The sequence below is a fragment of the Mastigoproctus giganteus genome, chromosome 10, assembly GCF_048544385.1.
Source record: "Mastigoproctus giganteus isolate SK-2022 chromosome 10, ASM4854438v1, whole genome shotgun sequence".
Lineage (NCBI taxonomy): Eukaryota > Metazoa > Arthropoda > Arachnida > Uropygi > Thelyphonidae > Mastigoproctus > Mastigoproctus giganteus.
Window position 1 is genome coordinate 4,104,026 of NC_143584.1, and position 144,179 is coordinate 4,248,204.

At 38.5% G+C, this 144,179-nt stretch overlaps 1 protein-coding gene across 1 annotated transcript; it reads left to right on the forward strand.

Annotated features, from left to right (window-relative positions):
• Positions 1-20,395: 20,395 nt before the first annotated feature.
• Positions 20,396-65,344, forward strand: PDCD-5 (programmed cell death 5). Its single transcript, XM_090382846.1, has 5 exons — positions 20,396-20,492; positions 34,199-34,310; positions 45,983-46,074; positions 49,586-49,657; positions 64,982-65,344. The coding sequence occupies exons 1-5, from the start codon at positions 20,421-20,423 to the stop codon at positions 65,027-65,029; spliced, it is 396 nt and encodes a 131-aa protein (XP_090238972.1). The 5' UTR covers positions 20,396-20,420; the 3' UTR covers positions 65,030-65,344.
• The last annotated feature ends 78,835 nt before the right edge of the window (positions 65,345-144,179 follow it).

The window sequence follows — 144,179 nt, forward strand, 5'->3', positions numbered from 1 at the left end:
TCAGATCCATGAAGTTTTTACTTATAAAGGGAACAGAAAGGTTAGTTCTCATTAAACTCTATCATTGTGTTTATCAGCAGTTTTGTTATGGATGATGCAGTGAGCACAGAGGATTAAAGGATACAGGTAGGGAACATGGAAAGAGAATCTGGAGTTCAAATAAAAACAAGAGCTATTTTCAGGAGTTGTTTTAAAAAAAAAAGAGAAGGTAAAAGAAGATAAATACTAGAACTCTTATTCAAATTTGACCATTGAGGAAAATATTTTCTTATGGAACCTATATTATCACCCTCTTCCACAAAACATGTTGCAATCATAGGCCAATGTAGAGAGAAAGGTTACAGTGGATACTTGGGCCTTTTGGGTGCACCCCTGGTTTCCTTTTGTTTTCTCTCTCTCTCATTGCCTGGCTAAAATTTCACTACAAGAGAAAAGATTCTGAAAAATATGGATATGTCTATATATATATTTAGGCTTTTCTTTTGAAGATCGGATGAAATAAGTGGCCTGAGGACGGCTGGTTCCGCCCAGGCACTGCTTGTTTTGTCGTTCCTCCAAAGAGAAGGGTAGAGTGAAATAAATAGTAACACCTGTGTTACTAGATGAAGATAAGAGAATCTTTCCTTGTACCATTTTGGAAAAGAATACTCAGCCTCATCCTGAGTTAGTTTTGGTAACAATATAAATCAGAGTTCTAGTTCCACAAATATTTTTTTTCTTTGGAAAAAATTTATCCACCAATAGGAACTTTATCACGTATGACATTAGAAAGGTTAATGATATTGTATTAATGTAAAGAGAGTTTGGATGGTATGCATATTTAGACATCAACTTCACAATAAAATAAAAACAGAAAGCAAACTGTTGAAATATCGCTCTTGTGCTGTTGCTTTTGATAATCCAGACAGCTGATAATTAAAGCAGTGGGCTGATTGAGAAGATCAGAGCTCATTTTTTCAAGCTTAGAGGATGGTTTCCAATTCTTTTTTTTTTGGAGAAATCTTGTTAATCTGTCATGAGTGACTTGTGTGTTTCTGTTTTGAAAATAAAGAAAAAAAATCCATTTTTGAAAAGAAATGAAAGGAAATAAGGAGGTGACAGTTTTGGAATGTGATCAAGTACAAGAAAGGTGAGTGGAAAGTGTATAGATGAAGGGTAAAGGGCATGAGACCTCACCCCCTTCTCCAGCAAGTCAAAACAAAATGTGAAAAGATGAATAAAGGTTGTGAACCTATCAGTTGAAAGAGTTGAACAAAAAAAAAAGAAACACAGAAAGAGAAAATGAGATCCACTTATCATTTTACTATCTTCTTGCTCAGTAGCTTCAAGGAGATTTTTCAGAACATATGAGGTTTTCCTTTATGTGCATGATGGTTGTCCTTCTTCTGAATGCAAAAAGTTCTCCCATTCAGAACTGTAGTGAACATTTAGTCTTTCCCATGCTCAGACATGGCATTCCAGTCAACAGTGAAGTACTATCTCTGTGAAATCACTCAAGGAATATTAGGCTGTCTTCACAGCCGACAAGTGTACTCAGTGGCCTTAAACTTTAAGGATTTGTGGACCCAAGAACTCTCTCTATGTCTGGAGAGTTAGTGAGATATTCCCCACAGATAATGGTTGCACCATCAGAAGATGCTGAACTGTTAAACTATACAATTGGTCAGTTAATGTAACTGTCTAAATTTTTACAGTTCAATTTGTAGTCTTATAACATTGCAAGTATAAGTTGGTACTTGCAGCCATGTTTATTCAATGTTTTCTTTGATTTTTGTTCTTGCAAATAATATATAGAATTTGCAATTATATTTGAAAATTTATATTATTAAATAGTCATTTAATGTTTAATGCTTACTATGTTTTCCTTTTAAAAAAAAAAGTAAATAAATAAGTGAGGACTGTTCATGTCTTAGATAAAATTTTTTTTTGTTTGCTGTTTGCTTGATATATTTTTAAATACATTCATTATAAAAGGATGTCATATGTATGGAATATTGGTGTTGTCTCAGTTGTTAACTGCCATAATGAATAGTATATCTAGTGTCATATTATACTAATTATGTTAAAAGGAATAGATACTGATTCTTTGATCTTTTTTTTGCATGTAATACTATTGTGTTGAGCAATGGTGATATAAGGGAAATGTGACCAAAGAATTCTTTGAGAAGCAGTTCCAGTATTTTTCCCTGACCAACAATGAACAATGCTATCAGTATTCCAGTGCTTCAATTGTCCTGCATAGAGAACATTCAGTGCAACGATATTACAATTTGTGTTAATACAAAAAAAAAATAAAATATATTTATACAACATTGTTACACTATATTCAGGACATAACACCATTTAGATCATATGAAAATTTACTTGCTAATCTGTGATTTTGTTTGAGGTCTGTGGAGACCAAGTTGTTGGCCCAACCAAGGTAGGATTGTTGGATGTGAAAATTTACATAAAATTATCGTTGTTTGTTATTAGAGGACTCAGAAGATTTTGAAAAATTGTATGTAGACACATTATTTCTTTTGTTTGGGGTACCATTTATCATAGTGGAGAACAATCCGAATTCTGTAAGAGGAAATATGTCTGTCACTTCATTTTTTTTTCTTACACCGGTAGAATTCATGTTACACGTTTTTTTTTTAAAAAAAAGAAACTTGAGAAATTTTGAGCTTGTGAAATTCTCGGCGCTCAAGAATTTCTTACCCGTAGGGGGAGGTGTGTGAAAAATATTTTCACTTTTCAGCCCTTTCGCTTACTTTCAAGAAGTAATTTTGCCTAATAGTGCCTGATATTTTTTTTCACAGTCTGTACAACGAACATAGCATCACTTGACAGAGCTAAGCTTTTACTTTCGATTTCAAACACCCCAGGGGTGCGCTCGCCGTAATGCTACACTCAGTGACGTCACCTGTTCTCCGGTGTAACTCCGTGCATGGTACAGTATCCATTTAATTCTTCCCCCCCACATAGTTGACTCGTGAGAATAACACAAGTCTTAGGGAGCGCAGTTGAGGGGAAGCGGAGAGGTATATATTTGAAAGGGGAAAAACAAGACACACACAGACACACGGTTATCTTTGAGCAAGACATGACGGAAGAAAAGAGTAGTGATAGTTTTGGCCGATTTTTGTCATTGTGTAAAGAAGAGGTAAATTAATAATTACGAGGGAAAAGATGAGAAAAGAACTATATTGATGTCTGGAACAGATTTCCCCCCTTACCGACGCGGTGCAGAATATTTTCGGGTAAGTCAACCCCTATTGTTTAATAACAAACAGTATTAAATCACCCAAAAGCCGAACCTATTACCTGCATATGTTTTAATGCATTTATAAGACATCTTTCCTCACATATATATATAAATATACCCCGACAATTGGATTATTTTCTTAGAACTCAGTTTAATTGATAGTGCCACTTATTAATTTAATTGTCAAATATTAATTACACTATTAAGTTAATATAATTCCCTGTTCTAGTGTTTGAACAAGGTTATGTTATGACAAACACAAAGAATTTTGTACTTGATAGAGAATTAGTGTAAAAGTCACATGAAGAACATTACAAAATTATAATATTGCTAAAGCAAGATACTGCTTGTATCCAGTTAGTTTACTTAACAATTACATACCAATTAATCTAACTTATGTACCAATTATATTGTACTCAGTTGTATACATATATGTTAAATAAACCCTTTTGGTTTGTTAATATTTACGTCAGGACCATTTTTTCTAGATACACACAATTCACTTAACAATCTTTTTTTAAAAAAAGAATCATTAATTGCGGTCATTTAGGGGGCCCCTTATCTAAGAGGGACCTCTGGATGAAAATCACAGCGCGTCTAGATGTTGCAATTACTCTTTACTTCTCAGAGTAAATTTAGAACACTAGATTAACTTGTCCTAACTAATTCGCTAGTCGATCAGATCGAAGCTCAGGCCTCCTGGAATGCTAATGTTAGTGATGAGTTCGTCAGGAAAACCATTTTATATACACTTGAATGTTGAGTAATTGTAATAGTGGATTGTCTTAATCGCTAGGTGATAAAGGTTTCCCGGCGAGCGCACTATAACAGGAGAGCTTGTTAACAATAACCTATCAAATTTGTCAGACAAAACTTTCCCTTAACAAACCCATGCTGTGTCTGAATGATTGCTGCAGTCTTGTCTAGATGATCCTGCAATGCATCTTTAACCAGCGACTCCATTATTTTACCTGGAACAGAAGTTAAACTAACTGGTGTGTAATTACTCGTGTCACCCTACGATCCCCCTTTGTAAATTGGGGATACATTTGCACATCTCCAGTCCGTGGGAACCTCCCCTGAGTCCAAGGGTGCTCTCATAATTATGGCTAAGGGTTTGCTTAGTTGCTTTGCCGCCTCCTTTAATATAACTGGATAGATCCCATCCACCCCAGGTGCTTTTCTTACGTTTAACTTCAACAATTTCTCTTCCACTTTGCTCTCAGTTATTACAAAATCATTAAGTATCTTGCTACAATTTGATAACCTTCTGCCATTTTCAAACCTTAATAATTCCTCACGTGTGAATGTAGATGCAAAATACTCATTCAGTTTGTTTGCTATCTGAGCAGGATCATCAACAGTCGAACCATCGATGTCAAGTGGACCAATCAGATTCATCCCCTTCCTTTTAGAGTTTATATAAGTAAAGAAATCCTTGCTGTTTTTCTTAGCATCTTTTGCCAAGGATTTCTCGTAATCTGCCTTCGCCTGCCGAACCTCCTTTGTGACCTGATTACAGATTAACTTATATCTGCCATAGGCTTCTGAGTCGCTTGATAATTTATATGCATCCCATGCATTTTTCTTCTCTGTTACGAGTCTCATTAGTTCATTTGACAACCATTTAGGCCTAAACCTTGAACAATATTTCTTAATAGGTATGAAACTTTTCGTAGCTTCCACGATTAATTCCTTGAATGCTTCCCACTTAGAATTTACTGTTGGTAACATCGTCAGTTGATCCCACTGACGTATTAATGATCTTGGTAAAACACCTCGCAGCATTCCAACACGCTCATTCAATGCCTCCTGTGGTCTTCCATCAAAAGGATGTCAGAAGGATTTGATGAATCTTGATGCTAAGAAAGCTCCAGATTCCGATGGTATTTCTCCACTTGTTCTCAAAACCTGTGCTCCTGAACTTACTCCTGTTCTTTGCCGCCTTTTTTCATTTTCTTATTCGAAAGGTGTTTTTTCTTCTGCTTGGAAATTTGCTCATATTCAGCCAGTTCCTAAAAAGGGTGACAAATCCCTCCAATTCAATTATCGTCCCATTGCAATTACGTCTACTGTTTCTAAAGTAAAGGAGAAATAAATTAACCGCCAACTGTTAAACTTCCTAGATACCTTCCGTGTGATCAACGATCACCAGTATGGTTTCCGTCAGTGTCGATCCACTGGTGATATTCTGGCTTATGTTAGCCATTTATAGACTAATTCAATGGAAAAATTGGGTGAAACACAAGCAGTTGCTCTCGACATCTCAAAGGCTTTCGATCGTGTTTGGCATAAAGGTCTTCTTAACGATTATATGGTTTGCCAACAGTTTTTTGTAATTGGTTATTCAGCTTTCTTTCTGATCGCTCACTGAGGGTCATAGTAGATGGCTCTCTGTCTTCTAACTTCTCCACTAAAGCCTGTGTCCCGCAAGGTTCAGTTCTTTCCCCCACACTTTTCCACTTGTATATTAATGACCTTCTTCCATTGACTGGAAATCCTATCCATAGTTTTGCCGATGATAGCACATTGCATTCCACTTTCCATTTTGAGAAACCCTGTTCTGCTCAATCAGCATCAACTTCTCCAATTCCTTAAATGCCGATATCCAAGTAATTCTCCAGGGGGGCAGAGAGAACTCAGTTGATTTCAATCCTTCTAAAACTCAGTCTTGTCTTATATCTCGCAAAAAGGATTCTTCTGCTTCTATGCTTATCTTTAGTGACACTCCGATTTCTAGGCAAAATGATATATCTCTTTTGGAGATTACCCTGACTTCTAATCTTTCTTGGCACAAGCATATTATTATTATTTTTAGTATTATTATTATTAGCTATATTGTGCAAGGAAGCCTGAGGCTTATGCAGCACCAGCCAAAAAAAAAAAAAAAATCCAGAGTTACCCTGAGAGAGAGAGAGAGAGAGAGAGAGAGAGAGAAAAGTAGAAGGGAATCACCAAGAAAGAGAAGAATGATGATATCCAGCTCAGGACCCTGGGTGTGCCAAGCCCATACTCGCTAGATGTGAGCCCCCGGGGTTGATATTACAAATATTGCTTCCTCTGCATTTAAATAACTTGGTTTTCTCTTTCGCTCACGGCATTACTTTTCTTCCAAACAGCTGTTCACTCCTGACAAATCGGAAATCTGCCCTACCATGGAATATTGTTTCCATGGTAGGGCGGATCACTGACCCAGAATCATTGTTTCTGGGGCGGTTTCCCCAAAACCTCTCTCAGGCTTCTTGATTCCGTACAGAAGAGGGCAGTTAGGTTAATTAATGATTCATCTCTAACAATATCTCTTCACTCGCTGCCTCATAGACGTACTGTTTCTGCTGCATGCCTCTTCTACAGATACTTCCATGGGCACTGTTCTTCTGAATTGGCTTCTATAATTCCCGCTGTCTCTTTCAAAACAATCCGAAAACGTGCCGCCACTAGCCAACATCCATTTACTGTCCAACTTCAAACTCACAGAAACAAATTTTCATCTTCCTCGTTTATTCATTCAACTTCTATTTTCTGAAATAACCTTCCTTCATATGTCTTTCCTGAAAATTACAGTCTACAGAAGTACAAGCGTAGTGTCAACAAACATCTTCTCTCAGATTTTCGACCTCCAACCCAAGCATGGTACTAAGTACTATAGGATCTAATACCTCTTGAGTTTCGGGTTTTCATAAAAAAAAAAAATTGAATAACAAAAAATAGATAATACAGATGATTGAAAAATAACTTTTAGGATTTATGGCCTGACATCTTGGACTTCAACATTGTTCAATGTTTAACTGAAGTTTAACATTGACAAATGCAAAGTATTGCATATGGGTAGAAGGAATCCCATAGGGTCGTACCAACTGTGTGGTACGTTCCTATGGGGTTACACTTAGGGTGATAGAAAATGAAAAAGATGTAACAATGTGAACATTTTTACATCGTAAAATATTCTCATAAATAGCCATACATTACTTTTGCCAGTCACTATATGTGTGGAGTAATAAGGCCGCGTTGAAAGTTGTTTTGTACGATTCTATTCTTAGTAAGCAGTAATCGAATTTCCATCTCACTCACATAGTTTCAGTCGATCCACTCCACTGCATGAAGCCGACATTCGATAGGATCAGCTAAGTAGTGCCACGTTAGTATAACTCAGGTATACAGTGGCAAAATCTGTGGGGGCTAGTGAGTAAATCGGAGTCAGGAAGGTATTCCTGAAAGAAATTCGAACTGATTACTGCGAATTGACTCTTGTCGGAAAATGGACAGAGGTAAATAGACTTTGTATGAAGAGAATACCTTAGTATAACCCGGAAGTATCATCGTATATCAATTAATAATTTACTCCTTTCTCACGGTAGATTTCTCAAATTAAACGTGTCTAATTACTAGGACAGGTGATCCTAGATTTGCTTTTCCCCACAGAAATAAGCTCCTAACCAATCAAAAACGGGGCCATCCAAAGGGGTAAGGGAGGTATATATTGGGAATATGGGAAAAACGAGGAGTTCTGGAGGAAGATGGAAAAAGGAGCTAAAACTTCGATGATGAGAGATGAACAAGAGGAGGTAGTACCTGGCAAGTCGCTAGGAAAGTTTTTGGGTAAGTTCGTCTTTTAGTTTAGCGACCGGTTATCTGGAATTACTGAACGACCACAGCTACTATTCTATTCCCCGCCTAATATCACATACTAGTCTCTCTCCTCCCAGCTAAATTCACAGATGTATTTTCTATATTAAGGCCAGAATGTGTCATCTATTGTACCAACTACTGGATACTGCGTTTCCAGTAACGGTAAACATAACTATATGTCAATCTTACACATTCGCCTATAAATTCTTACACATTCGCCTATAAATTCGAATAGCTGGATGCTCTTCTACTTATTGTATATTAACAACGATTGTTTACCGAAACTACATGAAGAATGTAGACAGAATGGCAGAAAGGTGCCATGTTACTACTATCCATTAACTAGTAAAAGTAAAACTATCCTGAGTAAAGCTAACACTTACAAAATAACATAATCTTAATTTCCTATCTTACTTAGTATTTCTTTTATTGTAAATAAATATACAGGCCTATATATATGTAATAAACTATACCTTGTTTGTTGATCTCTCTTTCTTCAGGACTATTCCTAAATACACACTTTTGATAGCATACACATAAATATTTAAACAAACCATCTTTAAAGGCGGGCTCAAAGGCCAATACACAAAAGGGCCTCAGAGTTTAATCATCACAACGCAATTCTCGTTGCTGCATTCTTGCCCAACGTCCATCTGGGTGAGTTTTAGAGCACAGGATTTTGTCCTAATTTAACGCTAGACGCTCATATAAAGTCCTAGTCTTTCTGGTTTCTCATTTTAGTGCTGGAAACCTGCCTGGGAGTCTTGATATTCGTATTAAACACTGCCCAGCAGGCGCCCTACATTATTACAGAAAAGACTTCGGAACAAAGAACTTGGGAGTATTTGTCCAGTCTGATATGAAATTTTCTGAGCAATGCTGACAGGGTACGACAGCAGGTCACAGGTCATGGATACTGTCAATGATATACAGGAATTTTGTTGTCAGGGAAAAGTTGATTATCCCTTTGTATAAGGCAATGTTCAGGCGATGCCTTGAGTACTGCGCACAAGCCTGGAGGCCTCAATTTAGGAAGGATGTAGAGTTGCTTGAATGTGTACAGGGAAGGGCAACAAGATTGCTGAGGGGAATGAAGAGGTCCTCTTACTAAGAAAGGCTTAAGTTCTGAAAATCGCAGCGGTTGGAGACTAGACTAGGCACCTGCGAGGTGATCTGAATGAGGTGTATAAGGCCTTGAATTGGTTTGGCATGCTGAATTCTGATGGAATTCTTCCGCTTGCTCAGATTGCGAACCTGAGAGGGCATAAATTCAAATTGAGGAAAAACAGTTGAAGAATAGATGCGCGGAAATTTGGCTTTAGCCAGCAGGTGGTAATTGCTGGAACAAACTTCCATCTGTCGTTGTGAAAGTTGATAGCTTAAATAAATGCAAGGATTAACTGGACAAACGTTTAGAGCGAAGGATGTGTGAAATTGTTTTTTTTTTTTTTTTTTTTTTTTGCTGATGCTACATAAGCTCATACGCTTGCTTTCTTGCATCTTGCATCTTGCATCTATTGCATCTATCATATGCCTCTATTACTACTACTTCAGGACACCTTGAATACCTCTAGTTACCTCTTTAACAGAATAATAAATTTCATATCAAATTGTACCATATAACCTTTTTCATGCTGCAAAAAGTTCTAGAAACATTCAACCTTATTTGATATTTTTCAGATCATATCTGCCACAGGGTCCAAGCCATTTTGGATCAACTTGGTCTGGTTTTGGCCATTAATTACCCTTCCGAACTTCAGAATATCAGCTGATTTTTTCAGCTTCCCTTTGTCAATGTAAATGAGGAATTTTGGAAACAAGTGATTATAAAGTCCTTGTACAACTTTAAATTTTAATAACTTTGGATCTACACATGATAGAAGCACACTGCAAATGACATATAAAAGGTGAATTCTTAAAGTTTTTTTAGGTATCACTGTTGTTAGTTAATTTTTATTTCTTTTCAGATCCTTCAACTGATTGAAAATACCAACAGTAGAAAGAAAAGGTCAACTCTGTGTTATGGCTTGCAGAATTGAAGTCCATAACAGCTTTAAGAAGAAGATTCACTGCTCATCACAGGAAAGATGTACCACATAGGAACTAAATTAACAGTTGGATGAAAAGGTTTAGAGAAACTGGGTTTGTGAATGACAAACCACGATCTGGGAGGCCTCAGATCAGTGAAGAGACTGTAGCCATAGTCCTGGAAGCATTTGAAAGGAGTCGAGTCCATGCAAGTCAGTGTAGCGTGTATCTGCTGATTTAGACATTCTGCAATCAGCTGTGTGCAAAATTCTAAGAGTGAAATTGCACGAACATGCTTACAAGACTCAGGTGGTTTAAATGTTAGAGGAAGACTACCAAGTGAGATTGGATTTCTGTAAATAGATGAAATCAAAAATGGACAATTCACACGACTTCCTTGAGGAGTTAACGTTTTCTGATGAGGCTACTTTCCACATTAGTGGCAAGTCAACTGCCACAATTGCCAAATTTGGCGAAGAGAGATCTCAAGAAGTCTGGAAACGTGAAAGAGATCCAAAAATCAATGTCTGGTGTGCCCTCAGGAAGTCATGCATTTATTGGTCCTTTCTTTTTAAAGAAGCAACAGTCAATAATGAATGTTACCTGAAAATGCTGAAGAATTTCCTCATCCCTGAATTACAATGGTTAAATCTTTTAGACAGCAGCTTTTTTCAGCAAGATGGTGGAACATGCCACTGTGTAACGAACGTGCAACAGTTTTAGAATGACACCTTCCCAGACAAGTGGATCAATAGAGCTGGACCAATGGCTTGGCCACCTCGTTCACCTGATATGAATCCACTGACTACTTTTTTATGGGGTTATGTTAAAACATATGTACACAACAAAATCAGTTTTTTGGATGAACTTAAGGTCAGGATCACAAATGCAATTCATGAAAATACTGAGCAGCAACTGAGGAATGTTTTCGACAGGTTGGAAAATTGGTTTTAAAAATGTGTCATAAATGATGGCGGTTATGTTGAAAGTTAAAAAAATCAAACTATTGCTCAAGATTTCAGCTTTTATATGCCATTTACAGTGTGCTTCTATCGTATACATCCAAAGTTATTAAATTTTAAAGTTGTACAAGGACTTTATAACCACGTTGTATCGAGAAGGAAAGGCAGTCAAAAAACTACTATACCTCCAGGTCTGCAACTGAGGGAAGGCTGGAAGACTAGTATCATATGGTTTTGGTTTTTTCATGAGAGTAGGAAGTCCAGAATTTTGAGTTTCACCGCCAATTTACTGATTCTGGTAGATGATAGTTTCATCTACCAAAACATGCAATGAACGGCCATAGATAAAACTAGTAACCCAATTGCAAAAAAGGAGAAATCATAAGGCAGAAGACCATTTAGATGATCATTTTGTTCAACATGATGAAGACAGAAGTGATGAGAGTAACTGATTCAGTTTCTCCAAACTTTTTTATGGAATTTGTCCAAGGATAGTGACAAAAATCAAAATATTACCTGTGAATCAATGCTGGTGGAATACATATTGACAATTATTAATGAAATGGCAAGTTTTGAGATACAGCAGGAGTTAGTAGTTGATGGATTTCTTTGAAAGAGCTGATGTGAAGGATTTGTCACTTTTTTAAGAATTGACATTAGATAATTTCCAAACAGAAGAAAAAAAAAACACATATAAGGGTTAAAAAAAACAGGAGTTAACTCAAGCACAGTTTTTGAGAACAAATGGGGAAATGCTATTGGAACCTTGAAACAGGATTTTGAGAGGGGCCTGAGTATGAAAAGGCAGTGGTACAGTGTTAAAATTTTTGCACTTATTGTATAACACTTCAAACAGTATCCCATCAAGTTAATGCAGTTTCAATAACATTTTTTTTTAATTATGGGTCCTGAAGTCAACAACAAAGATGCGTGAATTAGAAAAGATGGACAAAATAAATGTGCAGTCATCCAATATTAGGGAAAAAAAAAATCTGATACCAAACACAGCTCATGACACCTTTTACATATGACATCCTTCCTGTTCAGAATCATAGTTAAGAAATGGACAGCAGAATTTAAACAAGGAAGGAAAGAGCCTGGAAGAGGGCACTCTGTGGAAGATCTGAAATATCCATCATTCCAGAAGTTGAGAGTGTTCATGATCTGGTGATGAGTGAGTGATGAATGACAGTTTGGTAGTGACACTGGCAATGTACCAAAAATGTTCAGATGGGTGAGTGACTCACCCATCTGAACTTTTTTGCTAAGAAAAAGGTGTCAGAATGATAGTCCCAAAGCTGTTGATAGCAAATAAAAAACACAAGAGTTGTCAAGTGAACTTTTCAAGCAGATCCAGCAAAATTCCTCAGACGGTCTGTGACCATAGATGACATGTGGTCCATAACTTTCTGCCAGAGACAAAAGAGCAGTCCAAACAGTGGCAACAGCCCCTTCCCCGCCCTAAAGAAAACCAAGGCAGTTTGTTTAGCTGGTAAGGTGATGGCATCAGTTTTTGGGATGCTGATGGAGTGTTACTAGTGGACTACCTTCAGAAAGGCAAAAAAGTAACAAGGGCATATTGTTACTGGCCTTGTGAAGTGTTTGTGTTATAGTGCAGTCAGACATGACATTCTCTGAGCAGTGCAGATGGGCTGCCAGAGCAAGGCATGAAGTCTTGTCAATGATATACAGGGTGTTTCAAAAATGATGGTCAATAATTTAAAGGTGAAAAGTACATGTGGACATGTGTGTGTATAGGTAGGGCGGCTCCCAGAACGTCCGTTCAAATTCACCTCGTTTCTTTGTAAGTTGAACAGACTTTGCAAAACAGGCCAGCGTGTAATAATGTAATGTTCGTGTAGTTAATGCATGTTGTGTTATGCTGACTTCTTAGCTACCTAGAAGCAGCTATCACCAGGAAGGCTGCTTCTAGATACTCGTCCACACTACGGTGAAAAGTACAAACTAAAATAAGCAAAAAAGTCCCAGTGAACATTGGGCCGCAAATGAAACGTTTTCGAGATAATGCACATTTTCTGTTAAGATCCGCCACTGGCTATGGGAGCACTAGTTTAGCAAAAAGCTGTGAATCCTTTGCTAACGGTGGTTTTATTAAACATAAGATAATACATTTTTGATTTTTGGTTACAACACCAGGAATTTACAGATTTACATGTTACAGGATGTTCTTTCTAACACCCTTTCCTCAACACCAGATGTTATGCTTCTGGGCCTACCTGCTCCTACTCCATGTGCAAAGTGCCCATGTTCTCTAAGGCGTTGATGTACCCTGATGAATGTGCGCCTGTTGGGCTGCCTTCAGTGGGGAAATGTTTCTTGGTACAAACGTGCAGCCTCGAGTGCACCACCGTTGGCTTTCCCATACATGAAGTGCATGTCTGCATAGGCTTTGTTACTGTAACCTCTTTCCATGTTGACTATCCTTTGACAAGTAGTAGTAGTAGTAGTAGTAGTAGTGGCACATGATGCAAGAAAGCAAGTGTAGGAGCTTATGCAGCATCAGCCAAAAAAAAAAAAAAAAAAAAAATCACACCATTCCCTCCAAATGCCTATCCAGTTCCTCCTTAAATTTATTTAACCTATCAACTTCCACAACGACAGATGGAAGTTTGTTCCAGCAATTAACCACCCGCTGGCTAAAGGCAAATTTCCGCACATCTATTCTACATCTGTCCTTTCTTAATTTGAACTTATGTCCCCGTAGGTTGGTAATCTGAACAAGTGGAAGGATCCCATCAGAATTCAGCGTGCTCAACCCATTCAAGGCCTTATAGACCTCAATCAGATCACCGCGCAGGTGCCTAGTCTCCAGCCACTGCAATTTGCAGAACTTAAGCCTCTCTTGGTAAGAGGATCTCTTCATTTCCCTCACCAATCTTGTTGCCCTTCTCTGTACACGCTCAAGTAAATCTACATCCTTCCTAAAATGAGGCCTCCAGACCTGTACGCAGTACTCAAGGCATGGCCTGACCATTGCCTTATACAGAGGGACAATCACCTCCTTTTCCCTGCTAGCAAAATTCCTATATATCATTGACAAAACCCCATGACCCGCCCTAGCAGCCTGTCTGCACTGCTCAGAAAACTTCACATCTGACTGCACAATTACTCCCAGGTCTTTTTCATTTTCTACCACCTTAAGTGTAGTACCACACAGTTGGTACGTTTCTCTGGGGCTACTTCTACCCATATGCAGTACTTTGCATTTGTCAAGGTTAAACTTCAGTTGCCACTTCTTAGCCCATCTGCCCAAATTATCTAGATCCTGTTGCAGTAGCACACTGCCATTACTGTCATTAACAACCCTGCCAACCTTTGTGTCATCTGCAAACTTCGACATTAAGCCTGATATACCTTCATCAATATCATTGATAAATACACAAAACAACAGTGGACCCAACACCGAACCCTGTGTACTAGCATGCCTGCTACGTCTCAGAGCATTGATAGAGGGGAAAGGGAGAGAATGAACATAAACTAACCTAACCTAAACAGACAAGTCAGTAATGGTTCCCATCTCTGTACAGTTCACCTTGTCAGTGGTGGATCCCAACTAGAAATGTGCAATATCTCAAAAACATTTAAGGACCCATGTTTACTAGGCTTTTTTGCATATTGTCGTCTGTACAGTTCACCTTTAAATTATTGACCATCACTTTTGAAACATCCTATATAGAAATTTTGCTACCAAGGACTAGGAGGTGATTATCCCTTTGCATGACGCAATGGTTAGGCCACACCTTAAATTACTATTGTCTTATACAAAGGGATAATCGCCTCGTTTTGCCTGCTAGCAAAATTATTCCTGTATATCATTGACAATACCCCATGACCGTCTCTGGCAGCCTGTCTGCATTGCTCAGAGAACTTCATATCTGACTGCACAATCACTCCCAAGTCTTTTTCATTTTCTACCACCCTAAATGTAGTACCAATTTGTCAATGTCAAACTTCAACCGTCATTTCTGAGCCCATCTGCCCAACTATTCTAGATCCTATTGCAGTAGCATACCGTCATTCCTGTAATTAACCACCCTACCAATCTTTGTATCATCTGCAAACGTAGACATTAAGCTTGATATACATTCATCATTATCAATAATACACTGGTGTGCAAAACGTAAGGACCAACACTGTTTCTAAAGGTTACAACCACAAAATCTTTACTTAAGGTGCTCTTTACTGATGAGAGTAGATTCAGTCTCAGCAGCGATTCTGGACGTCAGCTAATCTGGCGAGAGGTTGGCACATAGTATCACCCCGCAAACATCACTGAAAGGGATCGATATGGTGGGCGAGGTGTTCTCGTCTGGGGCGGCGTTATCTTGGATGGACGTACACAAATGCAGATACTGGAAGGCGGAAATGCAACCTGTGCATGCTACTGTACTGAGGTAATCCTTTCCCATGTGCGTCTGTTCCGAGGTGACATTGGCCCCGAGTTCGTGTTTCACGATAACGCCGATTTACGGAAAAGTGCCCTCCGCATCCCCCCTTTCGCCTCCCACATTTCGCCCCCCTCATTTCGCCTCGCACATTTCGCCCCCGGAACATTTTGCCCCCAGTAGATAATGAGTACACCCCTAAAGTCCAGCTACAGGACCAAAAGAAATAATCGGTCCATATTTTTTAAACAGTTTAGACCTTCAAAAATCTAATTTTATGCCAATCCACGTAATGGTTTCCTTGCTGCCAGAGGTATGGTGTTTGAAGGCAGAAGTCTTGAGCGCTCATTGTTGAGACCGCACGGTCTGAACACTACGGTTCTGACAGTGGGGAAGATGTCCCACCTGTTTTGCAAAATTGATATCGCCATCCTCAAGAATTGGTCTAGGAGAGTTGTAAAAGAAGCTTCCTATATCTAAAATAAAGGTAATCCCTGTTGATTTATAATATAATAGAATATAGGAATTATCGAGCATTTAATAGCTCTCAATTATCAAATCTATTAAACAGTTTTTAATGTATGATTCTCAGGACGAACTGCTCCCGGGTCGCATGCTTATTTTTTCCACTAGTAACAATCTTCAGTTATTGGCGCATAGCCAGAAGTGGTTTTCTGTTAGAACAAGAAGTATGCTGCAATTTCTGCTAGAATCAAAAGAATAGTCCAAGATTTTCAAAATCGTAATGTGATTGATTACCTTAGAGGCATTGCATACAACTTCGAGTTTTAAACAATAATAATGTGCATTTATTCTATGATTGATTACCTTTGATTTGTTTACCTTTACCTTTGATTGATTTATTCTATTAAAACAAAATAAATTAGAATTAATAAAAAATTAGGTGTATTATTTACATTTCTATAGCCTATTCATTATCTACTGGGGGCGAAATGTGTCGGGGATGAAATGTGGGAGACGAAATGCGGGGGGCGAAATATGCCGGAGGCGAAATGTGCCGGGGGCGAAATGCGGAGGGCGAAATGCGGGGGACAACTTTTCCGGATCCCGATAACGCCACACCCAATCGGACTGCAGCTGTTGATATGCTTTTTGGAAAAAAAAAAAAATATATTATTTTAGGGTTACCCGTAATTAAACACATTAACCCGTATTTGTGTCTGTGCATTGCGTATGTTCTATGGTTGATTTGCCTGTTTTTGCTGGACGAAAAAACCCCAGTAACTGGGGAGAAAAACCTTGCTGTCTACGCCTGAGACTAACTAACTCAGCCACGGAGTGAAAAAAGCCCATTAAAGTTCCTCGCGTCATCGACGGGATTCGAACCCAGGCCTTTTTACACCCGGTGTGGGGAGGACGGTGACGATACCACTGTGCTACGCGCGCAGACCCATGCTTTTTGGAAAGTGAGGACATTGTTCGTATTGATTGGCCTGCCCGTTTCCGTCGATCTAAATCCCATCGAACACATATGGTACGCTCTGGGGAGATGCCTAGCGACACGTCCACACCCACCAGAAAATGTTCACCAGCTGAAGATGGCGCTGACAGAGGAATGGACGATGTTATCGCAAGAACTTATCAACAACATTGTTCTAAGTATGGACAGGTGGTGCAAAGCCTGCATCGACATTAGGGGTGGCCATATCTTTTACTGAGGACCACCTCTTCCTTTTGTTCCATCTTTGGCAGTGCTACATCTGTATCATGGCAGCCAGTGTTCTGTTGCTATTTTTGAATAAAGTCCCTGCGTACCGTTTTGTTTCCGTTGTTTTGTCGGTGTTGTTTCCTTCGTCATTTCTGTACCTCACGGGGTTCCTTTTGTATGCTTTTCCCATATCCAGGCCACTCCTATGAGAAACTACAGATGAAAACCTGACTGGTCCTTAAATTTTGTACACCAATATATACAGGGTGTTTCAGTTAAACGTTTCAGAACTTCTAAGAGGGGTAGGGTACATCCTGACAACTCGAAATCATATAGCAATATGGGGTCGGAAATGCTTTCCTGAAGCGGTGTTGTACACAGAAGCACCATAAAAAGAAAAGAGACTGTAAGTGAGAAATCGTTTTAATAATACATGAAAAGAAGCAAAAGGTACATGGATTAAAGTAAGTGTTCGAAGTTTCTTCCACGGGCTACAATGCACGCCTCACATCTCCGACGCATGGACATCCGAACATTCTGGAATACTCCAGGCAGCGTGTCCAGACACAGCAACCGGAGGATTATGCACCTCGTATTGCTTTCGCACAGTGGTACCTTGGAAAATGTGCTACAAATCCCCTTTTTCCTGCTGAAGTGTTGTTTTCCGATGAGGCATCCTTCACAAGGGAAGGAATTTTCAACACGCATAACGACCATATCTGGGCGGTCGAGAACCCGCATGCAATACGACGTCGTGCAGCACAGATTCGATTTTCGGTCAATGTATGGGCCGGTATTATGGGAGATCACCTCATCGGACCTTACCTGTTACCGTGTCGTCTAACCGGACCTATCTACTTGATCTTTCTGCAGCAAGTATTGCCACAACTTTTGAGAGATGAACAGATTTCTGCATCGACGCAACAGACAATGTGGTTCCAACACGATGGAGCCCCTGCCCATTATAGCGGAGATGTTCGTAACTACCTGGATGTCACATTTGGTCAACAGTGGATCGGACGTGGTGGTCCCGTGCGTTGGCCTGCTCGGTCACCCGACCTATCATGTCTTGATTTTTATTTCTGGGGTCATATGAAATCGCTAGTTTATGACACCCCTGTTGACAATGCTGAGGAGCTGGTTGCAAGAATCGCAGTAGCTGCCGAAGAAATTCGAAATTCGCCTGGAGTATTCCAGAATGTTCGGATGTCCATGCGTCGGAGATGTGAGGCGTGCATTGTAGCCCGTGGAAGAAACTTCGAACACTTACTTTAATCAATGTACCTTTTGCTTCTTTTCATGTATTATTAAAATGATTTCTCACTTACGGTCTCTTTTCTTTATGGTGTTTCTGTGTACAACACCGCTTCAGGAAAGCATTTCCGACCCCACATTGCTATATGATTTCGAGTTGTCAGGATGTACCCTACCCCTCTTAGAAGTTCTGAAACGTGTAACTGAAACACCCTGTATATTGAAAACAATAATGGGCTCAGCACTGAACCCTGAAGGAATCCACTAATAATATTAATCCACAAAGAGTGGTGCCCATTGGTAACCATTTTCTGTCTTCTTCCACTTTACCATCCCTTTATACATCGCAGTAACTTGCCCCTTAATGTCACATCGATCCAGCTTGTACAGCAGTCTTTCATGCGCAACAGTATCAAAAGCCTTCCTGAAATCCAAGTGTAGGATATCAAAATTATTTTAACATCCATTTCCTTGGTCACTGTCATAGTAACCTATCAGATTGGTCGGACAAACTCCCCCCCCTTTAAAAAATCTATGCTGTGATGGCAGTATAAGCCAGTCCTATATTACTTCTTTTACCAGTGACTATTTTTTCCCCTGAAGTAGATGCTTAGCTATCAGGTCTGTAATTACTCCTGTCATCTTTATGAATTGTTATTATTATTAGCCATATGGTGCAAGGAAGCCTGAGGCTTATGCTGCACCGGTCAAAAAAAATTTTTTTTTGAATTACCCCGAGAGAGAGAGAGAGAGAGAGAGAGAAAACAAGAGTCAGAAGTAAAAGGGAATCACCAAGAAAGAGAAGAATGATGATATCCAGCTCAGGACCCTGGGTGTGCCAAGCCCGTACTCACCAGATGACAGCCTCTGGCGTTAGATATATAATTGGCATCGTTTTAATTATAGCTCATATTAGCATTAGCATTAGCATTAGTATTTGCATACGATGCAAGAATGAACGCTTATGCAATACCAGCCAAAAAAAAAAAAAAAAGGCCTTTCCATTTCACCCCTCCGTTCGTTCCAAATGCCTGTCCAGCTCAGTCTGAAATTTATTTAGGCTATCAACTTCCACAACAAAAGATGGAAATCTGTTCCACCAATCAACCAGCTGCTGGCTAAAGGCACATCTATTCTACAACTGTCTTTCCTCAATTTGAATTTATGCCCCCTCAGGTTCTTAATCTGAGCAAGAGAAAGAATCCCATCAGCTTGCTCAGCCCATTCAAGGCCTTATACACCTCAGAATTACTCATAATCTGCCTTAGCTTGCCTGGCATCCTTTGTGACTTGATTACAGACTAATTTATATCTAAGAGGCTTCTGTATCACCTGATAATTTATATGCATCCCATGTATTTTAATTCATTGTCACGCGTCTGAATAGTTCATCAGTCTTCCATTAAATCTAGAGCTTGAACAGTATATATTCGTTGGTATGAAAAGCCTAGTAGCGTCATTGATTATTTCTCTGAATGATTTCCGTTTAGAATTTGCTGTTGGTAACATCATCAGTTGGTCCCACTGCATTGAATTTAAAGGCTGTCTGAGACCACTGTAGTCATCATTACGAAAGCAAAGTCTTTTTCCTTTACCCTTAATATTAGTTATGTCTTTAATTAAATTCCACATTAGTACACTGTGATGCTGTCATCCAGTGGGTATTTTACCAGCTGATTCTTAATACACGAAGAATAACTGCTGATAACCAGATCAAGAGTATTACTTCCTTTTTTGCCCCTCTAACATGCTGCTGTAGAAAATAGTCATCCAAGAAATTCACAAAAGTCTTACTAATGTATGAGTGACCAACCCACAAATTCAGTTAACAACTGGAAAGTTAAAATGCCCCATCTGAATGCACGACTAAAAACGGAAGATTTTAATAGGTGGGCAGTGTAATCGGTGAAATATGGTCTAAGTCGCTGATGTGCCTAAAACCTAACAACAACAAAAAATCGACTATCGTTGTTCTATGGTTGTCTCAAGGAGGGCTATTAATGTATCTAGTGCGTCGTGTCTGTGCTTTGTACATTTTGACCAACCAGTTTTGCCATACTTGTGTTCCTTCGCTTTTTGTATTAACGTGACTTTGTACTTTCAGGTGTTAACGAATAAACCGATATCATTATTATTGACACACTAATCCAATATTCAAAACTGTAAAGGTTAAAGGCGAATGGTAGTTGGCGTTAGGGACACCAGGGGGCTTATCACTTTTAATGAGAATGGCCGACGACGAGTTAGAGAATTTGCGTGCTAAGCGGCTTTCTGAACTTCAGAAGCAGTATCAGGTTCGTTGAAAATATGGACTTTGCCAATAGAAGCTTAAAGTGAAACTGTGACAAAATTGGTCTAGTTTAATAAGATATACTGAGTTGCATAAGAAAGGTCATTAATAGAAGTCGTTATAATTATTGTTTTCAGGTAGAAAAAAAATTCACAAAGGTTTTGGTTTATGTGCTTGGTACTTCTTTAAAATTTCTGACCCGTGAAGTTCTGATTGTCGTGTAGTGGTTGGCAGCCACGCACCGAAGTGGGCCTGCCGTTAGTGGCATATCATCACGAGTTTGGGTTCCTGTGCGTAATTTATTTTGGATGTAACTTTCTGTTTTACTTTTTCCACCCCCTCCCCGCTCACCCTCCCAAGTGAGCGTCATGATAGTCACTCCGTAGAATGAGGCTGGTGGTGATGGGACTTATTTTCACGAATTGTAAATTTGGTGCTACATGGTAGTATTGAGAACCAGCATGCCCCTCCTAGACCCAAACAGCCTTTCTGGACCTACCTTTTCATTCCAATTTGAGGCCTGTAAATGGCTAGAGGAATTTCTAAAGGCTTCTTCAGTTAAGACTATAGTCAGCTGATCTCGTGCGGGGAAGTAAAATTTCTTGTGAGTTATTCTGGGTTTTACAGCCTGAACAACATGCATTTTGGCCTTTGTACAAACAATACAAACTGTGTAGTCTGCTCTCATGTTAGACCTAAACCCCAAACATCTCTTCCAGTTTCTATTTTTCTATATTTTATGACAGAGTTCTGCCTCCCTCCACCCAACATCCCTGGTGCTGCATCCAAGTTAATCATATTTGCCATTTTACTTGATCACAGATTATGTTCTTAATGGTTAGATCCTGTTGGAATGTGCCACATTTCTGTATTACAGAAAATAAGTGGACAAACAAAAATCAGATTATTTATTTTAATGCATGTATTCAGTTATTTATTTATTCTGTTGAGGATGCTACATAAGAAAAAAAAAGAATTGGAAAGGAAAAAATAAATTTAAGGAAAAAAATTAAAATGTTCCTGAAATGTAAAGCATATTTGTTTGTTAATATGTATTGTAATAGGTTTAATATTGTATTAAATACCAAACTGTCTAATTGTGATAGTACTGTATTTATGTGGTGAAAACTTAATTATGATATACGAACAATTCAAAATGTGTTTGTATATCATAATTATGCTCTTCTGTGATGAGGTGGTTAAAATTTGTGGTGCATTAACTTATTTAAGATTATGGAATCTTAATTTTAAGATAAGGTATAAATGTAATATTAATATGACAAGACAAAAGACTTATTTATAACCCAAGTATTGTCAAAGGGTTAATGTTTTAAAAAATGTTTAAATTGTGTTCAAAACACAGTTTAAACATGTTTTAAACCAGGCAGTACCTTATAAGAATAATGCTGCAAAATACTCCCACTAATGGGCACTCCAGATATATATATATATATATATATATATATATATTTTTTTTTTTTTTTTTTTAATGAAAATTCTAAGATATGAGGTATTAGAACCTATAGTACTTGGTACCATGCATGGGTTTGAGGTTGAGAAGATACTTATTGACGTTAGACCTGAATTTCTTTAAATTGTAATTTTAGGGAAATACGTATGAAGGCGGGTTGTTCCAGAAAACAGAAATTGAAGGAATAAATGAGGGAGAAGAAAAGTTGTTTGAGTTTGAAGTTGGACAGTAAAAGGATGCTGACTAGTTGTGGAAAGTGTTCAGACTAGTTTGGAAGAGGGAATCATAGAAGTCCATTCAGAAGAACAGTGCCCATGGTATTTATAGAAAAGGTGTGCAGCAGAAATAAATGTCTCTGACACAGAGTGGACAGACTTGTTACAGATGAGTCATTAATTAACCTAGCTGCCCTCATTTATATAGAATCTAGAAGCCTGAGAGAGGTTTTGGGGGGCACTGCCCAGATGTGGGAACAGTATCCTATGGTAGAGTGGATTTGCAATTTGTACAGAGTAAGTAGCTGTTTGGAAGAAAAGTAATGCTGAGAGTGAAAGAGAAAACCCAGTTTTTTAGATTCAGCAATATTTGTGATGTGCTTATGCCAAGAAATAGAAGTCAGGGTTATCCCTAATAGAAATATGTGATCTTGTCTAGAAATCTGAGTGTCATTGAAGATAAGAATAGGAGCAGAACAATCCTTTTTGCAAGATATAAGATGAGAAATTGACTTAAGTTATCTTTGCACCACTGGAGAATTCCCTGGAATTCAGTATTAGGGAATTGGTAGTAGATATTTGAGAAGTTGAAGAAGCTGTTTGTGCATTCAAGGTTTCTCAAACTGGAAGGTGGAATACACTGTGCTATCATCAGCAAAACAATGTATAGGATATCTGGTCAATGGAAGTAGGTCATTAATATACAAGAGGAAAAGTGGAGGGGGAAAACTGGATCTTGGGGAACACCTGCATTAGTGAAGTTAGAAGATAGAGCAATCTACCATCACCTGCAGAGATTGAGAGAGACCTGGATACCCAATTAAAAAAATAGTTGGCAAACCATAAGGTGCAACTGCTTAAGTTTTGCCAAACTTTTCCATTTAATTTTCCCACAGATGAGTAACAAGCTTTTATATCATTAGTGGATCAACCCTGACAGAATCTATACTGGTGATCATTGATCAGATGGAAGGTTTCCAGATAGTTTAGGGGTTGACAGTTAATAGATTTCTCTTTTACTTTAGAAAGAGTAGAAGTAGGTACATTGAAATGATAATTGGATGCGAGGGATTTGTCACCATTTTTAGGAACTGGCTGGATATAAGCAGATTTCCACGCAGAAGGGAAAACGGCAGTTGAATAAGAAAGTTTAAAAGATTACACATAAAACAGGAGTAAGCTCACGAGTACAGGTTTTGAGAACAAGTGGAGAAATACCATTAGGACCTGATGCTTTCTTGGCATTAAGACTGTCGTAATTGGATGGGAGTGATTTGTTACCCTTTTTATGAACTGGCTGAACATTTGCAAATTTCCAAGCAGAAGGGAAAATGCCAGTTCAATAAGAAAGTTTAAAAAGGTGACACAGAAAAGGATTAAGTAAGCTGAGGAGCACAAGTTTTGTGAACAAGTGGAGAAATAACAACAGGATCTGGCACTTTCTTGGCATCAAAAGTGTTCAAAATTTGTCTGACCTTTAGACAGAAGACCACAGGAAGGATTGAATGGAATGTACAGGAAATGATAGGAGGTGGTTTACCAAGGTCATCAATACACAAATTATAAGAAAAGTAGGATGCTAACAGGTCAGCTTTATCTTTGGCTGAAGTGACAGTAGAACCATCTGGTTTTGACAGAGGTGGAAAAGTTGCAGCCAGTAGCTTTGTCACCCCCAGGGGCTCATATCTGGTGAGTATGGGCTTGGCACATACCCAGGGTCCTGAGCTGGATATCATCATTCTTCTCTTTCTTGGTGATTCCCTTCTATTTCTGACCCCCCTTCCCCCATTCTCTCTCTCTCTCTCAGGGGTAACTCAATTTTTTTTTTTTTTTTTTGGCTGGTGCAGCAAAAGCCTCAGGCTTCCTTATTATTATGGCTAATAATAATAATAAGAGACCAGAATGCTTGACTACCATTTGGTCAAGAAGCATGTTTTCTACTCGTAACTTGCTCTATTCGTAGTATGTTTTCTATTTGTACCCCTGATTAATAACTGCTTTATAATTGTTGGTGTAGACAGAAAATTAGCCTGGAGGTTGGGTGCAATTTGATATGCAATAGGTTTAGGTAAAGGACGAGATTTTAAGTTGGAGTGCAGAATGAAGGATTTAATCCCTATAAGAATAATACCACTGACACAATCTGAGCATGTGTTATCATCAGAAGATTTCAAACTGCAATCCAATCGAAGAAAGAAATCTCGCAAATCATCCCATCCATTTTGCATTCTTGTAATGCCAAACAACACAATTGTGAGTGGATTGTATCACCCACCAGGTAATTACCTGCCCAGCGATGAGAGGCCATCTGGGTGGTGGTATCTGCTGAGAATAAGTAACATTAGTCTTATCTATTGGGGAAGTGTTGCTTATTCTAGTTAGTGCAATGACAGGAAACTCATTGTGAAGGCATTCACAATATGAGATGTAACAAACATGATGCAATTTCACCTGCTTTGGTGATTTACTACAAACTAAAATGATGCTTTGCATGAACTTATTCGTCTAGTTACTAGACTAGTATATTTCCTGTAGTCTAAAGCTTTCAACCCTAAACCCTTTTTAATATTTTACTATCTCATACCTTGCGGCATCTCTCATATTGTGGAGTTAAACTTCATAACTGGGTTGTGACTCGTATCACCTGGTACCTACCTGCCCACCATTGAGAGGCCAACAAGCTTTGAAACACTGCCGTCCATGTGGTAATAAGTAACATTAGTCTTTTTTATTGGGGAAGTGTTGCTTATTCGAGCTAGTGCAATAACAGGAAACTCATTGTGAAGGTGTTCACAATACGAGTGGTAACAAAAATGATGCCATTTCAGCTACTTCGGTGATTTACTCTGAACTAAAATATGTTTTGCACTAACTTATTCTTCTAGTAAATTTCCTGTAGCTGGAAGCTTTCAACCCTGAACTCTTTTTAGTACTTTAAAAAGTGTTATTATTTACACTTAAACATGTTTTCTTACTTATGGACGATCCTGTATTTTGTTCAAAGCTGTAAATACTAAGTTATTGATTATTATACAATCATGTTAAATTCTTATATTGTGCTCTATTTTTGCATAAAAACTAATATATATCACTGTAGTCACTGTAAATTATTCCAAACGGATAATCCTCATTGAAATCGAACTGACTGGTCTGTAGTTGATCATTTCACTTTTGAAGTGAAACTTCTTTAGGCTTGCTCCAGGCAGTTTTCACATGAGAGTAACTTGCATTCGTGGGTTGACAAAAATTAAAACGAAAATGGGACACAGCAAACTAAGCCATGAGTAAACACGTTACAGCTGCTTTGAACAGCCAACTATCATACTGAGCTGAATGCATCGGTTCTCGTCTGATCACCGAAGTTAAGCAGCATTAGGCCCAGTTAGTAATTGTTGGAATGGTGACCACTGAGGAATACCCAGTGCAGTTGACTTTTTGCCTTCCTTTTTAATATAGAAAAAGAATGGAAGAGAGGTAAGGTAATAAAGTGACCTTACCTCTCCATGACCCGAGTGACACGTGATCCAATCAGTACCTCTGCTGATTGCATCATGCTATTTTTGAAGTGAAACTTCTTTAGGTGAATCCCAGGCAGTTTCGCATGAGAGTAACTTGCATCTGTGGATTGACAAAAATTGCAACAAAATGATTCATTGCCCCCCCCCCCATTGTGCCATTCCATACCAGGCATGAGTTACTCGGCACCGTACATAGCAGCCACACATTATGCAATCAGTACCCCTACAGTATGGCTACAGTGTGACTTGCACAAGTGTTGCATTTATGTTTTAAATCACTATCTCAGCTTCTATCAGTTCGATTTTAAAAACCTCAATATTTTTTTCGTATTTGCTATTGTATTTCATAACAAATTTCAGTGGCAAAAAATTTATAATTCATCATGCCAAAGACTAATAGTGAGTGTTGTAAGGAATATAGAACATGTATACATGCAGTGTGACCACTAAAACCACCCACCTTCACTGAATACAGAGGAGAGATCTAAGCTATTTCGACAGCGGAATAAATTACAGCGTGCAATAAAGTTGAACAAAAAAAAAAAAAAATTGACGTTGGCTCCATGGAGCCAAAGGTGGATCCATGAATAATGTCATGTGAAATGAAAAAATACAATTTAAGTTTAATAAAATCAGTTTTATTTTATTTGGTATTTTCATTTACAATCAACAATAAAGGTTTGTGGTACTCAAGTACGGTACGTAGTTGAAACAATTCAAACTATTAACATTGCGATTGAAGACCAAGTCAATACGTGATTGATCACTCGCAATAGATTTTGCAACGTATGAGAGTTTAAATCGAATGTTGATTCTATTAAGTCGAGAAATGGAGCATTTTCAGGTTTCTTAATGTCAATGTTGAAATCACCCACTAAAATTATTGGGATCTTTTGAGAGTTGAATTTCCTTACAACTTTAGGTATGTGTCCAAACTTTGGCATATAAATTGCTAGATTGGATATTAAGAAAACTTTAATCTGCTCCAACATTGAATTAGGTGAGATGTAGAATGTTACAAGCAAAGTCTTCTGTCCATTTATTTCAACTTCAGCTGCACAAATGTCGCCACAATTATCTGTACCAGTCATTTGCCATAGCGAGTCTGCATCCACAGTAATGAGAATATGTGGCGTACATATTGTCGATTCGACTTTATTGTATATTTCAACAGATCGCGCAGAAGGTCTTTTGAATTGTGTGGGTCATTTGTCTGTGGGTCTTTAGTTTGCATTTGCCGACTTTGGTGCTTGCTTTTCAACATTAGATTTGTGATTTTGTTGAAATCTTTGAACACATTTAGTTAATGTAACTTTCAGCACTGTCACAACTTAACTAAATGAAACACAACTTCACTTCTCGACAAACGCGAAGTAACTGAATGAAGTAGTTACTTTAACGAGTTGCTCAATTCTCAAAAACTAAAAACACAATTTGAAATCTAGTTATATATATATCCTTGTAGAGCTCTCAAGGGCAACAATTTTGTTGCTTACTGTTTTTGTCTAACATTTATGGTTTTCAAGATATTGCGAAAACAAACTTGAAAATGCTTGAATTTTTCAACTCTCAATTTTGCATCGCTGTTACTCGGGAACCATAAGAGCTACATCAAAACTATTTATAGATGTAAAAACTATGTTTCCTACTGAAAAATTTTGTCGCTTACTGTTTATGTCTATCTATTATAGTTTAGAAGTTATTGAGAGTGAAAGTAAAGAAGGCGCAATGGCAAATGACCAAAATGTGAACTTTTTAGTTTTTTCGAGAAAAATGATATTAAATATCAAAATTTCTAATTTTTTCTTGCATATTCGTCGATGGCATTATATGCCTGACAAAATAAGTATAAATTGTTTATACTATTGTCTATCAGTTTCGGAGATATAACAGCAGTTAGATGTTTCACTTTTTGTGACAGCCTGAACGTCGTAAGTACCCCCAGCATAGACATTATTTACGTCAAAAGCCAGAGAAGCTAAGTCAAATGTCAGCCTGTAACAGCTGTCATAGCTCTCTCAAGAACAAAGTGATTCCGGCTATTTTGAAGTCAAATGGTTTTAAAATTGATTCATCACCTCCACCATTGTACTACTCCTTTCCAGGCACGAGTGACGCTACGCCATACGTAGCAGAAATTGCACGATGCAATCAGTGCCCGTACAGTACGGCCATGGTGTAACTCGCATGCGTATCATGGTGGTTAAATGGTGTTGGTGGGGGGTTGATGAATTGTTTTTAAAACCATTTAACTTCAATAGAGCCATAATCACTTTGTCGGAATTCAACATGCTGAAGACTAATAGTGAATGTTGTAAGGCGTATAGAGTAAGTATATATGCAACGTGACCACCAAAACCACTTCCATTGAGTACAAAGGAGCGATCTAAGCTGTTTTGACAGCAGAAGAAATTAGTGTGCAATGGAGTTGAACAAAGAAGCCAGAGAAGGTGCATCCACATCTTCAGAGCCTTACATCTCCCCAGAAATGTTAGAAGGAATTTGGAAGGAGTCGTCATGGAAGTTGATGCTGGAAATGAAAACGATGAGTCCTCGAAGCCCAGTTGTAAACGAAAAGCTAAGCCAAAACCGACGGTCAGAAGTACTCCAAATCGTCCAACACGTAGCGGGCATTTCAAAAGATTCTAAAGAATCCTTTGAAATGCCCGAAAATTCTAAAGAACCACTATGGGTGCTTGGCGTGCACACAATTTTTTTTGGAATAGGAGAAACATTTGCACATATTCAGTCTATAGGAACTTTACCTGAATATAAGGATGTTCTATAACATCCAAAAGATTGCTTACAGCTTTTATTGCTTCTTTTCATATAATTGGATAGATTCTGATAATAAAATTCTTGCATATCATAGTAGTCCAGTGTTTTTACTATGGCATGCAAGAATTTTATTTTATTTTTTTTTTTTTTTCAGCTTATTTTTGCATGTAGACTAGAAAATATTTGCAATTTCTGGCCTAGAAACTCTGATTTTGATTTTTTTTTTCCCTTCTGTCCTCATTTCCAAGAGATTCAAATCTCTGATGCAAACATTCAGATATTAAGTCCAGTATGATGTCAGTGGTTAAAAGTCCGGCTCCATAGGTTATTGAAAGATTAACTTGTAAGTTCTTTTTCAACCATGCTCTCAATTGCAGATTCTCCTCGTGATTTTGGAATTTTATTGCCTGTGAAAGAAAATCTTTTCCTTGCCAAACAAAATTATCATAGCATGTTCAAGGGGAGGGTTCAAAAAAGATTTGTATTCATCCAGAAGAAAGATGAAATTTGTTTGTTTGATGCCTTGAAATCTCTGTAGCAACCACACAATTTTTGGTTTTGCTCTTCCAATTCATTTTTTTGCTTTATAGCCCTGAAAGAAATTAAATGTATGGATAAAGTGGAATATAGATCAGTGATTCAGTTCCTCTATCTGCAAGGGAAAAAAACCCAAAATAATTCGTGAAGAAATGGTTGCTGTTTATGGAGGAGGCTGCCCAGGTTACAGTGTTGTTGTTGCACATTGGTATAAACTATTCAACCATAGAAGAACCTCAGTGCAGGAATAAATCCCAGGATGCTCAGCAACTGCTGTAACAGAAAAGTCTTGCTAAAATTGAGGCATTAATCCAGGAAGATCCCTATATTAGCATCAAAGGACTAGTTGCATAGCTCCAAATTAGTGTAGGGGTCTGTGGAGAACATTATCCATCAGTAAAGTGTCTGCTAGCTGGGTTTCTAGACTTCTGATCACTTACCAAAAGAAAAGGGGGTAGTGTGCACATGAAATGTTGTTGATATGTCTGGAAAAGCAAGAGGTGTTTTTGTTGTGGCTACTCACCATGGATGAAACTTGATTCCATTACTGTGATCCTGAAACTAAACAAATGTAAAAATAATGGAAGCATGAAGAATTACACCCTCCCCCAAATGGCAAAGTGCAACCAAGTGCTGGCAAGATTATACTGTCAGTTTTTTGGGATCAGCATGGTGTAATACTAACAGGATTACCTTCAAAAGGGCTGTACTGTGAAGGTGAAGCATTATTCCAACCTCCTCATAAAGCTACATGCTGCTATAAAATGAAAAAGACTGGGAAACCTGTCAAAAGGCATGCACCTGCTCCACAATAGTGCCCATGTACATTCCTCGCATGCTGCAGTTGAGGTGTGCCCACGAATGTGGGGTTGAAATACTTCCACATCCTGTTATTCTCCCAACCACGCACCCTCAGATTTCTTCCACTTTCTTTGTGGAAAATGAAGCTGCTTTGCTGGTGCTGATGATGAGGTAAACTGATTTAAGTTTTGTGGAAGATGAATTAAGTAAATAAACAAATAAATATATTTGTAATTTATTACATATGGCTTTTTTTTTTTTTTTGTTATAGAAATTACATTATTTCTCACCTTTTTTTTAAAACCGAAAAGTTTTGTTAAACTTCTCCATCGGACTCCTTCATCAGATGAAGATAATTCATAGGATTTGTCAAAGCTATATTTTGGAGATTTTGCAAATTCTCAAAATGCAGATTTTCAAGGTTGTCAGTTTCTAATATACATTGAAGTGCTATTAACTGAGAAACCATTCTGCAGTGCAGTATCTCTCTCTCTCAGTAAGAGAGATGTCTCATCATCATTACCACCTATGCCTGTAGGTAGTACTATGTATGGTTGCTTTCTTTATAGTTTACCGTGCAGTGTATTAAGTCAAAATGTAATGTAACGTAATGTAACTTTTAAAAGAAAGAGCAGAAATAATGAATTAAAAATAGATCATGGTTCTTAATGCAGATTTTACTGTAATACACCACTAAGTCATTAAGAAATGCAGTTCAAGGTTTAGGCCTAAATGGATGTCAGATTACCTAATGAGGCTTGTGGCAGGAAAGAGAAATGCATGGGACACATTATCAGGAGACACAAATGCCTATGGTAGATATAAGATAGTCTGTAATCAAGTCACAAAGGACATTAGGCAAGCAAAGACAGATTACGAGAAATCTTTGGCAAATAATGGAAAGAAAAACAGTAACGACTTCTTTACTTATGTAAACTCTAGGAGGAAGGGGATGAATCAGATTGGTCCACTTGACATGACGGTATGATTGTTGATGAACTTGCTGAGGTAGCTGACAAACTGAATGAGTATTTTTCATCTACATTCACACATGAGGAGCCAGAAGCTTATCAAACTCTGGCAGGGAGCTAAGTGATTTTGTAATAACTGAGAGCAAACTGGAGGAGAAATTGTTGAAATTGAACATAAGAAAGGCACCTGGGGTAGATGGGATCTATCCAGTTATATTAAAGGGAAGTAAGCAGACCCTTAGCCATAATTATGAAAGCTTCCTTGGACTCGGGGGTGGTCCCCATGGAATGGAGATGTGCAGATGTGTCCCCAATTCACAAAGGGTGGATCAAAAGGTGACACGAGTAATTACAGACTTGTTAGTCTAACTTCTGTTCCAGGAAAAATAATGCAGTCACTGGTTAAGGAAGCGATGCAGGATCATCTATATAAGACTGCAGTTATAGTTCAGAAGCATGGGTTCTGAACTATAACTCTGACAAATTTGAGTGGGTACTATGATGTGTAGGTGCCTCTGTGGGCAGGAGCAGCAGTGCATAGCACATGCTTCTTGATTAGACCGGGGTTCGAGCCCGTGACCACCAAATACGGAGGATGCGGAAAGGTCAGGGAATGACCACTGCATATCCCCTGGAGCAATATGGCCTTAGTTGCTAATGCTCCTAAAAATCAAATAACTACGATGTGGTCACAAATGAACTGGATGCAAAAAATAATTTTGATATACTTGTATTTTAGAAAAGCTCTTGATACTGTGGCACACGGAACACTACTGTACAAATTGGAGCAGTATGGCATTAAGGGCAAGCTGCTACAATGGATAAAAAGGTGGGAGAAGACAGAGTGGTTATCAATAGACACTGCTCTTCAAGAACTTATGTTATTAGTAGAGTCGCCCAGGGTTCGGTGTTGGGCCCATTGTTGTTTTCAGTATTTATCAGTGATATTGTGGAAGATATATCAGGTTTAATGTCTAAAGTTGCAGATGATACAAAGTTGGCAGGGTTGTTAATGACAGTAACAATAGTATGCAACTGCAATAGAATCTGGAAAAGTTCAGCAGATGGGCTGAGAGGTGGCAACTGAAGTTTAACATTGACAAGTGTAAAATACTGCATATGGGTAGCAGTAACCTCAGAGTAATGTAATGTATCAACTGGGTGGTAATACACTCAGGATAGTAGAGAATGAAAAGGACCTGGGGGTAATTGTGCAGTCAGATAAGAAGTTTTCTGAGCAGTGCAAAAAGGCTGCAAGAGTAAGGCAATGGTCAAGCCCCACCTTGAGTACTGTATACAGGTCTGGAGGCCTGATTTTAGGAAAGATGTAGAGCTGCTGGAACCGAGTACAGAGAAGAGCAACGAGATTGGTGAGTGGAACAAAGGGTTGGTGTTACTAGGAAAGGCTTAAGTTCTGCAAGTTGCAGCTTCTGGAGACTAGGCAGCTACGAGGTGATCTAATTGAGGTGTATAAGACCTTGATTGGATTGAGCAAGCTCAATGCTAATGGGATTCTTCCTCCTGCTCAGATTACTCACCTGAGGGGACATAAATTCAAGTTGAGGAGACAATTGTAGAATAGATGGGTGGAAATTTGCCTTTAGCCAGCAGGTGGTTGATAGCTAAAACAAACTTTAATCTGTTGTAGTGGGGCTCAGCAACTTAAATAAGTTGAAAGCAGAACTAGACAAACTTTTGGAGTGAATGGGTGGGTGAATTGGGAAGGTATTTTTTTTTTTTTTTTTTTTTTTTGGCTGGTGCTATATAAGCTTGCTTTTTTGCATCATAAAGGTCAGGAAAGGTCAGGGAATGACCACCTGCCTCTGCTAATGCTAAGGTCACATACAAAAGGTGACTGTAAAAAAGGGGGGGCTACCTTATACACCAAATATATGATTAAGTCCAATTTTTCAAGGCCAAATATAAAGGTTGACTTAACATGTAATATATGATAACAGTTGGCAACATTACATCAGAATGGTAATCGAGTTAAGTGGCAGTTATGAAAAAGAATCTCTTAAGTATCCTTTGAAGACGCTGGCTTAAGAACTTCAGCATATGTTGGGAGTGCAACACTTGTCCTGATCCAAAATAAACTGCATCCAAATTAAAGGGGGAAAAAATGCAGTGCCTACAAACACCTGTGGATAGTTTTTCCAACATTTAAGTTTTTTTTTTTTTTTCTGTGATTTTAAAATATGTTTAGGAGTTTTGAGCAAATGAAATATAATACAGAATGGACAACTTTGCTTGATTCATAATATCATTGCAATTTATTTAGTGTTATAACATTATTGTTATTATGCAAAATGCATTGTTATTATGTGAAGTTTATAACTGTGCTATTAACAAGAAAAACTTATTAATACATGCAAAAAGTATGTGCACATAAAATTAATAAATAAATAAAATCTTTGTTGTGCATGAACTTCCTTCAGAAATATCCCTGCATGGTTTGAAATATTCTTCACAGCATGTCTGGGCTTTTCATTCATGGCAGGTTAAAATCTGATGGCTCAGCAGTAATAAGTTGAAAGGAGAGGATATTTTGTATAAAATCAGCCAAAAGTAACTATTCATAACCAGTGCTGAATACAAAACCAGTAACATCCATTTAGTCTTTAGGGATTACAGTGACCTTAGTGTATTTTGCATTCGTGTACTTGATTGCTTTTTGGCATTCATCTTTTCTTTCTTTATTTATTTATTATTTTTTTTCATTTAACTTCGTTCTTTAAAGTATCTAAACAAAAATAATTATGAATTCTTTTTATTCAGACAGGAGAATAACATTTTCCATGTCATAGTATAAACCCTGGGGGCTCACATCTGGTAAGTATGGACTTGGCACACCCAGGGTCCTCAGCTGGATATCGTCATTCTTCTCTTTCTTGGTGATTCCCTTCTACTTTTGACTCTCTCTCTCTCTCACTCACTCACTCAGGGTTACTCGGGAACTTTTTTTTTTTTCCTGGTGCGGCATAAGCCTCAGGCTTCCTTGCATCATATGGATATTAATAATAATAATAATAATGATGACCAACTTTTTCACTTTATTTATAGTCTTTGTCAGCTTAGAATAATATTATGTTACTCAGAAATATTAACACAATTCATAACTTTCAATATGTTCACATTAAAAACTTTGCAACAATAGTTTCAAAAAACATTAAAACAAAAGAAGTCATGTAGGATGAACCTCCCCCCCCTCTCTCTCTCTTTCTGCAGAATTTTGCTAATTACTTTTTTTTATTATTAATTCATAGCATGCAATCATTTTTTTGCATTAATAAGAATTATGAACAGTATTCTGGGTTCTGTAGTGAGAGGCTCAATCACTCTATAAAAATAATAGCTGGAGTGTAATTATTTTTCATTTATGGCTTAAAATATTTGTTTAAATCAGTTTTATATTATAGGGTGAACAGCAAAATAGAAGAGAAGGAGAAGATGATGTACAGAAAGCTAAAGAGGAGGAATTCAGAAATAATATTCTTAGCCAGATTCTTTCACAGGAAGCTAGGGCAAGATGTAAGTACTAGAAAATGAATTTGTAATATTGGGAATTAACCCTAATTATATAAAAGATTGTAAAGGTAGTTGCTTGAAATTGCAAGATATTTGAGATTGCCACTGATAGTCATGTTAACTCTATTCAATAGGGATTTCTCTAATTTTTTTAATAGAGAAACTGTAAAAAAAATTACCTTTGTAAGTGCTACGAGAAAATGACCACCATGCCATCAGCAGCAAGTTAAATATGCATATGCTATATTTCATTATTAAGAAAAATGCCTTGGTGAATATGTTGAATATCATTAGACATGATACAAGAAAGCAAGCTTATATAGCACAGCCAAAAAAAAAAAAAAAAAAACCCTTCTCGTTTCACCCATCCACTCACTCCAAATGTTTGTCTAGTTCTACCTTGAATCTATATAAGCTGTCAACTTCTACAACGACAGATGGAAGTTTTTTTACAGCAATCAACCACCCACTGGCTAAAGACAAACTTCTGCACATCTATCCTACAACTGTCTTTCCTCAATTTGAATTTATGCCCTCTCAGGCAGTTATTATTGGCGATTATTATTTATTTATTATTATAGTACAGCCACTCCCCGTCTTACGTAATACTCGACTTACGGAAATTTGACTTTATTTAAATTTTTGGCGGCCGGTGCAAACTTAAAAAATCATCTAAACATATTTTGTATTCCGTAGGAATAAATGCAGGTATCGTGAAAATATTGTAATGTGAACCCAATAACAAATTGTGTTTTTTTTTTTTTTTTTTTGTAATTCATTCCCAGACCTCAGAAGTTGAAATTTTCGCCATATAACTAAGCTGTTTATCTCTTTATAATGGAAATTGCACTATGCTTACATCATTATCATATGTTCCGTTTTAAGAATCACTTTTGAATGCCACTGATATTTTTCTAAAACACATTTCTGGAGGTCATGACCATAAAACAATAAAAACAATTTGCACTTTCCAGTTTATTTGCTTTTTCTGTTAGTGGAATCTATTATAAACAGGTAGTAAACACGATCTTATTGCATTTGCGATAATATCGATAACTGGAATTCTGTGGCTATTTACGTTATGGTATTATGGTGAAATGTGTTCCCCTTCACTAAAATCTTCAATCATATAAAAAACAAATAAATTTGCAGAATCTTCTCTTCATTCCTATTTACTTATTAAAATGGTGAAGGGAAGGCAACCAATGGAAAGTGTAAGTGGTGGCAGGGCTAGGAAATGAAACAAAATTGATTTAGAAATGATGATTAAGAATTACGAAGCAGGACAAAGTTTGTCATCTATTGTACAGAATTAGGTCTTGCTGCTTCAACAATGAATACTATTTTAAGTGACAGTGCCTGTATAAAAGAAAATGTTGATCAGCGCATTTAAGATCAACAGTGATCATAAAACGGCATTCAGGTGCTGTATCGAAGATGGAAAAGCTATTAATAATATGAATGGAAAATCAGATTCAGAAGCAAGTGCCCCTGACTCCAATGGCCATTCAAGCAAAATCAAGAAGTATTTATGAAGATATTAAGGATAAGTTCGGTGAACCCCAAGCAACGGGTGGTTTAATAGGTTCAAGCATCGCACTGGTTTCCAAAACATTAAAATATGAGGTGGTCTCCAGTGCTGATTCTGCAGCTGCAGAGAAATTTTGTGATGTGTTGGAAAAAATTCCTTCAAAATCTTCACCTCCCTCAACTTCCGCAGCGGCGTGCTTATTAGCTGGAGAGTTAATTCTTGCAATGATGCTCAAAAGGTAAAACTTGCTGACATTGTTTGTCTCCTCTCTTTTTGAAATTTTTGTAATTTTGTTCACTTTTGTAATTTTTCCTGCATATGAGATTAAAAAATTGAACAAATAATTCTATTTACATTTTTGTCAAACATTTCTTTTTTGCTTCAATCAAATTTGTGAGTACTGCATAAGCATTTAGGGAAATTCCGACTTATGTAGAGTTCCGTGGAACGCAACCCTTACGTAATTCAGGGAGTGGCTGTACTTTTTCAAATAACTGATAATATTTTCAGATATCATCCAAATCTGTTATACACAATGAGTTTACAGGGTCAGTCACTATGATAATACAATCACTACTTCCAGATTGATTTGGTGTGCACTTAAGTCATTTAACATTCATCTTTCCTTCAAATATTTGTTTATCTAAATCTCCCCTTTCCAGTCCTTTCTATGTACCCATAATATCTTTTATTTTCTTCTCTTATCATTGATTTGTTACCCCATGTTTTTTTATTTTTATATTTCTTCATTTACATTATGATCTTCCCATTGCTATCATCTCTTTAGGTAGGCGCCTCCGTAGCCAGGTGGGAAGGAGCAGCAGTGCGTAGCACACGCTTCTTGATTAGACCGGGGTTCGAGCCCGTCACCACCAAATACGGAGGATGCGGAAAGGTTAAGGAATGACCGCCGCATATCCTGGAGCAATATGGCCTTAGTTGCTAATGCTCCTAAAAACCAAACAACAACAACAACAACATCTCTTTAGGTTTACTTATTTTTCTTAACTATCATTTCTAAAAGGTGCAATTTCTTACTGAGCTTTCAGCTCCGTGTGTTAAAATTGACTTAGAAACCATGTTATAAATAGCTAATTTTTCTTTTGCTCCAAATGAATTTGTTCAATGGACTTTCTGAACGTATTGCATCACTTAGTTTATTTTTTATTTCCATGTTTAATCTTTCTCTGTATTAACAGTTTAACTGCCTTAATGGTAAAGAAAAACATTGATTTGTGGGGCCACCAACTTTTTTTTTTATTATTATTATTACTGTGGTGCCTGACCATGTAGTTAACCACTCAGTAGTGAAAATGAAAAAAATAAACTCTTTTGAGACCCACTCCACGTGTTACAAGGCCCAATAGTAAAAAAAATATCACTGGCCATGAGATACATATTGCATGTTTCTTCATGTTTGTCTCATTCTTCATCTTTGTAAACCATGCTACATTTATGCAATTTGTTTTTACAGTTATATGAATTTGTGAAGTTGCGTGGTATAACATAAATAATAATTGTCTACCTATGAAGAAAATCTAATTGCAGTGAGGTAATATTTGCATTTCCTAGGCTTCTTGAAGTGCCCATTATGAATAGCCAGCAATAGTTGCAGGTCTATCCTTGATGAGCAACAAGGGAAATGTTTTGTTCTTCTGTGATAAATGTAAACCAAAAAAAAAAAAAAGTACAGTCAGTCCTCGTATAACACGTGTTTACACTACATGAATTCGATCATACACAATTTATAAATAGGGGAACGATATTGTATATAACATGAACCGAATTTGCTTATGCATGATTCGCCTTTGTTTACAAGAAATGGCAGTCCAATGTGGAATCACCCCAACTGAACGCAACACAATAGCAATGAAGAGAAGATTCTGAAAATGTATTTGTTTTTTATATCAGTGAAGGGGAAATGCATTTCACCATAATAACGTAAAAACCTATGCGATTCCAGCTATCGGTATTATCGCAAATGCAATTAGATCAAGTTTACTACCAGTCTATAACAGATTCCACTAGCAGAAATGCAACTGGAAATTGTTTTTATTGTTTTATGGTAGTAACCCCCAGAAATGTGGGGTTACTACCATAAAATGTGAGCTAGTGAGGTGTTAGTAGTGTGTCTCTGCCTTTACGGTGTTGTTTATTCAGTTGCTACATGCACGCAGCTTTGTTTGTGTATCAATTCAATTCCCTAAAAATGAGTAAAATACTTAAAAGGTGTGAAAAGGAAGCATCTTGGTGAAGACACTACAGATTCAGAGAGAAAAAGAAAAGCAATATCGATAAATAGAGGTGGACTGGGTCAAAAATTCTTACCCGGAAAAATTTGTAGTGGCCTCACACTAGAGTTTATGGCCAAAATCACACTGGCCTCCAGCCCACCGGGGTTTCCCCTGTAAGGCTTATGGCCAGTCTGCCTCTAGGATAGAGAAAAAATATGAAATTGTGAAACGCTTTGAGTGAAATGAAAGACCGTGTGATATTGCACGTGCTACAGGGCTAAATGAGGCAACACCAAGAATTAGAAAGAATGCAGAGAAAATAAAAAACTTTCATTGCAGGAACAACTCAAAGTGTAATTAAAATCCATTAGATCAAGAGATAAAGAATTGGAAGAGATGGAATGGCTGTCATCTGTTTGGATGGAAAATCAAGCAAAAAACAAGTTTGCTTACAATAGAAGCAAAAGCATTAGCAATATTTTATTACGTAATAGTCGTAATAAAATACGTATTTTATTACGATTATAATGTGTTATAAGGGTGCAAGAATATTTGCTGATGCTATCGAGGCAGTGTTAGGTGGGTCGGAAAACTGCTAGCTTGGGGGGATACAAAGACTAATAGTTTAACAGTAACCGCAGGCAGAGGTGAAGGTGATTCTTGCACAACTTCTATTAGAATAAGTAGCGACCTGGAGCGAGGGGTGTTGGGGGTTTCAGGGACGGATGGCAGTCATCCTGGAATAGTTGGGTATATGGGATGTGTTAGGGTAACAAGGAATAGGCATAGGAGCATGTATGCTTGCATGTATACCAATGCTAGAAGTATAGTAAATAAATTTGATGAATTTGAAGTGTTGGTCAAGACATCAAAGGCGGATATTGTTGGGATAGCAGAGACGTGGTGTCACAAAGATATAAGGAATGCAGAACTGGAATTTGGGGAGTACAATGTGTACAGAAAGGATAGACAGGACAGAAAGGGAGGAGGTGTTATGCTGTTAATTAAGAAAAACATAAAATCAAAAGAAGTGCATCCAGTTGATATAGATGGACAGTGCACTGTTGAGTCAGTTTGGTGTGACATAAGCACTGCAAAAGCAAAAATAAGAGTAGGAGTGTGTTATAGGCCTAATGACTCGAATGAGTACAAGGAACAATTGTACAGAGAAATAGAGTGGGCCAGTAAATCAGAATGTCTTATAATGGGGGATTTTAACTTCCCAGATATTGACTGGAACTTGTGGGTTGGTCACTCACACACTAGTCAGACTTTTGTGGATTTATTGGATGATTGTTTTCTGCAGCAGCATGTTCGAGAGGCAACCAGAGAAAGTAATACTCTTGATCTGGTTATCAGCAGTGATCATTCGTGTATTAAGAATTTGCAGATAAAGGAACCACTAGGAGGCAGTGATCACAGTGTGCTGAAGTGGGATTTACTCAAAGAGGTAACTACCGTCAGGGGTAAAGGAAAGGGTTTTTGCTTCCGTAAAGGGGAGTACAGTGGTCTCAGACAGTTTTTAAATTCTGTACAGTGGGATCGACTGACGATGTTACAAACAGTAAATTCTAAGTGGGAAGCATTCAAGGAATTAATCGTGGAAGCTACTAGACTTTTCATACCGATGAAGAAATATTGTTCAAGGTTTAGGCCTAAATGGTTATCAAATGAACTAATGAGACTCGTGACAGAGAAGAAAAATGCATGGGATGCATATAAATTATCAGGCGACTCAGAAGCCTATGGTAGATATAAGCTAGTCTGTAATCAGGTCACAAAGGAGGTTCGGCAGGCAAAGGCGGATTACGAGAAATCTTTGGCAAAAGATGCTAAGAAAAACAGCAAGGATTTCTTTACTTATATAAACTCTAAAAGGAAGGGGCTAAATATGATTGGTCCACTTGACATCGATGGTTCGACTGTTGATGATCCTGCTCAGATAGCAAACAAACTGAATGAGTATTTTGCATCTACATTCACACGTGAGGAATCATTACAGTTTGAAAATGGAAGAAGGTTATCAAATTGTAGCAGTGTGCTTAATGATTTTGTAATAACTGAGAGCAAAGTGGAGGAGAAATTGTTGAAGTTAAACATAAGAAAGGCACCTGGGGCGGATGGGATCTATCCAGTTATATTAAAGGAGGCGGCAAAGCAACTAAGCAAACCCTTAGCCATAATTATGAGAGCATCCTTGGATTCAGGGGAGGTTCCCACGGACTGGAGATGTGCAAATGTATCCCCAATTCACAAAGGAGGTTCGAAGGGTGACACGAATAATTACAGACCAGTTAGTTTAACTTCTGTTCCGGGTAAAATAATGGAGTCACTGGTTAAAGATGCAGTGCAGGATCATCTAGACAAGACTGCAGCAATAATTCAGACACAGCATGGGTTTGTTAAGGGAAAGTCTTGTCTGACAAATTTGATTGGTTATTATGATGTGGTCACAAAGGAACTGGATGCAAAAAATAATTTTGATATCATATACTTGGATTTCAGGAAAGCTTTTGACACTGTTGCGCATGGAAGACTACTGTACAAATTGGAGCAGAATGGTATTAAGGGTAAGTTGCTACAATGGATAAAAGGATGGTTAAGTGGGAGAAGACAGAGGGTGGTAATCAATGGGTGCTGCTCTTCGTGGACTAATGTTATTAGTGGAGTCCCACAGGGTTCGGTGTTGGGTCCACTGTTGTTTTGTATATTTATCAATGATATTGATGAAGGTATATCAGGCTTAATGTCGAAGTTTGCAGATGACACGAAGGTTGGCAGGGTTGTTAATGACAGTAATGGCAGTGTGCTACTGCAACAGGATCTAGATAATTTGGGCAGATGGGCTAAGAAGTGGCAACTGAAGTTTAACCTTGACAAATGCAAAGTACTGCATATGGGTAGAAGTAACCCCAGAGAAACGTACCAACTGTGTGGTACTACACTTAAGGTGGTAGAAAATGAAAAAGACCTGGGAGTAATTGTGCAGTCAGATATGAAGTTTTCTGAGCAATGTAGACAGGCTGCTAGGGCAGGTCATGGGGTTTTGTCAATGATATATAGGAATTTTGCTAGCAGGGAAAAGGAGGTGATTGTCCCTCTGTATAAGGCAATGGTCAGGCCACGCCTTGAGTACTGTGTACAGGTCTGGAGGCCTCATTTTAGGAAGGATGTAGATTTGCTTGAGCATGTACAGAGAAGAGCAACACGATTGGTGAGGGGAATGAAGGGATCCTCTTACCAAGAGAGGCTTAAGTTCTGCAAATTGCAGTGGCTGGAGACTAGGCACCTGCGCGGTGATCTGATTGAGGTCTATAAGGCCTTGAATGGGTTGAGCACGCTGAATTCTGATGGGATCCTCCCACTTGTTCAGAATACGAACCTACGGGGACATAAGTTCAAATTAAGAAAGGATAGATGTAGAATAGATGTGCGGAAATTTGCCTTTAGCCAGCGGGTGGTTAATTGCTGGAACAAACTTCCATCTGTCGTTGTGGAAGTTGATAGGTTAAATAAATTTAAGGAGGAACTGGACAGGCAATTGGAGGGTATGGTGTGATTTTTTTTTTTTTTTTGGCTGATGCTGCATAAGCTCCTACACTTGCTTTCTTGCATCAAGTGCCACTACTACTACTACTAAATGAGGCAACACCAAGAATTAGAAAGAATGCAGAGAAAATAAAAAACTTTCATTGCAGGAACAACTCAAAGTGTAATTAAAATCCATTAGATCAAGAGATAAAGAATTGGAAGAGATGGAATGGCTGTCATCTGTTTGGATGGAAAATCAAGCAAAAAACAAGTTTGCTTACAATAGAAGCAAAAGCATTAGCAATATTTTATTACGTAATAGTCGTAATAAAATACGTATTTTATTACGATTATAATGTGTTTTTGGTTACAAATGTGTGTTCAATCTTGAGTGGTCGGCACCTAACCCTATTTTTCCCATAGGGCCTGTTGTTTACATTTCACGATTTTGCATTGCACGAGGGTTTCTGGGAACACAACTATCGTGCTATACAAGGACTGATGTATGTGGGAAGAGGTTTTTTCCAAAGATTTTGACTGGACTAACATTTATTTTAAAAAATTTCAATGTAATAGTTTACATGAATACAACAATGGAAGTATAGAGATTTTTATAAATTTAAAAAGTTTCTCTTTATCTGGTTTCTCTTTTTATAAATTTGAAATATTATACATTACTGTGTATTTTAGAACTGTCATAGAATCATCTAGATTATAATGAAGAAAATAAGACCTTTCAATGGAACTGCTTAATTATCTGTTAAATACATATACTATTCTCGCAGTCACCGACCAAATGGGAGATTGCTGACTGTCAAAATATTGTATATATTTTACTCCTAACTTCACAGAGAACTTTTTATGATTTAATCTATTAGATAGTTTCATGTAACTCTAGGTAAAATTTTCAGATTCCCCAGGTTGCCTACTTAGAATGTCTGTCTGATACAATGCATGATGAGAAGCATCTGCTGTCTTGCAGAGCTCGGATGAATAAACAGTATATGTGAACCAGCAGGTGTTTCAAAGCATAGTGAACCACAGTGGGTGAGACCTAACTGAGCAGTGCATCTCACAACAGTTAAAGCATTAAAGACTGTTTTTAGATATACAAAACTTAACTTGTTTTCCAATTTTTAGTTATTTAATGTTGCAATCTCTGAACTTTTTTAACATTTTTTTCATGTAACTATTTTTTTTTATCCCATGATGCGTACAGCCTTTATCTAATTAAATGGTTCATGGTGGGCCAGTGAAATGCTTCATTTAGTATACTGGCAAGAATGCTGCCTGTGGCAATGTTACCAAGCAATACTACATGATAGCTGACTCTCCTCATCTGGTAAAATACCACCACATTGCTTATTGGAGGTTTGAAGTATGGAACCAGTGCAAAGATTTAGGCAACTCCCATTTTGTCCATCATGCACTGTGAGTGGTGCCCTTTGAGGTTATGAGGGGCATCATAGCAAGATCCAGTATTCCTTGCATTTCAAGAGCACAGCTTTTAGACTGGCTGCCAGTTAGTCTACTGGACCAAACCTATTGATAACTCTATTGGAGACATCTGGATCAGCTAGTGATCAGAGAGAGTACAGATAATGTGTATGCAGGAGGCATCGTCAAAACTATATTAAAGTGAAATTTTTTTAGGCACACTCCAGGCAGTTTTAACATGGGAATAACTTGTGTTTGTGGATTAACAAAAATGTGACACAGCAAACTAAGCCATAAGTAAATGCATTACAGGCACTCTGAACAGCCAATGATCATACTGCTGGGCTAAATGCACTGATTCTTGTCTGATCACCAAAGTTAAGTAGCGTTAGGCCCGGTTAGTAATTGGGAGGGTGACTACCTGAAATACCCGGTGTAGTTGACTCTTTGCCTTCCTTTTAATTGGTATGGTAATAAAGTGTAAATCTGTACTTTATATCTTTACTTTATAAGCTGTGGATAATATTCCTCCTATTTTCACTTATTAGAATCGTCATTAATAGAATTAAAATTCAATTCGTAAATGTGATCACAATGACAAGCACTTACTACATATATAGTGAACTTTATTTTGTTATGGCGTGTCCATCGTAAAGTCATTTGATCGTACAGTGAACCAGTCATAAAGCGAGAGTCCACTCTAGTGAGTGTTGTTAGGGGTATAGAGCACGTATACATGCAGTGTGTCCATTGATTGACAAAAATTAAGGGGTGGTTGAGGGGAAGAAGACAGAGAGTGGTAATCAATGGACACTGCTCATTGTGGACTAATGTTATTAGTGGAGTCCCTCAGGGTTCGGTGTTGGGTCCATTATTGTTTTCTGTATTTATAAATAATATTGATGATGGTATATCAAGCTTAATGTCCAAGTTTGCAGACGATACAAAGGTTGGCAGGGTTGTTAAGGACACTAGTGACGCTATGCTGCTGCAACAGGATCTGGAAAGGTTGAGCAGATGGGCCGAGAGGTGGCAAATGAAGTTTAACATTGACAAATGTAAAGTACTACATATGGGGAAACAGCAACCCCAGAGCAATGTGGTACTACACTGACAGTGTTAGAGAATGAAAAGGACCTGGGGGTAATTGTGCAGGCAGATATGAAGTTCTCTGAGTAATGCAGACAGGCTGCAAGAGTAGCTCATGGTGTATTGTCGATGATATACAGGAATTTTTCTAGCAGGGATAAGGAGGTGATTATTCCCTTGTATAAGGCAATGGTCAGGCCACACCTTGAGTACTGTATACAGGTCTGGAGGCCTCATTTCAAGAAGGATGTAGAGCTGCTGGAACGAGTACAGAGAAGGGCAACACGATTAGTGAATGGAACAAAGGGTTGCTCTTACGAAGAAAGGCTTAAGTTTTGCAAATTAGTGTCTGGAGACTAGGCACCGGTGAGGTGATCTGATAGAGGTGTATAAATCCTTGCTTTATACACCTCTATCAGATCACCTGATAGAGGTGTATGCTCAATGCTAATGGGATTTTTCCTCTTGAATTTTATTTTATTTATAGGGTACAACAAAGAAGTCCAACTTAGGTTACCTAAACTTGGCCCTTTGAATTAACGAGTATAGTTTTCTCCCCTAATACTTTTATGCTAAATTCTCCAATTTATCTAGTTGGTATTATAATTAACTAAAAAATTATTATTAATTTTCACTGCTATCTGTCGGGCTAGCATTTATTCTGCCAGTTTTCTGCTAAATTTAAGGTATATTAAAGTAATCCTCTTGCTCAGAATAATCACCTGAGAGGGCATAAATTCAGATTGAGGAAAGACAGATGTAGGATAGATGTGTGGAAATTTGCCTTTAGCCAGCGGGTAGTTGGTTGGTGGAACAGACTTCCATCCCTTGTTGTGGAAGTTGATAGCCTAAATAAATTTAAGGCTCAGCTGTACAGGTATTTTGAATGAATGGAGGGGTGAAGTGGAAGTTTTTTTGTTTTTTTTTTTGCTGATGCTGCATAAGCTTGCTTTCTTGCATCATATGCCTCTACTAATGCTAAAATTGCCAAGAAAATGCAACACGATATGATTCATCCCCCACCATTGTACCAGGCACGAGTGATGCATGACCCAAACAGTACCCCTACTGATTGCATCATGCTATTTTTGAAGTAAACTTCAAAAAAAGCATGAAATTTAGGCATGTCCCCAAGCAGTTTTTACGTGGGAGTAACTTGTGTCCGTGGATTGACAAAAACTGCAATGAAAATGCGAAATGACGATTTCTGTAATATATACTATTCTATTATCATATCAAAATAATTCTTTTGCTGATTCTACTTCCTTGTGTTTAAGCTTCTAAATTGATATCTGTCATAGATGGTACCATCAGATTATTGATTGGACCATTAGTAATAATACTATAGCTGTTTTGTTAGTTTTGCTTAGTGTCCTTTGGGGTTTGAAACTAGTCAGATTTTTAAGGCCTCTTAAAATGTGGTCAGGCCTATTTGGAAGTTGCAGCTTTTTCACTTCGAAAATTATACAAATTAAATGTGTTCTTTTCTCGAGACTTACACAATCTTAGAGCAATATAGGAGAATATACAACAAGAAAAGTCATGAATAAAATTGTATTAATGAATGGGATCTTCCCATTTTTATATTCTTATACCAGAATAAGCTCTTCATAGAAGTTGTTATTCATTGCATTAGTTCTTTAAAATGAATATTTTAACCAAAGAGATCTAAACCATAAATATTTAAACATGTCCAATTCTTTTAAACAATAGTAAATTGTTAGTTTTATATCAATGAAATGAATGGCTTTTTTGTAACTTAGGTTTTGTTTAATGATTTTGCATTAAGTATACTTTGGCATGTGAATCCTAACTTAAAGGGATCCCAACTTTTTTTTACCATTCTTTTTTAGTAAATACCATTGCTTTGGCAAAACCTGAAAAGGGAAAGCTGGTAGAAAATATGTTGATAAATATGGCTAGAACAGGGCAGATTCAAGGGAAAGTGAGTATTTCTTTATTCATTGTTGGCATTACATTATTGTATACCTGCAAACTTTCTTATAGTTTTTAAAATATAAAATTTACTGAAAATGCCTGTCTTTTTATAGCTTTATGGAGGATATATATATATTTATTTTATTATTTTTTCCCCATTTCAGGCAAGCTTATGTTTTTTGTATATGTATTTGTGTAATGTTTTTCCAATATAGAACATGAGATTAATGATCAATATAATGTTAGATCACTGATAATATAATTAATACACTGCAGTAACATAAATAAATCCAAGTTAGCAGAATATTTGGATGAAAGGTTTTCAAAGGATCTTTATGTAAATGAAAATGTAATTTAACATGAATCGAAATCAAATAATGATTTTTGTGTGTCTGCACAAAATAAAGATTTGTGCATCTATAAAATATAATTTTGCACAGACTTTTTGCCAAAAAAATCATTTGGTTCAGACACACAAGCATGTATCTCCTTTTGAACCAATACAGTGTTTCTTTATATAAACTTTTCCCCATTTATTTATATAAACTTTTCCACTTTTCTTTATATAAATATATTACATTTTGTGGTGTTAGGCGAAAGTGATTGTTTCTTTTTAATAATGTCACACTTAAATATAAAAGTACAACACTATAAATTAGCAAAAAGGAATGGCTCAGCTAAATAGTAAAAGCCACACATATATAAGTAACATCAGTAAAAATAATGTCCTTCAGGGCTTGGTTTTTGTGAGATTAGTAAACAAGTATGATAATTTAATTATACTACCTCTTTTTTTTTTAACACTTTAAGGAATTTAACACTTTACATTCTTCAACAGTAAAAATACTGTTGAAGAATTTAAGACTATAGCTAAATCATTAGAATACAATTTTCTTCTGTGTTGGGATTTAATGTAATGAAACACATAAAGCCTTCCCAAATACTGCTTGGTGGTTCAAACTAACAAAACTAAAACCCCATTTCATATTGAGAAACACAGAGCTGTGTAAAATAACTAGTAGTGAACATGTTTAGCTTTACATTGTGACAGAGATAAAAAAAAAAAAAAAATACCTTTGTATTATTCTCAAAAATTATTTTCCATAAATAAAAGAGTTGGGTTATATTTGGATCAGACTGTGGGGCTTTTTTATTTATTTATTTTTTTAAGGATATACTTCAAAACATTGTTCATTAGTTCATGCTTGTCTTGCACTATGCCATTGCCCTGTTGTAAATATGATTTCATTTGCTGTTATTCACAAAAACTTTCAACTAAATATATTGTACTTAATAAATACTCTGATTAAATATACAAGAACTGCAGAAGGGAATACAGTATCTCAGTGGTTTCCAAACTTTATGCAATAGCACCCTTCAAAAACATTTTCATTGCATCCTCTGAGTTTGAATAATTGAATTTGTTAACACGAATATTTGTTCTTGTCTTTTCCCTTTACCCTACGTATTGGAAATCAGATATTACCCAGATAAACATGTATATCTGGGTGATGTACATGTTTATTTTTGCCACATCTACTGTCAAATTAGTATTTTCCCATAAAATGCATTTTATTTATATCCAGAACCACAGTATAACAAGATATGATGTAATGTGGTCACACTATATTTCAGTTCTTCCCCCCCCCCACCTTCTGTTTTTTTTCCCACTACAGCATTTTTGCACACAGACTTCTTCCACTTCATTCTTGTACATTTTCCTTTCACTCATGCTCAGTTCATTTCCCTATTTTTTAATACTTTTTCACTTATTATTATTTTTACACTTGTATTTTTTTGTTTTATTCAGGCAACTTTGTCTTTATAATTACATTGTTAACCCCTTGTCACTGTGCCGTGACGGGCAGTTCCAACTGCACTACTATGTAACTATCTCTGTGTTGCAATAAAGATTCCTTGTCACTGTGCCATGACGGGCAGTTCCAACTGCACTACTATGTAACTATCTCTGTGTTGCAATAAAGATTTCTACTATTTCTGCTGCTACCCTTCAGTAAGATATCTGCGACAACAATTCTATACTGACTTCTTACTCTCTTTTCTGTATTACCTTGCAGTTTCTTACTTGATTGAAGTTACTTGAAGAATGTAAATTTTTGGAGTTTCATAATAATTTGCATCAGATCCCATTGCTTTATATTTTGATTGTGACATAATTAAATTTTAAAATAGGAATAAGACTTTATGGACACACTCTATATAATTTTTAGTTTGATTCACTTGGATATATCTTTCATTCAAATAATCTCCAACTTCCATAAGTACTGTTACATTCATAGTAGAATATAAAATGTTCCTAGAATATTCAGAATTAATTTGAATAGTATTATTATTTTTCCTTGAGCACTCAAATGTATCAAGACAAAATTCTGTCTCTCTGGATACAAGTTTAATCTCTAGCCTCCATTTTCCATCAAGCAAACTACTGAGGGTGCTATCTGTTGATGTACAAGTAGTTCATCAGTTAGGCAGATAATTAAAAAAAAATTGAAGTTTTTAAAAAAATATATATAGTAATTTCGTGTTATATCATTGTGTAACGTATGTGGATATGATTAAATGTTTTCTTTGCTTTTTTGTTTTTTTAACTCTAAAAATATTTCTACATTCCAGTTCATCTTATCTAGATAGGGTTGGAGAAAGGTGCATTTCTGTCATCAGTAAACCTTCAAATCTCATTAAATCCCACCTTCCATGACACACATGGAGGATTTGCCACTTGTCACTCATTTAAAAATAGGTCTTGGTAATAGGTAATATTATCAAATTCCACTCAAGATTAGCAGATTTCTGAAAGGCCTCTTCAGTCGGGATCATTAGTAAGGATGTAGAGCTGCTGGGGTGAGTACAGAGAAGGGCAACAAGATTGGTGAGGGGAACAAAAGGGTGTTCTTATCAGGAAAGGCCTAAGTTCTGCAAATTGCAGCATCTGGAGACTAAACACCTGCAAGGTGATCTTGATTGAGATGTATAAGGCTTTGAATGGTTTGAGCAAGCTCAATGCTGATGGGATTCTTCTTTCTTAAGTTATGCACTTGAGGGGCATAAATTCAAACTGAGAAAAGACAATCGCAGAATAGGTGTGCGAAAATTTGCCTTTAGCCATGAGATAGTTGATTGCTGGAACAAACTTTCATTCGTCATTATGGAAGTTAATAACTTAAATAAATTCAAGGAAGAACTGGACAGACATTTTGTAGCAAATGGATAGGTGAAATGAGAAGTGTTTTTTTTGGCTGATGCCGTATAAGCTTGTTTTCTTGCATATGCCAATACTGATGCTAATTCAACCTACACAGCTTGCAGATCTTCTGATAAACACACACTTTTAGAGGCAGGGATAGAGATCACATGCAGATCATAATAATTTTCCCCACCTATGGTCTGAACAGCAGATGAGATGCTGAACTCTTGAGAATGAAATCTTAATTTTGTTTGGTATGAAAAATTTGTTATTTTAAAGATGCTCATCTTTTTATTTAATTTTTTTTTTTTAGCTTGTGGAATCAGAACTTATCCTGTTATTAGAAAGAGTTAATGAGCAAACATCCAGGAAGACCAAAGTTAAGGTGAGGAAATATCTTAAGGTTATAAATTAAGTATACACTGCCCATTCATTTAAAGTGAGGGTTTCAATTTTTTTATTATTATTTTTTTATTTTCACATTGCAGTAATATATTAACTCCTTAATCATTTGTTTATATACAGCCACTCCCTGACTTACGTAAGGGTTGCATTCCGTGGAACTCTAAGTCGGAATTTCCCTAAATGCTTATGCAGCTTTCGCAAATTTGATTGAAGCAAAAAAGAAATGGTCGGCGAACATGTAAATAGAATTATTTATTCAATTTTTTTATCTAATGCACAGGAAAAATGACAAACGTGTACAAAATTACAAAAATTTCAAAAACACGCATGCTGTGGAGATTTAGAAGGGATTTTTTCCAAAACATCACAAAATTTCTCAGCAGCTGCACAATCGGCACTGGCAACTTCACCACATACTTTAATGTTTTGGAAACCAGCATGAAGCTTGAACCTATTAAACCACCCTGTGCTTGCCACGGACTTGGCTTGGGGTTCGCTGTACTTATCCTTAATATCCTCATAAATACTTCTTGCTTTTGCTTGAATGGCCATTCTTCAAGTGAAAAGTGGTACTCAATGCTTTTTTCACAAGATCCGAAGAAATCCATTAGAATCTGTATGTAAAAGTTGGCTGACCTGCCATTCTTTATAGAAAATTTTCTGTTGCAGTCCTCTGGATAAAGAAGATTGTGATTGAAAGATGAAGTTTGGTGAAATCATGTTTAGAGGCTACACTTCATAAAGAAGATTTGGTCAAGTGAAGCCATTTTTCATATGAGAGGCTTTGTTAACAGGCAAAACAGCCATTTCTTTTCCCCAAGAAACAGTAGAGAAGAGCCATAATCATCATAATTTTCAACTTACATATTTGACAAGATATTGATAAATTCAGAAAAATACCTTGCTCTTCTTCAGATTGCGCATTACCCATTTGTCCAAGAAATGGGCAGCACTTTACCACACTGGTATTTCTGTGCACAACTGATTTCACATTAAATTTAATAAAAGATGAATTGGCAGATGTGGACCATTGGATTTTTTTCTTTTAGGGGTAGACCACAGAAGTTTGCCAGAGAAAGTCACAAATGGTTGATGACGAAATTATCAGGGAAGTGACTGGCTAGGCTAAGTCTTGACCACCACTGAAACACGCATGCACTCACACACACACACAGATATGCAACTTGCCAGGAGGAAATTGGACCATCATTTTATTGTTTATGATTTGTCAGATTGTCAACTATGCAGATACAGGGGGCACCTCCGTAGCCAGGTGGGCAGGAGCAGCAGTACGTAACACATGCTTCTTGATTAGACCGGGGTTCGAGCCCATGACCACCAAATACGGAGGATGCGGAAAGGTCAGGGAATGACCACCGCATATCCCCGGAGCAATATAGCCTTAGTTGCTAATGCTCCTAAAAACCAAATAACAAACAAACAAATAACAAAGCAGATACAGGGCAGTTCAAATTTGAAAAAAACAAATATCAGTAATTAAAATTTATTAATTCTTTTACTGTCAGATTATGCAGCTGACTAACTATAATAGTTAATGCTCATATATGAGAGTTTGAAAAGTTTGTGGCCTAGGTACAAAGGGTTTATTTGAGAAGTCTGGAAGCATGTTACTTTTTCCAAAGCGTCAACACTTTTGCCACTGATGCTGCAATGCATTGATTCCAGCTGTGAAGAAAGTTTTCTCTTGTGCCCTCAGCAATGCATCCACTGCATAAATGATCTCATTGTTAGTGGGAAAATGATGGCAGCCAGGTATTTTTTTTATTAGGAAATAGGCGGAGGTTTGTCTAAGATTTCAAAGCCACGCTCATGCAGTGTACCCATTGCAATGAGAGACTTGTTGCTGGAGGAACAAGGCTACTTTGCTGAATTTTCCTTGACATTTGTCTTTGATATTTTCATACAACTACCTCACAAGGTCTCCGTAATGTGCCCCTGTGACTGTCTGGCTTTTCTGAAGGTAATTCAATAGTAACACTCTATCAGCATCCCAAAAATCCGATACCATCACCTTGCCAGCAGAAGGAACTGACTTGGCTTTCTTTGGAGAGGGAGAAGAGCTGTATTTCCACTGTTTGGACTTCTGCTTTGTCTCTGACTGAAAGTGATGGACCCACATCTCATCCATGGTCATAAACCTTGCAAGGAAAATTGTTAGATCTGCTGGAAAATGAAATGTTCACTTGACTTGTGCATGTTTGATCTGCTGTCAACAATTTTGTGACCCATCAGGGTGACACCTTTTTCTGAGAGAGAGAAAGCGACTGACTCTTATAGGTGCACACATTTAGCATTAGCATTAGTAGAGGCATATGATGCAAGAAAGCAAGCTTATTCAGCATCAGCCAAAAAAAAAACAAAAAAAAACCGCACCACTCCCATTTCACCCCTCCGTTCGTTCGAAATACCTGTCCAGTTGAGCTTTAAATTTGTTTAGGCTATCAACTTCAACAACAAGTGATGGAAGTCGGTTCCACCAACCAACCACCCGCTGGCCAAAGGCAAATTTCCGCACATCTATCCGACATCCGTCCTTCCTCAATTTGAATTTATGCCCTCTGAGGTGATTATTCTGAGCAAGATGAAGAATCCCATTGGCATTGAGCATGCTCAAACCATTCAAAGCCTTATACACCTCTATCAGATCACCTCGCCGGTGCCTAGTCTCCAGACTCTGTAATTTGCAAAACTTAAGCCTTTCTTCGTAAGAGCAACCCTTTGTTCCATTCACTAATCTTGTTGCCCTTCTCTGTACCCGTTCCAGCAGCTCTACATCCTTCTTGAAATGAGGCCTCCAGACCTGTATACAGTACTCAAGATGTGGCCTAACCATTGCCTTATACAAGGGAATAATCACCTCCTTATCCCTGCTAGAAAAATTCCTGTATATCATTGACAAGACACCATGAGCTACTCTTGCAGCTCGTCTGCACTGCTCAGAGAATTTCATATCTGCCTGCACAATAACCCCCAGGTCCTTTTCATTCTCCACCATTGTCAGTGTAGTACCGCAGAGTTGGTACGTTGCTCTGGGGTTACTGTTTCCCATATGTAGTACTTTACATTTGTCAATGTTAAACTTCATTTGCCACCTCTCAGCCCATCTGTTCAACCTTTCCAGATCCTGTTGCAGCAGCATAGCGTCAGTAGTGTCCTTAACAACCCTGCCAACCTTTGTATCATCTGCAAACTTGGACATTAAACTTGATATCCCATCATCAATATCATTCATAAATGCCGAAAACAACAACGGACCCAACACTGAACCCTGTGGAACTCCACTAATAACATTAGTCCACGTTGAGCAGTGTCCATTGATTACCACTCTCTGTCTTCTGCCACTCAACCATCCCCTTATCCATAGCAGCAATTTGCCTCCAATGCCACACTGCTCCAATTTGTGCAGCAGTCTTCCATGTGCAACAGTATCAAAAGCCTTTCTAAGATCCAAATATATAATATCAAAGTTATTCCCTGCATCCAGTTCTTTTGTGACTACATCATAGTATCCAATCAAATTGTTGTGTTGTATCCAATCATAGTATCCAATCATTTAGTTGTGTTGCCCAAGATGCTGGCAATGTACTGAACTGTCACTCATAACAGATCATGCATGCTGTCAACTTCTGGAATGATGGACATTGCAGGTCTTCTACGGTGGGGGGGGGGGGTCCTCTTCCAGTCTCTCTCTCTCTCTCTCTCTCTCCCTCGTGTAAATTCTGCTGCCCACTTCTTAACCCTGGAATAGGAGAGCATCCTCCCCAATGTTGTAACTATATCCATCAGGATATAGTTACAAAAAAAGGACTAGTTGCCTTTGGCATTAGTCCTTTTTCTCCTCAAATATTGGATGACTGCATAGTGACTAGTTTTGTCCATTTTTCCTCATTAGCACAACTTTGTTGACTTCAGGATCTGTAATTAAAAAAAGAAATTGAAACTGCATGAAACTTGGTGGGTTACTATCTATTTGAAGTGTTATACATTAAGTGTAGAAATTTTTAACACCGTACCATTGCCCTTTCATACTCAGGCCATGAACTTTTCAAATGACCCTTGTACAATTTTGAACAACAGTACAGCTAGGTCGCGATCAATGCGAGTTCGAATAAGGCAATATTCGATTTAGTGCGGATTGTATAATGATATCAAGTCGCATTTAATGTGAACCATAATTCAGTTAATCTGAGGCTAGTGCAGCTAGCCTTGTATTAGACGATTAGTCCTTGCATTAGACGCTGGTACACTTGTTTATCTTCGTGTGTGCATGTGCTACTGCCTGTCATAATATATGTTAGTTTTCATGATTTGTTTTAATCGTTTTAAGAAGTGCCCTTAACAAAATGGACAAAAGGAAGATTCCTTTAGATAAAAATACTATGAGTGCAAAAAAGAGGCTTGTTATTAGATTGTAGCGAAAAATTGATGTGATCGAACAACATGAATGTGGTCATAGCAACTCTAAAAAAGGACGAGATGTCGGAATGCCCGAATCTACGGTACGGAATATTATAAAACACACGGGAAATAAAAGAAAAATGTAAAGTTGCATCAGCTTTTTGTAGTTTGCAAACATCTACAAGGAATAGAAGTATTACTGTGATAGAAATGGAGTGTCTATTAACTGTATGGATTGAGGATTGCAATCAAAAAAGCATTTCCCTTAGCAGAGTAAGCTTTAAATTTGTTTAAGAGAGTGAAAGAAAAAAATAATGAAGTAGAAGAAACGTTTAATGCGAGTGCTGGTTGGTTTGATCGATTTAAAAATAATTTCAGCTGCATAATGTTAAAATTACCAGTGAGGTGGTCAGTGCAGATGAGGATGCAGCATCTAAATATCCTGATGTTTTAAAAAAAATAATCGAAGGTGGTGGATACACTGATTAACAGATATTTAACTTGGATGAAACCGGTTTATTATGGAAAAGGGTGCCTTCCAGAAGGGAAGGCACCCTTTTCTAAGAAAGAAAAAAGAAAGAATTTCTAAGAATTTCTAAAAAAAGAAAGAAACATCTCTAAGAAAGAAAAAAGCTCAACCTGGATTAAAGTGTCTAAAGGATCACCTGACACTTTTATTGGGAGGCAATGCTCAAGGCGATTTTAAATTGAAACTGATGCTTGTTTATCGGTCTCCAAATCCTCGTGCTCTAAAAGGCTACAACTATAGATCACTTCCAGTTATTTGCCGATCAAATAAGAAAGCATGGGTGACCCAAGCTGTGTTCACTGACTGGTTTTCAAGCTATTTTTGCCCAGCTGTTGAAAAATATTGCAAGGAAAGCAACATCGCATTTAAAGTTCTACTAATTTTGGATAATGCTCTAGGTCATCCAACTACACTGTTCATTATGTGAAAATGTAAAAATCATTTTTTTCCTGCCAAACAACCTCTTTGTTGCAGCCCATGGATCAAGGGACCACGCAACATTTAAGGCCTACTACATAAGAAAAACATTTGAACAGGCAATTGCTAATACTACAGGAGATGATGCAATTTCCTTAACAGAGTTCTGGAAAAATTATAACATCAGACATTGAAAATATTCAGCATGCTTGGCAACAAATAACTGCAAACAACATGTGTGGAGTTTGGAAGCACATTTTGCCTCATTGTGCAAATAGTAGTGGTTTCAAAGAAACTGTTATAGAAGAAATAACAAATATTGGAAAAGAACTTGGATTTGATGAATTAGAAAATGACTATGTTCGGGAACTGCTCAATTCACACTTGGAAGAATTGACCAATGATGATCTCCTACTTTTAGATCAGCAAAGAGCATTTGAAGAAGCCAACAATGATGCCCAAGAACGAGATAATGTGCAAGTGAAGGAGTTCACTCTCAAGGAATTTGAATATATCTTTTGAGCTGTAGAAGTTGTGAAGCAAAAAATTATGGATGCTGACCCTAACCTTGATCGAAGCATGCAAATTTGCTGAGATGTGGATAAAGCACTCTGCATCTACCAGCAGATGAAGATTTAAAGAAGGAGAGAACAGTTCAGTCTACGCTGCTAATATATTTCAAAAGAAAATAAAGATGTTTTCGTCAGTGTAAGCTTACCTTTAGGAATGATATTTAGAAATTTTTTTTTTGTTTTTATTTTGCTTTCTATAATTACAGTACTATATGATTTTGTTAATAATAAATTTAAATTATAAGTATATTCTTTTTATTCTTTATTGCAATATTTCGTTAATAAACATAGAAAAATTTTTCAAAATTTTTCATTACGTACTTCTGTTGAGCTGGAACCAATTACCGTATTTTACACATACTTATAACTTTGATTAGTGTGAATTCGAATAATGCGACTACTTCGTGGGATTCATTAGTCACACTAATCGCGACCTAGCTGTATTTTTTTAACTATAAATTCACAGTCAGATAGGAAATACATTGTGATGGTTTAGTCAAGAACAAACCAGTGTAGATGAGTTTGTGTGTCTGTAACCTAACTACTCTTCTGCATGTGTATGTATACATTGGTGGCTTTTTTTTTTTTTAACCAAATTTTTGCCAAAAATTTGTGAAAATGCTGAATTTTTAGGAAGTACCCTTGGGTACTTCCTAAAGAAAATATGAAAATGTAACAGAGAAAGGAATTACTAATTCCAAAAAAAAAAAAAAAAAAGAGTGAGCCAAGTAGTTTATCTTTGCAAGTGATAGTACAGCAGGCCCTCATAACGCGGTTTGCTTTACACTGATTCCCTATAACTTTTTTTATATTATAAACATGTATCTGACTATAACACTGTCACAAATCACTATAACGCTCTTTTACCAGCATACAGATTGCATTTTTGGCATATTTAATGAACACATTTCATCTGATGGAGTCGATAGCTTGAAAATGAATAGCAAAACAGCATTAAAACATTTCCCACGCCGACTTGAGAAATTTTCCCATGCTCAGTGAAATTTTCTTGCACGCTAATTTAATTGCAGTACAGTAACTTGTTATGTAGTTCCAAGATCAACATTTTAAAAAACGATCAAGTATATTGCTTGTAATATTTACGTTATATGCATTTATCTGAAGTCTAGTCATCACTCAGTACAGTATTAGACATCGTGCGTAATGGACTGTTTACTCGAACATTTTATCGTAATTATTGCAACCAACACAGTTACATTTTCGAAGAGTTAATAATGGCTGATAAGAATGAAAAAGCAATGAAGTCTGAAAGCAGTATGAAGGCTACAAATATAAGAAAGACTGAATTTGAAAATTAAATTAGATGTTTTGAAGCGAATCGATTCTGGTAAATGACAAGCGAATGTTTGCCATAATTTAGGACTGACAGGTTTAACTGTAAGAACAATTATAAAAATAAAGAATTAATTTTAGCAGCAGGAAAGACAGCTGTTCCACTGCAAGCAACTAGGGCTAGGCCAGCTATTAGGATTGAAATGGAGAGACTTTAACTAATTTTATTGAAGATAATATCCAACGCAGAATTCAGTTAAGTTAAATATTATAAAAAAAAAAGAGAGAGATTAGCCTATATTGATGATCTGAAGAAAGCTCACCTAAAAAAAAAAAAAAAAAATTTGTAACCATTTAAAACTTGTAAGGGCTAGTTGAACAGATTTAAAATCCAGGGAGAAGCCCCGCAAGTGCAGATCAAGGAGCCGAAACTTTCAAAAAAGAACTTGTTAAAATTATTGAAGAGGGGTATTGTGTGTTATACTTATCAAGTTTTTAACAGATGAAGCAGAACTTTTTTGGAAACTAATGCCTAAAAGAAGTTTCATGTTGAAAGAAGCAAAAAACATGCCAGGTTTCAAAGCGGCAAAGGAAAAATCCCTGCAGTATTACCACACAACAATAAAGTCAACCGAAATTAAAACCCTTTAGTTTACCAGGAAGAGAGCCAAAGTACAATCCAAAATCGACACATTTTTCATGATTAAATTCATGATTTTAATTGAAAAAATTAAGTTTAATTTTGATACATAAGTAGTTAACACATAATTATATACATATGTAATGCACAATATTTTATATGTACAAATATTTGAATATTAAATATTTTGACCTGACATTTGTGCATCTTTTCGCTACCATTTATTATTGATTAGGAAATATCCTATGGCACCGACTGCAACTCACAAATACATGAATTTATGTTACCTTATGGGAATGTGGCGCTCGCTTAACGTGGATTCACTTAGCGCTCTGTTTTTCCGGAACAAATTATCAGCGTTAAGTGGGGGGGGTCACATGTATTGGTGATGGGGTCAATAGGGTTTGACAAACTATAGCACTCACTAAAGGGGTGTTGTCAGTATGCTGGTTTGGGCTTCATAAATGGTAACACCAACACTGACTGGCAGTGTTACAGTGTTCTTCACATTTAGTGGAAAATTTAGCAGTTAGAGATTGAAAATTGTTATTGACAGTGCTGGTGTCTGTTGAGATTTGAATGTATATAGTAAATGATATAAAGCTGTTTCTAATAAGCATTGTTTGATTAAACCTTAGTACTCCCCACTTTCTCCTTCAAGATAAATTATTTAGTTTGTCTCAGAAATGACTGTTAAATTACATTACTGGGTAATGTAAGTTTCTACATTTGGGTAAATAGTAATCCCAGATTATTTTTACTTGGGAAGCAGCAAACTTTTAAGATGGTCAATAACAAAAAATACGTAAGAGTAATTGTTCAGTCTGATGCAAAATTCTCATAACAGTGCTGAAAAGACAGCATATTATCATTTTTAAAATTGTTTTATCTATGATCTATAAGAATTTTGCATAGGAACAAAGAGATGATTATTTGTTTATATAAAATGTTGATTAGGCAATATTTTAATTACGGTTCCAAAAACTTGAAATTTATTTCTGTCTTGGAGCTGTAATTAAAAGGTAAGAATATGGATCATCTGGAATAGGTTCAGCAAAGAGTAGCAAGACTACTTATAAAGTATTCCTACAGAGAAAGACTATTTTTATGGTCTGCAAAGTTTCAAGAACAGACATCTGTGTGAGTTAAGGCTTTTTGTGGGTTTGAGTAAACTAAATAATAGGAAACCTCTTCTATTTTTAGGTGACACAAACTCTAGGGGTCATGTATTTAAATTAACGAGGTGTAGTTGTGGATTAAATAGGAGAGAATTTTCTTTTAACCCAAGGACAGCTGCTTCCTTCTAATCTGATAGAAATAGAATTTATGGAAATTTTAAGGGAGGGTTAAAAACACCTAGTTGAAACTAGTTTGTCTTTTTTTTTTTTTTTTCCTGGCATAATTCTAAATGAACCTAGCTTCCTTACACCAATTTATCTTTAATTAATACTTATATAAAAGTACTCTCTCTTTAAATTTAATGCAAGTCCTATGATTCGGCCATTGTTCGGAGAATATCCATCTAAAATTCTTTTATCATATTTATCAAATTATAAAATCTGCAATTTTTTATGAATCCCAAAATATGGTTAAATCTCTTTCCTTCGAATTTCAATTTTACCTTCAGAAATGAGGGGATAGGGAGTAAGGCTTGAAAAATAAGGGATGTGAGACCACAGACATCTGGCTTTTGGCCAGAAACTGACACAGACAAGGGCAGTGGGGCTATCTACCTCTGAACTACTATTCACTACCACATTTACTTACCATAACACATGTGCATTGCAAGGGAAAAAAAAAAAAAAAAACCTAGAGACTTTGAGAGAATGACAAATTTGAGTATATTCTATGTACTTCTTAATGCAGCTACCACGTGCTACCCGCAACTGCTTGCCAGCAGTGATTCTCATATCATATATGATATGAGTGTCATATATTGCAGCTGAACAGAAGGTTATCCCTTCTAGGGGATGTATGTATAAAAGTGGGATAAGTTCACATAAATTGGGCAATAAGAGAAATATGAATATATTACTGAACCAATTCTTGTATATTGATTTTGTTTACATAGAGTAATTATTTTTTCATTGTCTATGAAAGAAACACACACACACACACCTCGATGAGCCAAAACATTATGACCACCTACCTAATATGACGTTGGTCCTACACGTGCAGCTAAAAGAGCTTGTACCCGCTGAGGCATGGATGCTACAAGATTTTTAAATGTGTCTTATGGTATCTGGTACCAACACATAACAACAGATCCTTAACTCCTGTAAGGTCTGTGGTTGAGATGCCGCAGATTAGAGTTGCAGTTCCAACACAAACCACAGATGCTTAATGGGATTGATTTCTGGGGAATTTTAAGGCCAGGGCAATACCTGGAAGTCTTCCTCATGTTCTACGAACCAGTCTCGAACAATCCGGGTGTTGTGGCATGGCGCATTATCTTGAAAGACAGCACCGCCAGAGAGGAAGACCGTTGCTATGAAAGGGTGTACCTGGTCAGCAATGATGTTTAGGTAGGTGGTAGACGTCAGAGTGCCTGGCACATGGATGACTGAATCCAGAGTATCCCAGTAGAACGTTGCTCAAAGCATGAAACTGCCACCACCGGCTTGTTTTTGTCCCATGGTGCATCCAAACATCATCACTCCCCAGGTAAACGACGCACACGTACCCGGCTGTCCACATGGTTCAACAGGAAACATGATTCATCAGACCAGATGACATCCTTCCAATCACTCAAGGTCCAGTTTCGATACTCCATGCCCATTGTAGGTGCTGTCGCCGGTGAACAGTGGTTAGCATGGGCCCTCGGAGCACCTGCAGATACACAGCACCATTTTCAGCAGGGTTCGATACACTGTGTTGTGACACGTTAATCCCATCACCAGCATTCCAATTACCGGCTAATTGTACTACAGTACAATTAGCCGGTAATTGGATGCCGGAAACTTTGCTCTAGAGACTAAACATGGGTTTCACCACTTCAAGCCTCCAATAAGCAAAGTGGTGGTATTTCACCGGTTGATGAAAGTCATCTACCACCTGCATAAGCTCATACACTTGCTTTCTTGCATCACTTGCCACTACTACTACTATCTCGCAAAAAGGATTCTTCTGCTCCTATGCTTATCTTTGGTGACACTCCGATTTTTAGGTAAAATGATATATCTCTTTTGGGGATTACCCTGACTCTAATCTCTCCTGGCACACGCACATTATAAATATTGCTTCTTCTGCATCTAAAAAACTTGGTTTTCTCTTTCGCTCTCGGCGTTACTTTTTCTTCCAAACAGCTGTTCACTCTGTACAAATCGCAAATCCACTCTACCATGGAATATTGTTCCCACATCTGGGTTAGTGCCCCCAAAACCTCTCTCAGGCTTCTAGATTCCATTCAGAATAGGGCAGTTTGGTTAATTAATGACTCCTCTCTAACAGAGTCTCTTCACTCGCTGTCTCATAGACGTACTGTTTCTGCTGCATGCCTTTTCTACAGATACTTCCATGGGCACCGTTCTTCTGAATTGGCTTCTTATTATTCCCGCTCTATCTTTCAAAACAGTCTGAACACGTGCCGCCACCAGCCAACATCCATTTACTGTCAAACTTCAAACTCACATAACCAACTTTTCATCATCCTTGTTTATTAATTCAACTGCTGTTTTCTGGAACAACCTTTCTTCGTATGTATTTCCTGAAAATTACTGTCTACAGAAGTTCGTCTAATGTCAACAAATATCTTCTTTTTGTCTTCTCAACCTCCAACCCAAATGCTGTAATAAGTACTATAGGTTCTAATATCTCTCGTGTTTGGGGTTTTCATAAAAAAAAAAAAAAAAAAAGCTGCTTTGACACCATTCTTTGCACACCTTAAGCTTAGTTTGCTGTGTCAACTGACAAGACATGCCATTTCTGATTTAAAGTGCCAGTCATACCCTTTTGAAGCTCTGTTATGCTCTACTACATGCAATAACTGTTATTTTATCACTTTGTTTTGCACCATACCTTTGTTTTCCCAGATGTAAATTATCACTACTCTAGGATACAAAGCCATTTGGTATTTTATTCTGCAAGTGATGCAGCATAATTCATTACGAATGGGCCGACCGGGCTAGCTGAGTGGGTAAAGTACCTGCCTGGCAACCCAAAGGTCGCGGGTTCGATTCCCGCCTCGGGCTTGGATCAAAGTACTGCAAAAACCTTGGGAGGTGCAATATGGCCACAGAAGCCGATGCGCCAACAACTACCAAATAAAAAAAAATAAACAAATCATTACGAATGGGGTGTCACAGTTCAGTGATCAATGAGTCTATATAGTGTATATTAATGTACACTATATAGATGTTGTAATATATGTATATTAGCATTAATAGAGGCGTATGATGCAAGAAAGCAAGCTTATACAGTCAGCCAAAAAAAAAAAAAAAACCCTTCCCATTTCACCCATCCATTCGCTCCAAATGTTTGTCTAGTTCTGCCTTGAATTTATTTAAGCTTTCCACTTCTACAACGACAGATGAAAGTTTGTTCCAGAACTCAACCATCCGCTGGCTAAAGGCAAATTTCCACACATATATTCTATAACTGTCTTTCCTCAATTTGAATTTATGTCCCTGCAGCGATTAATTTGGGCAAGAGGAAGAATCAGCTTGCTCAAACCATTCAAGGCCTTATGCACCTCAGTCAGATCACCTTGTAGGTGCCTTTCTTCATAAGAGCAACCCTTTGTTCCATTCACTAATCTTGTTGCCCTTCTCTGTACTCAAGGTGTGGCCTGACCATTGCCTTATACAAGGGAATAATCACATCCTTATCCCTGTTAGAAAAATTCCTGTATATCATTGATAAGACACCATGAGCTACTCTTGCAGACCGTCTGCACTGCCCAGAAAACTTCATACCTGACTCCACAATTACCCCCAGGTCCTTTTCATTCCCCTACCACCCTGGGTGTATTGCCACACAGTAATTATTATTAGCCGTATGGTGCAAGGAAGCCTGAGGCTTATGCTGAACCAGCCAAGTTGATACATTACTCTGGGGTTACTGCCACCCATATGCAGTACTTTGCATTTGTCAATGTTAAACTACCATCATATTAACCATCATCATAAAAAAAAATATATATATATATATATATGAAGTTATGTAAAAGAATATAAGAAATAGAAAAAGAGAGTGGCAGAACAGATTAATGCCATCAAATTTATGATTGTACATTACATCTGTCTGTGTATAACAATTTTTTAGTTAATTATAATACCAACTAGATAAGTTGGAGAATTTAGCATAAAAGTATTAGGGGTGAAAACTATACTCATTAGTTCAATGGGCCAGGTTGGACTTCTTTGTTGTACCCTATAAATAAACACATATGGTAAAATAAAAATAAAATGATAATATAGCTAATTATGGATATATGGATACATTGAATGGAACGTTAACTAGGGCTAACTCCACTCAATATATCCCATCAATAATTAGCTGGCGCCTCCGTAGCCAGGTGGGCAGGAGCAGCAGTACACGCTTCTTGATTAGACCGGGGTTCGAGCCCGTGCCCACCAAATACAGAGGATGCGGAAAGGTCAGAGAATGACCACCACATATCCCCGGAGCAATATGGCCTTAGTTGCTAATGCTCCTAAAAAAAAAAAAAAAACCAAATAACAACAATAATTAGCCGAGGCTATCTGTTTCTGTTTGCAATTTGCCAGTTCTTCTATTTTCAAATATACTGAGAATTTAATGTGAATATATAATCAAATTGGCTTAATTAGCATTAGCATTAGTAGAGGCATATGATGCAAGAAAGCAAGCTTATGCCAGCATCAGCCAAAAAAAAAGAACAAAAAAAAAAACCACTTCCACTTCACCCCTCCATTCATTCGAAATACCTGTCCAGCTGAGCCTTAAATTTATTTAGGCTATCAACTTCCACAAGAAGGGATGGAAGTCTGTTCCACCAACCAACTACCCGCTGGCTAAAGGCAAATTTCCGCACATCTATCCTACATCTGTCTTTCCTCAATCTGAATTTATGCCCTCTCAGGTGATTATTCTGAGCAAGAGGATTACTTTAATATACCTTAAATTTAGCAGAAAACTGGCAGAATAAATGCTAGCCCAACAGATAGCAGTGAAAATTAATAATAATTTTTTAGTTAATTATAATACCAACTAGATAAATTGGAGAATTTAGCATAAAAGTATTAGGGGAGAAAACTATACTCGTTAATTCAAAGGGCCAAGTTTAGGTAACCTAAGTTGGACTTCTTTGTTGTACCCTATAAATAAAATAAAATTCAATGTATCCATATATCTATAATTAGCTATATTATCATTTTAATTTTACAATTTCATTTTATTTTTATTTTATTATATGTGTTTATTTATAGGGTACAACAAAGAAGTCCAACTTAGGTTACCTAAACTTGGCCCTTTGAACTAATGAGTATAGTTTTCACCACTAATACTTTTATGCTAAATTTTCCAATTTATCTAGTTGGTATTATAATTAACTAAAAAATTGTTATATATATATATATGTTGCTACAGTTAAGAGGAACGCAGCTATATTTTTGCCATGTATTACTACTGTATATTTTGTTTATTCTCTTCTAAATTGGTTCTTATTTATTAGATTATATTTATGCTGTTATTTTTCTTTCTTTTCAAATTTTATCAATGATCTTCTATATTTCTTTTGTTCAACTTATTCTTATCCTAATTTTTTATTATTTTTTTCATATTTTCTTTAAATGTGAGAAATTGCTTAAGTTGGCTTTCCCTTTTAGGTATTTTATTTGTTCTATGCAAACCATTTGTTTTTATATATATATTTTTTAAGTTATGTTATATTATTGTATATTATTGTACGTGTTATATTATTGTTGCCTGATTATTTATCTTAATGCCTGTAAGCTTTGTGTACAGGGGTAATAATAAAATGTTCTTATTTCTTGCAAGTGCACTATAATTTTGTAATTAATTATATATATATGCATATATGATTTTAATTATATGTATATGCATGAAGCTAATAGAGAAGTAATATATAAGCTATGTGAGCCAGTAAGTAGCCAGATATATGTTCCATGAGCTAAAATAATGTACAAAGCATAATAAAAAATAAACAAATTATAATTATTTTTTAATGGAGAACTCTATTCTTTTGTGAGCACACGCACGCGCACGCACAGCTCTACCTATATTACCTCTTTATTAGTTTTATGCATATATTCCTTTTTCACAGATGGATATAATGTTCAATTATTAGTTCAGTGTCATTAGTCTTGTCTTGTACTGTTTTATGTTGCCTTCCATTATGTTGTGTCAGTTATGATTACTTTAACCTTTATAAATGAGTTGTAGATATACATAAATAAATATATTTATTTATATATATTTTTTCCTTTTTTTAAGTTTGATAGAAGAAGAGCAGCTCTGGATGACTCTGATGAAGACAACTGAAATATTCTTTTCTGATTTTCATGGTTAGAGAAACAAGATGGCAAAGGAGTATGTTACATGAGCCACATTGTGCTCACCATCCTGCCATATTATGAACTTTGTGTGAAATGGAAAAAAAAAAAGATGCTAAAGCACAGCCTTAAGTTTGAATTTTTCAACTTTATAGGATTGTTTGAATTGCCAATCAGTGAAGTTTTTTGTTTGGGTTTTTTTGCACTTTTTTTCTCATTTTGCATGCCTGTGGATGACTTTTTTTACAAAAGCAAACCTGTAATAAATTTTTTTCTTGTAGAGAATAAATGACATGCTTTTTTTGTTTTTGGTGTTTATTATAGGGTTAAAATATTGTTTTTGTATCTAATTATGGATAGCATTGTTTTTATCCTACAAAACATCTTGCTTGTTTTAAATTTGCTTTAAAACATTCTTCATTCTTTCATTGTGAGAAATGTTATATGCTAATGTCAGATATTTAGTGAACTGTGGGAACTGAACAGATTGAATAGTTGTTCAGTTTACTTTTATCTAAAAAAGAAATTATGGTGAATGAAGAAATCCTGGCTCACAACCTTGGTGGCACCACCACCAACCATTGCCATATGATGTGTATCAGTGATGTAAATATACTACCAACACTATAATTATGAAAGGTAGTAAATTTCCTGGTCTGTATGAAGACAATACTCTGAATTGTTAAACAACTCAAGACAAACTAGATCATAGAAATCACGTTCCCCCAGCTACTTTGCTTTTTTCTTATTTTTATGATTTAATTTGAATGTATTAAGGTATCTCATTATTCAGTGACTAAATTGCACCTTGCCCAGGTGTGACCTGAATTAGAGCAGTAATTTGGCATGTTAGTTTATTTAGTGTTTCTTTTTCAATGATAATCTTGAGATATGCAATATTTGTCTTTATATTAAAGTTACTTTTGAATGGACATAATATTGGTCCATTGCATTTTATTTTATTTCATTCCTTCCCCCTTTGATTTGTATATTCTGTTTGTACCACTCTTTCTTCCTTAGTTTGAATGCTCTTAGTCCCCTACTACCCTTAGTTTTTTATATTTCAACTTATTCTGTCATGTGGTTTGCTTTAATTACTTGATTGTAATTGATATATTTATTTAATTCTGTTTATTATTATTTAGTTTTCATTGTTAACATGTATATTTCCTTTGGTTTAGACACATCAATTGGCTAGGTCAATTTTTAAATTTGCATTTCATTTGTTTTGTTACTTATATAACTATAGAGGATGGTTGCCATGGCATATGTTAAAATTTTGAGTTTAGTTTGTTATTTTCTGTTTGTGTTCAGATTGTATAGGAACGTCTGTTTACATTTTGCTGAATAGCAGTTAACAACTGAAATATGATTTTTTTTAGTGTTTCAAGTGCCATTGTCCCCTTAGAAGAAGTGATACATGTGAGTCGCCTAATCTTATTTCATTTATTTGCTATGAAAGTGACACTCATACTTTGGTGGGTATAAGGATGTGTCTCCTTGAGTGAGAAGTGAATTTGCTCTGCTCTGCTGAGGATGAGTGCTTTTTATTTTTGTTATAATTTTATTTTTATTTTAATTATTAGGGTATCTTGGTACTGATGTAGCAGAATCGCACCTTGATAGATATAACTCTAATTGTAGCATTACTTTGCATTTAGTATATTTAGTGTTTTTTTTTTAATATAATAGTCTTGGAAACAACCATGTTTGTCTTTATATTAAGACAAGTTGCGGTTCTGTAACTGTTCAGAATTGGACACACATTTATATAAACATTTTCATTGTTATCGGGTCTGAATAGATCCTGAAAATAGGTCCACATATTATGAAACACTATATTTGAGGATGCATTGGTAAAGCTTTTACCAATGAGTTCAGTATTGTTGAAAAAAGATTTACCAAATTGAGTTTTATCAACTTCTTTTGGCTACTAGCAATGCTTGCTGTGAACATGTGTTAATATTTAAGGGATAAAATTATTGATTTCCTGTATACTGTACGGATTACAAGCAGCCAATGAACACATTGTTTAACATTTCATCTTATATACTGTTGTGATTTTTTCAGGTGGAAAAAAACATTGGGCACTTTCATATTACTAACGAGTTTTTGCTGTAGATTTTCTCTGATTTTTGCTAGCTGTGATATGTATCTTCTTCCAGTCACATAGTTCCCTGAGGAGCTGTTGTGGCCACCAACAAAATCCTCCAACTGCATCGATCATATGCTATATGAGCAGCATCACAAAATTTCATGCCCAAAAGTTCACTGATCCCATTCTTCCGCTTAGTTGCAGTTCTTCCTTTAACAGCAGTTTTTGGAGTTGATTTTGTTATGGTCTCTGTGGCATCAGATAATGTGGTGGTATGCCATTGCCTACCACATGGCCGATTTTGAAAGGGGCTGGCTTTAATCATAGGAAGAGTCATAATGCATCCCACAAGATGCTCTTGAAGAGGAAAAGTGACTACAGCAGAGCCCCACTCTGTGCAGAAGGCTGATTACAACAGGTTTTTGCCCAGTTTCCAGAGGTCATCTGTGTATATAAACGGATATATATTCATTAGATTTGCACCAGTAGTTATATCTACAGTCAATGAATTTATTCATAAGGTGACGCTTTATCCCTCTTCTTCCTTCTTCGATGTCCAATTAGTGTCCAATATTTCTAATTATGTCGAATATATTTTAAAATAATTTTCTCCAAACCATAAAGAATGCAACGTATACTGCTGTTCATATTAAATCTGTGTTTCAAATGGTCCTATGTACAGTTCATTAATTTGTAAGTTCACATTAAGTTAGCTGAAACAAAGGTGCTCTAAATAAAATTGGTTTAATAGACAAAAGCTATAAATTTAGTTGTATTTATCTAAAACATTAAAAAGAAATTAATTTATTGGTTAAAAGCTTATTAAATTGTATTATCAAATATTCACAACTAATGAAGAATGCAGTAACCTCAATTCTTCTACTAAAACAATAAATATTAATAAAGAGAATTGGGGACGAGATTAGCTCTGTGCGGGTGAAGTTTTTATGGCTCCAGCGAATAGTTTTCCTTAAATTTTTGCCATTTTTATTGACTTAATTGGCATATTAATTTATTTTCTAGAAGTAGCTTCGTATTCCTAGTTATGATATTTAGTTTATTTTGAATTTAGAGATTTTGTGGATTATTACTTAGTATTGGTAAAACCTACACTGTTCGAAACTTGCCAGCATTGTGATAGGTCGATACAGAATAGCGTAACATATATCGTAAACTAGATATCGTAAAGTATAACGTAAAACTAGATAGCGTAATACATTGTTATTATTTTTTTTTATGTAAACCGAAAACACAAGAGGTATTAGAACCTATAGTACTTAGTACCGTGGCACCTCCGTAGCCTGGTGGGCAGGAGCAGCAGTGTGTAGCACACGCTTCTTGGTCAGACCGGGATTCAAGCCCGTGACCACCAAATACGGAGGATGTGGAAAGGTCAGGGAATGACCACCGCATATCCCCTGAGGAATATGGCCTTAGTTGCTAATGCTCCTAAAAACCAAACAACAACAACAACAACAACAACTTAGTACAGTGCTTGGGTTGGAGGGTGAGAAGAAGAAAGAAGATATTTGTTGACATTAGACATTAGACTTGAACTTCTGTAGACTAATTTTCAGGAAATATATATGAACGAAGGTTGTTCCAGAAAACGGAAGTTGAATGAATAAACAAGGAAGATGAAAATTTGGTTCTGTGAGTTTGAAGTTGGACGGTAAATGGATATCGGATGGTGGCGGCATGCATTTGGACTGTTCTGAAAGAGAGAGAGCAGGAATTATAGAAGACAATTCAGAAGAACAGTGCCCATGGAAGTATCTGTAGAAAAGGCATGCAACAGAAGCAGTACGTCTATGAAACAGCGAGTGGAGAGACTCTGTTAGAAATTAATCATTAATTAATTTAATTGCCCTCTTCTGAATGAAATCTAAAGCCTGAGAGAGGTTTTGGGGGCACCACCTGAGATGTGGGAACAGTATTCCATGGTAAGGTAGATTTACGATTTGTAGAGAGTGAACATCTGTTTGAAGAAAAGTAACGCCTAGAGCGAAAGAGAAAACCAAGTTTTTTAGATGCAGAGGAAGCAATAATTGTAATGTGCTTGTGCCAAGAGAGATTCGAAATCAGGGTAATCCCCAAAAGAGATATCATTTTTCCTAGAAATCGGAGTGTCACCAAAGATAAGCATAGGAGCAGAAGGATCCTTTTTGCGAGATATAAGAGAAGACTGAGTTTTAGAAGGATTGAAATTAACTAAGTTGTCTTTGCCCCACTGGAGAATTACTTGAAGATCGGCATTTAAGGAATTGGTAGCGGATATTTGAGAAGTTGTAGCTGATTGAGCAGGGCAAGGTTTCTCAAAATGGAAAGTGGAATGCAATGTGCTGTCAACAGCAAAACTATGGATAGGATTTCCAGTCAATGGAAGAGGAAAAATTAATATACAAGAGGAAAAGAGTGGGGGAAAGAACTGAACCTTGGGGGACACCAGCATTAATGGAGAAGTTAAAAGACAGATCCATCTACCATCACCCTCAGTGAGTGATCAGAGGAAAACTGGATAACCAATTACAAAAAACAGTTGGCAAACCATAAGATGGAAGCTTGTTTAGAAGACCTTTATGCCAAACACGATCGGAAGCCTTTGAGATGTCAAGAGCAACTGCTTGTGTTTCACAGAAGTTTTCCATTGAATTTGTCCATAAATGGGTAACGTAAGACAGAATATCACCAGTGGATCAACACTGATGGAAACCATGCTGGCAATCGTTGGTCAGGCGGAATGTTTCTAGGTAGTTTGAGTATGTGGTTAATTGAGTTCTCTAGTACTTTAGAAAGAGTAGAAGTAATTGCAATACGACGATAATTGGATATGAGCGATTTATCACCCTTTTTAGGAACTGGCTGGATATGAGGAAACTGCTAAGCAGAAGGAAAAACACCTAAACAGAAGGAAAAAACAGGAGTAGGTTTAGGAGCACAGGTTTTGAGAACACGTGGAGAAATACCATCAGGACCTGGAGCTTTCTTAGCATCAAGATTCCTCAAAATCCTGAAATCCTTTTGATGGAAGACCACAGGAGGCATTGAATGGAGCATGTTGGGAATGGTGGGAGGTGTTTTACAAAGATCATTAATACACGAGTTGGAAGAAAAATGGGATGCTAATCTGTTATCACTTCAGCCAAGCTTTAATCTTGGCTGAAGTGACAACAGAACCAGCTGGTTTTGACAGAGGTGGGAGCAAAGATGGGCAAAAGTTCTGGCCAATAGCTTTGACAAGAGACCAGAATGCTCGGCTACCATTAGGACAAGAAGCAAGTTTTCTACTCTTAGCCTGTTCAAAATCTAGTTTGGACTGATTAATAACTGCTTTACAATTGTTGCGAGCTTTGTTGTAGGCAGAAAACGAAACTGAAGAATTGGAAACAAGCCAATTACGATATGCAACATTCTTCTCTTGAACAGCCTTAGCACATTTATTGGAAAACCAAGGTTTAGATAAAGGACAAGATTTTAAAGTGGAGTGTGGAATAAAGGATTCTATTCCTATAAGAATAATTTCACTGATACGATTTGAGCAAACATTGACATCAGAAGTTTTGAAATAGTAATCTGACCAAGGAAAAGAAGAAAAGAAATCTTGCAGGTCATCCCATTTTGCATTCGTGTAATGCCAAACAATACAAGGTTGGGAATAGCCATGAGATAAAGGCTCAGTTGGAGAAGAGACAATCACCAAGTTGTGCTCTCAGATGCCTAAAGGAACACTTACTTTGACCATGTACTTAGAAGGGTTGTTTGTGAGAAAAAGATCAAGCGCGTTGGCTGTATGGTTAGGATTGTCCAGTATTCTTATAGGTGAATGAACAATCTGTACAAGGTCATTAGTAAATGGAAAAGCCTCAGCATCTCGACCAGCTGGAGTAGTCAACATTAAAATCACAAAGGAAAATTACCTCACTGTTAGGAAAGTGGGACTGGGGAAAGTCAAGTTGCAAAGAGAGGAAGTCAAAGAGCTCCACGTGATTAGTGGATTTGGGAGAACAATAAAGACAACAGATCAATTTGACACAATGAAGTAGAGAGATTTTAAGCCAGAGAAGACTGAAAAGAGGAGATTCCAAATTACCAAGTCTCTGACAGGGAATATTGGAATGGACATATGCACAAGTACACCTTTGAGGCGAAAGGAATCATACAGCGAATAATTTGGGCAACTGAAATGAGCAGTAGTTGAATCAACTGATAACTGAGATTCTGTCAGAAAAAGTAATGTGGTTTGGCATAATGTGGCCTCGACAGTGCCCATGCATACACACTACTCGGACTCCCTCCAGTCACTATCTGTTAGAGTAGAGGTAGCAAGATTATACACTAGCTGATCTGGTAGCCTCCTGAAGAGTTACCAATAGGTTCGGTCTGCTGTACTAACTAGTGGCCGGCCTGTGAACACCGTTTTAAAGCTGTACCCTCGAAATGTAAGGAAGATTGGATCTCGCTATGATGTTCATTATAACCTCAAAAGTCATCAGTCATACTGCATGATGGAAGAGATGGGGAAGGGTTGACTGGAACTTATCTCTGGAGACTAAACATGGGTTCCACCACTTCAAGCCTCCATTAAGCAAAGTGGTTGTATTGCACCGGTTGATGAGTCATCTACCATCTAGTATTGCCTGTCAACACAGAGGTGGTGGCATTCCTCCATGTGGTGTGGGTGCCACACCTTGACCCCTGCTTACATTGGTTCACACCTTGGTGGTCACCCACAGTGTGCTTGTGCATGGAGGTTATACCCAGGATTACTAACAGTCCAACCATTGTGTGAAGGTGCAAGCAAAGGATTTGGCTGTCACAGACCGTCTGGACTTTGCCAAAATTGGGTCCACTTGACTTGAATGTCATCAGAATATCAGTTCCATCAGCATTTTAGACTCCCACATAGCAAATACAGCTTGTCTGGCCTATCTGAGAGAATGTCTCTGACAACCTCAAGGAACGTTTTAGGAATACGGTCCTTGAGACATAGCACCGTAATTTGTTAGCTTAGTATAGTACTGGCAATTTATCAATTAAATTTATAAATCTTATTAATTTTGATTGTGAATTAAATTGTATTTAAACAGAAATCATGCCCTAGACTAGAGCAGCAAAGCAGCATGCACAAAGTAGTGAAAGTGCTGTGGTTCTGGGAAGAAACGAAGGGGGGGGTATTCTCCAATGCATCAGAGTCTAAAAGAATTTGCAAAATGTGACATATTCTAGAACAGGACATGATCTAGTCATAGATGATGTCTTCACATTCTCTGCACCTAGTTGCAGAGAATGTGAAGAAATTAGGCACCAACTCAGCGTCCTGATGGTTGAGTTTGAAAAGTCGGGTAGATGCCCTCAATGGAATTAAAATGTGGGCCTGCCAAGCTCTCAGCTGCTCAACTCAATGCTAGAGCTCACTCTTGTGCACCAGGAAACGCAGTGGCAATCTTCAGAGCAGTGTGTGCTGGTCATACAGGAGCTAGTTGTCGGTGACTGAATTGTCGGGAAAACGGGAAATATATTGTGCAAAAAGGATAGATGGAATAGGACCAGGGTATGTCTGTCAAGGGCAAAAGTTGATAACGTACAGCAGCACAAAAGGTGATATTGTACACGGCACTAAGACATTAAGTGTAGATCTGTGGATTTAACAAGTACAGGTCAATGTTGAAAAAGTTGCGTTAGGGTTAGATTTGAAAGTGTCTGCAATCCTGCCCAGATATGATAGGAGGAAGTATATGATGAAAGCCTTGTCAGTCAATTTGGCCCTGGAGAAATTGTGCAAGGCTCATGGGGTAGAAGCATTGTCTGTGCTTGTTAACAGGAGAGATTGCTTCTACATGGATGGGATACACTTAAGTAGAAAGGGTGCAAGAATATTTTCTGATGCTATAGAGGCAGTGTTAGGGGTGAGTTGGAAAACAGCTAGCTTGGGGGGGGGGATTCACAGACTAATAGGTTAACAGTAGTCACAGCGGAGGTGGGAATGATTCTTGCACTGATTCTATTGGATTGAGCAGCAGCCCAGAAAGCAAGTTGCTTGGGATTTCAGGAACTGTTGGGGGGGGGGGGGGTCATGAAACAAGTTTGTTTGTTATTTGGTTTTTAGGAGCATTAGCAACTAAGGCCATATTACTCCAGGATATGTGGTGGTCATTCCCTGACCTTTCTGCATCCTCCGTATTTGGTGGTGACGGGCTCGAACCCCGGTTTAATCAAGTAGCGTGTGCTATGCACTGCTGCTCCTTCCCACCTGGCTATGGAGGTGCCTATGAAACAAGTAAATAAATGGGCTGTGTTAAAGTAACTAAGAATAAGAACAGGTGCATATATACTTGCATGTACACCAATGCCAGGAGTATAGTAAATAAATTTGATGGTGCTGGTCAAGACATCAAAGGCAGATATCATTGGGATATCAGAGACATGGTGTCACACAGATATAAGGAATGCAGAATTTGAATTTGGGGAGTACAATGTGGATAGAAAGGGAGGAGGGGTTATGCTATTATGTTAAGAAACATAAAATCTAAGGAAGTGCATCCAGTTGACATAGATGGACAGTGCAATGTTGAGTCAGTTTGGTGTGACAAGCACTGGAAAGCAAGAATGAGGGTAGGAGTTTGTTATAGGCCTAATGACTGATTAGTACAATGAACAAATATACAGAGAAATAGTGGGCCAGTAAATAAGTGTCTTATAATGGGGGATTAACTTCCCAGATATTAACTGGAACCTGTGGGTTGGTCACTCTATTGGATGATTGTTTTCTATAGCAGCATGTTAGAGGGGCAACCAGAAGGAGTTACACTCTTGATCTGATTATTAGCAGTGATTATTCATGCATTAAGAATTTGCAGATAGAGGAACCACAAGGTTGCAGTCATCACAGTGTACTGATATGGGATTTACTAAAGATGTAACTATCAGCAGGGGGTAAAGGGAAGGGGTTTTTGCTTCGTAATGGTGACTACAGTACTCTTAGACATTTTTTATATTCTATACAGTGGGACCAACTGTTGATGTTACTAAACAGCAAATTCTAAATGGGAAGCATTCAAGGAAGTAATCTTGGAAGCTACTAGGCATTTTGTTCTAACTAAGAAATGCTGTTCTAGGTTTAGGCTCAAATGGATGTCAGATGAATTAATGAGACTCGTGGTAGAGAAGAAAAATGCATGGGATGCATATAAATTATCGGATGACACAGAAGCTTATGGTAGATATACGCTAGTCTGTAATCACACAAAGGATGATAGGCAAGTGAAGGCAGATTATGAGAAATCTTTGGCAAAAGATGCAAAGAAAAACAGCAGATTTGTTTACTTAGAGAAACTATAAAAGGAATGATATGAATCAGATTGGTCCACTTGATACCAATGTTTTGACTGTAGATGATTGTTCTCAGATAGCTGCCAAACTAAATGAGTCTTTTGCATCTATGTTCACACATGAGTTATTCAAAGACATGAGGGCCAAATGTTTATTAAACTGTAAACAGGGAGTTAAATGATTTTGTAATAACAGAGCGAAGTGGAGGAGAAATTGTTGAAGTAAAACAAGAAAGGTAGATGGGATCTAATTAAGCAAACCCTTAGCCATAATTATGAGAGCATCCTTGTACTCAAAGGAAGTCCCCACAGACTGGAGATGTGCAAATGTACTCCAATTCACAAAGGGTGACATGAGTAATTACAGACCAGTTAGTTTAACTTCTGTTCCGGGGAAAAAATAATGGAGTCACTGGTTAAAGATGCATAGCAAGATCAACTAGACAAGACTGAAGTAGTAGTTAAGACACAGCACAGGTTTGTTAAGGGGAAGTCTTGTTGGACCAATTTGATTGGATACTATGATATTGTCACAAAGGAGTTGTATGCAAAAAATGATTTTGATATCATATACTTCAATTTCAGGAAAGTTTTGATACTGTTGCACATGGAAGATTACTGTACAAATTGGAGCAGTATGGCATTAAGGGCAAGTTGCTACAACGAATAAAGGCATGGTTGAGTGGCAGAAGACAGAGTGGTAATCAATGGACACAGCTCTTCGTGGACTAATGTTATTAGTTGTGTCCCCCAGGATTCAGTGTTGGGGCCATTGTTTTGTATATTTATCAATGATATTGAAGAAGGTATATCAGGCGTAATGTCAAAGTTTGCAGATGATACAAAGGTTGGCAGGGTTGTTAATAACAGTAATGACAGTATGCTGCTCCAACAGGATCTGGAAAAGATGGACTGAGAAAAGGCAACTGAAGTTAACATTGACAAATGCAAAGTGCTGCATATGGGTAGCAGTAACCCCAGAGTGAGTAACATACCAACTGTGTGGTGTTACACTCATGGTAGTGGAGAATGAAAGAGACCTGGGCATAATTGTCAGATATGAAGTTTTTTGAGCAGCAGGCAGACTGCCAGAGGAGTTCATGGGGTTTTGTCAATGATATATAGGAATTTTGCGAGCAAGGATAAGAAGGTGATTATTCCCTTGTATAAGGCAATGGTCAGGCCACAACTTGAGTACTGCATACAGATCTGGAAGGATGTAGAGTTGCTAGAACAAGTACAGAGAAGGGCAATGACTGGTGAGGGAAACAAAAGGGTGCTCTTAGAAGAAAGGCCTAAGTTCTGCAAATTGCAGCATCTTGGGACTAGGCACCTGTGAAGCAATCTTATTGAGGTATATAAAGCCTTGAATGGATTGAGCAGGCTCAATGCTGATAGGATTCTTCCTCTTGCTCAGATTACAAACCTGAATGGTCATAAACTGAAATTGAGGAAAGACAATTGTTGAATAGATATGCAGAAATTTGCCTTTAGCCAGCGGGTAGTTGATTTCTGGAACAAACTTCCACCTGTTGTTGTGGAAGTTGAAAGTTTAAATAAATAAATTCAAAGCAGAACTAGATAAACATTTAGATTGAATGGATGGGTGAAATGGGAAGGGTGGTTTTTTTTTTTTTTTTTTTAATTGGCCAATGCACAAAGGGTACTAGGAAAGTTTTGCAATACAGTATTGCTTTGTTTATTTAATTTTTTCAAAGTAATTTCCTCTATATTCAATACACCTCTCCATCCTCCGAAACCAATCTTTAAACCAGTTCTGCCAAGTTTCACTAGGGAGTAAAGCACACTCGTCCCAAGCCCGTAGAGCGCCTCCGTAGCCAGGTGGGAAGGAGCAGCAGTGCGTAGCACACCCTTCTTGATTAGACCGGGGTTCGAGCCCGTCACCACCAAATACGGAACATGCGGAAAGGTCAGGGAATGACCACCGCACCGGAGCAATATGGCCTTAGTTGCTAATGCTCCTAAAAAACCAAATAACAACAACAACAACAACCCAAGCCCGTAGAAGCCCCTCATCACTGGAAAACCGCCTCCCTTTTAGCTTAATTTTCACATGCGGGAACAGTGCAAAGTCGCAGGGAGCAAGGTCTGGACTGTAGGGAGGGTGCTCCAGAAGTTTCAGTCCTGTCGTGGTCAAATATTCGGTGCAGGCTTTGGCGCGGTGAGCTGGAGCATTATCGTGATGGAGGTACCAGGTGTCCATTCTTGACTTTGGCCGCAGGTTCTTCATAGATCCAATGACTTTAGGCAGGCATTGTTCAGTATACCACTTAGCTGTGACTGTCTTCTGCGTGTCCAAAACGACACGTTCCACAATTCCACTCGATTTGAAAAATACAGCTATCATTTTCTTCTTTACAGATCGGGATTTTCTGACAATTACGGGTGTGTTGTCATCATCAAAGACCCAAACTTTGTTTTGAGCCTTGGTCGGCAGATCGTAATAGTACAGCCAAGTCTCGTCACCTGTCACGATGTTGTTCACATACCGAGATTGTCCCTTATCAAACTTTTTTAACATCTCCCGGCACCAAGTCATACGTCGTGTCATCTGCTCTTCAGTCAGTTGATGCGGCACCCAGAGAGAACAAAGTTTCTTCACGTGCAAATGATCTTGCAGAATCGAACGAATTGCTGGTGCATTTAGGCCCAAAGTATCCTCTATCTGTTGGTAGGTCACTCGCCTGTTTTCGTCAAGCATTTTCCTCACAACAGTAACGTTTTCCTCCGTAACTGACGTTCGTGGCCTTCCCGGCCTCTCAGAATCCTCCAGAGTGAAATTTCCCCTTTGGAATTCTCTATACCACCTGAATATCGTTGTACGATGTGGACAATCATTATCTAGTGCGAGTCATTTCTTCTAAGCACTGGTCTATGGTTACACCACGCACGAAATTATACCGCAAAACTGTCCTTATCTCATTTCGTGACCACAATGCCATTGCAAGCACTTTACACTCTCACTACTAATGAATAACTGAGCCCATCGACTTGGCGCGGCGGCTACTATGCACGTATGAACATGTCTCAACATGCAGCAACAAGCAGCTTCCTGTGATTCATTGTTGCGTCATATTGCAAAACTTTCCTAGTACCCTTTGTATAAGCTCACTTTCTTGCATCCTATGCCTCTTCTGATGCTAAAAAAATTTTTTCAATAGTTTGCCAAGTTATTTTCCTTCAAGTTTTGTCTGTGTGTACACTGTTTATTATTGTTAAGAAATCAGTAATATAACAAAGTGAATATTTAATATCTCTTTCTTCTTCTTCCAGTCACGTAGCTCCCTGAGGAGCTGTTGTGGCCACCAACAAATTCCTCCAACTGTGTGATCCTGTGCACTGAGCGGCATCGCAAACTGTCATGCCCAGAAGTTCATTGATCCCATCCTTCCAACTAGTTGCAGGTCTTCCTCTTCTCCTCAATTTTTCCTTCCATTATATTCTTCGGCAGAAAGTTTTCCTTCCTTGCTATATGTTCAAAAAATTTGGGTTTTCTTCTGTTGATGCTATGAAGAAGAATTTTAGGCCTGCCAATTTCATTTAATACTCAAAAATTAACAAATCAGTGATTCTCACTTTCATCTTTAGGAGCAGACTGTGATCTCTCATTTGTTCTTCGATCAAGGTAAGAAACAGTATTCTCCTGTAACATCACATTTCAAGTGCCTCAACTCTTTTCAGATTCCATCCTTCACATCCATAACTGTCAACTGGAAAGCTTAATAAATCAATAATCTCAGTTTCATCTTTAGGGGCAGATCTTAATCTCTCCATAACTTCATCAGATCATTGATCAATGTTTTAGTAATTGCCTGTTGTCTCTTTACATCATTTGTGCAATCACTATTTTTATTTATTCTTGAACCTAAGTAATCAAATTCATCAACTTTGATATCTTGCCCATTAACCTTCACTTCACTGGAACCGAGATTATCACAAATCACCATAATTTTAGTCTTACACTTAGAAATGGTCCTTTTTTTCTTACTTGCTTCACATACTCTCCTCAGAGTTTCTGTAAGATGATCCTTGGTATTTAATATCATGATATATAATTATACTTGTTGAAGTACAAAAATTAAAAGCATATTAATGAAATATGCATTTATCCTGACTTTGTGAAATGTCTTATGTATTATTTCTGGAACCTCCCTTTCTGATATTAATATATCATCATACTGATATTTCACATTTCTGAAATCTTTCTATTTATTTACCCTTAATATCTTTATATTCTGATTTATTTGCATGCTGTTGACAATATGTTGGTGGTTGGGTCCTTTTTTCCTAAAAAAAAAATGTAGATTATTATTATTTAGATCATATTTCATTGTTTCTGAGGAAGATTCAGGATACCTGAAAGATTACTTAATGCATTGAGAATTAAGAACTTAGAGGTGAGAGTGATGATTGAATATCTCTGCAGAAGGGCCTCAATCTGCAAGCCATTCATTCTGACATGGAGGTATCTTGGGAACCTTGGCTTTTTCATATCCACTGTTAAGAAGCATGCAGCTGAATTCAGTCTTTGGGAGTTTTGAAGGGTAGTGCTGGTTCATTTCCTCCAAAACTATTACAAATTCTAATTTCCTGATTCGCTGCATACAGTGAAGAAAAAGCACTGTAAAGGGGTGAGGGGGCACACTCTTTCACCATTTGTGGCTGCAATCTACAAGTGTTAGTTGTAGCATCTCTCTTATTCATTTGATTGGATTCCCCCATCTCTGCCTCTTTAGTTTGTTCAACTCAATTTGCAAGTGTCCATTTTGTTATAAATGAGGTTATTGCTACTGTGGACAGACATTTGAATGGCATTGACAAAACATTTACCGCAGCTGAGATAAAGGCACTTTAGTGATGCCAGACCAATAAGTGTGTGTGTGGAATTACATCAAGTATGGTTGGTAAGGTAATCCAGAATTGATGCTCCATGTAGAGCCCTTATTGGTTAGAAAGGATTAGAAATTCTGGGACACCCTTTGGTACTTTTTTCTGCATTTCTTTCTAACAGTAAAAATAAATAAATAAAAAAACATCCTATTCTGCAGTCAGTGATCAAAACTGCATGTCTTGGACTTCAGAGACTAATAACAAAGGCTACAGAAAATGGCTAACTGTTATATATGATTTGATATAACTTGAATAGAATGTGGGTGTAGGTTCAAAACTGGAACACCTGTATAAAATGTGCTTCAACTCATTATGCAACAGTGATAGTAGCAGTTAAGCTCAGCTACTGGCTTCCCCTTTCCCATGACCAGAGATTCTCACAGGGCCTAAGGAAATTCCATCAGATTAACTGATTGCATTGCCCAGGCCTTACACTTTTACATGGATGCACACTTAAATCTCAATACAGAGGGACACTAAAATAAATGTTAACATAGTTAACAATTATTAATTATGATAAAGATAAAATTGATGATAATGATTAAAAAAAAGGAGCCCCTATAGTACTCTAGGCCCAATAATGCTATAATAATATACCTGATAGTGATAGTCCATACCAAAATAGAAAATCTGAAATAACATGGATCGTAAACCTAAATAAAGCAGTATCTCAGTGACGATGCAAAAGGTGATGTGTATCTATTTTGACTAAAATGGCCTCAATGGCGATTTCTGCTTAGTGAAAACTGACCACTCATTAAAAGTATAGGTTACTTTTCTTAGTAGAAATTTACCCTTAAGCTTAAGAGTAATGCATGCAAAATGTAAGGCATATCACATTACACCTATACATGTATGTAATGTATTCATAGTAACAAATTCTAGGACACCAGGTTCAGTTGAGTTTGTGTATGTGCTACTGTTTTCAGGGTCCACAAAACAGTTTGTTTTGTGGACCCTGAAAACAGTAGCACATACATCAATTTCAAAAAAATTGATCTCCAAATGATTAAGCACTAAAATATGTGATAATTCTGGCAGCTCACAGTCATGATGAATATAGAGATGCACAATATATGTTACAAGTAAACAGATCGAGTAGCAGACACTTCAGATATTGTGTCATTGAAGCAGTGAACTTTCTTTTTGTGATAAATAGGAGTTTTAGGATCGAAAACGGTTTTCACTGCCTCATTGGAGAATAACCGAGAACTTCAGTAGTTAAAGAATTAGTGGTAGATGTTGAAGATGTGCAGGATTTCTCAAACTGAAAGGTGGAATGTAGTGTTATGCTGCTTAACAAAACAAAAAATAGTTTTTCATGAATATTTTATATATGAACAGTGTTGCTGAAGGTGAATATTTCATATAATAGGTATCTGGGTATCCAATAGAAATCAATGTGTCTTACAGAGCTGCACATGCAAATTATTCATGCCTATATAAACGTAGGTTGCAACCACATTACTTCATTCCCATTTTTTTCCTTAGTGGGATAGCCACTTCTCTGGTCCTGGGGACAGAAGATCGTCATCATTTAAATGATTCTTTAAGTTGGCGGGCTGTTAGGCGACTTGAAGCAGGGAAGTCACAGGTGGGGGTGGGATGTTGGGTTAACATATCACGCAGTGTCTTCTTGCCACTATGGAAGCAGTTTATAAAGAGAACCATTATGAGAAGTGCTGGTCAAGGTTGCCTGAGGGCCATGTCAATCAAAATAGACTGGTATCTGACCCCAACATTAAGACGGAACTCTATGATGTCCTATCATCAACTATCTCGTGAGGTTGCTGTGGTCACAGGTGAAAACATTTCCAACTGGACTGTTAAGAAGGCTGAAGACTCTACACAAGAAAGCCAGTGGTTTGAATCCCATTAACCCCAAACCACCACAGATCTCATTGACACTGGTGTAATGAACATATGACTTGGAGTCCTGACAAATGAGGTACAGTTCTGTTCTCTGGATCAGTTCATTTTAGCTTACAAATAGATTCTAGACATTTCAACTAGAGACGAATGTGGTGCCATCCCTCCAACATCGGGGACAGGGTGGAGATGACATTCTCATGTATATGGTGGAATAATGATCAACGGCCACACTTCCATGTTTCTGACAAGGGTACTGTAACTGCGTAGAGGTACCAAGAACAGATCGTGTGTGGTTTTAGGGGTGCAGTTGGCTTAGATTTCCTTTTCATTCACAATGCCACTGAAGATAGAGCTCAAGTGGTGGAGGAATATCTTGAAACTGAAGATATGATGCAACAACTGCACCATGGCAGTTGTTGGATCATATTTAAATCTGATTGAATGTACTTGGGACACCCATGGGTGTTGCATTGCATGCCAATAGCCAACTCCTTGGTTGCTTGGTGACCTAAGATCTGCACTGGTGGAAGAATGGGATTTGTTGCCATAGAATCTTATAGATATCCTTATATCAAGAATGGTTCACTGCTGTCAGGCCTGTTTAGCTATTGGAGGGGATCATATGTTGTACTGCCGTGCAAACATATTTTAGTGCATCTCTATTGACTTCTGTAATGTGACCTTTTGGTAATTCTTGTACAACTCCTATAAATATCCCTTATACCTGTCCAAAGTTTCTCACTGTCTCCTAATTTCATCATTATTCTATGGTACACCACCATACCAATTTTTTTCCAGTTATCGCAAGCTGGTGCAATAACTGGAAAAAAAATTGAGCAGTCGGATGTCTTCAGTTTCAAGATATTCCTCCACGTGTTCTGCTAATTTTGTTGAGCAGTGTATTATAAGTAAACTATGGATAGGATTACCAATCCCTGGAAGGTCAATATACAAGAGCAAAAGAACATGAGAAAAAATAACTTTGGGGAACACCAGCATTAATGGAAAGAAGATAGTCTACTGAAAGGATAGAATTCATGGCATAACTGGTTCCTGGGCAAAATGATGCTGTCACCCCTCTCGCTAGTGGACCCACTGCTTGGCCGGTGTATAGGTACACTGCATTTATATAGATGGTAATTCGATGTTAGTATGGACAAACGTGAGTTAACACTGAAAGAGGGATGATAGTGGGTGCTCGATGCATGGGTTACTCTATCATGGAGGTGGTACAGAAATTGTACTGTCCCCGTTTGACAGCATCAAGAGTGTATTGGGAATACGTCATTTCAGAAATAACATCATGGACAGCACTGTGGGCAGAGAAAGGTGGTGGATGAATGTTGCCCTCGACTTGTCTCATTGTTTCAGCCAATCGGAGAGCAACGGTGGCACAAATCACCAACTTCAATGAAGGAGGTGCGAGAAACGTCTCCATCAGGCGTTCATTAGCCACAATAGGTCATGGCAGCCACCAACCCAGCGGAGTCCCATTGCTAACACCACAACGCAGGACTCGACGCCTCAACTAGATGAAAGAACGTCATTGGACCTTGGATGATTGGAGACGTCTCCTGGTCCGATGAGACCCATTTTCAGTTATTTCGAGCGGATGGGAGGGTATCTGGTGGAAACAATGCACCCATCATGTCAAGGAACTGTTCAGGCAAGTGGACGGTTGGTAATGATCTGGGGTGTGTTCAACTGGCACATGTCGGGACGCCAGGATGTATCTCAATGGTCCAGGTTGTGTCCATGTAGACCATCTGCATCCATTCATGGTCATTGTGCACCTACAGGGCAATGGACTCTTCCAGCAGGACAGTGCATCTCCCCACAGAGCTGCGATGATTAGAACACAGTTCGAAGAGTATTCTGCAGATTTTACCACTATGGGACGGTTTCACTGGACATGGACCCTGTGGAACATCTTTTGGGATGCTACGGAAAGGTCCGTTTGAGCTTTGGCTCCTCCACCCAAGAATGCGACGGAATTATGGACAGCAGTGCAGCAAGCATGGATGGAAATACCTGTGGAGCACTTTTGTGAACTAGTGGACCCAATGCCTTGCCATGTAACCCCTTATCCGGGCAAAAGGTGGCCCAGTTTTGATGAGCTGTGCAGTGTTAGGGGTTAGTGGGATACAAACCACTAGCTTCCTTGCATAGAGTTCACTTGAATTGAATCTGCTTACTTCTTAACACAGTACGGTTGGAAATGTTTTCACCTATGGCAGCAGCAACCTCAAGAGAGATGACAGAACACTGAAGGGTTCCGTCTTGCTGTTAGAGGTTTCAGTCTCCTGAAACTACTTGTATAGTGCCAAGATGACACTGTGACACATTAAGCCAACTTGCCATCTCCACCTGCGACTGCACGGCTTCAAGTCGTCCAACCGCCCACTATCTGAAAGAATCATTTAAATGACGACTTGCCATCCTGAGTATTGGAGATGTGACTGTCCCACCGAGCAAGCCAAAAAACGCGAATGAAGTGATCTTGTCCCAACCTGTATTTTTATAAGCATGAATAATTTGCATATGCAGCTCTTTAAGGCAGTAGATAGATTGGATGCTCAGAATTTGCATGACAGGATGCCTATCATATCAAATATTTGCCCTTGCTGGCACTGTTTACAATAAAATATTGATGAAAAACATTTTCTTGTGTTAATTTTGTCGAGCAGTGTAGTTTGGGCTGATTTATAGCCGTTTTACAATTGTTACGAGCTTTAGGCAGAAAATTAAGCTGGAGATGTGGATGCAAGCCAATGGCAGTATGTAACATTCTTATCTTGAACAGCCTTAGTGTATTTATCCGAAGACCAAGGTCAGTATACAAGATGAGATTTTAAATTAGAATGTGGGCTATAATAAGGCTTCGTGGTAGCAAAGGTGATATAATCACAATTCTTCCCACACCAGGGGAAAAGACCGGAGTTCGAATTCCGAATTTTACGGGCTTTTTTCACGTATTTGATTTAGTCGGTCTCAGGCACTGGCAGCATAGTATTTTTCTCCCTAAAACCCTTTTTTTTTTTTCCCTTTTTGACTCAGAAAACAGGTAAATGAACCACAGAACACAATTTACAGATATAATATATATGGCGCAATATGGTGTAAGTCGCTGATGCACTTAAAATTCAACAGCAACGCTCCTGATCTGAGCACACATCGCAATCAAAAGATTTAAAACAGAAATCCAACCAATCTCGCAGATCATCCAGTGTCGCATTTTAGTAATGCCAAACAACACAAGTCTGAGAATGGTTATGAGAGAAAAGCATTCGAGAGAGACTGGCTCTTCTTAAAATTCAGTTGGCTGTAGGAAAAGGAGAGTTAGATTGATAATGTTGTAGAGTTTTAAGCGCATCGACGGTTAAGATCACAGAAGCTCAAATTTAGTTTGATTTAGCCTTTAAATTAAATGAATAATTACTATACAACAACTTAATATAAAAAAAAATACACAGTATTTGTTCCAATTTAATCAGGCTGCTGAGGGAATTTTCTTCCCTCCCTACAGCAGTTGAAATATCGGCAGTATTAGCATTATAAACCGTTTTCAGGAAGTCTTTTCAATAGCACTTTGGTGGTCACTGCATCCACTAAAAGTAGCGAAACTACAATATTTCCAGATCACCACTACCGTGAGGGGTTACCAGATGGTTAATTTTTTTGATTGTTAAAGATCTTAGAGTGGACAGTTCCATAATTTGTAGCTTCGTATTGATGCACAAATGGTGTACTTTTTTGTCAGAAGGAAAGTAAACGGAAAATGCTGACCTTTTTTTTAATGTGAAATACCCTTGGGGCACCTCAACCCAATAAATCTGATCGTTCACGAAAAATGCAACACGGAAGTGACGCCATCTGCAGCTTCCGCCCGAGGCGAATTATTGTAACTTGTATTGTTGCAATCATATTTGTATGATTGCAGTAATACAAGTATTTGTAATAAAACATTGTAACAATACAAGTATTTGTAATCAAATACTTATATTGCTGCAATCATACTTCCTGCAGGGAGTAAAGTGTTTGCCCCATCTCCGTGTTATGTATTTTTGTGTCACAGAACTCTTAAGGCCAGAGATTTTTCAAAAAATGTTGGGGTATTGTTCTGTTGTGTAATATCGTCGTATGTTGTTTCTCTGACCTTTTAGCCGTTGGGCTCCTGTTCGAACCCCCCCCCCCCCATTGCTCACACTTTACCATGAGGAGGCAGGTCAGGTACCAAGTAGAAGTTTATATTATTAGTACTCTGGCAGGCCCTGCCACCTAGTTTCTGAAGATTTGGGTGGTTAGGGCCTATGAAAAAAAATGAACGTTGACGTTGAAACCAAGGTGAAGTTGAGTTTGAACACTAGTGGAATTTAGCTGGTTAAATTACGGGCATGTGCTGCAGGAACAGTTAGAGTGGGTGGGAGATTGAAGACTAGGCGGAAGATAGAAATATTGGGAAGGCGACCCCAGAGAAGACAGTGGGAGAAGAGCCCACCAGGAGAAAGAAGGGGCAGGGTGGGAAGACCATCTCATCTCCCTCCCATCCAGGGAATGGGATGTGAAGAGAACTGGATGAGAGCATTAGCATTACTAGAGGCATTTGATGCAAGAAAGCAAGCTTATGCAGCATCAGCCAAAAAAAAAAAAAAAAAAAACCCGCTCCACTTTCACCCCACCATTCATTCCAAATTGCATGTCCAGCTCAGCCTCAAATTTATTTAGGCTATCAACTTCAACAACAAAGGATGGAAGTCTGTTCCACCAACTAACTACCCGCTGGCTAAAGGCAAACTTCTGCACATCTGTCTTTCCTCAATTTGAATTTATGCCCTCTTAGGTGATTCTCTGGCGATCCGAACCGGAGAGGGCCCGGTTCGGATCGCCAGAGAATGATGGACCACCGACGAGAGTAGAGAGTCCAGTTCGAAGAATCGAGTCAGTGCAGAGTTCATGGGACATGGTCCAGCCCATGATGAGTAGTCTAGTTTGCTAACTCATGTGCTGTGTCTTGTCATTCCTGGGACAGGGTCCTAACCATGATTTGTCACACAGGTTTGGTGGTAACTAGCTGTGGGAGGCGTTTGTAGATATGAAATTCCACCCTGAATAGGCGTATGGTCACTGTACCACAGCCGAGATCCCTGCTTTGAGGGAAGTAGGATTCAACCATCCAAAGGAGAGTCACTGAGAGTCCAGAGAGTGGAACTATCCAGTCTGTACCTGTGTTGAGGAAGAGTTCTTTGTCTGATGAAGAGTTCTCGTCTAGTGATGTTCATTTTGCGAGATGTGGAATTCCTGATATTTGGGAAGGTAGTGAATTTTCGTTATGAGAATCTGGCGACGGTCTTCACAAAGTGGGCAGATGGTCCCAGGATTCCTGGGATCCACACAGAGCAAATTATCAGTAATGTTGGAGGTGGTTAGTTTCGCCCGAATGGAGCCGTGGCCTGTGAATAAATAGGTAGTATATAGGCCTGTGGAAAACCAGGGAGGACATGTTGGATAGACTGCTTGTACTTGAGGTACAAATTTGTGGGTTATGGCTCCTTTTGTGGATTCCGACCATCGCGCCTGCCAGGCTTTGAGCAAGTGGGAGTCAAATCGTATCTTCTCTGCCTTGTGGCTGTTTTGTGGATCAGACGTAAAGTCCAGGATAGTTTGCGGTTTACCCTTATAGAGTTGATACAGAACACCAGTGCAGATAACTTCCAGGTCCAGTGGAAGTACACCCGCTAGGACTTGCAAGGCATGCATAGATGCAGTTCTACAAGCTCTTATTATTGTTAATAGGATGGATCGTTGTATACTTTCAAGTTTACGGCGGTTTACAGCAGTTAGTGCCTTGGGGAACTAGACTCTCGAGGAGTAGGTTATGGCAGGAATGAAGATTGCTTTAAAAAATAGTGACAGGGTGCGCTTCTTCAAGCCCCAGTCACGCCGGATCATCCTTGCCACCAGAGCAGTATAGCTGGTTATTGTCTCCTGAACATTAGAAAGGTGGAGAAGGAATGATAGGTTTCTGTCTATTACAACGCCAAGATACTTGATTTGACTCATCAGTTTTATAGTTGTGCCATGGATTCTAATTTGCGGGTTTCTGGTTGGAGCAAGCGATCCCTTCAATAGAACGGAGCAGGTCTTTGCCGGTGAGATGGATAGTTGATTGTGGTTTGCCGAGACTTGTAGGGTTGTTATGGCACGATTAGCATGGGTTTCCAGTAGCATTCTGGAGTGCGACTTCAACAGGATGACGTCGTCCACATAAGACTGCGAGCGAACCTCTCCAAGTCAATATTCAGAAATTCGTCAAGCACATAGTTCCAGAGCAGGGGTCCTAAGACAGAGCTCTGTGGACAGCCTCGGTGAACTTGCCTCGATACTTGGCAATAGGGGGCTTTCGCAATGATCTTCCTGTTGGCAAGATAGCTGTTAATGCAGCTGTAGAGGTTGCCCGGTAGTTTGGCTCGCCAGAGACAGCCAAGGACACTTGGCCACTACAAGGCGTCAATGCCCCAGTGAAGTCAATAGATATTACTAGGAAGTACTTAGAGTTGCAGGTGTTTGCTTGATTCATAATATTTTCAATTGCGTTTAGTGTTGAAGTGCCTAGTTTAACCTGCGCAGGTAGCACAGTGGTATCATCACCATCCTCCCCACACCGGGTGGAAAGGCCCGGTTTCGAATCCTGCCGATGACGCGAAGAACTTTAGTGGGCTTTTTTCACTCCGTGGCTGAGTTAGTCGGTCTCAGGCGTAGATAGCAAGGGGTTTTTACGTCAAGCAAACCAGAAAATCGACCAGAGAACACATGCAATTTACAGATAAAATAAATATATGGGTAGTGTGATCATTTACAAGGGACCCTAACTTCATAATTTTTTTTTTTTTTTTGCCTTGTTTAAAACCAAACTGGTTGGAAGCGGCTAGTTCTGCAGATTTGTAGTGGATTTCAGTTCTTTGGCGAATGAGATTCTCTAGCACCTTGCGTAGGACGGACAGCAGGGCGATAGGCCTGTAAGAATCAGGTGGGATTCTTGAGAATCAGCCTGACAAGGGCGATTTACGATTTGTCTGCGCGTGTAGCACGGTGGTATCGTAACTGTCCTCTCCACACCAGGTGGAAAAGACTCGGGTTCGAATCCCGTCTATGACGTGAGGAACATTACTGGGCTTTTTTCACTCCGTGGCTGAGTTAGTCGGTTTCAGGTTTTTTCTTCCAACAAACAGGCCAATCGACCAGTGAACACACGCAATTTACAGACAAAATAAATATGTGGGTAGATGTAATCTTTTCCAGGGGACCCTAATATAATATGATTTTTTTTCCTTTACGATTTCCAGCTCAAGTAGATCATAGCCAGGTGACTTTTTATTTCGAATTCTACAGGCTGCAGATGACAGTTCCTGTTCAGTAAAGGGCTCTTCAAAGTCTATGGAGTCATATTGCGTGTTGTCACTTTTCAGCTGTAGTTGCTCGGATGAGCGTGTAGCGCTCAGTTGCTTGAAGTTGACATCAAGAATGTTACGGATGGACTCCTGCCAGCACATGGTCATGTGTCCTTGTGGTGTTTGAGTAGAGAGTATGATTGTGACGTCATATGATTTATATTAGCCACTGTAAATTAGCCATATATTTGGATTAGCCATACTATTTATATTATCCAATAGCCTAATTATCCATTTGGAATCGCAAAATCCAAGCCAAGGATGTATCACATAACACCATTTATTGTGCGTGCTCGGCACACGCGCCATTTTTTTTTTATTGAAGTTTCTTTGCAATCCAACGAGATCCTTCAACCCATCCTTGCGATTAGAGACATCCACGCTTCAGCAGCTGCCTAAAAAAAAAAAATAAATAAAAAATAAATAAATAATAATAATAAAATAATCTTTATTTTCTTTTCTTACTTCAAGTCTCTGTGAGCAGACTGCGATTCTTCTGGTTTTGCATTGAACATCTCATCAACTCATATGTGGTGCAGAGCGTGCCAATAGCTTCAATAACTTTTCATAAAAGCAGATCTTTCATTACACCACCTTCCAAAAAAAGTATTCGCGCGCACACCGGTTTCATGCTGACGTCACTGTTGCCGATTTCAATTGTGTTTCGGTTCCTTCCCCTTGATCCTATAATACATTCCATCCTTCTGAGTAGGCGGACCAGCGGAAAAATATTTAATCCTGGTAACTGACTGGTCGGGCATTAATATTGATTCTCTTTTGTACCTTCCTAGTGTCTGTAGTGTTGTAGTATTGCTTTTTTTTTTTTTTTTGTAAATTGATTTTCGCTTCATGAAAGCTGAGTGGTCCAGAGAACGTAAAGCTTACTCCATTTGGCAGTAAACGTACAGGTGTTGAGTACTGCGTACAGGTCTGGAGGCCTCATTTTAGGAAGGATGTAGATTTACTTGAGCGTGTACAGAGAAGGGCAACAAGATTGGTGAGGGGAATGAAGGGATCCTCTTACCAAGAGAGGCTTAAGTTCTGCAAATTGCAGTGGCTAGAGACTAGGCACCTGCGCGGTGATCTGATTGAGGTGTATAAGGCCTTGAATGGGTTGAGCACGCTGAATTCTGATGGGATCCTTCCACAGATTACGAACCTAGGGGGGCGTAAATTCAAATTAAGAAAAGACAGATGTAGAATAGATGTGCGGAAATTTGTCTTTAGCCAGCGGAATTGCTGGAACAAACTTCCATCTGTCGGTGTGGAAGTTGATAGGTTGAATAAATTTAAGGAGGAACTTGACAGGCATTCGGAGGGAATGGTGTGATTTTTTTTTTTTTTGGCTGATGCTCCATAAGCTCATACACTTGCTTTCTTGCATCACTATTACTACGTTACCCAATTGTGTTCATTCAAATGCAGTTCGTCGTGCAGCAAAACACTGCTTTTCATCAGAATGGCATGCTTTCCACTATTCAAAAGATTCTCAAAGTCATCATTCGCCTATGTAAGAGTCCTCAGGAAAAGAGAGATTTCTGGTGGTTGTTGTAGGGTTTTGAAGCGCATCAGTAACTTAGGCCATATTGCGCTGTATATAATGTTTGTAAATTGCGTGTACTCTGTGGTCGATTTGTGGTTTGCTTGACGAAAATCCCGAGTTTCCGGGAGAAAAAGCACGTTACCTCGTCTGAGACTGACTAACTCAGCCACGTAGTAAAAAAAGGCCATTAAAAATTCCCTGCGTTGACTGGATTGGAAGTCAGGTCTTTTTCCACCTGGAGTGGGGAGGGTGGCGATTCTACTTACGGTTATACCACGAGGGCTGGAAACTCGAGTTTTTCACTCAGCAAACAGCAAATCGACCATAGAACACTCGCAATTTATGGACATATTACAGTATGTACAGCGCAATATGGCTTAAGTTGCTGATGCGCCTGAAACCCCTACAACGATAGCAACTTCAAAGGAGGGTGATTAGACCACAATTTTTATAATTTTCATGTAGTGAATATCACAAAACCTTGGAAAAAAGCATAGGAACGATTCATGTTTATAATATTCGTTATATTACACAGCCAAAATCAATAGAAATTTATTATTATTATTATTTATTTTTTCATTGAAATACGTTAATTTAAAAGCCTTTTTTTGGTAAAAAAATATTAGCTTAATTTGTTTTCGGAGAAATGCCTAAATTTGTTACTTCCACAAACTTAGATTCAGCAGCGATTAAATGCTTAATTTATGTCATCAGCATATTTCCGAAAATTTAAATATAATTAATAAACTTTTGATTTCATTAAAACTAATGAGTAATTTTAGTGGAAAAAATACATTTGTAAAATTTTAAATTATTATTTAAAAAAAGAGTGTAGAACTGAAATTAATAAGAATTGCAATATACCCGTAAAAGGTGAAGCCCTAGTACACTGAAAGCAACATTCAAAAAAACAAATATTAAAGTTAAAATCGGCTTGTTAGGGAACGGGATACTCTTGTTACAAAAGGGGGCGGCACTACTGCCGAATTAAACCACTGTGATAACGCGACAGCACCCCATAGGTGTTCCATTCGGTTTAAATTAGCACTGTACTCTGGCCATTCCAACTTCTGTACATTTGTGTCCAAGAGCCATTATCGTACAGCACCGGCTCTATCCCCTTGAAATAAAGATGGTTGCGTACCAAAGAACTTCCACATCGTAGGGAGCATGGAATTAGGAATTATCCAAAATGTTAAGGTAGGCTCAACTCCCCTGTTTGCATAGGTTGACTATATGTCAAATACTTTTTGGAGGGTAGTGTACTTTTACATTTAATGCCCGTGTCCACAAATTCTGCAAACTTTCAAGCCATCCAATGTAAGTTATTTAATTTAATAAATTCAATAAAACATTGCTTTGGTACAGGAGAGAGGGGATAGGGATTGTAAAAGTCGATAGAGTAGAGAGGGGGCTCCCCCTCAGGGGTTTACAGGACGGAAAAGTTCGAGAAACAGCTTTAAATTATAATTTCTGCTGCTACTTGCATGTTGCCGAGTTTTAAGGTCACTTTAGAAATCAAAGTCAAATCTGTGAGAATTACAAAATTTCATAGAAGAAAAAGCTTTCAAAAAGCTATTGGCTAACCAGTTATCAGTTACATTTATGAGGTCACTTTCAAAGCAACTTGTTTTACTAGATGGCAAAGCATTGCGTTCGCTGAGTTTCTTCTTCTTCCAAAGTGCACATAAATATATCTTATACAGGGCATTCAAGTGTGTGTTTGGAGGCGTAATTGAAACAACTCCCTTTTACAGCCCGCATTTCAACTTTTTGCTCGTGCCTGGAGGTACGAAGAAGGGTTGCAGCGATATAAAAAAAAATAAATAAAAAAAAGACGAGAAGATGCTAGCTAATCTGAGTTCACCGCATTACTTCCTACTGGTGTCAACTGTTTTCTTGTATGCCGGTCTGAGTAGAAAAAAAGTTGCATTTAGAAGGTTAATAACTTTCATGTGTGATCAGCGAAGCTTACTCAACAGGCGAAGGTAATTAAAAGAGCTTCGGGCGTGATTAAATCGTAGAAGATACAGACTAACAAAGACAATGTAACACGCACATTACGTGGTCAGGCCTCCGGGACAAATCAAACTCGAACAAACACAAAAAAGGAATTAATTTTAACTCCTGTATCCGAGAATGTACAACACAATGAGGGGTTGGTTTCCTCGTACCGGCTTCCTGTCAATGAACTGAGGTATCTTACCTACTTCACGTTTATGTTGCTCACCGCATGCGCAAAGTGCAAATCGAATCCAGACTTTGTCACTCGAATGCGAACGCGGCTATACGCCTACGTACCTTTGGCAATTCAAAAGTGATACAGAGAGGGGGAAGAGGAAAACATTAATGGCGTGTTACTGAGATTGATGATGTGTAACCCCCGAAGCTGGGGAGGAACCGCGAAATTCTTGTTTATTTTCAACACCCAAAAGACAGGTTCACGGGGTACCGTCGAACTACTGATTAAATTATCGAATTTGTCTCCCAGGAATAAACAAGAGTTTTGGAGTCCTCAAAAATTGGCACGCAGATGTGATCTCCCCGACAATACGCTACCACGTGTAGCTTCTTCGCATTACTATGCACCTCACGTCACCCCGCCACCCAACTCGTTTCGTAGATAAGCATCAGGCACACGGAGGGTTGAGAGATTCGCTTTGTTACGGGGTGAAAAATGGCGCTTCTTAAATAATAACGAACATAAATCAAAGCTAATGGCCACTTGCTTAATCGACACGGGTAGAAATGGAGATGTTCCCCTCGCTCACGCTGCTCAGACAGTCCACGCAGCAAACATAATAAGGGCCAGACAAGATGGGTAAGTTATTCTCAACAGAAGTAAGATTTCTTGACATCTTTAAGATGTGAATAATCTTCCTGCAGTCAAGGTCATTTAGAACTGCGAGTCCGGGCGGGGTTACGCGACCCATCCAGCCGTCTGGGATGAAGGTCTGTTCGTGTGCGTGTTAGGGAGCGCTCGTGTATGTTTAAACTTTGATGCCTGAGGTTCTGTTGCCTGAGGCACGAAAGTTCAGCCGTGATTATTAAACACAACCGAAACCACACGAAACCCTTTGATGAGGATTCTGAAAATCATTGTTTTTTAAATCAGCTGAAAAGCGTGAATATTGGAAGTAAGGCACACTGACGCGTGGAAAGTGGCTCCACCTATGCACCAGTAGAAATCCACGCGATACACGTTCACTGTATACTGAAACATGCTACTTAAAGTGCAGTCACCCCCATTGAACAACTTAAAGCACTGTATTCGTATATTACCACTAATTTTCATGTTATTGTTTCAAGAGTTCTGTAATCTAAAAACCCCATCCTCACATCACCTTACTCATAATAGACTTTACACTGAATTTCAGAGGCAAGTGTTCCATTTTAATTATGTACTTATTTTTTGTATAATTTTTACCTTGTATGTTTGATAAATATTTTCTGTCTGTAGTTCTAACACTGTATACGTTCTGAACTGAGTGGTTCGCTTTCCTATTGAAAAGTAATAGTATTAATTCACGAGTTATAAGAAATTAAGTTAACACATCGATATGAAAATTTGTTACAACGATTCCTAAAATGTTCTAAGTAACATTGAATTTTGAAATGGATTAGAGCTTCTGTTCCAAATTTATATTAATATTTTGGTAAGGAAAACTGGGGAGGGAATGCTATGAAATCGGAATCTAACTTAGAATCAACCCAGGGGCCAAAATAATACATGTTGAAAGCTGGCAATTCGCATTTTTCTTGTCGATTAATGCCAAAACACACTTTCACTTATGCCTATTTTTGTACGGTTTGGAGGGGGGGAGGCTGTTAGCCAGAAATCCCCAAAACTAATCCAAAACTACAAGAATTCCGATCCTGTGACGGCTGCTTTGCTGAAGTTTCGTTTGCAAAGACATAACAGGTGGAACCAGACTATTATCATTGTCTGGATTATGTGGATTAGTTAAGTATTGGGCGCTGAAGGTTTTAAGGAACAGAACATTCAAAAAACGCAGGACTGTCCAAAAATAATCCCTTAATAATTCTTTGTACACTACATCAACTCAACACACCTTTCCAGCAGGTAAGCTGTTAAAGAGTCAGTTAAGCAGTGGGCAAAAAAGGCATCTGCCTAGGGCCCAGATGAGAGGGGGGGGGGGCAAAATGACTGTTTCAAAAACTCAGTTGTTTTTTACTAATATTTTTAAGTGATTTTTTTTATCGGAAATTGAATTTTCTACCCAAGGTCAATGAACTTCATTTGAAGATTAATTAAAATTTTTTCTTTAGATGGGGCCTCCAAATTCCATTTTGACTTAGGCCCCATTAAGGTATAACGCGCCACTGCACTTAAGTGTTCAATAAACAAATTTTAATACAATATTTATTATTTTCCAACAGTTTCATGAACTCATTAAGGACAAATCTTTATAGCAATTTATTGCTAAGTTAATTAAAATCCTCAGATCCACTTCCTAAGAAAAAATTAATAATACTAATTCTTTAAAATATATTTGAAAAAAATATTTTCCTACAAATTAGGAACGTATAGCGCATAAGAACAAATATTCTTTAAAGCAGCACAATGGCAGGTATTGTACTTTCATTTAATACACGAAAAAAAAAAGTATTTTTACCAGTTTTCATTCATTTCAAATGACCTTTAAATTTTATATGAAATGACTAAAAAAGAGATCAAGACTCGTCTCAAAGTGCGTAAGTGGCAAATTTTATGGGGGTGAAAAACGAGAGAAAGTGCAATTTCCTCTCAAGAAATCAATATGGAATTGTCTGAAAGACGAACGCTAGGTTAACGCCATCTGTGCATACATTAGAATATTTAAAAAGACGCGTAGCTAGAAATTTTTTCAACTATATAGACAAATATCAGAAATATCTTTTCATAAATATATTATAAATTAATTAATGTACACGATTGTGTAATATTTTTGAATTATATTAATTAAATAATAAAATAAACTATTATCTGTAAGATGGCCCTTTTATATAAAAAGGGCCATCTTATAGATTTTATGATAATTTATAATTTATTTACATAATAACCATTGTCATATTTTTTAAATAAATTATAAATTCAGTTCTTCAGTCACATAGCTCCCTGAGGAGCCGTTGTGGCTACCAACAAATTCCTCCAATTGCATCGATTTTGTGCTCTACGAGGGCAACGCAAACTGTCATGCCCAGAAGTTCACTGATTCCCATCCTTCCACCGAGATGCCGGTCTTCCTCTGTTCCTCTTCCCCTCGATTTTTCCTTCCATTATATTCTTCAATAGAAAGTTTTCCCATCCTTGCTATGTGCCCAAAAAAGTTGAGTTTTCTTCTGTTGATGCTATGAAGAATTTTAGGCCTGTCAATTTTATTCAATACCCACTCATTTGTTCTTCGACTAAGGTAAGAAACACGCTGTATTCTTCTCTAAAACCACATTTCAAATGCCTAAATTTTCTTCCTGTCAACTCTTTTCAGATTCCATCCTTCACATCCGTAAGTGGCAACTGGAAAAATTAACAAATCAATGCTTTTCAGTTTCATCTTTAGTGGCAGATCTTAATTTCTCTGACCAACGTTTCAGCCTGTCATCTCTTTACATCATTTGAGCAGTCACCATTTTTATTTATTCTCGACCCTAATTAATAAAATTCATCAACTTCTTCGATATTTTGCCCATTAACTTTATTGGAACCGAGATTATCACGAATCACCATAATTTTAGTTTTACTGACATTCAGAAACAGTCCTTTATCTTAAATGATTCACATACTCTCCTCAGAGTTTCTTTATTCAGTTATTCTGTCTTTTATTCTATTTTCTGCCTGTGGCAGGGCCACAGTCGATATATTCTAGTTTCGTATGTAATAAGAGGCGAAATTTCGAGTACTTAAAATGTTGCCTAAAAATAGTGATTTTGTACGCGATTGTATATACTCTTTGTACACGTTTGCGTGTATATATATATATATATATATTCATTGGTTTAAATTTGTTGCTAAACAAATTTAAACCAGTGAATAAATCGAACTATATTTACACATTTTAAAATGAAAAGCTTACGCTTGTTTCCGAAACCATTAAGTGTGCAAATCACTTCAAGCAGTATCGAAATTATTCATTCTACTTAATCATTCATTTAAGTGAAATGCAATGTTTACTTTAAATCAATCGCGTATTTGAACCACGTGATTCTTGTGCCCCGAACATCGTGGAACAAATATGCATAATTTGTTGCGCAGCGCCCTCTCTGTATCCATTCCAAAAAGAAAAATAATGAGTGAATTATCTGGTACAGTCAATTTATAAAATTAAATTACAAATAGTTTAACGCCCTTAATTGAATCATTCAGATTATTATTAAAAATACACGATAGTTTTTGGTATAAATATCTAAGAACAAAATAAATCTAGAGATATATTAAACGTTTTCGCATCGTAACTTTGTTAACTGTTCCGAAAAAAAAAATCAAACTGACGCTTGGAAAGTTTTACGTTTCTCTTATTGAAAATAAAAAAAAATATTAAACTTATATTCTAATTGATTTTAAAATAGAAACCATGATCAGAAATTTATAATGGAGTGGAAGTGTTTCTGTTATAACCTCATAATAGAAACTGAAATTTTTAAAAAGTGCAAATATATTGTCTTTCTGAAAGTATTATATATTTTTAAAATTATGTTGGTCTTAGTCGAGTCTTTACGAATGGGAAAAATGGACATAGTAATGGAGGCATGTGATGCAAGAAAGCAAGTGTATCAGCTTATGTAGCATCAGATATAATTCAGACACAGCATGGGTTTGTTAAAGTCTTGTCTGACCAATTTGATTGGATACTATGACACAAAGGAACTGGATGCAAAAAATAATTTTGATAATTTAAATTATTTTATAATTTTATGATATTTATGATAAAATTATTTGATAATTTAAATAATTTTGGATTTCAGGAAAGCTGTTGATACTGTTGCACATGGAAGACTACTGTACGAATTGGAGCGGTATGACATTAAGGGCAAGTTGCTACATTGCATGAAAAGAAGGTTGAGTGGGAGAAGACAGAGTGACAATCAATGGACGCTGCTCTTCGTGGACTACCGTTATTAGTGGTGTCAACCAGGGTTTGGTATTGGGCCCATTGTTGTTTTGTATATTTATTAATGATATTGATGAAGGTATATCAAGCTTAATGTCAAAGTTTGCAGATGATACAAAGGTTGGGAGGATTGTTAATAACAGTAATGACAGTATGCTGCTGCAACAAGATCAACAGGAAAAGTTGGGCAGATGGGCTGAGAAGTGGCAACTGAAGTTTAACATTGACAAATGCAAAGTACTGCATGTGGGTAGAAGTAACCCCCAGAGAAACGTACCAACTGGTTGGTGTTATACTCAGGGTAGCGGAGAATGAAAAGGACCTGGGGGTAATTGGAATAGAGTGGAATCAATGGACGCTGCTCTTCGTGGACTAATGTTATTAGTGGAGTTCCCCCCCCCCCCCCCACAAGGTTCGGTTTTGGGCCCATTGTTGTTTTGTATATTTGTTAATGATATTGATGAAGGTATATCAGGCTTAATGTCCAAGTTTACAGATGTTACCAAGGTTGGGAGGATTGTTAATGACAGTAATGGCAGTGTGCTACTGCAACAGGAACTAGAAAATTTGGGCAGATTGTAATCCAATCAAATTGGTCAGACAAGACTTCCCCTTAACAAACTCGTGCTGTCTTAACTGCTACTGCAGTCTTGTCTAGTTGATCCTGCTATGCATCTGACTCGACCAGTGACTCGATTATTTTTTCCCCGGAACAGAAGTTAAACTAACTGGTCTGTAATTCTGTAATTACTCTTGTCACCCTTAGATCCTCTTTTGTGATTTGCACATCTCCAGTCTGTGGGTACTTTCCCCTGAGTCCAAGGAATGCTCGCATAATTATGGCTAAGGGTTTGCTTACTTCCTTTGCCGCCTCCTTTAATTAAATTTTGGCGCCTCCGTAGCCAGGTGGGCAGGAGGATATATATATATATATATATATATATATATATATATATAAAAAACCAAATAACAAAACAATTAATTAAATTTCTTTATTGCTGCTAAGTATGGTACACAAGTACAGTAGTAGGAACAATAATATTCACAATGACGACATGGCCAGGTGTTTTACATGAAGTATAATCGTCATCAAACGATGGGACAATTAACCTATGCATTAATTATTTATTCCGATTTTGCTTTTTTACACCCCCCCCTCCCGAACAGCATGCAAGCTAGAAGGGTGCAAAAAGAATACTTACAGAATATTAGTATTAGTATTAGTAACGGCCGCATGGTGCAAGAAAGCCTATGGCTTATGCTGCACCAGCCAAAAAAAAAAAAAAAAAAAAAAAAATCCGAACAAAACAATGATAAAAACAAAAAAAAAAAAATAATAATAATAAATAAATAACTAAATAATAATAATTAATAAATAAAAAAAAATAAAATAAAAACGAAATTAAACCTATCATCCTATGTGCTTCCCTTACCCAAAAGTACTATCCAGATGACCTTTGAATTTCCCCAAACTGTCGGCCTCTACCACCCATGAAGGCAACTTATTCCAGTAATTTATAACTCGCTGGCTAAAATAGAACTTCCTGCAATCCAATCTAAACATTTCCCCCCGTAACTTGAATTTATGTCCCCTAGTTCTAGCATCATTTATAATCTTGAAAATTTTGTCCTCATTCATTTTACTGATGCCTCTCAGAGCCTTAAACACCTCAATCAAATCTCCTCTAAGGTGTCTAGTTTCCAAACTCTGCAACCCACATATTCGAAGTCTTTCTTCATAAGGACGCCCTTTTGCCGATCTCACCAGGCGAGTTACCCTTCTTTGCACCCTTTCAAGAAGCTCGATGTCTTTCTTCAGGTGCGGTCTCCATACTTGAACACAGTATTCCAAGTGTGGTCTAACATAAGCCTTATATAATGGGATTATCACGTCCCTATCTCTACTTGCAAAAGTTCGATAGATCATCGATAGGACACCATGGGCCTTCCTTGCAACCTGTTTACAATGCTCAGAGAATTTCATGTCTGACCGTATCGTAACACCCAAGTCCCTTTCCTCCAGTACTGGCTTTAGTTGAACTCCACCAAGTGAATAAGTTTTTTTGGGATTACTGTTTCCCAGGTGTAATACCTTACACTTTGTTGGATTAAAGCACAGCTGCCATTTTTCTGACCATTCCTGAAGTCTATCTAGGTCTCTCTGAAGAAGCTCAGCTTGACAGTGATCATTAACTACTCTCCCAATTTTAACATCATCTGCAAATTTAGACATCACGCCCTCTATCCCTTCATCAATGTCGTTTATGAAAATTAAAAACAACAGTGGTCCTAATACTGATCCTTGGGGAACCCCACTTCTTACATCAACCCAATCTGAGGAATAGCCATTTATCACAACCCTCTGCCTCCTGCCCTGAAGCCATCCTTCTATCCATCTAAGGATTTTTCCAGTGATTCCAACCTGTTCCAGCTTATAAAGCAACCGCTCATGTGGGACTGAATCAAAAGCTTTGCTGAAATCTAAATAAACAATGTCGAAATTATTCCCTAAATCCAGCTCGTGAGTGACCCTTTGGAAATAGCGAACCAGATTTGTTAAACATGATTTTCCCTTTACGAAACCATGCTGAGTATCCTTGAGAATTTCAATTCGATCCAAATGATCCTGAATTCCACCCTTGATCATTGCCTCCATGATTTTCCCTACTACTGAAGTCAGACTGACAGGTCGATAATTTCCAACTTCACTTTTAGAGCCACCCTTATGTATGGGAGATACATTTGCACTTTTCCAATCCAAGGGAATCTGCCCAGAGTCTAATGATGCTCGCATAATTAGCCTCAATGGTTCAATGCATTCGCTTGCTGCCTCTCTTAAGATTATAGGGTATATTCCATCAACTCCAGGAGCCTTACTGGTCTGTAGGCTCGAAAGTTTTTTCATTAAATAATCTTGCGAAATTTCAATATCATTAATTACATATTTTTTAACTTCGCTCCCACAATTTCCCTTTGCCACAAAAGGCTTTTCATTTGTAAATATCGATGCAAAATAACTGCTGAAAATAACATCTGCAACGGCAGCTGGTGTATTTATTACTATCCCCTTTCCCTTACATAAAGGTCCGATCTGGTTTGTCCTGATCGGTTTATAATTACAGAAATACTGTAAATACAATGACAGTATTGATCTACAGAAATATTTACAATTATTATTTAATATTTACATAAATATAAGGAATTGGATAAATTGGACTTTAGATAAGAGCGTTTTAGAAATGTAAAGTGAACGTTTGGTCGCTGGTTCCTCGGATCAAGTGAAAATACACGGTTGGTTCTTTCTTGTTAGACATCCCCGAAGGGTTTAGGCGTGGCTCACTGAAGGCTGCGGTAAAGGTTCTCGATTGCTTTTTTGTTCGTCTTATAGTATTTTCGGTTAGTCTGCAGGGGACAATTTTAAGTTCATTAATATTTTAAGACGTTTGCTGGAAATATTGTTCAGGCGGACATATTGGGAATGCAGGAATATCATAAGATGTATAATCAGTATACCCGCATTTGCAAAGAACCTTACAAAAAATGTACTACTGCAGTAGGAGATCTACAAGGAAGCTATTGATCTCCCACACCAATCGAAAAGTTTCATGTGCTGGTTTTAGCAAACCATCAAATAAATCCTAAATAAATGTTAAAACTGTTTAAATTTATCGTTCACTTAGGATATTGATTATGAGAAACTCGGAAAATGATTCATAGTCGCATGAAAGACTTCGATATAGCAAAGACAGAAAATGTTTGAGCTTGAAAAAGTGGAGAACAAGTTTTTCATCTTCCTAGAACTGCATCTTTGTTGCTTTTACATCCTGCCAGGCTGATCTTTAAAAACAATTTGATCAGTCATTCGTTCAAAGTTTGAACGTATTAATTTGGCAGAAAAGAAAAAGTTAAATATTTCAGCTATGCATTCATAAAACCATTAAAAATTATTTTATAAATGCACAATATTATAGGAATGCAACAGTCCCCCAGATGAAGATACATTGAGAATCAGAGAACTTAGATTGAATCTGTATATTGTATTCATAAGTGAAAGCCACATTTGTCAGTATACCTGCACCTCGGGTACAGCCAATATACACAGGGAAGTAATGAAACAAAAATTCTAAAAAAAAGGGTGGAAAAAGAGCAAATATTCAAACTTATCTCCCAGAAAAATTTATTTCGAAAATTATTCAAAATAGGACTACTGGACTCAATCACTTTGAGATGATTGGTCAGATTCTTTTGGGTGTTTTGGACTGTCAGATTGTTTCCCTTTCATTTTTTAATTTCGGAAAGAGAAGGCCAGCCGGAACTAAATCTGGTGAATGGGGAAGGGGGGGTGATTTCAGTAGCCGCTATTTGCAAAGAATGTGGCTGACCATCTTCATTCTTTGAGCAAACAATGCGGAATGTGCAGTCGTATTGCCGTGTAATAAAAACTAGTTCTTGTTTTCATGAAGTCTAGTCTGACTCGTCGGATTCATTTATACGGTGCCCAATTGTATTTAGAGGTTACGGTACGATTGCTGCATGAGTTCGACGGATCAGACAAGACTTTGTGAAAATAAGAACTGGTTTCTGTTTGCAAGATAATGCATCTGCGCATTCCGCGTTAATTATTTGAATATTTCTTCCACAAAAACGAGTTACTGAGATCAAATGAAGATGGAAGGGGAAAACGATTTCTGACCATTCAAAAGACTAATCATCTCAATGAGATAACTTTGGAGGAATTCAAGAATGCTTTCAACCATTAAGAGTTCAAACAAGTGTATAGTCTCATGGGGCTATTTTGAATGGCTTTAATAAATTTTTTCTCTGACCTTTTTATATATAATTTTTTATGTAATTTCTTTTTAGGCGCTCTGCGTACTTTCGACACCAGTTGAAACAGGCTATTCTCTGCAATGAGGTGGAAGGACAGAAATCATGGGTCATATATAGACCTCTCTCTCTCTCTCTCTTGTACTTTACGGGATATAGTTCGACAGGAGATATTCCGTAGAGAGAAGACTGACCAACTCGGAAGAAAATTCTTGCACAGTCATTTTTTAGGTCAACTAGGACCATGTGTCGTATCTGCTGGTAATGTGATTATTTGGTCGACCATTGAAAGAATTCTTTAGGACACTTCTAAATCTCTCTTCTTCCACACCTCCATTCTGCATAATACATTCTGATTTTGGTATAAATGCATCGTTCCAATATGTGCTATCTCAGTTGGGATCTCTTCTGGGCAGTCCTTTTCACGATACTATCTCTTTAGGGGAGACATGGGCGTCACCAGTAGTTGGCCAATCTATCTCCTATCCCCGAAATTTATCGCTCACATCATCTCAGATGACTAATTTTCCTATTTTAACTTTGTTGACCTTTCCCACGAAAATTCCTGGCGCTCACTTGGCAGAGATAAACAAGATATAACAAAACAGTCAACCAACCCAACCCAACCCAACGCTGTCCAAATCCTGTGTTTACCAGTTTTCGCACATTAAATTGATAACATAATTCATAACCAGGGTGACCCGATATAAATAACTGCCAAACTTTGAAATAGACAAGTCCAGGGGACGATATTCCAGTAAACCTCTAAGTGTTTATGTAACGGATACGACAAGGTTGCATATCCTCTCCTCTCGGATAAACCTTGCCAACAGCGCCGAATAATAAACATATTCCTCTTAATTAGTTTCTGATTTTTGTCTTGTCCCGCCAATAGATGGCGGGACTTGAACTGAATTTGACCAGATTTCGTATTTAAAATGAACTCATTAAATCATGGTTAATATCGTAAACTCGATACCTAGTTGATGTGTGGAATGATATACGATTTATCTTTATGGATGAAAAACTCGAGGCCAATATCGTGAACAAACAGTATACTCAGTGGTTAATCCAATTGTGCCAGTGCAGACATTTGGAGATTTAGCACCAAGGTCTTCTCAGGGACGTGAACCACATTTCTGAATTTTATTTACTGCAGCGAGCCTGAGAAATTGATTACAAGCAAGGCTTTTGTCTTTCATAGCAAACTTATTTCTGAGAAGATAAGCAAACAAGGGTGGTGACATCTTTAAAACACGAACGGATTTAAAGTTCATCGCATCAGGCTAGGTATCTGTTCGTAAAGGAAGGGGAGGGACGCAGAATATGCCACCCCTAATTACTCGTGACGTAGACACCAATTTTGATTACATACAAGGACGGCCAGAGTCTCGTGAATCATTGCCACCACACCCTACCCGCAACAGTACGACTGTGTAAATATTTATGCGCCTTTAAACAGCTCTAATGAAGGGTTTCGTGTTGCCAGGGAGACTTAGGATGTTGATAGACGGTTGTCAACACAACATTTGTACGTCATTTGCTGCGAGTCTTTGAAGTTCGTGTGGAGGAAATATTACTTACTTCGGTCTATGACAGGGGAAGGGGGAGGAGGCAATATTTATAGAATGTATGGCTGGGGTGGGGTGGGAAAAGTATCCGCGAAAGGTGGGCCGGGAGGATCGAGCGGTTAAACGCGAAGTCTCATGGAGGTTGCGGACCATTAAAAGAACGGGTCACGTGACCGTAGAAATGGAAGGTCGGCGTATCCAAAGGACACCGGGCATTTGATTGATGCCCTATCACCGTGGGCCAGCGATATTTTCAATCTTCACGCGTAATGGCTTAGGCCTAAGATAAATGTGAACATGAACAGATTTCTTGTAATTAATTTATTTTCCCGAGTTGAGGAAAGTGGTGGTTCCACGATCTTCCAAACTTCCATTAGGTAGACTACACATGGAATCAAAAATGACAGAAGTGATACAACTTTCATTAACACTTCTGAGAAATTCCTAATCATTAATCAATGATGAATTAGTGGAGGCTGTGGTGGAGAGAAATTCTCGGTACAAAATTTAAATTATGTATGGCTAGGATTAGTCACACGTTTACATTGGATATTTCTTTACGTGAAGAATCAGTCTGATTTTTCTCCGGCAGTCGGCGAATTGATCATTCATTGATGATCCAATGAAATGTCTTTAAACGATTGGTCCCAATCATCTACGACACTAAAATCTCGAGATACTAAACTCTGGAGAAACTTTGAAAGGCTTCAGATATTATAATTATTACTAGAATGTTTTGGCTATTTCTGTGTTGATTTGCAACTCCATTGCATATCTTTAGGTCAACTGTAACAAGTTGACCTAAAGATTTAAAGTACCATCTTTTTATGTGTGTTAAGAATAAATGGTTGAATCAAAAATCAATGGTTGACTTATTTAATACTAAATTTCCTTACTGGTGATATGCTTAATAATTTATGAAATTTTTTTTTCTGTTAGGAGAGTCATAGAATAGTTAAGGGGGAAAATCACAAACCTATGTCCAGATTTGATCACGTATGTCGGGAGTAATAAAAACACGGGAAACTTTCCTTATCCAAGCGCTCTCGGGTTCTGTGCTTGTAATAATATCTTCACTTACAGTGTAATTTAATAATTTGCTCAAACGTATAAATTCTTTAATTTATTTAATATTATTTAAAAATGAACTCGTTAAATTCGGATTAATATCATAAACTCGATTCTTGGTTGAGACTTTTCGAATACAGTAATGTTTCTTTATACTTGTAATGCCAAACTCGAGGCCAAATTCAAGAACAAGTATTCGTATTCAAGAACAGTTTTGATAATGTATAATAGATTACACGCTATTAATTATGATTATCCGATAAAGGACTGTAGAGAATTCGGTAGTGCATTTTTTATTTCTTACAGTGAATGCTAGGCGTAATCGTAGTCAGTTCAACATCTGGTAAAATTTCGGAGCAATGTGGCCTAGGTCGTGTTTGCAGGCACCCTTGGAAAGAATGTTCGACACTCGGCGTCTCTCATAGTTAATCAAAAATCTTCTTCAGGGGTTTTCTACACAGTCCACTTGTGACAGGTGACTGGTTCCAGGCTATCAGTCTTTCGCCGTGTTGACAGGTATCATTGAGTAATTGATAGCTTTATCCCCAGTCGCAATGAAGTCGGTGCTTGGATCTTTGTGGACTCGTTGAAAGTCTGATCCCTAAGGCATGGGCTCGGCTCCCCCCCTGCAGTTTACCCCGAACATGACGGAAACTAAAGGCCACCGACTTTTTACGGGCATCGCTCAGAAACACGGCAATTGGCGTTTCGTTGTCTTTGTGAAAATTAACCACTCACCTTGCTGATGAGCGTTTCTTTTTCGAGGGCAGCCAACCCTGCATGCACCCCTTCACTCCAGTTCAACCCTCCCTAGCCATATTCCATTGCGATGCATCACCACATCGTCACAACAGTGCGTTAAAGAGTTGCTTGTTGCATTCTGTTCTATGTGGTATGCTTTGTGGACAAATTTTACGCTGGACTAGCTATGAAATCCTTTGGCATGCTTATACACAAGTCTGCATGTGTAAACTGCAACAGTAATTGCCTCTAAGTTCAACAAAGGTCCTAGCCATCAATCTTGCGACTAGCGCATTAAATGGGTGACCACATCAATACTGTAAGATTTAGGGCTTGGACCTTTGTTGAACTTAGAAGCAATTACTGTTATCCGCATTCTTATCTAAATTGCTAATATCTCTGATAATCGTATTCCATCACTTCAAAAGGTGAAACAGCTGTCTGGCAGTATATCTGCAGTCTCGAGTGTAGATTGTTCATTTCGGATTGTCATTAGGATTGTCCAGACCAAAAATACCGGACAATCCTAACCATACAGCCAACACGCTTGACCTTTTTCTCAAAACCAACCCTAAGTACACGGTCGAAGTGAGTGGTCCTTTAGGCACCTCATATCACAACTCGGTATTTGTCTCTTCTCCAATAGAGCATTTATCTCATGGCTATTCCCAACCTCGTGTTGTTTAACATTACAAGAATGCAAAATGGGATGACCTGCGAGATTTCTTTTCTTTTCCTTGGTCGAATTTCAAAATTCTGATGTCAACGTTTGTTCAGATCGTGTCAGTGAAATTATTCTTGTAGGAATGGAATCCTTTATTCCACACTCCACTTTAAAATCTCGTCCTTTATCTAAACCTTGGTTTTCCAATAAATGTGCTAAGGCTGTTCAAGCAAGAACTTTGTATATTGTAATTGACTTGTTTCCAAATCTTCAGATTCATTTTCTGCCTACAAAGCTCGCAACAATTGTAAAGCAGTTATTAATCAGTCCAAACTAGATTTTGAACGGGCTAAGAGTAGAAATCTTGCTTCTTGTCCTAATGGAAGCCTAGCAGTCTGGTCTCTTGCCAAAGCTATTGGTCGCAACTTTTGCCCATTTTTGCTCCCACCTCTGTCAAAACCAGATGGTTTTGTTGTCACTTTGGCCAAGGATAGAGCTAACCTGCTAGCATCCCATTTTTCTTCCAACTCATGTATTAATGATCTTGGTAAAACACCTCCCATCATACCCCCTTCAATGCCACCTGTGGTCATTCGTCAAAAGGATGTCAAAGATTTTGACGAATCTTGATGCTAGGAAAGCTCGAGGTCCTGATGATATTTCTCCACTTGTTCTCAAAACCTGTGCTCCTGAACTTACTCCTATTCTTTGCCGCCTTTTTTTCACTTTCTTATTCCAAAGGTGTTTTTCCTTCTGCTTGGAAATTTGCTCATATCCAGGCAGTTCCTAAAATGGGTGACAAATCCCTCACATCCAATTATCGTCCCATTGCAATTAATTCTACTCTTTCTAAAGTAATGGAGAAATCAATTAACCGCCAACTCTTAAACTACATAGAAACCTTCCGTCTGACCAACGATCGCCAGTATGGATTCAGTCAGTGTTGATATTCTTGGCTTACGTTACCCATTTATGGACAAATTTAATGGAAAAGTTCGGTGAAACACAAGCAGTTGCTCTTGACATCACAAAGGCTTTCGATCGTGTTTGGCATAAAGGTCTTCTACACAAGCTTCCATCTTTTGGTTTGCCAACTGTTTTTTGTAATTGGTTATCCAGTTTTCTCTGATTGCTCACTGAGGGTGATGGTAGATGGCTCTCTGTCTTCTAACTTCTCCATTAATGCCGGTGTCCCCCAAGGTTGAGTTCTTTCCCCCAATCTTTTCCTCTTGTGTATTAATGACCTTCTTCCATTGACTGGAAATCCTATCCATAGTTTTGCCGATGAGAGCACATTGCATTCCACTTTCCATTTTGAGAAACCTTGCCCTGCTCAATCAGCTTCAACTTCTCGAATATCCGCTACCAATTCCTTAAATGCCGATCTCCAAGTAATTCTCCAGTGGGGCAAAGACAACTTAGTTGATTACAATCCTTCAAAAACTCAGTCTTGTCTTATCTCGCAAAAAGGATTCTTCTGTTCGTATGCTTATCTTTAGTGACACTCCGATTTCTAGGCAAGTTGATATATCTCTTTTGGGGATTACCCTGACTTCTAATCTCTCTTGGCACAAGCACATTACAAATATTGCTTCCTCTACATCTAAAAAACTCGGTTTTATCTTACGCTCTCAGCGTTATTTTTCTTCAAACAGCTGCTCACTCTGTATAAACCGCCCTGCCATGGAATATTGTTCCCACATCTGGGGCGGTGCCCCAAAACCTCTCTCAGGCTTCTAGATTCCACTCAGAAGAGGGTAGTTAGGTTAATTAATGATTCATCTCTAACAGAGTCTCCCCACTCTCTGTGTCATAGACGTAACTGCTTCTTTTGCATGCCTTTTCTACAGATACTTCCATGGGCACTGTTCTTCTGAATTGGCTTCTATAATTCCCGCTCTCTCTTTCAAAACAATCCGAAGCCAACATCCATTTACTGTCTAACTTCAAACCCACAGAACCAACTTTTCATCTTCCTCATTTATTCATTCAACTGCCGTTTTCTGGAACAACCTTCCTTCATACGTATTTCCTGAAAATTACAATGTACAGAAGTTCAAGTCCAATGTCAACAAATATCTTCTTTCGTCTCTCAACCTCCACCCCAAGCACGGTACTAAGTACTGTAGGTTCTAATAAAATAAATTTCTTCATGACACCTAATTTACAATCTAAAGCAGTAACTGTAGCATCATTTAAAGTGAGTTGTCTTCTTGCAAAAAAATGTAAACCACTTTCTGATGGTCATTTCATCAAAGACGCATTTTTATAAATAACAGATTCTCTTTTTGAAAATTTTAAGAACGAAAATGAAATTATAAGTGCTCTTCAAGATAAATAAATTTGCTGTTTATACTCCGGGACGACCAAACGGTCAGAGGAGTTCACAAGATAGATAGAATACAAGAAACAGCACCGTATTCAGTAGTCACGGGCTTGAACCCCGGACACTCAAGGCACGTGTACTTATGCACCTGTGCGCCTGACCACTAGGCTACGGCGGCCTGATATCTCTCGTGTTTGGGGTTTTCATAAAAAAAAGAGAAAACTCCACAGAAAAAAAAAAGATACGAGGAGTAACTTGATAGTCACAAGAGCCATTGGATTTTCTTTCTGAAGAAAATGTTTCAATCAGATATTGTCACGACAAGATGATAATGAAGAGGGGACACTAGAGTATAAAAAAATATATATACTATTATTTTCTTATTTCCTTTTCTGTGTCCGTGACCTTAGTATTTTTCTCTGACAATTGTCTATCTTTGAGACAACCCAAAACATTAAGTCCAGAATGCAAAGTGACAGGCACGTTTATTCTCTGTCTGTCTGTGTGTGATCAGAAGACTTAACAGCTGAGGATTATTCTCATCACAAAAACAATGTGTAATTGGGAAAATATAACACAATTCTGTGTTATATTTTCACTTTCATTCATTCCTTTAAAATTCTCTTCGTCAATACTACTGTACAATGAAGGCAATTCAGTTAACGTTGTTGTTGTAGGAGGATTAAAATTCCAGACTAAAGTCATATTGCTCCTTGTATATTTTCGAAAATCTCAAGTTTCCGTGAGAAAAAAAAACCATGCTTCCCTCGCCTGAGACCGTTTAACTCAGCCACATTATGAAACAAGCCCATAAATTCCTCACGTCATCGACGGGATTCGAACTCAGGTCTTTTCCACCCGGTGTGGGGAGGACAGCGATTCTACTACCACGAGGGCTAGTCAATCACGTGTAACCACAATTAGCGTTCTTAAAATTCCAGACTAGGCGCATTATAGCCTAAGCTGCTCTTGCGCCAATTGCTCTCAAACAACAACTTAAAATTCCCTTCATCCACAACACACAAATTATATACAGTACTTTTCAATCAACGATGCTAAATTCACCTAAATCTTCAACATTAATACAAATCAACCAAACTTTCATGGGCTGCTGTTTCAAAATGTATGTACTTTAAAGAACGAAATGCTTCAATACAACCACAGTATGTTTCCAATATAAAATCAAATCCCTCTAATTGTATAACATCTGTCAAATCTTGCCAATATAATGCTCTCAAAACTAATAAATGCCTGTTTCCATAAATAAATGTGGCTTAATGATTATTAGACTTTTATAATTAAATCTTTCTTTCAAGCTCTTACATTGGTGTGCAAAACTTAAGGACGAACGCTATTTCTAAAGGTTACAACCACAGAATCTTTACTTAAAGTACTTTTTACTGATGAGCATAGATTCAGTCTCAGCAGCGATTCTGGACGTCAGCTAATCTGGTGAAAGGTTGGCACACGATATCACCCCGCAAACATCACTGAAAGGGATCAATATGGCGGTCGAGGTATTCTCGTCTGGGGAGGCGTTATCTTGGATGGACGTACACAACTCCCGATACTGGAAGAAGGTACTGTACTGAGGTAATTCTTCCCCATGTGCGTCTGTTCCGAGGTGCCATTGGCCCGAGTTTGTGTTTATGGATGATCACGCCACACCCCAACGGACTGTAGCTGTTGATATTATTATTATTATCTGTTTATTTCTCTTTCGAGAGCTGTAGCTGTTGATATGCTTTTGGAACATTGTTCTAATCCCATCGAACACATGGGATGCTCTAGGGAGATGCCTAATGGCACGTCCACACCCACCAGAAAATCTTCACCAGCTGAAGATGGCGCTGACAGAGTAATGCACGATTTTTACCGCAAGAACTTATCAACAACATTGTTCTAAGTATGGACAGGCGTTGAAAAGCCTGCATCGACATTAGGGGTGGCCATATCTCCTACTGAGGACCTCTTCCCTTTGTTCCATCTTTGGCAGGGATGCATCTGTATCATGGCAGCCAGTGCCATGTTGCTATTTTTGAATCAAGTCCCTCTGTACCGTTTTGTTTCAGTTGTTGTTTCCTTGATCATTTGTACCTCACGAGGTTCATTTGGTATGCTTTTCCTATATCCAGGCCACTCCTATGAGAAGCTACAGGTGAAAACCTGACTGGTCCTTAAATTTTGTACACCAGTGTATGACACTACAATAACAATAATCTAAAAAAAATTTTTTTTAGATTATTGGAAATAATGTTTATTTCGAACAAGATGGCGCTCTGAGTAGAAGTCTTACAGCGCCATCTTATATGTAATAAACAGTTTACTTGAAGTTTTGGGTAGCTGCTTAAACAGATATGAGGTAACTTAACTGTTCCAGCGTAGGAGGCCTACAAAAGCATACGTTTCGAAATATGACCCACCACTTCTTCATCAGTATATGTAAAGAAAGCTCAGATCATTATGAAAATTTACAAGTTTATAGTTTTACTAATTTTATTATTAAATTCTTATTTACATGGACACTAAAATTATTTATTTTCAGTTTCGATAATTTTAGTTTAATTTTTAAAAGTTAGGTTGTTACTGAAATGGTGGAGTAATCTAATTTTAAATAACAAAATTAGAAAATGAACTAATCTTCAGGAGCCGCCATAATTTTGTGTGATGATTCAGATCCATGATTCTTTGAGATGATAGCTCTGTAAAATGGCCAAAATTATGTATAGTGGTACGTTTTCTTAGTGTGTCCCGTTGAGTTGTTTATGGCCATTTTACTGCTAGGAAGCAGCCATCACTAAAAGACCGTTTCCAGTACCGACTATGCCACGAGGAAGCGGAACAGCAAGTATACTCCTACTGTGCCAACATAGGGACAAATTCTCGCATCCACCACAGGTAGTGATATACTAGTGGATGCCAGCAGAAATCGCGTGTCCCCAAACAAGGGCACAGGCAAAAAAAAGAAATATTTAAATGAAGTTAAATATTTAAAAGAAAATATTTAAATGTTTAACTTAATTTTTTGGCTAGATCAATAGAAACTTGGGGTTTGCTTTATTTGTGCAATACAACTCTGAATCACCAAAGTGAACTCCATGCTCTGATCCGCTGCTATTCCGTCATATGTCCATTAGTTTATGGGACCTGGATCTTGAGGTGGTAAAGAAAAGTGTCCCATTGCATTGGTACGATCACTCTATGCCAGTCTTGGTTTCCAACCAAAGACCTTGATGAACCAGATCAGCAGAATCACCACAGTGGGTAAGCCTATCGTGAATGCATTGATGGTAGAGTAACGCCATCGCGCGTAGCACAATTCGTAGAATCGCCGTCCTCCCGACACAGGATGCAAAAGACTTGAATTTGAATCCCGTCCATGCCGTGAGGAATTTTTATGGGTCTTTTTTACAACGTGGCTGAGTTGGTCTCAAGGTTGGAAGGTAGCATAGCTTTTCATCCAGAAACAGCAATATATACGGCGCAATATGGTCTAAGTCTCTAGGTGGTACATCTTCAGCTTTATCGGGTCTACTAGATGGCCACTGGCTTCTTCCTATGCGAGGAAGGGTGGAATATTTGTCAAGTCTCCACGCCAACCAACTGATTACGTTCAAATAAAATAAATATCTTTTAATTTTGAAGGAAAAGTCTGCTGATACTAATGTCAAAAATATAAAATAAATAAATACTAGCTTACCTTGAATATCCTCGTCCTATCATTTATGAAAATTGCAAATGGGAAGGGACTTAACACCGATCCTTGACGTATTCCATTTGTTACCCGGGTCTATCCTGAAGATAGGCCATTTATGACAACCGTCTCCCATCTTTTATCCAGCCTGCAATCCATTGTAGGATCTCAATGACTCCAGCTTCTTCCAGTTTGCCTAGCAGCCTTCCAGGAGGGACCGTATCCGTCCCTAATGGAAGGCTAAAAAAAATAATGGCAGCATTCAATTCTAAATAATTGAAATAATTACTTTATGAATTGGAAAATGTCGGTGTAAATTAGAAACACGAACTTCTTTTATTTATAAACTGAAACACAATGGTAGCCACTTTGAAACATCTGTGGCCTTCAGATGAGATAGTTCTTGGGGGTGGACTGTGGTCCAATCCATAAATTTGGTTTAGATTGTGGTAAATTCAGTACTTATTATTATGGAAAACCAAACGGATACAGCGATACGAATTAATTTGAAATAATTGGATCTTAACTGTCCAGAACTTCTCAATGTAATTTGTTACCCCTTTGAGAAGAAAACGATGAGCAGAGATCAAAAACAAAATAAAAGTCAGAGACGAGGAACACAATAGCGAGTTCAACACGTCCAAAGAACTTTACTGGATCGATTGAGAGGAGCGGCAATCAATTATAAAGAAGAAAAATTGAAACAAGCGATGAATGGGGAAGAGGCCGAAGAAGGCCCTTCCCTTTGGTCGCCGGATAACGATAATCATACGTTAAAATAATAACGGTGGAGTAATAAAGATGCGTTTAATTGAAAAAAAAGAAAAGTATTATTTCAACCCGAGTTTGTCAACACCGCCTCTGAGGGCTGCCGTCGAAGAAGCGTGACGGGGTTGGTTTCAACCGCCAACTGGTTGCGCTGTCGGCCTCGGAGGGCTAATCGGACATGGTTGCCGTTGCTAAGGTAATGCCATGGTTACCCTTATCAATTTGGAGAAATCAGATCGCATTCGAGAAATTATTTACCGGACCTTACTTCGGTAATTGTAGTGCTGCCGCCTGGTGGGTGTCCTCAAATGGGTTTGATTGCCGATTACGGCTGAAAACGGGCATCAAAGATCCGGTCGGATGAGAGAAATTGCCTTTGGAATGGCGTGAGGTGAGGAATAGACAGAACGGGTAGGAAAACACGAGGGGGACAACGTTCGAAACGCAGTGAGGCGGGAGATGCGCATACTTCTGTCGGAAATTGATTAAAACCAGTTACCACGGGTCATGAACGCTACGACTGGGGATACTGTAAAGCTCGAAACATAAATCACCCTCCTAATGACGGTTTGTTTGATTACGGGTGTGACAAGCCGACAGTGGTCGGTGTGTGTAGTCGAGGGGAACGTCTCTGGGGGAATGGGGTGGTCCGCGCTGTCTGTCTCCTTTCTCACTTTTAATTCTGCGTTTGTCATTTCGTGTTTCGCAGAGTTTCTGACACGTCACGCGTGGCGACAGCTACCCATAACGGCAGCCCCGCGGTGGCCTTCCAACAGTCCGGGGAGCGAGGTGTGTTGGGTGAACGGCCGGCGATGGCAGCCGAACGGGATTACAATAATTAGAGCGGCAACACGCTGATTACGGAGGTGGGATCCTTCGGGGCTCTCGTGGTCAGACCTCAGACAGCACCCTCGTGACGCCACGCTGATAAGCCAGTGCATGTGGGGAGCTCGTGGGCTGGCAAGCGAAGAGAAGACGTTCTGTTACCTGAGACTGATTAAAGGTTGCACCGCCGAACACCTCCCAGCCGATCCCACCAGCAGATCACACGTCTAAGTGTTAAGAGCTTCTTTAGAATGCGGGTTCCGAGAAGCGGGTGGAAAAAGTCCACACTTTCACTGTTCTGCAAAGGACTGGAAATGCCACTTCTTGGGGATTAAATTAGAAGAACCTCAAACCGCGTCTCCAAAAATATAACACAACCTCGAAACAAAATACAAGAACCGTCTACGTTTTGTTTCAAGATACATTTGACATTTAGGTTGATATTCTTCGCCTTGAAGAGCAAGAACCAACCCAACTTTGAAGAAGGAAATGCGAATTTCAGGCGAAAAAAAAGAAGATAATTAACGCAACACTTACCGTAAACTGATGAACTGAGCCACTGTATGAGCATTAAAAAGGGACGGCTGGGGATTCTAATTCACCCAGCTCTTTAAACAAATCTTGCTTAATACTTTTAAAGAAAGATTTTTAGGGATATTTAAGGGTTGCGTGTTCATTCTACCAGAAGAAGAGCGATTACTCCAGGAATGTTCACCTGGTTAGAAACAAAGCTGATCCTTAGTCGAGGCGTATTGAATAAAGGGCTCCAATTCGCTACAAAGGCAATCTCTACAATCCAGACAAAGAGGAAGCTCCTCATCTCCATCCTTCCCCTTAACATTGATTCTTGCATCCATACTCTCTGAACGCTAGGGCTGAATCTTAGTGGAAATGTGCTTCATGCCACAACCAGCACAGTCGCACAGCAGATGGTTCATAACCGTCTGCAGACGTGTCTTCACAATATCAGACACACTACCGCAAGTTTGGGGATGAAAAACCCGAGTTCCTCGATGCAACGGTGAAACACGAGGAGGTATATTTCTACAGTTCGACTGAACAGAAATGAAACCCGGTCTTTTCCAAATGGTATGTGAGAAAGCAGTGATACTATCCACAAGGGCAAGAACGAAAAAATTTATTCTAAGTTCTAACCTGAGCAGGTACTCTTCGATTTCTAACTGAAATGGTCCCATAAGAACCTGGAAAAATCCCAGTTTAAAACGCTTATAAATTGTTTTTATTTTTTGGTCAAGTACGGAATGTTGCAGCTTAGATTTGTTCACCTCAGAGAAATCGCTTAGATTTTTAAATCCTCTGAGCGGCATTAAATTTGAAAGGAATTTCACATTTCCTTTTTTATTCAATTTCCTTAGAGGATGTTAATCTGAATGATAAACGAAAATGTTTTCCATTTACAGATTACTTTCCGATATGAGTGTCTTTTTTTTTTCCCCCTTTTTTTCCTATTTGAGTTAAATAAGCTCGGGAAGGCGTTCAGATTGAGAAATAGATGCAGTAAAAGAGGCAAAATCAAATGAAAATACCTATTAAGTCCTTAATGTGTCCAAAATAAAGAAAACAAGTAAGAAGTGCATCCAATAAACATTTCAAGAAACATTTAGGACCTCCCGTGCCTCAGGTCGCTATGGAGTTACTAAAAGCCATTAACTGTGCACCAGAGAAGTACTTAACGGTTTAATCGATGCTGTTTTTCCTCGGCAAAAAAGCACCCACTCAGTAATATTTCAAATAATTGGTTGGTTTCACATTAAAATGGTTCTATTGTTCGCTCACTTTTGTAGTCACCAAATTCCAATTCCGGAGCAACTGCAAAAAGTATTTGGAAGTGCACGGTGATCAAAATTCGCGAAACCCAAAATGAAAGCTAATTTCTCCCATTTGATACCCATTCGCATTTCTTACAAAAAGCAAGTCGTGGCAATGTACACCACCACGTGCAGGAAAGGGTTGTAAGGTTACATATCCATTATAGAGTTTTGTTCGTGACAAAGCCATCGTGATATGTTCCTTGTCTGATCGTGTTTTTATTTTTTGATCGAAATCGTAGTGTCCAGTCAAAATTGTCTTAATGACATAATTATTTTGTTATTATTAGGGCCATTGCTTTAATGGCAGAAAATTTGCAAAGTCTTAGTGTGGCAACCATAACTTAAACTTGGTGGGGTTGAATTAAAAACTATAGAGAAGAAATTGGTGATCTGGGAGTTATAATATGGGCAGATATGAAGTGCAGACAGGAAAGCCCATGGTTTAGTATCGATGATTTTTCGAACATTATTCTTTAGATACATGGAGGTCTTAGTTCCACTGAATAAGGCAAGACCACATTTGAAATATTGTGTTCAAGTATGGAGACCTCATCTGAAAAAAGACAGTTTCTTGAAAGAGTCCAAAGAAGGGCAACTTGCATGGTGAGATTCAAAAGGGCGACCGCACAAGGAAGGACTTCGATTATGTATGGGCTAAAGAACTTGGCAATCAGACATCTTAGAGAGGTCCTGATCGAGGTTTATAAGGCTCTGAGTGCAGTTAGTAAAATTAATGGAGGCAGAATTTTCACTGTTATAAAGAATTCCAGAAATTGGGACCATAAATTACAGGGGAAGAGGTTTAGATTAGATTGCAGGAAGACTTCTTTTAATCAGCTAGTAGTTGCCTTCGCACGTGGATGAGATTGACAGTTTAAATTTTTGCAATCTCCCTTCATCTTCTTTTGGAAAGAGAAACATTACTTGCAAGTTGCCATTTTGTTTATGCTTCTAATGTACTAAAGAGTATTAGCAAATTTTGTAAATTCTTAAATATTTTCTGTATCCTCATTGATATATTGTGGATATAGTTTCGTCAAGGGTGCTTAATCTGCTGTTTTTATCTATGGATACCTTATTTTTCATTAACTGTCATCGTTCTTTTTTGGGCAAATATATGTCGGAATGTAACTCCTTAACCAACCCGCCCAAAATTCTAAAATTAAATCACAAGGCTTTTAGAGACATTACTTATTTTTGTTGTGTCTTTTATCCCTTTAACCCGGCACCTACCCCTGAAAAAAAAATCTTTAAAATTGATATTTTCTTAAATTGTCATCGGAGGTGTGCTGCTTTGATAACATGATCACAGTTTCATAGTTTGTTGAACTACCCACAGACTGTAGTATTTGCATCATAGACTGTTCACTCCCCATTTGAAGATACAGATGAAGACACTGAAAAGGATTAACTTATAAACTATTTTTCTTTTCTGGGTCCTTTAGTTTTGTGTGCTGCATATAACTTGTTTCTATATTACATAATTAATTTTCACTGACACTACTGCCATCGTGTGTTGATGACAGGTTGACCCTTCTGCCACCTGCTTTCTTATAACTGTTTTGTAAAATATTAGAATATTTGTTAAGCCTTTCCTTAAGGGACATTTAAATGGAAAATTTCCAAACTTTTAGGCTTACCAAACTGTTTTGCCAGTTTTAAATTATTCACTTCTTAAATTGTAAAATTTTATTAAAATTACTATGTAAAATTTTGCAACTAATTGGAACTAGTGGTTCCAAGTTCATTGGTATTTATCAAAGCCCTTCGGAGTTGTAATCAGATGCCATTGTTGTCTTGGCCACGAACACACCACTCAATCTTGTTTTCAGGATGTCCCTTTCTGTGGACTCTGTCCTTGAACCGGACATGTTTTTGATGATTGTTCCAATCTGGATTAGCCTCCGTGTTGCTGCAATTGCAAGGGAACAAGAAAGACTAATCATTTTGTACGCGATGTTGAATGTTCAGAAAATGTTAGAGCAATGGAACTCTTAAGAAATCGAACGCATTATGAATAATAGTTGTTCTAACCAAATCTCTACACAGCCTCAGCAAAATGTTATTGCTCCTTTAGTTAGTCATTCAAAATGAATGCCCAGAAATCTAAACATGTTGACAAACTTGGTCAATTTGCTACGATAAGTCTTATGATCCTATCTTTAATCAAGAACCTTAAAGACCGTTTTGAAAAAATTACTTATAAATAGATTTTGTACTCAATATATTGTGTCTTAATTGCCGGTTCGCGTGGATCGATTTATTCTTTCTCAGATTGATGGATGATCTAGAACCAATTTTAATATTTGAGCTATTTAGGGCTGTTAAATGCATTTTGCTGGCTTCAGTGCAAAATCTCTCATAGTACAGTTCAAATAGAATGTGGTCGTCTCTTAGACGATTTTAGATTTCAACACAATCCACATATATTTAATTTCATCCACATGATTTCTAATTTCTCGGGTCCTGCTGGGCAATCAGATATTGATATAATTATTGGTTCTTCCTCCGTAATCCCATTTTTTTTCCATTTGTAGACTGTTTATTCATATTTGTGTCTTTCTGATTATTGGGTAATTTGTTTTAAAATTTCTGCTCCCAGTCACTCATCTAAATTCGCTGATATTTCTTGTACATTTTCTCGCTTTTCTCTTAAAAATGCTAATTGGATAAATTTCTGTTTCGCTCTCCGTTCTCAACTTCCCTTCTTGAAAGTCTTCCAAATTTGCCTCCTGATGACAAGCACAATTTCTTCAAAATGTTATTTTAAAGGATGCTTTGCTTTTGCTTTCCTTCAGGAAAAAAATGTGACCCACGAGGGCTTTAGAGCGTGGAAATCGCGAATGGGGAGCTGCATACGCGCAGCTGGAGAGTACTTTGAAGGGGATAAACATCGAAATTGTTATATTTAAAATAATAAATAAAATATTTCTCATTTCTCTTTGGCTGCATCTTATACTTAATCCTCCTCTTCCTTTCAAGATCCCTCACTTATCTTTTAATCTTTATATTTTTTAGATTCAACTTACGTGATATTGAGTTATTATTAATCAATAATTCACTGTTGTGTATGGAGTGACATAATAAATGTTTTGACTGGACAATGTACGTGAACATCAAGCCGAATTTTGATAAGAATAGACAGACCTGAATAAATTACCAATTTCACGATTAGTAACCTCTTTGTGTAAAGTATTTTTGGCGAAAAAAAAAAGAACTAGACACCCTTCACTGTCCTATTGTTATAGCTCAAAAATCGCAAGAACACGCGTTGTCCTGTTAGGTACTAACAAGAAGCAAACATATTACAGAAACAGTTTTATTTAAATTATTTATTAATTATATGCGACTCTTGAAACACACAGCTGTGTTCGATTAACCGGAAACTCGATTATGCGATATTGCTTGTTTCTTGTATAACAATGCAGAGGATATGGATAGAGAATTTTTACCATGTTATACCGAAAGGTTCTATCATTAAAGAAAAGAAAAAAAGTCACTCGTGCGTGGTTTTGAACTTCGGCACAGTTGGGTGTAGTTGGGGTGGCCTTTAACGAATCTTTTTAACTCCGAAACATACAGTAGTTATCACCAGAGGGCAGAACTAACATCACAAGCAAGGGAGACGTTCTTTATGACCTCAGAAGCTAGACTTGACGGACGAGCTATGTGCATGAGAAGGGGTTTTCTACTTGACGACTCAAATCCACAGTACGTGCGTCTCTGCTAGCGTTTCTGGCTCCTGGGAGACACCGAAAACGCTCGCTGAAGCGCGGGCCAACACGTAAATAATGGGCGTGGCATTGATGGATGTTGGGCCTCGCGATGTGGTCGTAGCTAGTAAATCTTGCGAAGGAAAGACGAAGCAATCCTTCAGTGCCCCGACTCGGACCGGGACAAAAACCTCGCAGTATTTGAATAGGCTCTGTGTTTACCGACTGTCCAAGCATGACACCGTGGTTAGGAATGTCACATGAGGTTCAAAATGATCCGTGATGGAGCGGCTAAACCCTGTAATAAGCGAGCTGGAAGAAAAGACTCGCTCATGCAGGGGCAATAGCGCCACTTTTTCCACCATTCCCACGATCCTGCGTGCCGATGAATCGATCGGGTTTGCTAAATAAATAACAGGGCGGAACCCTCTTAAAAAAAAAGGGTTAATTTGATTCCGAAAAGCCACCAAACGAAATCAGAAAAAGAAAATCGGCGGTGAGCGGGATTTTCTACTGTTTTTTTGCCTCATCTCGTTTGACTGTCTGTTACCATGTAACAACATCCGGGAACTGAACAAGGCTTATTCACCCAAAAACCATCCTAATGAGGTGGTTTTTGCACGATTACTTTCTGAAACAATTTTGCATTCCACAGCAATTCATAATGGAAGGAAATTTGAAATTTCCTGGTTGCGGGAGGGATGTCGGGACGACATTGCGCGCGGTTTCAGCTTGCAGTAGAAAATCGACTGTGTCGCCCCATGAAATTGAAATGCTTTCATCTTCTAATATCATCTTTTTTTTGTTTGCCGAAACGGAGCAAACACTGTGAAACCTGTTTAAGATGTTGCCCCGCCCAAGTGCTGTCCCACAGATTGAGTTCACCGAATATTATCGATCCTTTCAAATGTTCCCTCTTGAGAGGAGTTTTCGACTGGGACTTTACCCTTCCTCGCTTTTTCTTTGCATTTGAGTTTTGCTACTTAGAACGTCCACCGGTAACTTTTCCACTCTGAATTATAATAAACAATAATAATAATAAAAAGATATTAATGCTCTCAGGGTGAGGGCTACAGAAATAGTTGCTCACCACTTCAGTACAAGAAAATTGTCAGCTAATGGTACTATGGAATCTTACTGTAACCTTGACTTTTAAATTATTTATTTCAATCTAAAGATTCACTGTTCGTTTTTTTTATCTAATGAAAAATCAGGACTTTTTTTGTTTTGGATTTTGAAAACCAGGACGACCAGGAAACAGGACATTGAAAAACCATGACAAACAGTTTTGTTTTTGCATCTTGGCAGTTTCGCAGCCCTGGTCACTGCCATGTCATCGTGTGTTTGAATATTGACTAGTTTCATTTGTCATCGAAACCGCTTGAAGAAGAGAATTTTTACAGCAGCAGAAGGGGGTTCATTGAACAAAACTAATTCGTTATGGGCACTTCTTCAAAGGAAGAGGGCATTTAAATCACCCACTTCAAATTGTAATTCATTTATTAGTTAATAGATGGCGCCACTGCGCACATTTTTCGGGTTTTTTTTTTTTTTTTTTTTTTTTTTGAATAAAGTGAACTTAAACTATGTATTTCTCCAATGGATTGCTTCCTAGAGATATCGCGCTATCAGGACGTATGAGCAGGGATGAAGATGCTGTATCTCATCCCACCAGACGCGATACACTATCTTCTTCCTTCCTTATCTGACAGTTAAGGACTGACACAACCAACTGAGATTGTTAGTATACCAAAGATGAAGATTATTGTCATCCATCCCAAAGAGTGTTTGGGCTAGAACCGTGGTTCTTAACCGGGGTTAAGAACCACGCACCTGGGGATACCTCGGACATTGCATCCAAAATGGCAGATTTTGATGTGCTTAGCTTTTAGTAAAATATTTTGGTGTTCCACTGAAATGCTCTTTTATTTCAACTCCAGCTGGAGGAGAAACTGGGTGTTTACAGTAATTATTCACTGTAGAGTCCTATTGCTTACAAAAATGACTAGGCTACTGAATATACCGAGGAGAACACACAACAGCCAATGTTTAGCTAGTTCCCCCTCTTGGAAATACGGATGTACGATAGATAAGAGTCCTGGAAACGCTTTGTGTTGAGTTTTTGCTGGAGCAAAGGGTGGTTTTTCTGTTTAACTAATTTTAATTTCACACCGTCCAATCACTGATAAATTTTTAGTAAGAGGAACAGATAGAAAGTTAGATTAAGAGGGGAGAGAACAGAAAATTCCTGAGAAAAGATGCGAAGACCAGTCGAGAACACCTCAATATGACAGACCAAGTGGCGAATGTAATCTGAATGTAATGACCATTCATCAAGCCCATCTACGAGCAAATCAGCTCCAGATCAGAACCAAAAAACTCGACGACATTATTAAAATGAATATTTGAAATATGGCTTCTGATATTGTAGCGATAAGCAGAATCAAATCCCTCTGCGTTTAATACGTGAACAGAACCTCAAATGTGTGAAATCCTCTGTTGATGAAACGTTTTGAAAAAAAAATCGAGACTTGAACGGTAAATCCATTGCTTATTTCGAACAGAAGTATTATATACTTCTTTTTCTTCGTTGGTGAAATGCATATCTGTGATATCGTAGAGAAGAATTATTAAAGGAGGAGGAGGTAAACTGCAGCCATTATCAATCCACTGCAGGATGGAAGCCTCCTCAACGATTCATGATGAGGGATATGGACCATAATCTACCACGCTGTTCCAATGCGGGTTGGCAGATGGACCGTATTTAGATGGACCGTGAAACCTGGTCTACTCAAAGAGCGTGTGCTACTGTACTCTCGCAACTGACCACACGGCTACGGAAGGCCGTTCAATGAAGGCGAGGCCCACACTATTGGTGAAAATTTGATAAAGCCATGCGCCATTGACCTGCGCGAGACAAAAAGAAGAATTTTACTTTGCTCAACCGACCTTGTCAATGAACTCATTTGTAGACTTAAGTTGTCGCCTTATTTTACCTTGCAGCTCGATGAGAGCAATGATATCAGTACCCGTTCTTATAAATCGTTACTGACCATTCTTCTTCATGGCCATTCTTTAGAAGACATCTGTGACGATTTGAAAACCACTACCGGCTTTTTTTTTTTTTTTTGTGTGCTCATGAACTCGACTGGAAGAAATGTACGGTGTCCAGACTATGTAGAGTCCCATTTCAGGCGTTGTTACGAGAATCAAGGCAGTAGCACACCCTTCTTGTTCAAGCAGACACTGTACTCCACAAGGAAAATTTGGCTGTGCAAAGCATTCCTGCAAAACAAATATTTTTAAGATAATAATAGAAATCGTCAATTATGTGAAATCCAGTTGCTGAAAATCTGTTGCAGCAGGTCTCTCAATAGATTCACTGAGTAAGTTTATTTTTTGATTTGGAGTCTTAATAATACTTACATTCTTTTTTTAGTTTAAAATTTTAAGGGTAGCGATTATTTTTTGGTTCCACTATAATACAGTACACACATGCAAAAAAACCGAAAAACTGTTTCTCAGGGTTCGGACCTTGCCGAACTTCCAGGGGGTGCCTCGGCCAAAAAGGTTGAGAAGCACTGGGCTAGAAGAATAGTTCTTCCTTTGCCGAGAGATTCTAGCAGAAGTGTGGATGTGTTTCTAAGAAAGTGGACAGTTGAGATGTAAGATATTTTTTGAAATTTTCCATTGGGATTCACTTAATTACTTCCAGCTGAAAGGATCAGAAATATAGAAGGAACTGTGCGAAGTGAATTTCATTAGCGAAGATGACTGCTACCTGCTAGAACGTACAATTTCCTTTTTATAGTCAGTAAACATTCCGGTTTCAAGGTCGTATTGAACCTCTGGTGGTCGTAAACGAGTGTTAGATTTCCAAGTTTTCTAAGAGCGTTCTAATCGAAGAGAAGGAGCACTTCGTTCAGTTGATGTCTGTCCTAAAAAGAATGAAGGACCAAACAAAAAGTCGTAATGAAAGGCAGAAGGGCCAATGAACACTTTCGTGGTATCCATGGGAACAAAGCGCCTTTGCAGCGCTCTCATCCGAGTCCATTATAGCGTTCCATCATCCGGCAGCCGTCTGATAGCTTCGTGATGGATTGGAGGTGTTATCTCCACTCACTTCCAGTGTTTTGGCGTCGTGCATACGCCCGTCACCCTGCCACAGGTCGGAAGGTCAAGGTGCATGCCAGCGTGATGAATTTGTCACAGAGCGTGTAAGTGGAGGAGTTAGAAAGGGGATTTTGAAGAACACTACATGCAGGAGTGACGGGAACAACGAGCGATGTGTTCGGGCCCTTCACGGAGACCCTAGGGGTTTTTGGGAAGAAATCCAAGGTGTAGTGTGACGTAGTTGGGTAGCGGTGTGATTGATCGCTACTTTTTAACGCCAACCAACACAGTCGGCTGTGACGTCACCTCCCACGAACAAAACGATGAAGTGTGCCACTACGTTACTCCCGCGCGTATACGAGTGAACTTTGCGATATACCAGCGGTTAAACGACAAACGCGATGCCTGACTACTCGTCTACGAAACAAAGGTGGATAGGGGTATGTGCAAATAGAATCTTAACTTTTGGGTAAGGGAAATTCGAAATGACCAAACAGTTTTGGATGTAATGTGTTTTGGCCACGACTAATTGAGAGAGACCTTCGCATCCACATGATCTGGTATTAGATTAATTACATCAGTTTTTAAAGTGAAGAGTGGTGTATCTTCGAAGAGGTACTCGTACAAGATTGTATCAATTGTAAATGAATGTAAAATGAAGAAAATAAATCATTGAGCTACCGGGTCGGTACACGACGTCAGGATGTTGACCAAAAACTAACCTAAAATTTAATCGGAATTTGGTAGATCACACGATATAATAATTACAGAAACAAAAGTGTGTGTATTTAGCCACGCCTGTGCATGTATTTAACTGGCTTATACGAATAAAAATGCCTAAATTTGGGTGAACGTTATATATAATTATCGATCTATGAATAGATTATCTTCTGTTGTTGTTGTTATAGGGGTTTAGGAGCACTACGACAAAGACCATATTGCTCCGTGTATACTGTGTGTGATCAATTTTCTGTTTTGCTGGATGAAAAACCCGAGTTTCCGAGAGAAAACCATGCTACTCTCGCCTGAGACCGACTAATTCAGCAACGTTGTGAAAAAGGCCCATAATAATTCTTTACGTCATTCTACCAACTGTGCTACCCACGAGGGATTTTATGCATAAGAACCAGTCTGCATAAGACTGGAACCAGTCTTATGCAGACTGGTTCCAGTCATAAAAATAAGGATTTTCAGCAGCAACTTAAAGGATAATACTATTGAGAAATATTCTCATACCACTTTGATCTGTATGACACTTCAACGGCACAGAAGATCTCTAAGTCGACCATTGGTAATGTGATCTGCAAATGGAAGCGGACTGGTGTTGAAACCGTCACAAAACATCCGAGGCTGACAGAGAGCAACAGGATAGCCCTACATAAAATTTTCCGTTCGGAATGCAGGTCGATGTTGTTGCAGCACATCACTGGCCCTCATTGAGACGATTGTGACACATGTCAGCAGCAGTACAGTGGCCCACCTGGGTAGCTCAGTTGGCAGAATCGCCGTCCTCCCCACACCGGGTGGAAAACACCTGAGTTAAGAGTTCCGTCGATGACGTGAGGAATTATGGGTCTTTTTCACACTGGGGCTAAGTTAGTAGGTCTAGGGAGAGGACAGCATGGTTTTTTCTCCCGGAAACTCGTTTTTCGTCCAGCAGACAGAAAATCGACCACAGAACACCAAGCAATTTACAAACAATATACACGGAGAAATATGGCTTTCTTTATTGATGCTCCTAAAAGAAACTACATCCAGTAGAGTGCACAGGATGCTGCATGATATGGGTTACCACAGTCGTGCAGCCGTCCACAAGCCAATAATCATCCCGACTAAAGCCGTCTAGCTTGGTGAAAACGTGCTCTTCCTAAGCTGTAGACCAACTGAAAGCTGTGCTTTGGAGTGAGGAGCTACGGTATATGATCTACCGTTGTGACAGTAGTGTCTGGGTATTAGGTATGGCAAAGATGCAAGAAAGCAAGCTTATACAGCTTCAGTCAGAAAAAAAAAAAAAAAAAGTTGCCCACCTCACTCGTCCTTCAACTCCAAGAAATTTTCTGGTTCTTCCTTGTATTTATTTAAGCTAACAACTCCCACAACAGATGGAAGTTTGTTCCAACCATCAACCACCCGCTGATGAAATCAAACTTCCGCACACTTATTCTGCAACCATCCTTTCTCAACCTGAATGTATGCCCCCCTCATGTGTGTAGTCCCAAAAAGAGAAAGAATGCCGTAAACACAACTTACTCAATCCATTCAAGGCTTTAAACTCTCAATCAGATCTTGAAAGTGCCTAGACTCCACTCGCTGAAAATTGCAAAACCGAAGCCTTTCGTAGAAAGAGCCCCTTATTCCCCTCACCTCTTGCCCTTCTTTGTACCCGTTTCAGCAGCTCTGCACCCTTCCCAAAATGAGGCCTCCAGACCTGTGTGCAGTACTGAAGATGTGGCCTAACCATAGTCTTGTACAATGTAATAATGACTTCCCTGTTAGCAAAGTTCCTGTATATCATCGACAAAACCACGAGCTGTCCTGTCAGATTGTCTGCACTGTTCAAAGAACTTGAAATCTGAGAGCACAATTACCTCAAGGTCTTTATTTTCCACTTCCCAGTGTAGTTCCAATAGCATGTACTACACTTCACACAGTTGGTACGTTAATCTGGGATTACTGCTACCCATATCCAGTACCTTGCATTTGTCTATATTAACCTTCAACTGCTAACTCTCAGCCCATCTACCTAACCTTTATAGATTTGTTGTAGCAGCATACTGCCATTACCATCATTAACCATCCTGCCAACCTTCATATCATCTGAAAATTTACACGTTAAGCCTGATATACCTTCATCAATATTATTAAATATTGAAAACAACAATGTACCCAGCATTGAACTCTGAGGAACTCCATTAATAACATTAGTTCACGAAGAGTGGTGCCCATTGATAACCAATCTCTGTCTTCTTCCACTTTGTCCACAGCAGTAACTTTCCCCTAATACCATACTGCTCAAATTTGTACAGCAGTCTTTTATGTACAGCAGTATCAAAAAGCCTTCCTGAAATCCAAGTATATAATGTCAAAATTATTTTTTGCATCCAGTTCCTTAGTTACTGCCTCATATCTATCCAATCAAATCAGTCAGAAAAGACCGCCCCTTAACAAATCCATGCTGTGACTGTCTAGATGGTCCTGCGTTACTTCTTTAACCAGTAATCGGTGCATCATAAGTTAAGCTAACAGATCTGTAATTATTCGTGTTACCTTTTGATCCCTCTTTGTGAATTGGGATACATTCGCACATCTGCAGTCCATAGGGATCTACCATGATTCCAAGGATATGCTTATAATAACTGCCAAGAGTTTGCTTACCTCCTTTGCTGCCCTCTCGTAATATAACTGAATAGATACCATTTTCCCCCTTTCACGGGTTCCTTTTTCTGTCCATCCTTAACAATTTATTCTCCACTTTCATTTCAGTTATCACAAAGTCATTTAATTCCTCGTTAGAGTTTGATAAATTGTGGCAGTGCCTTCGCTAAAGAATTGCTCATGTGTGGATGCAAAATATCTATTCAATTTGTTCACAACCTGAGCAGGGTAATCAACAGTTAACCCATAGACATCAAGTGGCCAAATGCGATTTAATTCCTTCCTTCTACTGTTAACTGTTAATATAAGTAAAGAAGTCTTTACTGTTTTTCTTTACATTCTTTGCCAGAGACTTATAATAATCTGCCTTAGCTTGCCTATCTTCCTTTGTCACTTGATTACAGTATAATTTATATCTACCATAAGCTTCTGAATCACCTGTTAATTAATATGCATCCCGCGCATTTTTCTTTTCTGGCACAAGTGTCATCAGTTCATGTAACATCCACTTAGGTCTAAGCCTTGAACAGTATTTCTTAGTTGGTATGTAAAAAGCCTGGTAACTTCTATGATTATTTTCCTGAATTTGCTGTTGGTAACATCATCAGTTGGTCCCACTGTATAGAATCTGTCTGAGACCACTGTAGTCACCTTAAGAAAGCAAAAGCCTTTCCCTTTAGTCTTCACAATAGCAATGTAGCGGTTTCTGGGAGGAAGTTACCTGTCGGACTCTATCATCTCGACAATGAAGTTTTAGTAGAGGTAGCATGATGGCTGGTCTGGGACCACTAGTTGTTTTGGACAAAACGACGAATGCTGGAGTCTTATCTGGCCGTCCTGGAGAAAAATGAGTTACTTAAGTTGTGGCACATCGGGAAAGGCCCATACCTGTATCAGCAGTACAATGCTCAATGTTATACTGCTCGCTTTGTGAGGACTGGTCTGAGGACATGAGCGTGGAAGAGTTGAACTGGCCAGTTCTGACCTCAGTCTCCTATAGAGAACCTCATAGATGAATTGGATCGCTGGGTTCGTGTGCCGGAGAGACTGCCCCAAATAACACAGCACCACTTTGAAGGTCAACTGGCTGAAAATATCGGAGGATTTCTAGCAGAAACGTGGCGGATGTTCCACTGAGACTGGAGGCTGTCCTGAGAGCTAAAGTTTCAGCACACGTTATTAATTTTTCTGTAAATAAAGGTTATTTGTAGATGTCAGGAGTCCGGATATTAATGGCAGGGCACTGTATGTATATAAATATGTAAGTGTTTATAGTACTGGTAGTGTCTTCCAAAAAAATAGGAACTTATTTTATTAATAAGCACAAATAAGAATTTATACTTTTATTAATTTAAGAGTATTTTGGACAATTTAAGCACATTAACCAATGTTCTCTAAAACATAGACCGAAGTACTCTGTTGGAAGACGTTGTGGTCTCCTCCAAATTTCACAGTGACCATGGCAAACCTATAAAATTTCATCCGAATGGACCTGATCAGCTGAAGACATGGGGTTCCCTCGTTGCTGCTAGTTCGCTTTCTGTTGCCTCTTGGAACGTTACGATTGAATTATGGAGTACACTGTGACCTCTGCTGTTCTCAAAATTTGCTCGCATCTATTTTTGGAGTGTTGTAAAAGTCAATGTTGGAGGGAAAGACGTTTTTGAGATAATGTTAGATTGCGAAGTGCCCTTCTGATTGGCGTTGTGGTCTCCTGCATACCCTCTAACATTTTCGACATCGGAGCATCAGGAGTGTATGTAAATAGCTTCGGGTCATGTTATTCCGTTTATCTCCACTCGATATATTTAAATGCGATGTCTGAATTAAACGAACGCGGCAGAGGACGCCATATTCGTGCTGGAGTGAAAGCGAATTTACTTGCGAAAATGCGAATTCGCCACGGATTGTTAGAAGCGCGCGCTTTGTTTTTAACGATTTGTTCTCGGTTCGCTACCGTTAAAGATCCGCTTCGTTTTAAAACTCCCCTCTTTGAGCCTGCTAGCGAAACCCCTGGAGACATCTCGCCGAGATGTTCCCCTGACGTCACTGCCGCCGTGTTCCCCGAGAACCAATATGATTAATGTCAATTCTCATCGCCGTGTCTTCCATTTCCCAGACCCCACCCAAGGACTGCACGCTAATTTGCCCCTCTGTGCAGCGAAAGTCGTGTGGGATCTCTTTGCAGCCACCCCCATGCTGTCTTTGTGGTTGTAATCGGAGAATGGTACCGCCTCGGTGTTCAATCCACGGCCGAAAAGGGGGGGAGGATGATTTTGTTCCGCATTTCACTTGTAGAGCCCTGTTTGCTAATACGTGATGTGGGCAGATTGTTACAACGCGGTTTTCTTATCCGAGCCCAACCCAAGTCCTTGAACCTCTTCGCAGTCTCGCTGATGCGTGTACAACCAAACAATGTGATCTATTTGAATGCTAGAGCAACTGGATTGCAATTCGCGTGGAGTCTTCAGTAGCTGAAGGATTCATAGCGATAATTTCGCCCTCATTTATCAACCATAGTTTTGGGTCCAATGTTTGTTTGTTTGTTTTACTTCTTGCTGTTTTCCGTGCAATTTCGATCGCAGTTTGATTTTTCCAACGGCCGCAGATTGGCATTTTATCCTTCAACTACAAGGTTCAGAAGGATCCTGAAAGCTCACGCGACTCCAGAGCGGCTGTCAGAGTGATGTGGACACAAGGCTGACGTTATGTCACGCAGTGTGCACTAAGAACGTTAATTACCCCACCCAAACAGGGAGGGAAGGGTGGTGAAGAAGACCCCTCAGTTTACCGAAGTGTCTGGAGGTGCTTACATTGGAGAAGCCCAAGAGGAGAAACTGCTTTCGGCACCTGCACCTGGCAATTAACGACTGGGGGTAAGGGGGGTTGCAAGGGACGCTATCACTGACGGAACGAGTTCGGAAAGGGGCGTAGACCATGGGAAGTGAAAGGTGTAATTAGTGAGTGGTTCACTGCCGAGCGGACGTGGACGACATGGTAACGAACACCGAATGGTGTCTGAGGTCAGAACAATTAGATCAATACTGATACCCCGGTGGGCATCTTTGTGGTGCATTGTGGGATTGTTTCCATAGCAAAAGACCTTGCTGATTCATGGCAGTCCTGGAACGCCATCTTTATTTTCACTCCGAAGATGGGACGCTCACTGCGACGAAATGGAACCAAACATATCACGTGACTTGAAGAGGCGGTCACCAGACAAGGATGACTGAGGGGTGCTAAAAACGCTTTGGCTATTTGGCGACGTAAAGTATTAAAAGGAGAGAAATTAAGTGAGCGTTCTTTTACTGGGAAATACCACAAAATGGTTTGGGTTTGGTATCAACCCAAGGGTGAAACTGTTTTGAACTCAGTAAGGGTTTTCGCCTTAATCCTGATCACAGAGATGAAGAATCAGTTTTTTTGATAACAGCAAGTCCAATGTCCTTGTCAAACTTTACCGAGCGTAAAACATTTCCGAAATCCAAATTTTTCTTCGCTTGCATTGTAATCCAACTCGCACGCATCCATTTGAAATTCCTTTCTTAATCACAGCAAGGCCAAGGGACCATTCCAAAACCAAACACGAGGGATCGCTGAGAGGGGAGGGGTGCAGAAATGATGGGGAGCAGATCTTGTCTACCACATCTCGGAGATTTTCTGATAGGATGTCATTCACAGTCTTTTCTCTGGCAAGCCTAGTCTGCTGCTTGTGAGATTACAGCATTTCTTCTTACCTCTTACAGACGTACAGTGACTTTTCTCTGGTCACTGCAGACGCGTGAGTTATTGTTTCGTTCAGTGTGGGGACGATTCTTTGACTTGCAGAATCTGAATAGTTCCGCTTACTTGAGTTATCTCATTCTGAACTTAATCCGCATGCCTCTCTGGAATGTACGGACCCATTGTTCCAACACCCTGTTTTCTGTAACGCCTCCCTCTGGGTGTGAAGGAAGGGGACGGTTATTCTAGGCCCGAAGCACGTTAGAGCACATTGACACAAGATCAGATGTCGGGTTGCCTGCGAATACGAATTAAAGATAGAGAAGATTGGGCCTTCTATGGAAGTACTTGTTGGGGGGAGAAAAAGGGGAAGTTCAAAAACCTTCGCGAAAAGGGTTATTAGACTGTGTTGTTCTAATTCACGTGGGCGACGGTCTTAAATCGTAGCGATAGATTAGGAGAACCCAAGTTACGCCATGTAACATCAATCTCGTTGGGTTTCTGCCTTTCGCAACTGGATTTCACGAGGGTTATTAACTGCGTTCGGCTCACTTCGACCGGATGACAAATTCGCTTCCAACAAAGAGCAAATTGGTAGGACGGACCCAGCCGGACTAATAAAGAGGTCAGCAGCGTCGACGAGGATTAAGTTCGAAGTGTTCGGAAGGGAAAGTAGACTGAGGCTTGGTGATTGACGGCTAAAGAAAGAGCAGCGGAATCATTTCTAGATTCGGGCACCTCTAATGGTACGGGGCGCTGGGTCACACACCCCTCATTAGCCAGACGGGCAGCTGGGCTACCATGAGTAATGACACTGAATTATTGCACGATTGGCGAAGTGTGAATCAAATTGAATGCTGGGAGTAATTGTAACCCGCCGGATTGGAGCCGATGAATTATGGCGGACGAGGGTCGTGTTGGCAATTACATGCATGGCATTGCGATCTTTTCGGGAAAGCGCGATGGGGCAGATAGCGGTGATATTAATGCGCCACCAGACATCGGGGATCGTCCCACGGAGCATTAATCAAGGTTTCGACAGGGCGGTGAAGTGAGTTTGCTTACTCAAGGGGTTGGCGTTATTAATGGTTGTGCAAAGTTGGTCGTGTCATTGATTTCCGGCGTGTTTTGTGCCTTCCCCCATAGAAAGGAATTATCGATGGTCAAAGTATTAGGGCAGTTTTCTGTCGTCGCTGACTGTCCAGTTGTGGCTACAAAATGCGATCATTGATTTGCATCGGCCAATTCACGTTCTGAATCTCAGCCCAGCGGGGACTCCCTCATAATCTTTCTTCAGAAAAGAAGGTGAGGAGGATGTGGAATTGCGTAATATTGCAAAAGTGGATTCACTGCGGAGGTAATATTTTGAAAAACAAACTGATTTCCGTTGGAGAATTGACTTAAGCGGCTGTACTTGTTTTTGGAGGTAATAATTTAGAAGGTCCTAGAAATTGCTGTATCTACTGCAGTGTCAACAGCTAAGACTCTTTATGCACGTGCACATGCGTATGTTGGGTGTCTGCAAAATGAGTGCGTTCTGTTCATAAAAAAAAATTCCAGTTTCAGATTGACTAATTCGGCTTTGGCAGGGACACGAAACTCACATCGAGCCGGGTTTTGAGCAGATGTCTTTTCCACATGGTGCAAGAACAGAAGATGAAGCCACAATCTCTAGTTTACGAGAGGGAGACCACCCAACTCTCGCTAGTTCCGAGAGGTTAGTGTTCCCCCCCTCCCTGTAAACTCTGGCCGACCGGGCTAGCCGAGTGGGTAAAGTACCTGCCCGGCAACCCAAAGGTCGCGGGTTCGATTCCCGCCTCGGGCTTGGATCAAAGTACTGCAAAAACCTTGGGAGGTGCAATATGGCCACAGAAGCCGATGCGCCAACAACTACCAAATCAATCAAATCAATCAACCCTGTAAACTCGGGTTTTTCATCCCTTCAGGCATGATCACTGTCCCAACACCTACTTGTACCTGCGCTGCCTGAGGTAAGCTCATCCGGGCTTTATTCCTCTATCCTATCAAATTTAATAATTTGATCCTTAATCATATCCTCCGTATGATAAATCAAACACTGAGGATATGTTACCGCCCCTGCCCCGAAGAGGCGGATATCCACTATCTAGAGCTCAATTAAACTTTAAATTCAAAGGCCTGTGCATATTTAAACTTCTATAAATTGTGATTCTTGTTACAGCCAAATTAAAACTCTAAACATTTAAAATTCATCAATATATTTTTGTATTTTATACTTTTTTCAACATTTTCTTTTATGCAAATAGAAAAACTAAAATCAATAGAAAACTCTAAACATTAAAATTCATCAATATATTTTTGTATTTTATACTTTTTGCAACATTTTCTTTTTATACAACCATAAACTCTAAAATCAATAAATTCCAATTCCAACTAAATCTCAACTCCACAAAAACACTATTTATATACAGTATATATTTTTAATTTTTTTACATTTGTCTAATCCTGCTTACTTCTCTAGCGAACTCAGCAAAAGCTTCATTCCATTCTCTATTCTTAAACAAGTCACTCCAGGTGTATGAATCGGAGCCAGTCTGCCTAATTAACATATTCCTTGGTATATCATATTTTATACACTGTCGTAAAATATGCTCTGTATCCTCTACCATCCCACAAATACACATTGGATTTTCTTCTACACCAAGCTCTACCAGTCTTTTCTTTAATCCATGTCCAGTTATTAACATTGTTTGGAACATTCCTAGACCAGACCAAGAAGAAATCTCTTTCATAGTTTTCACCCCAGGCAGAAAGGCAAAGGCAACACGCCCCTTAGCAGAACAGCTCCATCTTTCCTGTTATATACAGTCTATATCTTGCTGTTACCTTTTCTTTTTTACTTTCAAATCCTGTCTTCCATACTCTCTTCCCTCTTCTCTACAAGATTTTATCCTTGTAGAGAAGAGGGAAGACAGGATTTGAAAAGTCCTTTTAAGTATAATCAGATCCACTGGTTCCTTTCCTGCAATAACTTGCAAAGCATCATTTGAAACGGTTCTGCAGGACGGCGTCACCGCCAGAAGGGCAAATCTCTGTGTTGAAATAAGATTTCTTTTTAATGTGGCTATTAGTCACTCTATGTCCCCAAGCCCCACATGTCACAATCAGTAGAAATATACATTTATAGAGGAGGTCTAAGGATGTGCCTTTCGCTCCCCATTATACCCTTGTGACTTTCCTAATTTTTAAATAAACCATCCTCACTTTATCTCTTAATTTCTGCACGTGAAGCAAAAAAAAAACATCCTTTCATCCATATAAACTCGTAGGTACTTAATTAAGGGGCATATTCTGTCGATGTACCAAATATTTTTGCAGTCTGCCTTCTTTCACTGAGCTTGCCTTTGAGGGGAACCATGTGAGTTTTATTCATCGATATCTCCATTTTATGGACCTTAGCCCATTTCTCCACTTTTCATGGGAAAAGTGGAGAAATGGGCTAAGGTCCATAAAATGGTGCCCTCTTAATTCTTTCCTCCAATTCTTTTCTAGACTTTCCCACCACCATTATTAACAAATCATCAGCATATGCTACCGGTTCACATCCTACCCACTCCTGAACCAGCAGCTCATTCAATACAATATTCCAACTATAAGGATCTACGATTTAAACTTGTGGAGCACCTCTTGTTACTTCCTGAGTAACTTTCCCATATTTTTACAATCGTAACTTTCCTATCTTTAAAATAATCTTTTAAAACTCCACAGAACTGCCCACTATGCTTCATTTTTCTCATTCTTGCTAGAAAGCTCGACCACCACATACGATCAAATGCTCCCTTAAAGTCAAGAAATATACCCAGGATATAATTTTCTGAAGTTTCTTGTACATATGACACCATTTTAACCATAGCATGTTCAGTAGGTCTGCCCCTTCGAAAGCCAAACTGCCTAGGGCTGCTCATGCCACTACTCTCATAATATCCCTCTAATCTATTCATCAACACTCTTTCAAAAACCATTGCAATAACCGGCAGTAATGCACTGGTCTATATGATCCAGGATCCGTCCTCTTTTTCTCTATTCTTTAATAATATTTTAATGTATGCTTCGTTTCAACAACTAGAAAAGATTATCTCATTTAAGCACACATTATATAACTCGACCAACTCCTTTTCAAATTTCAAACCAAACTTCTTTATCATTTCGGCTAGCAATCCATCTCTGCCTGGTGCTTTCTTTATGTTAACTTTCTCCAATGCTATCTTCAATTCTTCCTCCGTAATTAACCTTTCAATTTCCTGCACCCCCCCCCACATATTCATCATTAAATTTCCTGATTTGTCTTTGTTCTCTACTGTCCAAACTTATTTGATCTATAGGAAATAATGAGGAGAGCAAACCCCGCATGAGGGACTCCCATTCCCTCGTACTCTGATTTTCTATTTTAATAGTACTATAAGCTTGATCAACTTTCATTCTGTCAAATAATAATTTGTATGATAATCCCCACGTTCTTATTCATTTCCTCTTTTACATTCTCTTTTTGAATTCTACCAACATATTCCCATCTTATTTGTTGGTATTTCCTCTTTAAATTCTCCATTTGTTTACTTATTCCTCTTCTCTGTACCCTCTGGAAATTCCTTCTAGCCCTGTTCATTCTCCTCCTCATTTCCGCTAATATCCCATTCCACCAAGGAACAACCCTTTTTAATTTTGTGCTCCTCCTCATAGACCTGCAGCAACTTTCATATATAAAACTATTTTCTCAGCCCTTCAGGCAGGTTAGACCAACTATTAATGGTGTTCGTTGCACCATTAATAATTGGTCTAACCTTTCTTCTATATAACTCATCCTGCCCAATTTACCATAATCTGAGACAAGCGGACCTTGCACAATGGTGTTTGGCCTTCGTGGGTGGCACAGTTGGCATAACCTCCGTCTTACCTAGATCGGGAGGAAAAGACCTGAATTTGAGTCCCGTCGATGACGCGAGGAATTTTTATGGGCCTTTTTCACAATGTGTCTGAGTTAGTCGGTCTCAGGCGAGGGTAGAATGGTTTTCTCTCCCGGTTTTTTTTTTCACAAATCGACCACAGAACAAGCAATTTACAGGCTGTACATATATACGGCCAATAGTCTATGATGCTGATGCGCCTAAAACCCAACAACTGGTGTTTGAAACAGAAACCTGTTGTGGTGCGCATCCACTGCTGCATCCGCTTGTAATTCGGCAATTAGACCACTGGAATAAAAGCGTTGGAATTGATAACGTGGCTACCTCACAATTCGGAGGGTAAAATTTACACAATGAGCTCTTGTACACCGGATCAAGCACGGGTGACGTCTCCCCCTCCCTCTCCCCTGGACGTAGCCCCAGTGGGTCTCGTGTTTCCGAAGGGATTTTATCGGTCTTCATCAAACACATTCAGAGCGGCCAAACCACCCCGTGGCATTCCTTTTTATCTGTCTTGGCCCACGACTCTGGTTTCAAAACAACCCTTGGCGAGCGATAAACCATTGCAGGCCGCATCTGCTGCAGCCGACATCCTAATTACGGCCGTGCTTAAGCACAGGCCAACGTCAGCATCCCTCCCCTAATCCACCGAAGCTAACGCCTAATTACAAGTGCTCGTCGCCGCTTGTGAAATATTTCTCGGATATCTCCGAAATCTGACCACTAATAACATCCCTGGGAACTGTACTTGTCATATCTGTCACGTTCCTGGTCTCCACCCTGGAATAAAAACGTCCACTTCGCCCCACAGAGCGACTGCGGCTGCTGCCCTACGAAACCGAGTACCCGTTCACCCCTCCCCAAGATTAAAGGCGCTGTTTTACGAACGCCATTACCAACCGTCAGCATCGCCAACCTTGTTCGTGCATCGCAAATGATGCCGACAGAAATTAAAATCGGAGATCCCAGTTGAAAGGGTCCTTGAAGTTGTAACCTGCTGCTTCCGGAAAATGGAGAGGGCATCAGAAGATATAAACAGAAGGAAGAGGAGCGCCAGAAGGCGAATTCGTAGAGTCCGAGACCACTTTGGGAACTAGGACCCAGGCATGTCCCACAAAGGGAACGAGGGGAACTGTTAGCGAATAGTTAGAAGCAGGGATAGAATGCGTTGCCCATCAATTCTAGAACAACGGCAAAAGATGACTGTTTCTAATTGTCCAAAATAACTAATAAATACAGGAGGTGGACAAAATAATGGAAACACCTGGCATGCAAGCAGAGTTTGAACTCTGAATGGATGGAAGGAAAGATGTTAATTTATATACTGTACATATACACTGAGTGACACTTTATTAGGTATACCTACCATCTTCATGAAATGACCTTCGTGGGGCACAGCGCTTAAAATCACCGCCCGCCCTCCCACATAGGGGGGAAAACACCCAAGTTTGAATCCTGTCAGTGATGCGAGGAATTTTTATGGCCTTTTTCAAATTGGTGTTAGTTAAGGTATTTCGTCTCAGTCTGCAGAATTTTTAGCTGAAACTGTGGTTTTTCGTCCAGTAAACAGGAAACCGAAGAATCTCGCAATTACAGGCACAACCCAATCACTGATAACTCATGACCTCAGTTGCTTTGGCGCTTCATAACCTTAATCTTTTGTGAAATAGAGTTCTCCTTCGGGAACAGCATCGCATGTTCGTACCATGCGGATGGGCAGATACGTAGCGTCCTATCACCATGAGAATGAACTCGAGGTCACCATCATAAATAGTCTATTTAAGAAGTAGGATTAGTGCAGTAGGGTAAAAGAAGATGAATTCAGTTGTTATATTTGTGTTATGGACCGAGATCATATCAGAATCGATTCTATACATTTCTTTGTATACATGGTGATAAAACTAATTTGCAGTAACTGTAGGAAGAAAGAAGCGATTGAGTCAATATGGACCAGCATTACTCTGGAACTCTTTGGACATCTCATTGAACCCGTGCCACTACGAAGTACTGAGTGCTAAAGAGAGAGACCTACTCGCTATTAGGTATGTGTACCTAATAAAGTGGCCTCTCAGTGTATATGTTCGCTTTTATCTTTATATAGGTTTATTACATGGTTCATTTTATTTTATTTTAATCTGTTGAATACACTGTTCTTTGAATATATGCGTTCCCACGACCTTGTCCTCGATTTTTGTATCTACAATGATGTCGAGTTAACCACAATGAAATTGGGTCATTTTTAATTACGAAACTCCATGCTCGTTTTAGAGGTTTATACCAATATTTTCCGTGTAAGTTGTGATTTAAATTCTAAAACTATAATTATTAGGAACTCAATTATTATAATTCTACGTATTTTAATTAAATTTTAAAAAAATGCTCTTATAAACTGATAGCTTATAATAAGAATAACCAAAAAGATGGCAACAATAAATATTTACGCTGGTCCTGTTGTCACTATACTTGGACACTCCACCCATACAAAAATATTGCTCGGATGCTGCCAGAGAAATCTTTCTTCATTTTTACCATTTCGTATTTCTAGCTTTTTATATTCTCCAGAAAGGAACTCCAGAAAGGAACTTGGGGTGGATGGAATCTATCCATTTATATTAGGGAAGTAAGCGAACCTTTAACCATAATCATGAGAGCATCCTTGGACTCAGGGGATATTCCCACGGACTGGAGATGTGCAAATGTATCTCCAATTCTCAAAGGGGGGGGATCGAAGGGTGACAGGAGTAATTACAGACCCCTTAGTTTAACTTCTGTTCGGAGGAAAATAATGGAGTCACTGGTTAAAGAAACATTGCAGGATCATCTAGACAAGACTGCAGCAATAATTCAGACACGGCATGGGTTTGTTAAGGGAAGGTCTTGTCTGACAACTTTAATTGGATATTTTGATTTGGTTACAAAGGAATTGGATGCAAAAAATAATTTTGATATCATATATTTGGATTTCAGGAAAGCTTTTGATACTGTTGCACTTGGAAGACTGCTGTACAAATTGGAGCAGAATGGTAAGAGTAACTTGCTACAATGTATAAAAGGGTGGTTGAGTGAGAGCAGACAGAGTGGTAATCAATGGACGCTGCTCTTCGTGGACTAATGTTATTAGTAGAGTCCCCCAGGGTTCGGTGTTGGGTCCACTGTTGTTTTGTATATTTATCAATGATATTAATGAAGGTATAGCAGGCTTAGTGTCGAAGTTTGCAGATGATACAAAGGTTTGCAGGGTTGTTAATGACAGTAATGGCAGTGTGCCACTGCAACAGGATATAGAAAAGTTGGGAAGATAGGCTGAGAGGTGACAACTGAAGTTTAACATTGACAAATGCAAGATACTGTAGATGCATAGCAGTAATCACAGAGTAACTTATCAAGTGTGTGTGTTTCTTTCTCCACTAAGGGTAGTAGAGAATGAAAAAGACCTGGGGGTAATTGTGCAGTCAGATATGAAGTTTGCTGAGCAGTGCAGACAGGCTGCCAGAGCAGCTCATGGGGTTAATGATATACAGGAATTTTGCTAGCAGTGACAAGGAAGTGATTATCCCCTTGTATAAGGCAACAGTCAAGCCACACCTTGAGCACTGCGTACAGGTCTGGAGGCCTCATTTTAGGAAGGATGTAGAGCTGCTGGAACGGGCACAGAGAAGAGCAACAAGTTTGGTGAGAAGGGACAGAAGTGCTCTTATCAAGAAAGGCTAAAGTGCTGAAATTTCTAGGGTGTGAGAGTAGGCGCCTGTGGCCAGATATGATTGAAGTGTATAAGGCCTTGAATGGCTTGACCAAGCTAAATGTTGATGGGATTCTTTCTCTTGTTCAGGCTACACACATGAGAGGGCACAAATTCAAATTGAGGAAGGATGGTTGCAGAAGAGACGAGCAGAAGTTTGCCTTTAGCCAGCGAGTGGTAAATTGCTGGAACAAACTTCCGTGTTGTTGTTGAAATTGATAACTTAAACAGATTCGTGGAAGAATTGGACAAAGGTTTGGAGGGAATGGATGAGTGAGGTGGGTAATGTTTTTTTTTTTTTTTTTTTGCTGATGTTGTAAAAGCTTGCATTCTTTCATCATATGCTAATGCTAAAAATATTTGTAATTAATTCACTTAAGAAAAAGTTTTTAATTTCAAATAGTGTAAAATTACATATTTTTAACCGTTGATATAATATTTCTGAGAAAGTAAAAACCGTGTTATCCTCTATTGCATATAAGCTTTATTTTGAAGTAGTATTGCAAGAGAACCACCATGGTGCAACAGAAGATAAGTATTTCTTACAGGGAACACGTTAGCAAATTGGCCCTCGTGGGTAGCACGGTTGGTATAATCACTGTCCTCCCCACGCAGGGCGGAAAAGACCTCAGTTCGGATCTCGTCAATGACGAGAGGAATTTTTATACCTTTTTCACCATGTGGATGAGTTCTTCAGAGCCATGCGAAGTGGCATGGATTTTTCTCCTGGAAACTCGGGTTTTCGTCTAGCAACCAATCTCCAGAAATGGAATTGATAAGTGCACTAGTACAAATGAGTCACGTGAACAGAAAGCAAGGATTTCACTGGAAAATCAAAGGTAAAAACCAAGTGTCGATGTAAGTGCAAAGAAATTAAAAAAAAAAAGCTACAATAGGAGTCGAAGGGGAGGTTTATGAAGGAGTGGTGAAATGCAAAGGGCAAATATGATTAACTTTTACACCACCATTACCCTAAATTAGTTATATCTGATGTACCCGAAGGCCTAACACCGGATTATTGCAACATCCAGAAGGGTCTTTATTATAGGAGTTCTCTTTCGGCACGAAGAAAACCAACACAACAGGGGAGTTTACCAGTTTTCTAAATTGCTGCCAGACCGTGCTCGGCATGCCAAGTGCTGTAATTAAAGGGATAATTTACAGGTGAGCATATGGCGAGAGTTCCTTTTGTGTGCAAAGTGCAGATCGCATCTAATTTCCGAACAGGCTTTCAGCGCCCTCTGGGGATCGGAACACTACTGATAGGAGGGTGCGTAAACTGTGCTGCTAGCGATTTCGATCATCCTGATGAATGTCAGAAGGTATCGCCAATTTATGACGGTCTGCAGCAGTTTGTCAAACTATTTTGGATCCTCCCACTGCGCTGAAGTCTTTCACTCTTTCCTCAATATCCTGTGAATGTCTTGTGCCCGTAACCATATTTCATGCGCCCTCCTTCCCAGGAGGCACGCCCAAGAATTGCTGCTGGTGTAGACTGAGGAATGCAATCAACAGGGTGACTAAAACTCGTTGTCTTCAACAGTGTTCTTCCTCAGTAACTTATTTTAAATAAGATGAAACTTAACTCACTTGTTGGCATTAATTTTACTAAAACATATTAGAAAGCGCAAAAGGCCAGAGTTTTTCTAAAACTTTATAGGAATTCTGAGCCAAATGGAGATTGAACAGACATGAACTGCTGGCACTGGAACTGATCAGTAACGGATCTTGAATATCAACTGAATTTCATGGCTAAAACCTTACTTTCTAGGAAAAGTTATTTTAATTTTCAACTATAGTTTTTAAAACTCAGAACCGTTGCTTTGACCTAGACCTAGAGAAAATTACTTTGTTTATTGTCTCTTTTTTGGGGGAAGGGCAGAAGTTCAAATTCGTCCCCCTGGTGCATGCAGCCCCCATTTGGTGGCTTCATTAATCGGACTGCTAAAGACTCATCATCTTACTTCAACGTGTTTTCAGAAAGTATTAATCAATCTTCAATTGATCAAATTTACACACTCATTTCACTTGACCAATCGGAAATCTTGAAAACGGCTTCACAAAAATGGCCATTAAAAGTAAAGCGCATCAGAAAATCTACAAAACTTGGTACACAATCTAGAATTGAAGACCAAAATGCTATGAAACCGTTTAATTGCTACGTAACTTAGTTCAATTTGATTGGAGCTCAGGAAGTCATCTACCTTAGTTTCAACCAGAAGATCACAGGAGGAAGTTCCCCCCTCCACCACCCGAGTTGTTTCCGGGTTTTCCAGCCCGCACATCACAACTTATCCCATGAGCACATACACTTTTTACTTGATTACCGGGATAACCATATTTAAGATTTGGTTTTTCATCACTCGCATAGGGTATCCACGACAGAAGCGCGAGTATTTGGAAATTTCCACAGGGTCGAATCCCTTTGTCTCACTGTGGTTCCCTTAAACTTTCTTTCGTGTGATATTTCTTCTTTGTAGGGTCTATATTCGTTCACTGGGTTGGTTGGAAGATGCCACGAAATGAGAACCACAATAACCGTTATTTATGTATACACTTACAGTAATTATCAGGCTCCTCAAGGTATGCCTTAAATTTGGACCCAAAGATAGAATATTGTTTAGTATTTATTTTGATGTCATTTGGTTTAAATAATTAAAATTGTCCGATGAATAAATTCTGTTTATAGTCAGGAGGACCATCTAAGCTTAGAGGAACTCGTCTAGATTTGATTTAACATTTCTAAGGATTTTAAAATTTTAATCTAAGGAGCTTCCTCCAGAAGCACGTTCTCCAGATCCAAATGACAATATTTAAAGACAACAAATTGGACTTCGACTCAATTTCAAGAAGCGCTGTCCGCACCAGAGGGGAATGTCTCCCTTGCTATGGCAATCCAGTTGCTCGATGTTCGCCGTGGCCACTTCAGCGCAGGTATTTCCCCCTCTGCTGCTTCGTGGGATAAATACTGTGATCGAGCTACTTTCATTCGGCGTTTTAAAGGATTAGCGCGACACGGCAATGCAGTACACGGGTCATTTCCGGTCACAATGTCTGCAGAAAAACAAAAGCCGGGTGAGTAGAATCCGGATGGATTACGTGAGCGAAATATAACTTCCTGTTTTCAGCGCAACTTCCAGAAATGACAAGCGATCTGTTTCCGTAGACTTTGCACGCGGAGATAAACACTCTCAAGTAGTCTCTTAACAAGCGAGATAAGCAAAGGAGTTTTGGTTGAATGGAATTCGGCAGCGTTCTGCGAGGGCTCTTTATCCAGTTTTGCCTCATGCGCGTCACTAGACGGGGGGGTACATTCACCCCCTTTTCTCGGCCACATTGTATTTCTTTTTCGCCATTTATTGTCCATGCCATTTTCGTGGATTTTTAAAAACAGGGTAAGATCATTTGTCATTGTAAACACAGGAGGGATTCAAAATCCATTAGACTGGAAGAATATTTGTTGTTAATTTTCAACGTTGGTAAAGTGATGTAGCCATCCATCGTTTAATTTTTTTTAAAGAGTACTTGTAGGACCACAAAGTTTCTCCTTCCATGTTTTAACAAACGAGTTACTGAGAGCTGCTTGATCTTAGTGCAACATTGTAGGTGAAACTGCTAGTGCCACCTGCTAGTACTTTGACCAACAAAGAACAATTTTCTTTGTTGAAAAATGAAAAGAACAATCTCGTGAACCGGATGGAGTTCGCCCATCTGTTTTAAAGCACTGTTCTGCTATTACTGCCATTCACTCGCTGTTTATTTTCTGCAAGCCCATTGTGGACCTTCGAATTCCTCATTTATTACTCCAATTTTTAAAACAGGTTTCCCGACAATCTTCATAACTTCAGTCCATGAAACCCTTCCCCCCACCATCAGAAAGCTTTCTTGGAATACATCACACCAGAGAACTATTTAAAAATTCCGATCAACACGGGTTTTGCTATTCGCAGGTCACGTGCTAACAGCGCAACCCAATTAGGTTTTTTGCTTGGATAGCTGACTGCTAGCGTAGCATTTTAATTTAGAAACTTATTGTTCAATCTTGGCAACATTCTGGAGTTGGTTATCTATCTGACGTGTCAGTAATGAACCAGAGTAAAGGTTTGCATTCTGTCAGTTCACTTCCACTGTTGGTGGAAGTAACCTGTCAAAAAATCAAACCTCTTGGGAAGTTCAGCAAGGTTCAGTAATTGCTCCGCTGTTCTGTTTGTTTTGATGATATTTCAGATAATCTTCCATGGAGTTTCTCAAAGCGGTTCAATCAGTGCTCATTCTGTTCAATGTGAAATTGAAGTCAGTTGTTTCTTTGACTAATTTAGGTAGCTGGAATTCACTTTTCCAAATTTTTCATTTGTTCCAGAGCAATGGATCCTTTGCACAAGCGACACGTTTTGTTAGTGGAGCCGCAGTAAGATCATTGGGATTCATTGAGAGAGGGAAGGAGAGATCACTCTACATTCTTTAATTCTTTTCGCAACCAGTGAAATTATTTTAGTGATCACGCAGCTGGATTTATTACTTCAATGGAGTGTGTGCGTGCGCACGCTGTTGAGAAAAACAAATTACTATGGGAGATATTCAAAGGATTTATCTCGAAGCCACAAACGCATTTTAAGTTGTTTAATAAACGTTACGATGCCAAAATGGATGGCAAGTGAGCTTAAGAGTTTAATGATTTATGCGAATACAACAAAGAAAAAGTAAATAAAATAGGTCGGCGTAATTGGTTGCAGTGGAAGAGCATAGTGGAAGTTGAAGTCTGTAGCAAGCCCATTGCGAATGTTAAGGAGTCAGATTCTGTAAAATAAGTGGTAAAATAATGATCTCAGGCAAGGTGTTTGTAACCACAATACCATACATATACACTGAGTGATCACTGATTTAGGACCACTTATCTAGCACCGTGTTAGGCCA

Coding starts and splice junctions, on each gene's coding strand:
- PDCD-5 (XM_090382846.1), top strand. CDS start 20,421: ATGAGAATGGCCGACGACGAGTTAGAGAATTTGCGTGCTAAGCGGCTT. Junction 34,311..45,982: donor ACAGGAAGCTAGGGCAAGAT/GTAAGTACTAGA, acceptor ATTCTTTTTTAG/TAAATACCATTGCTTTGGCA. Junction 49,658..64,981: donor CCAGGAAGACCAAAGTTAAG/GTGAGGAAATAT, acceptor CCTTTTTTTAAG/TTTGATAGAAGAAGAGCAGC.